The sequence below is a fragment of the Callorhinchus milii genome, unplaced genomic scaffold (assembly GCF_018977255.1).
Source record: "Callorhinchus milii isolate IMCB2004 unplaced genomic scaffold, IMCB_Cmil_1.0 Scaffold20, whole genome shotgun sequence".
NCBI lineage: Eukaryota > Metazoa > Chordata > Chondrichthyes > Chimaeriformes > Callorhinchidae > Callorhinchus > Callorhinchus milii.
Genome location: NW_024704761.1, coordinates 2,724,522 through 2,851,938, shown reverse-complemented (window position 1 = coordinate 2,851,938; position 127,417 = coordinate 2,724,522). Strand labels below are relative to the sequence as shown.

General features: G+C 42.3%; 4 protein-coding genes across 6 annotated transcripts; 2 read left to right on the top strand and 2 right to left on the bottom strand.

Moving 5' to 3' along the window:
• Positions 1-288: 288 nt before the first annotated feature.
• psmd12 (proteasome 26S subunit, non-ATPase 12) lies at positions 289-9,330 on the top strand. 2 transcript variants are annotated; one of them, XM_042342282.1, is made up of 12 exons: positions 289-339; positions 509-621; positions 3,210-3,269; positions 3,460-3,588; positions 4,199-4,306; positions 4,923-5,027; positions 5,978-6,127; positions 6,295-6,429; positions 6,920-7,032; positions 7,499-7,673; positions 8,388-8,465; positions 8,810-9,330. In XM_042342282.1, the coding sequence occupies exons 2-12, from the start codon at positions 517-519 to the stop codon at positions 9,017-9,019; spliced, it is 1,368 nt and encodes a 455-aa protein (XP_042198216.1). In that variant the 5' UTR covers positions 289-339; positions 509-516; the 3' UTR covers positions 9,020-9,330.
• Positions 9,331-16,511: 7,181 nt separating this feature from the next.
• Positions 16,512-102,695, top strand: helz (helicase with zinc finger). Of its 2 annotated transcripts, XM_007888731.2 has the most exons (32): positions 16,512-16,583; positions 27,080-27,304; positions 29,263-29,299; positions 30,720-30,844; positions 31,886-31,942; positions 32,394-32,442; positions 32,570-32,645; positions 33,419-33,617; positions 33,757-33,864; positions 34,319-34,616; positions 35,380-35,647; positions 38,548-38,881; positions 40,378-40,508; positions 40,896-41,012; positions 41,689-41,868; positions 45,096-45,197; positions 45,684-45,862; positions 49,914-50,032; positions 54,193-54,338; positions 55,103-55,250; positions 56,624-56,807; positions 59,078-59,306; positions 70,253-70,487; positions 76,798-76,849; positions 77,003-77,187; positions 83,126-83,321; positions 83,578-83,660; positions 84,332-84,839; positions 85,786-86,017; positions 86,419-86,926; positions 96,418-96,670; positions 99,513-102,695. In XM_007888731.2, exons 2-32 carry the CDS (start codon positions 27,098-27,100, stop codon positions 99,842-99,844), a joined length of 5,877 nt encoding a protein of 1,958 aa, XP_007886922.1. In that variant the 5' UTR covers positions 16,512-16,583; positions 27,080-27,097; the 3' UTR covers positions 99,845-102,695. The 2 variants fall into 2 exon arrangements, with proteins under 2 accessions (XP_007886922.1, XP_007886923.1); XM_007888732.2 differs by lacking the exon at positions 40,896-41,012.
• LOC103175615 (voltage-dependent calcium channel gamma-1 subunit) lies at positions 102,165-112,728 on the bottom strand. Its single transcript, XM_042342333.1, has 4 exons — positions 112,468-112,728; positions 107,093-107,167; positions 105,864-106,001; positions 102,165-104,511 (listed from the first exon to the last, which is right to left on the bottom strand). The coding sequence occupies exons 1-4, from the start codon at positions 112,709-112,711 to the stop codon at positions 104,288-104,290; spliced, it is 681 nt and encodes a 226-aa protein (XP_042198267.1). The 5' UTR covers positions 112,712-112,728; the 3' UTR covers positions 102,165-104,287.
• A 4,072-nt stretch (positions 112,729-116,800) lies between these two features.
• On the bottom strand, positions 116,801-125,247 carry LOC103175616 (voltage-dependent calcium channel gamma-4 subunit). Its single transcript, XM_042342455.1, has 4 exons — positions 124,960-125,247; positions 118,996-119,079; positions 118,592-118,732; positions 116,801-118,007 (listed from the first exon to the last, which is right to left on the bottom strand). The coding sequence occupies exons 1-4, from the start codon at positions 125,174-125,176 to the stop codon at positions 117,469-117,471; spliced, it is 981 nt and encodes a 326-aa protein (XP_042198389.1). The 5' UTR covers positions 125,177-125,247; the 3' UTR covers positions 116,801-117,468.
• Positions 125,248-127,417: the final 2,170 nt, after the last annotated feature.

Sequence of the window (127,417 nt, the reverse complement as noted above, 5' to 3'; positions counted from 1 at the left end):
ACAAAACGTTTCGTAAGGTTTAAATTTAAAATAAAAAAAATATATATCTCTCTCTCTCTATGTATATATATATATGCATATCTATACAAACAGAGAAAAAAAACCGCCCAATTTGGGCTTGAAACCCGCCCCACCCGCCCGCCCGCCCCCATCTGACCACGTTGTCAGGGAGACGACACGCGGTGCGCGACCGTTGGTCTCGCGACCGTCGGTCCCAGTGAGTCTGCGCGCGGGAGCAGCGTCGCGCGCCTGCTGCTGGCGGGGTCCTCGAGGACCGTTGAGAGGCGGCCGGGACAGGCGCCTGTCTTTTCAGTTGGGTTCCGCCGGCCGGAGGGGGAGGTTGGTCGTACGCGCGATCTCTCGGCCTTTCGCTCGCCCGTCCGCCCTCCCTCCCTCCCTCCCTCCCTGCCTTCTTCCTGCTGCTGCCGCCATCCAAGTCCCCCCCCCCAACCCACCCACCCACCCACCGACCCTTCCCTCCCCCCACCATCTTTTTTTTAAAAAAAAGGAGCGAGAATGACGGACGGCACCGAAAGAGCCGATGGCAAGATTGTGAAAATGGAGATGGATTACAGCGCCACCGTCGACCAGCAGCTGCCGGAATGCGAGAAAATCGCCAAAGTGAGTGAGAAACCCCGAGTCACTGAGAGCCGGGCCTCGCTCTCTCGCTCGCTCGCTCGCTGAGCCAGACCGACCGACTTGACCGAACTCGAATGGCTTGGGGTCCGTAGGCCCCTGGCGCGCTAGGCCCCGGAGCCTGGGGCTCGCTTGACAACCTCCCCCCCCCCCCCCCCTCACCACCCACCCACCCCCGATGCCAGGGTCTTTTTTTTGACGATCGGGCTTTTTTTTTAAAAAAATAAAAATCTCCCCCCACCTCGCCCCGGGTTAAAATTCAACCGCACGCACGACGCGCCGTGGTATTTAAATAGAAATAACGAAGGGAATTAAGTGTTTGGAGTGGCTGCGGTGATATTAGACCGAGAGGGGAGGGTTGGGCGGGGAACAGCTTCACGATCGGCGAGTAAATACTTTTCTTTTGATTTGACGGCCGGAACCCGTACCCGCACGAACCCGTTTCGAAACCCGTGTTCTGGGTCGAATTTCGAGAGATGACGAGCGATTTTTTTTTTTTGGGGGGGGGGGCGGTGGGGGGTGAGGGGGGGTCTTGGCAGCTCGTAAGCGAAGCGGACGGTCGAATCGATCGGGGTGGGTTGGGGTGGGGAAAAAGTGCTTTTTGAAAGTTTTTTTTCGTTCAGGCGCCGATGAAGCGGGACACTTGTTTATCGAAGTGGACCGAGAATCGCTGAGTAAGGGTAGCGAGTGTCTAGAGTGGGGGTACTATCGCAAGGCCGCCCCCCCCCCCCACTGCGCCGGTGTGTGACATTTCCTGACCGCAGGGCCCCGGGGATTGAAGCTGCTCGGGGGGGGGGGGGGGGGGGGTTAGACCTCTGACGGAATTAGTGGCAGTTCTGATTTCGAAGGCCTCGGCCCAGGAACAGGATGGAGAATGCCGGTTTTGGGGGAGAAGTGTTGGGCAAAATGGCTTCCCGGTGTGTGTCTGTGTGTGTGTGTGCATTGGATTGGGTTTTGAGCACAGGGGACTGGAACAGGGAGCTGCAATGTCTGCTTTGTCCGTCTACCCGTTCCCGCGGTCCTGTCTCTTCCAGAGTCGTTTATTCAGCTTTGCTTTTGCTGTGCATTTTCATAAAGACTGAGCATCTTATCTCTCCGTCTTGTGCTGCGTTCATGTCATTTAGGTTACAGTATTGGATTTTATCCGTGTAAACCGGGAGAGTTTCCAGAATTATTGGGATGCGCGTATTAGCCTCTAGTCAGTGAAACGACAACTAATCACATTTGAACAGCGCCTTTCACTCCAGGAGGACGTCCCAAGGCGCTGGGGAATGTAGAGGGCAGACAAAAGCAAGCATCCAAATAGGTTCAAGGGTCTCCCTCTGTGCTGTCAATTTTATGATTCAAACTTTTTGTAATAAACTTTGTTCAGTGAATTTGGAAATGTTAATTCTATAATGATCTAACCCTGCAAGCCAAAGCCCTAACAGGCAGGGTAACCAGAGCCGGATGAGCAGGGGCCATCAGCGATATCAATGGCAAGCTTTGTGGTTTTAGCTGGTTAGACTCCAGCAGTTATCCCAACAATACTCTGAGGTCCCCGGGCCTTGGCTCTTGCCAACCTGCACTTAATACTTTCTGGAATTAGGTAAACGGGATGCATCCCTCCAGGGAGAAAGTGCGCATTCCATTCCAACAATCTATCTCTGGGATTTCCATGTGTGGGATGGATAGAAATCTCAGCTTGGTTTTGGATACACTTAAGCATGGTAATGTGCTTCCACATGCGTCAGATACTAAGGAAATCTAGAGCAATTCCTTCTATTCAAGCGTATGGTGCAGCAACATTTAAACTTTAAGCCTAAAGGTTTTAGTAATTACTTTATTGTATCCTTTATTCGTGAGGATTCATAGTGCTATTATGTTTTGGGAATGTAGCAGTACCAAAATCCTAGAGTCCAAATATCTCAGATTGCTGTTGTGGTCAAGGGTAGGTTTGAGGACAGAAACCATTAGCACTAACTACTGTACAAGTGAGAAATATGTGGTTTGTGCAAAATTACTAGAATATTTCTAGTGGTTAGTCCTGTTTATACAAAATTTTTACAGATTTTATTTTCAAGTTTGTTTGGAGTTTGCCATTTTGGGTAGGCTTAACTGTGTCAAATCAGTGAGAAGTTGCACTTACTCTACAGGAAACAGGCTGCAATTGGTGAGGGAAAATATTACAATAATAAATGTAAGGCTTAGTCATCATTTTTCTGTCACATGGGGCGGGGGCATGAGAAATTAGCAAAATTCAAAAGGTATAAAGCATTTAATTTTTTTAATGTTTTTTTTTTGTTTTTGGTGTGTGAGAGGTCAGGTGAAGATGGGGGAGTAACCATTGTAATTTTATTTTGTGGGTAAGTTATTGCACAGCCATCACATTTTAGAACTGTTGAGAAGCCTAGGAGTACAAGACTGAGGTGGAGATCATCTGATGGAAGATGAGTCTAGTTGGATGCGTTTGTATACCAAGGATGGGGATGGATGGGTGCTGTTGGCAAAAGTATGTGAACTTCAGCTAGCGTATGGCTGCTCATTCTGTACTGCAGCTATTCATCTTTAAAAGGCATTTTTCTTGTTGTTAGGATGGAAGACTTCAGGAGGCTATTGATAACCTTTTGTCACTGGAAAAGCAGACAAGAACGGTAAGTCAAAGTTTGGTCCAAGTCGCCTTTATATTCCTTTAAATTTAACTCTGTCATTGGTATCTAATTTGCGGAATTTCATAACTGGAATCTCTGTAAGAAGAAATTCCAGACTAGTGAATGGGGCTTCCTTATGAGATGATAATTGTAGCAATAATATTTTTCACACCAACCTCATTATGAATTTTAGGCCTCTGATATGTCGTCAACATCAAGAATCCTGGTTGCCATAGTGAAAATGTGTTCTGAAGCAAAAGACTGGGACTCTTTGAATGAAAATATTGTACTTCTGTCCAAAAGGAGAAGTCAGCTAAAGCAGGTAAGTCCTCAGCTAGAGACCAGTGCTTTGAAACTCGATTTGAATCAAAGAGATGTCTATTGTCAATTTTTAGAAAATGACAGTATAGAACACGGCTCTTTGGGGTAACCAAATCTATTCCAGTAGTTAAATATACTCAGCAATGTAGGAAGTCAAAGCTCCTGCATTGCAAGTGCACTTTTTGAAATTGAATGGGTGGTCTTCCGGTAGAAATTAAACGTTGCTACTTCTGTTCCAATGAACGTCTCAAAGTTTAGTTTAAATGAGTTGAAAAGAGCAGATTCTATGTGTTTGGTGATAGTTGAATAATCTGTCTCTCTATGGAAGTCTTCAAACTACAGTACAAGTGAGCAGGTGATCAGCTCTTACGTATGTCCATTCCACATTTTGATAAATTTGATTCTTTCTCATTACAGGTTTTCAAACTCAAGTAATGTGCAAAAGGTTTTGTTAGTCACAATGCTTATCCCAGTTAATAGAAATCCAAGTGACGCTTTACTTATAAATATTTTTAAAAACTTTTTGTAAAGTATGTTTGAAGTCTGGACTTAAAAACTAGCATTGGTTGGAATCTGCTTTTGTAAATTTTCCATTTTTCTTCACTTCATAGGCAGTTACGAAGATGGTGCAGGAGTGTTGTACATACATTGAACAGATCACTGACCTACCAATCAAATTAAGATTGATTGACACTTTGCGCACTGTCACAGCTGGGAAGGTCAGTGCATTTTCACCTTTTCTTGAAAGCAGCTTCTTTGATGGCTTGTTTTCTGCTAATTGAATAAATATTTAGGTAACCTGAAACATAATTGAGATTTCCTTTTGCTTTAAGTGCTTGTGTTCTTTTGTGTGTGGGAGCAGGGTGTTTGTGCTATTTCTGAACTTAAGGCACAGATCAGTTTACATTGATCAAACATAAGGGCATGTTGAAACCTTTACTTGTAAATGGATATTTCTAGTACAATTTGATCAGTGCATTTGTGTTTCTGTGGACTTTAGTCAACCTAATCTAATTTTTTTAAAAAACTGCCTTGAGGCTAGCAGGCCTTGCAGAAGGCTAGTTGGCCAATCTGTCATTGTCTTAGCTCATTTGGGTATTACTCCATGCCCTCTATACCCTTATTAGCCAAGTATTTGTCTACCTCCCTCAAGCATATATTCCCACCACGACAACTTTTGAGGAAGTCAATCCCATAGCTCTCTTGAGTAAAGAAGTCTTTTTTCATTACTAACAGATCTTCCTTTAATCTTCAGATTGTCTAATGATAATAAATGTTGTGATAAAACTTGTAAATGGGCTGCCAATCCCAGAATGTGAATATTGTTCTGTATAGATTTATGTGGAAATCGAGCGAGCTCGTCTAACAAGACAGTTAGCAACGATAAAGGAGGAGGCTGGAGAAGTTAAAGAAGCTGCTACAATTTTGCAAGAACTTCAGGTGAGTATCATCAAAATGTAGTCTGATTTCAAACCTTTTCCTTATGATGAACATTGTTCCCTCTTAACACATTGCACTGTGCTATGCAATGTGTTATGAGAGAACCATGTTCATCATAAGGAAAGGTTCTAATAGAACAGAATTGGAATATTAAAGTACATTTTTAGTGGGGACATTTCCATTATAGCAAGATCTCTGGGCCATATTGTATTTACACCACGGATGGAAACTATTGTGTTTGACCCATTAAGCTGCTGCAAAACTTTTGCAACTTTCTAACTAACCAAGCATGAAACGCAAATGTATTTGAGTAATAAATAGCACATATGAATTTGCTTAGCAAAGACATTCAGATGACTCCATCAGCAAGTCCTATCTTGTTTGTGATAACAAGCGGAAGCAGAACCAAATGCAATATAGCACTATAGCATTAATGATGCACTATACACTTGTATGTTTTCATCAGAAAAAAGCTGCTGGTATGCCCCGAATTCTGCACTTAAATTGGATAGCTCGATCGATTATTGATGCAGTTTTTGTGATTTGCTTTTGTAATTTTAGAGCATTCACCTATGAAGCTGCAAAATAAATTGCTTACTGATCTATTACATGAAACTAACTGATGCATTTCAAAACCTGTGTGATGTGACAGTAACCTTGCGAAAAGCACCTTGAATCTTTATGGGACTGTAAACATTTTCAATTGTTCTGCAAATCATTCAACATTTCAATTCCAAAAGCAATTTTCCCATGCCTTTCTAACCCCTTTGACCTTCAAAGTTTAACAAACACTAAAAAGCATTCTTTCAATTTATTAAAATACTTCAACATGCTACATTTTCCCCAGATTTATATTTAGAACATTACTCCTAGCGCTTCAAATTTCATTACAATCGGGACTATTTTAATCAAAAGTTTTTTTTAACAAAACAATTATCTTAAACCAACAGGTTGAAACCTATGGGTCAATGGAGAAGAAAGAGAAAGTTGAGTTCATCTTAGAACAGATGAGGCTTTGTTTAGCTGTTAAAGATTATATTCGAACCCAAATCATCAGCAAAAAAATCAACACGAAATTCTTCCAAGATGAAAACACTGAGGTAAGGATTGTTGTAGATTTGGAGTTGAGCTTGGCATTCAGCCATTTGTCAAATAGGCTCAGTTTCACGGTCTTCACCATTTACTAACTGAGCCATCCAAACATTCTTGAAAAAAACATTTTAAGAGACTAATCTTCATTAATCTGATGTCCTTTTGTGTTTTATAGGAGCTTAAGTTAAAATACTACAATCTAATGATTCAGGTTGATCAGCACGAGGGGTCCTACCTGTCAATTTGCAAACATTATCGCGCCATTTATGATACACCCTGCATCCAGGCTGATAAAACAAAATGGCAACAGGTAAACCATTGGTATTGATTATTGTGAAAGAGCATAGTCACTGAGTTGTTAGGGATGCTTGCTGTTGGGTCTCCTTCTGACTATATGAAATCTGAAATATGAAATTTAAAATACTTGCCCAGGTAATCTTTTGATCTAGTCTATGCAATAATAAATTTTAGTCTTGTGCTGCATTTACATTGAGTCTTGATGTCCTGTAAGTTGTTTATTATGTGCACCGAGACTTGAGTGTTCAGTATTTCACTGTTTGAATAGCTAATATATTTATTATGATAAGAAAAATCCTTGCATTTGATATAGCACCTTATCACATCTTCGAGATAGCTCAAAGCGCTTCACAGAATATACTATAAAGTGAATTGTGGGAGAAATTAATACTATATATTTTGCAGGATTTGTTTCTAATTTACTAGTGTTTGTGATGTGTGTGTGTGTGTATAGGTCTGTTATTTTTTAACTTTTTTTAAAAATCCACTTGTTTAATATGCAGAGTTTGAAGAGTGTAGCTTTGTACGTGATTCTGGCTCCTTACGACAATGAGCAATCTGATCTGGTTCATAGAATCAATGCTGACAAAAAGTTTGAAGAAATTCCTAAGTACAAGTAAGTTTGCTTTAACCTGAATGCTTGATAGAATTTGTTGTTCGTCTACTCATACAAGAAGCTGGTTTTCTAGTTTTCCCAACACCAGTTGTTGTTGTATGAATGCTGTACAATTGAATCCTGTTCCATGCAGCAATTACATATTTACATTTGTTGTATAGCGCCTTTCATGACGGAAGGAAGTCCCAAGGCACTGACAGATTATGCAGTTTTCAACTTTTCAAGAAAAACAAGGCTAACTGGACTAATGGTGGGGAGGGAAGAGAAAAACATTTGAAGAAACAGAATGGATTTTTAGTGTGGGAATCGCGGAATTATTTTCAAACCTGGTTCAGATAATTCCTAATTCTGGATGCATGGCTAGTGGTTTACTGTAACAGATATTTGCAACTGTAAGAATCAGTCAATCATTTGCTCGATGGAATGTGACACTGCTGTAGACTAACCAGATGTTTGCGCTTTACAGAGATCTTTTGAAGCTGTTCACCACCATGGAACTTATGCGTTGGAGCTCGCTGGAAGAGGATTATTGCAAGGAACTGAGGGAAGAGTTGCCTGAAAATGCTTCCACAGATGTGTTTTCAAACACAGAAGAGGGAAACAAGAGATGGAAAGATCTTAAAAATCGAGTTGTGGAGCATGTACGAGCATTCTGTTTAAGTCTATAGCGTGTCCCAATCGTGTTGCATTTCCTATGTAGTTGTGAGATATTATGGAGGAATTGTATTTGTATGACTGCTGCTATTTCATTGAGGGTTTTTTTAATCCCCTGGATTGGAACATGGGTCATTGCCCTGCTTTCACTGTGCACTTTGTCGGTGAAAAGTTAAAATGAGCATTTGTGTTTTTTTTTAAACATGTTTCACACCCAACAGGAGAGATGATTCATACTTGCTTCCAATATGAGTTTAGTAAGGCACTGACTAACAATTCTTGACTATAATCTCAAGGGTTTTGTCAGCCTTCAGGTATTTAGCTTCCTTCATCAATGTCTTGAGTTCAGACCATGAGTCTGATTTAATCTGACATCCACACATGCACACAGAGGTCACTTTTAGGAAATCAATCTGGATTGGGAATTCTTTTTCATGTCTCTTTACAGGAGAATAAACAGCTAATTTTAGCATTGGGACTGCCGACATAGGCATAGATCAGGTAACTCGGGTTGCAAGCCTCTTGCGTAAGAAATGCCAGGCAATAAAAAGACCAAGGTCCATCTAGTTCGTCTTCCAACTTCCTGGCGATTGCATGCACATATGTGCTGAACTACCTATGTACTAGGGACTACGTAGTACAGAGAACTAGGAAGCTCTATATAGTTTTTGTCTAAGCCTTTCATATTATTGATCTTTCAGAATATTCGAATAATGGCAAAATATTACACGCGCATTACGATGAAGAGAATGTCGGAGCTGCTCGATCTTTCCATTGATGTGAGTACCAAACTTTGTCTCGATAAAAAAAATATAACCTGGCAAACTTAATACTCCGAGAACAAACCACAAGAAATGGTCCCCAAAGTAAATGAGTTTGAAAAATGTGCATTTGTGTCATTGTTTGCTTTTTTTCATACAAGTCAGTTTTGATACCACACATTATGTAAGTGCTACTTTAGTGCCTAAGTTCTCCAGCATTTCTAAACCATATTACGTGGCAGCTGTGATCATCAGTAAACATACACATTTTTTCCTTTGTTTAGGAGTGTGACAGTTGAGTAGATTAACCTGTTTTAAATTGAATTTTCTCATTGCCAGTTTTACTCTTGTTCACCTTCTAGGAATCTGAGGAATTCCTTTCCAATTTGGTAGTAAGCAAGACCATCTTTGCCAAAGTGGACAGACTAGCAGGAATAATCAACTTCCAGAGACCAAAGGACCCCAATGATATTCTCAACGACTGGTCGCACAAGCTGAACTCGCTCATGGCACTTGTAAACAAAACCACACACCTCATAGCCAAGGAAGAGATGATCCACAACCTCCAGTGAAGGACGCGATAGGACGCATTCTGTCTTTTGAAAAAGACATCTTAAAATATCAAATTGTCATAATAACCATGCAAAAAAATTTTAAAAAATCTTTGTTTTTGAGCTGAAGAAAGGCAGCTTTGGGTTGTTTGGCGGAAGGTCTGCATGGTTAGATATGGAAGGGAAAACTGGTCGTCTGGTTCATTTCACTGATTTAAAAGGTAACAGACCAGTTTTGAGTGAAGCAGTGTGTGTGATGAATGTACTGTAAATTGGAAAGAACCATACAATTAAAATATGGTTACCCAGCTGGTGACTTTTTTCCTTTGAAACTGTTAACCGTATTTACTATTTGGATTGGTTCATTAAATCGCATATCACAACCTCCATTTCCAATAATTATTCAAAGAGCAGCTAATCTTCATTGTGCTTTCATTCTACCTAGTAAAACATACCATACACTTTGTGTCTTTCACAAATGTGAAGCATTATGATCAGTGTGATGTCTTTAAAATGGTGAAACTTTGATTTGTAAGATTTCTTTATACATGTTGAACAAGTCCCTGTGTTTTTTTTTCCTTTTTGTTCCCTACTCTGCGCACCAATTGTATTTTGGTAAATAAGAGTAAGTGTTCTTCCTTCCATTGCAGGCTGATATCCTGCACTTCTTGTTGATGTGCGTGCCATAGCAACAAACTTTATAAACTTCACCCAGGATTCCTCTTGCAATGTGTTTTAATCTTTTAATGTCTCTGGTGGATTTCTATTAAAGTGTCCATTACACCAAAGATTTTACTCTTACCGACTGCACACTGCTGCCCATACCGATCGCCATTGTGAACTATTTCTGTGCCTTCTGTGGATATAACCAAGCAATCGATGTTTAAACTCCACCAGCTGTTACCTTTCCATCATATTCTAAGCTGTTTCTTAGCAACATCACCAATAAACAGTAACTTTAACCAACTACAGATGGTCCTATGGTTGCAGCTAGAATTATAGAACCATGTACAGGCCACTTCCACTGGATCTCTTAATGCCCATGTAATTTTTCCCTCTCCTGATCTTCCACAACAGTATAGGCTTCACAATGTTGGTGCTGTATTGAGTTCTGAGCTGCACCAATCACTTATTTTTCATAAGAATTATATAATTATTATGTGGAGTCCTGTAGCTCAGTGGTGAGAGCACTCGCTTTGCAAGTGAGAGACCTGAGTTCAATTCCAGTCAGGGCGAAACCTTGGGCAAGTTTCCTTACTCCACACAGTGCCTAATAATAATCCCTCCAAAACCAAAAACAATAATAAATTGGTCATTTTTAATCTACGACCGTTTGTGGGACATTGCTATGCGCAATTGGCTGCCGCGTTCGCCCACAAATATACAGTCAATTCACTTTACAGTTTGTTCTGTGAAGCGCTTTGGGATGTCCTCCCGACGTGAAAAGCACTATATCAAATGCGAGGATTGTTATTATTATAAATCAAAAGCACACTGACCTATGGAATCCAGTATTGTGTGTTTTATCTATATACTGAGGACTGAAATGCCTCATGGTTGTAGCCATCTTGTCTTAACATTAAATACATTGCATTAAATGTAAGATCATGTTGAATTTTGGAACCCCCTCAAATTCTGTCTCAATTTGATAGGTGGGTCTTGCAAGCTAGAGAACACCTATGGTCTTAATTAAACCTGTGAGAATTTGGGCTCTCTTGTTTGTCACCTTACCAGGGAAAGTGCAAAGTAAGCTACTGAATGGTGTCGCCTGTAAATCCAGTAGGGAACACGTTTTCCAACAACTCAAATCATTGGGAGGGTGGTGAAAGATTTTTTCACATAGCAGGAGGTAAACCAGTAAAACAACCAGCGGGTTTTGCTAACGTCCTCTAAAAGAAGCTCAACTCTTGAGAAGGAGCTGGATTTCCACCATAAAGGTGGAGGAGGATCAAGATCTATCCTGTGACGATTGGGATAGTGCCAAGTCAAAATGAAGAGAAAAATAGTGTGAAGAGATCCACCCATCGTGATCTCCATTGATTAAAATCACGTGGATGTGGAAATGGAAGGAAAATGGATCTTCGCGTATCTCGTGCTATCACAGGACACGTCTAAATAAACCATATATATGGAGTTTGATCATTGCCATAAGTTCCAACAACAGCCTGAACCACACTCTCCCCCCACCCGTGTCTTTCTGTTTCTAGATGTCTCGACCTCAATTGCTTTGAGTGAAGTGGGGAAGGACTGCGGTGGAGAATTACGAGGTCAAGTCCGGGTTTGACCTTAAAGACCCCGATGGGCACAAGAGGGAATGAACAATTGGCTCGTAATTATGAAATCGATAACTTACTTCCCAATCGCTCCGCTTGGCGTCGCCGGGCGCACACGGTGAACCGTTGCAAAAGGGGTCAAGTGTTGTAAATTCCAACCCATAAAAGTATTTGCACATCAATGGGAACCTCTGGGGGTGGGGGGGGGGGGGGTCCTGTATTTTAATTACAGTCTGATCCGTGTGTATCTATTGTCAACACACAAACTCTGGGAGAAGTCACGGTGACCTGTTCTGCATGTTCTACCCTACAGTTGAGAAAACTCGCACGACTTGAATGACGAGACGATGCAGCAAACGTGACGAAACCCAACTGTAAATTTCAGAACGTGTTTTATTTGAGAAGTCTCAAACTTCTTCAAGTCTCAGAACTTCTCCCCTGGACGGCCCAGTGGGGAGAGAGAAAGAACCGTTTCTCAACTCGAAGGTCCAAATCATTCTAACTCTAAAAATCACTACACAACCGCTGTAACTGTGGGGCTTTAAATGTCGCTGTTAGAACATCGCAGGGCTCGAAAATGATCGCAAAAAGCTTCTTTAGACGTACACACACATATATATATATATACCCGATCGTAGCATTTCTGATTTTTTTGGTGAGTCCCGGAATAGGTTTTCCTGGATCACTGGAAATGCCTGTGAATATTCCTTCGATTGACATACAGTAGTTTTATGATGAAATTACCTTTCGGGGTAATTAAATTGGAAGCCGTTGCCTCTTCTGCCCATGGGATGCGAATCCAACTCCCTTCCAGGAGGCATTGGCTTCTGCTGTGTGTTCGCACCCACATTGTCACCAAACCATCTTTTCTTGACACTTCAGAAATAAGGATCCAAAATAAATATAACGCGCAGTGGTATCCCTCTGGCGTTCCCAATAACGACCAAGCTTTCTTCCCAAGTGTGACTACCAGCCGGGCCTTTCTGCCACTCTGTCCTCAGCTTCGCTTGGGAGTCCTGTAGCTCAGTGGTTAGAGCACTCGCTTTGCAAACGAGTGACCTGAGTTCAATTCCAGGCAGAGGGCCAAACCTCGGGCAAGTTTCCTTACTCCACACAGAGCCTAATAATAATCCCTCCAAAACCAAAAACAATAATAAATTGGTCATTTTCAATCCACGACTGTTTGTAGGACATTGCTGTGCGCAATTGGCTGCCGCGTTCGCCCACAAATATACAGTCAATTCGCTTTACGGTGTGTTCTGTGAAGCGCTTTGGGACGTCCTCCCGACGTGAAAAGCGCTACATCAAATGCGAGGGTTATCATCATCATTATTATTATTATTATTCGCAGACCCACCCGCCCGCTCTGGCCCGTGATTTTTTTTTGGAGAGTTTCTCGGGTTTCAAACTCCGCGCCCCTCCTTTACGTGGTTCTAATTGGTTGAGACCCCTCCACCCAATCAGGACTAGAAGTGCAAGCGCTCCTGTCTGCGATTGGACCAGAAGCTGCCAATCACCGCGTGTGCGTGGTGGGGAGGGGGTGGGGCGAAGGAGTAACAAAAATAAGTAGCCCTGAGAGTTAACGAAGGGTTAATGGTCAATGTTGGGGAGAGAGGGGGTGGGATACCCACAGAGAGCATCACTGCTCAAAGGCTGCAACCAGATGGATGTTCCTCACACCTCCTGGTCTGGTGCTTGGGGGGGAAAAGGTCTTATCTGCTGAGTGTGCCCCACAGACGAGACCTTCCCCCCAAAACACCAGGACCACAGCATTTTTTTCGATGGAATTTTTTTCTAAAAAAAAAGAAAAAGAGAGTCGGTGTCTGTGTGTGTGTGTGTGTGTGTCGGTGTCTGTGTGTGTGTGTGTGTGTACTGCTGCCGACAGTCAGCCACTCGCTGGTGATGAGATTCAAGTCCAGACTCACCCTTTGAGGCTGAATTCGAAAGAATAGTTCAATCCAATCCCCGCACTCTATTCGCACGAGGTGTCTCATTTCATTTGCTTTTTGGAAACATTTCCAACAAAAAAAAACAGACCCAGGATTTAATATATATATATATATATATTTAATATATATGTGTATATATATATATCTATATGTGTATGAAAACCACAGGGCGCGCAGATAAACGGTCGAAAGTTTTTTTATATAAAAAAGGAAAAAGCATATCTCCATCACTTCGCCCTTTTCTGCATATGATATTAAATCAGATACTTTTATACCCGATAAGTTCCTTATGGCTTTAAATCATCTCAAAACGTTGCACTCCGATGACGTGCGGTGAGTGTTGTTATGTAAGTGGGCAAACACAGCGGCTAATTCCGCACCAGTGGCATCTCAGAAACAGAGACCAAGTGAGTGACTCATTCACCTTATGTTTTGCGGTGAACGTAGGAGGATTGTAGGCTCTTCAGAATTGGAGATTTAATGTCACAAGACAGGACCTCAGCTTCAAGTCTCAACTCTTAGGTCAGCACTTTTTCAACAATGTTGGGGATACTGTCCTGACTTTCAGTCCCAGAGACCACAGTGTTGACACCAGACCCAAATGGATAAAGTGAGCCATCCTTTTGATTCTGTGAGACGACTGGATGAGTTGGAGGGGTGCATTTGTTGGCTTTTTGGTTGAGTTGCTAAAAGGACTGCCCAGCTTGGGGATGGAACCACATATTTGCTGAACGTTTGCCCAACAACAACAACAAGAAGATTCCATTTATTGAGCGCCTTTCACGACGGGAGGACGTCCCAAGGCGCCCAAGGTTTAATTCTCATTCTGTGTTCAGTGGGTTGATCTCAGTCACAGTGGCAGCAAAGAAGATGCCTTGGGCCCTGCTTTAAGAAAGGGGCGGGGTGAGATTCAGTCACTCCTAATTACTGCTGGAAAGTGCAGCACCAAAACTTTGTATTGTTTGTCGGTAAAGAACATAAGTCCCTTCAACCCCAGCAATAAAATGAAAATGTGACTCCTTTCACTGACAAGATCAACGGTGCCAACAGCTTCACCATCTTTATGCCAGCTAACCTTTACAACCTTAAATCCCCAACATAGACCCAATTTGCCAGATGTTCCCGCATTCTTAATATTAAGGCAATTAATTGCACCCGCTTCTCCAGCTTTAGTTCTCACAAGCTGCAGATTTGCCCCCTTATCCCCCTAGTTATTTTTAATATTAATCCTTGCATTTGATATAGCGCCTTATCACGTCATTAAGACGTCATGACCCAACTGTGCAGCGCCTTCGGACGTCCTCCTGACGTGAAAGGCGCTTTATAAATGGAATCTTGTTGTTGTTGTTGTTGTCTCAAAGTGCTTCATAGGTTATACGGCAAAGTGACTTGATTGTGTATTTTGTGGACGAAATGTGGCAGCCAATTGTGCACAGATAGACAGATTGATTTTAAACCATTCAAGGACAAAGCATCACTATTGTAAGCAGGGGGTGGGCAGAGCGGTTATGCAATCAGTTGCAACACATTTGAAACATACTGCAAATTCAGTACAATATATCTGTTCCAACATAAATGGATTTGAAGTTATTGCTCCGGTTGTCACCTAGTCAAAATAAAAGATAAAAATTTGATTATCTGCCGTTCAAAATAGTTCATGATTCAATGTATTTTTGCTGCAAGTTACATTTTGCTTAAGACAAACTTGACACATATATATAGCTGTAATTCAAAATACAATGCAATTTACATTTATATAGTACCTTTCACATCGGGGGGACGTCTCAAAGCAATTAGAAATTTATAATTTTGTAACTGCTTGCTAAAACAAGCTATATATGTATTTTATGTATGCAGATCAGATTTGATTTACATTTTTATTAATGCTCATACATGTGTACACGCTCGGAACTTTTTGTGTGTGTGCTACAACAACTTGCATTTATATAGTGCCCCTCCTGTGGGTAGCGTCACGGAGCGCTTGTAAAAGATTTAAGGTTGGACTGGAATATGTGTTGGGCCAGTTAGTTTGGGGTAGGGCATGGCAGGGCAGTGCTGTGCAGTATTTAGCAGTACTGGACTGGTTGCGGCAGTGCTGGGCAAGGCTGGGTTGGGCAGGGCAGTGATGGGCTGGGTAGGGTAGTGCCAGGCAGGGCAGTGTTAGGCTGGGCAGGGTTAAGCAAGGTAGTGTTAGGCAGGGCTGTGCCAGGCCGGGCAGTGCAGTGCAGGGCTAGTGCTGGGCTGGATGGGGCAAGGTTGAGTTGGTCACCTTCCTCCCCTGGCTCGACTCCGGGATCCGTTACTGTGATGCGCTCTGAGACGCCGTCCGGCGTGGAGGGGGATATATTAATCCAAGCGTTGTTGTTGGGCAAGGTAGGGTAGCGCCAGGCAGGGCAGTGTTAGGCTGGGGCAAGGTTTAAGCAAGCTGGTGTTAGGCAGGGCTGTGCCAGGCTGGGTAGTGCAGTGCTGGGCAAGGCTGGGTTGGGCAGAGCAGTGATGGGCTGGGTAGGGTAGTGCCAGGCAGGGCAGTGTTAGGCTGGGGCAAGGTTTAAGCAAAATAGTGGTAGGCAGGGCGGTGCCGGGCTGGGCAGTGCAGTGCAAGTGCAGTGCCGGGCAAGGCTGGGTTGGGCAGGGACTGGGAAGAGCAGAGCAGTGATGGGCTGGGTGATAGGGTAGTGCCAGGCTGTGCAGGGCAGTGCTGGGCAAGGGCTGAGCAGAGCAGTGATGGGTGATAGGGTAGTGCCAGGCTGGGCAGTGCAGGGCAGTGCTGGGTGATAGGGTAGTGCCAGGCTGGGCAGTGCTGGGTGATAGGGTAGTGCCAGGCTGGGCAGTGCAGGGCAGTGCTGGGTGATAGGGTAGTGCCAGGCTGGGCAGTGCAGGGCAGTGCTGGGCAAGGGCTGAGCAGAGCAGTGCTGGGTGATAGGGTAGTGCCAGGCTGGGCAGTGCAGGGCAGTGCTGGGTGATAGGGTAGTGCCAGGCTGGGCAGTGCAGGGCAAGGGCTGAGCAGAGCAGTGATGGGTGATAGGGTAGTGCCAGGCTGGGCAGTGCAGGGCAGTGCTGGGTGATAGGGTAGTGCCAGGCTGAGCAGAGCAGTGCTGGGTGATAGGGTAGTGCCAGGCTGGGCAGTGCAGGGCAAGGGTTGGGCAGAGCAGAGCGGTGATGGGCCGGGTGATAGGGTAGTGCCAGGCGGTGCCCAGTGCCAGGCAGGGTGGGGGGGTGCGGGCAGTGCGGGCAGTGTGTGTGTGTGTGTGAGAGTGTGTGTGTGTGGAGCAGAGCCTCACGCGCGGCTCGGGGTCACTTTCCCACAATGCCTTTGGGGGACGCTGACAAGTGGATCCAAGATGGCGCAAAAGTAAAGGGAAGGTACGTGCCGAGTTGGGCTGTGGCGGCCGCTGCCTGTGGCCCGGGGTGGGGGGCGGTCTGGTCTGGGCGCTCCTACCCCCCACCCCACCACCCCACCACCCCAGGCGGTGTGAGGGAGAGCGCCCCGGGCGCTCGTGGTGGTGGGGGTGGGGGCGGACCGGGCAGGGCCGGGGCGGCGGCGGCGGGAGTTGTCAGGCCGAGCCGGGCCGGGCCGGGCCGGGGTGGGCCGGGGTGGATTTGTGAGGGAGAGGGAGAGGGAGGGAGGGAGGGAGAGGGAGTTGGCGGCGGCGGCGGCTGTAAATCCGAGGCCTGACCCGTTAGTGCGAGCCAGGCCTCGCTCTCCCTCCACTCCACTCCCTTCCCCCCCGCCCCGTCCACCCCACCGCCACCCATTCCAGTGAGGGTGCGAGTCCCCCCCCCCGCGCCAGGGGGAGGCCCCACGGTGGCGGGTGTGTAACGTGTAAACAAGCGGCCCGGTCAGGCCCGGTCAGGGCCGGGGGGAGGGGAGGGGAAGGGAAGGAGGGAGGGAGGGAGAAAGAGAAGGAGAGAGAGAGAGAGAGGGAGAGGGAGGACTGCACAGTCGGTCACCTCAACGCCGGGGCAAACAGCACACCCCTCCCTGGGTGACCCACACACACACACACACTGGCCGTGGCCTATTAAATATTACTTACACTGTACATTCACCCTCTCCTCTCTCCACCACACCACCAGCTTTCCTGAACAAACATCACTGCTGGAAAAAATTTGGCAGTGATTATTAACCATACTTTATTTTTATATATATATATATAAATTTTTTTTTGTCTTGAGGCAGTGTGAACAGGCACTGACAACTCCAGCTGCTACAGTAGCAAGTTTGTGTCTGAGTACTCCAGGAAATTCCACTTATTAATAATACTGCAGATATACTTTTGATTTACAACAATAACTTTTTGTAGGAGAGCTCGTCTGGACTTTTTATGCAGTATTATATAACTTGTTGGTCATTCCACTGTTTGGTTTTCTTCTGAGTATTAAAGCAATCAAACGTTTCTTTTGATAGCACATTGTTTTATTTTTTTAGATATCCCACACATTCTGCTTCACCTTAAAAACTATCCAAGAGCACTGAAAAATCTTGAACTTTCCACTCCGGTGTCCTAACTCCTGGATGACTCATCCAGTAAGTCTGGACTTGTGAAATTATGCAACTGAAAGTCTGTTTTTTCTTAATGTTAGTGTTAATTTGTGACACTACAGTGCCCAGGTGGTTTTTGCAAAGGGTTCTGTGGATTCTTTTGCCTGGTTCCTCAGCCATTTTAGTGTTGATTAAATGCCACAATGCTTCAATTTACAGCTCCATTTTGAGAAGGGCAGAATCTTCTGAGAGCATCATTTAATTTTTGAAGATATATGTTCTAAGGATTCAAAAACACTTTTGTTTCAAGGATTAGTGGAAAGCATGATTTCAAATGAATTTCCCTATTCCCCTTGTAGAGTTTTATTATGGTATATTAGCAAAGGTGCACTGACACTGGAATAAATTGAACTATTTTGATAACCAATTTTTTAAAGATCCTATAATTTTGAACCATAATAAGCATATTTTAAATAATCTGATTAATATGAGACATTTCTTAATTTTGCTTGTATTCCCCTTTTTATTTTTGGTTTACTTAAATCACCAGAGCCTTATTCTAGGCCCAGGTCCAGCATATTTTGCACACAGGGCTTTGGATATCTTTTAAATGAACTGATGGGAGGAGTCTCTTGATATTTTGAAATTCTTATTAATAAACTTTCCTTTTTCTCACTAGCAAAACTATTTTGAGCACACTTTTTAAACTTTCCATTATCAGCTTAGATTCTTACTTTCGACTCGTTCCGGCCACTACGTGCCCAGGCTTCCTGAACTAGCTGTTGAGAGAGACGTGTCAGAGTGGTTGGGCATAACTTTATTTGTCTCACTCTTCTAATTAATGAAGAATTTGATGAGGCTTTGCTCGTACGTGTTCTCATTGGTTGATTTTTTTTACATTGAGAATCGCAAGTTGAAGGGACAGAATTTCACCAAGGTCGACAAGCGTAGGACAGAAAATTAGAAGTCAAGAATGGTTAGTTGATCCCAAGTCTGGGCTTTAAAAATCTGCATGTTGCACTCTGACATTACATTCCAGTGTGCTATCACCAAACTGCAATATTTTTGCAACTTCTGTGAGTGGAGGTATTACATGTAAATTGTCTATTTTCTGTGTTAGTTTGTCCCACTTTTGAGTTTAATAGATACAGCCAGTGCACAAAAATGTGGATGAAGGGACCATGTCCTTATATTGTTTGTCCTCTGTCCATATTTACATTTCAGACACTTCATTTTTAAAAAATTGCCTATGTCTGAAATATGACCTTAGAGAAGCTCTTGAGATCTTATTCTAGCTGCTGAAGATCAAAAACCAAATTAATTATTTGTGGCCACAGAAGCCTATGGTTGCTGTCGCTGGTGAATTTTGAGGGTTTTGATTTGTTTGTAGTTTATTAGAAATATATGGACTTTGATGTATCTTTTTATAATTTCTAGGTGTCTCAGTGTTGTCTCTAACCGTGCTGCAGATTTACATTTTCTAGAGTTGAGTACTCCAATCCCACTCCTAACATGTTATAGGTATCAACTTGTATGGTTTTAGGGCACACACTCTTGCTGACTTTCAGTGATGGTGCAAAAATATGCATTGTATCCTGGATAGTTTAGGTTATAGTGTGTCCTTAGCAAATTTGTATAATTTAATGTCTATTTATTGTAGAAGTATTGATCATGATTACGCATGCACAATTCCGTTCTTGTATTGAAGGGAATTTCTCCTGCTGTCCTGGCCAACAAACCCTCAGGTAAAATTGGTCCAAGGTTCCTGTTAGAAATTTTGCTGTGTGCAAAATGGCTTCTGCTTTGCCGACAAATACATTATTTCCTGCAAAAGGAAGAGGTACTACAGGTATACCAAATTCAAGCTTGTAGCATGAACCAATTGAAGGAGTTGAAATGTCTTGGTGAGTTCTTTGCTGTATCTCAGCTCTGTGACATGTATGACCTGTTGATGTCAGAAGGGAATAATGATAATGATTCAAATTATTCAGCCTTTGCACTTGTGGTGGCTCGGTAGTTACCATGTTTAGATCAAGTGTTGTATTTATGTGAATTGCTTTGATATTCTGAAATGTTCGGTGTGTATAAGGCCTTCATCATTGGCACGGACTGTTAAAATGTTTTGAGCATGCTTCTAAAGCTGTATTAAAGCTACTGAAGGACTTAATGGAAATGTTATATGCATGGTGGTGCCAAGGCCTGTAACACTGTAGCCTGACCTTGGTGCCAGATGATAATCCTGCATGGTGATTTTGCACCTGAGTAGAAAGCGAAGGTTCTGATATTGGGACAGTTTGGGAAGGGTTTGAGGCCGGTGGTACTGAATTGGTGTAGGAATGGATTATTCTGCGAGGAGCTTTCTTTAGCAACAATTCAATTTAATCGTCAGAAATAAGATCAGTGGGCGAGTGTGAGAGGCATTCTGGTTCCTGCAGATTCTCTGCAAGTTCCACAAATTTAGACCCCAAGTTGTCCAATAATAGCTTTGGTCCAAGTTCTGTACTCAGTTCAGCACAATATAACATTTTTCATAAAAAGTTGGACGTCTGAAATTGTAGAGCCCGAAAGCTGATACTTTCCTTGTAATTTGCATCTGATCTGTATATTTCAAACTTTTCTACTGTTAGAACCTCCTATGGATACCTCCTTTGATATTACCAGCTTTAAAAAGGACTTCTTTAAAATTGGAGATTAAAATAGAGCTAAGACATTGCACTTCCTATTTTAGAAGGTGTATGTGCTCTCCTTTTTTTTTGGAGGTGTCCGCTATCGAAGAGGTCGTGCAGACAACCTTATTCTAGGCTTCTGCCGATGCAGCTGTGAACCTTGTGTTTAGGAGGCACAGAAACGTGGTGTGCTGGTGGCTGTAATGTAGACGAGATCTGGAGCTCTACAGATCAGAGACTTGAATCCAGATCTGACCACTTGATGGCATTGCTACTTGTTGCTCAGTTCCCATTCTTGTGGCACCAATATCTCTTTCAGCTGTTTTATATGAATAGTTAATTTGTATCCATGTTTTTAGTTTTGATAAGAAATGTAAACTTATGGGCAGCATTTATCAAAACATTTTGAGAACTGTTTACAAATTTGTTTTAAAAATAAACATTGTTGAAATGAAAAGTATCATTACTGCAGTAGCACAAAGCAGTGAGATATTGGAACAGATCTGGTGAAGTGACGGGTTGCTATAGACCCCAGCTTCATTAGTATTTATTTTTAAAACTAGTTTCTGACATCTGGATGTGCAATATTATTTTCTAAGATAAGTTTGTGAGATTATAAAATGTTTATATGACTATCCTCTGATCGCTGGACACTAAGTGTAACGACTGCTCCAGTCACATTGCACAATGTTGTTGGTTTTACAGTATTTTTGCCAGTGCTTAGCTTCCAGTTTGGGCTGGTATTGCCATATGTGAGTACATTTCCCAAGCAGTGGTCTGCCTAGATTGCGCTTCGCACCATCTGCATTAGGACTGGAGTCGCTGTGGCTCCTGTTTCTGCAGCTTTTGGAATTGTTCAGCTCTCTGTGCTGCCATTTAGTGTGTATGGATTCTATAGCAATGGTAAAATGACTGGACCCCGGTGCAGGTGTTTAAGTGCCTCCTGTTCCTTCGCCCACTCCTGTTCCTTCGCCCACTCCAGAACAATGATAGTGGGCAGTTTAACCTAGGCTGTCCCTCCCTCAGACTGTTCTTAAAGTTGTACTACATGAATAGCAATACAGTATAACAAGGCTGGACAATTGCTTTTGTATCATAGACCAGTGGTTGCATGCTCTTTTCTTTCCCACTACTCAACGTGTTTGGGTATTGATTCAACATGTCCATGGGGCTCTTGCAGCAGAACTCAGGGTCTGAATGGATTTAGGAGGTCCAGGTTGAAAGACACGTTTTGTGTTTGGAACCAGCTGGTCTGTATCCCATAGTACGGTATCTTGCTGAGCTTCAAATTAAGACAAGGTCAAGACGTGTACATTTCACAACATCAGCGAGTGTGTGGCTGATTCATTGGATCTGTGTATGTATTGGAATATCATGTGCTGCTTTGTACAATACTTAAACACCTGAAACTGCTCGTGGAGGCGGTTCAAAATCAGCCTCCTGATAAACGTCCAAAGTACAGTAACTGCACAGTTACAGTCTTAGGTTAGCAAACGTAAGGATTATTGTAGACAGGCTAATGGTCCTGGTGTTCATTTATGAAGTTATGTTCAAGCTTGGCAGATAGTTTACCCAGAAACTGTTTATGAACATAGCTTTACCAGCAAAGTGTGGTGAAAATAAATTGGACGTGGAAAATCTTTTTGCATCAGTAATTCTCTTGATGGAAAGGAACGATGTTAGCAGTAAATTGCTGGAAGTTTTATTTTGTTCCCTTTCTGTACTTTGAGTAAAATTGGAACTCACTTCTTGTGTGTATTTGTTAAGACTGGATGAGAATGTGCCCTGTCGTGTGGTTGGCAAGGCGATTGTGGATGCGAATCTGTTAGGCATATAGAAATATTTCTCTTTTGTCTTGTTGCAATGCTACTGTATTGTCATCTGGTAAGAGATGTGCCTTCTTTTTTAAATAGCTACCCGTCTGTGCATGTGTACTTGATCCCCATTTGACAACTATCTCCCTGGAATGAAACAGCTGAGTTGGGATATCACCATTTGGCAATTGTAGCCCAATCCACATCATACTTCTCCATGGTGCACAGCCATGAAATCGTCACATTTGATTGGAATTACAATACTCCCATGTATTCTTCTGATCTGCCATCTCTACCTTCTCCCCTTGTGAGTAAATTGTTGAGATTGTATATCAGTATAACTAGCTTTGTGTATGGTAGGTAATTCCCAGTAATGGTTTGAATATTTCATTAAACTGTCAAGTCCCAAATTTGATCCATAAAGTAATGCTATATTATAGCTGGTCTTGTAATGAGATTGTGACTACTTGCTTTATCCAGAATATTTTTAATACACTGAGTTGCTTAGATCTGATAATCCTTTAACATTTATGTTTTTTTAAAAAAGTTGATCATGTGTGAGAATTTGATAGAATCGTATTGCATTTTCAGTTGGAAGCGTGACAGTGAAAGCACTCAGTTTCTATGCATGAAACATTTTGTACTGTCTCAAGATACTGTAATATTCAAGTGCCAAGTTCTATTGATTAAGGATACACTAAGGTTTCATCACTTCAATTTCTTGCTTCCCTTTACAGTACTTGTTTGAAGGAATAATTTAAGGTACCACCTCTTCTTCCGCTAGAACTGTACAATTGCACATTTACATTGCTCAGTGCAATTGCAGTAGGTGTAAATCCTTCCACGGAGCATAATATTGTCAATGTATGGTCAAAGGGATGTATAATATTGAGAACTGATAGCCTTCTTGGATAACAGAGTTAGTATATTGGAGAGGGGAGATTGGGAGAGGAAAGAAGGAAAGGAATTTACAAACTACTTTGTCTTTTGTTGCATGCATTCATTCCTAATTTGACTTGACAAATTATTCCACAGAGTGTCGCACAAGTACAAATCCATACGTAGGGCCCTGTGCAGATAGTATGATGGTGGGAGTTAGAGTTAACCCTAAGTGCTTGTTTTGGTTTACAGTTGATTTCAGATTTAGTGGCTTTGACTCATTTTGTTTGCACCAAAGAGCCAAGACTAAGCTCGTTGACTCATCCCTATTGAACCATAGTTAGAAATATGCAAAATTTTAGTGCAGTTATGCAGTGAGGCTAGCATATTGGTATCACTGGTGAAGTTAGATTGCTCTCCTCATTGCTAAATCTTGTTGTTTTCACATCGAGTCCTTGATTGGCCATTTTCTGATATCTTCCTGGGACCTTGAGACTGATATAGATTGCCCTTTAGGACACCCAGTTCCAGCCTCTATCACATGTCTTTGTGACCCATTGTGCTAATCTGCTATTAAGTCTGCTGAAGACTGCTGTAATTTAAAAAGTGCTGTGTCTAGACAAATGTGGCGGTTGTGCTCTCCACCTACCTCTTTGCTTTTACCACAGGCAACCATTTGGTTATATCAAAGTGGTGACTTTTACACATTTGGGATATGTCATTCTCCATGTTGAAATGAAAATGTTCACTCAGAATTTAGACCAAATTGCTCGTTTTGAATATCTAAATGTTGATTTGTCTCTCTGGTAAGAACCCTCTTGGATCCTCACCTAACTTCTGTAGCTTCTGTTGCTTCATCTGATGGGACAACAGTGGTATGGAATTAAGAGTACAAACCACATCTTTTCCTTTTGGGGACTTTGAGTGGTACGCACCAGTGTGTACTGCACCAATCTTCTCTTACATGCCTTGAGGAAACATGGTAAAATTTGGCCTCCAAATTTCTTTTGCATGTGTTCAATATTTTACGTGCTTTGAATTCAAAATATAATTAGGTGGTAAATTATTAAAATAACAACCCTCTCTGACTGAGTGGTGCAGAGGATTAATGTCATACTTTTACTTCTAGTTTTCCCAGGCTGTGGGATGAATGTCACATAAGCAGGAACCCAAAGTTAGTTTTGCCCATTTCAACCAAAATGCTAGTTAAGTATATAAGTCACTAGCAGCGTAACTCTGGGCACAAGACTGTTGAGTGTAGGAAATGTCGGTGGTCCAGTTGAGGGTACAATTTGGAGTTAACACATTTGGGACAGAGAATAGATAGATGCTTTACAGTGGTTAAGGTATAGCATACCTGATGTAAATATGTTTAATACCAACCCAGAACTTTTAAGATTGGAAAGGTTAAACTATCCCAGAATTGACACCTGTATTTTCCTTTTACCCCTCCATTCTTGAAACTATTGGCATGCTACACTACAGTCCTGTTGGCAGGGGGCAACCTCCTGATACTTGATGCTTTATAGAAATGCCTTGCAGGAATACTTTCCTTCTGTATTTGGTAGTTGTCTGTGGCTTAAACAAGACTGCATTACTTATTCTTTGCGTTCCTAGGGCTTCAGGTGTGTGTGGTAGAATGTAAACAATTGGGCACTTGAAAGGTTAATAACTGTGACTTTTTAAGAAATTTTGTGACCGATGCCTGTGGCTGAATCGTTGAAGTTGCTGTACACGTAATCTGGCAGCAGTAATTGTTGCTGAAACTTCAAAACTTGATTTTGTGTGTTCAAAGCTTTGATCCCAATTCTCACTGCATTTACACACGTTTCATGTGGTGAAGAATTGAGACTGTACGGCTTTCAATAGGAGTCTGATTTTTAAGTTATCTTAAATGTTTTTGATCAATGCTAAGCTTGTATTCGTATAAATCTGCAGTCTGTGCTGAGATACATTACTTCTCTTGTCATGGAGTGAAATGACTTTATGATGTTAACAGTAAATACTGTGGAACTGTTCATCTATGGCACAAATTTCATTGATGTATTACAGAAATGCTCTATAATCAAACTTGTGCAAAATGGGATTTGTGTTGCCAATTTTGAGTAATTAACTGCAGAACCAGTTTTCAGTTATTGCATTTGGCTGGTGAATTGGTGCGGGAATATTAAAGATGTTCTAAAGTTGTTTACATGGAGCGATGTTAATGTTTTACTTTTAGTGTATCTATGTTAAGGCATTTTGATAGATATGAATGTCCTGTATTAAATGTGTAGATCTGACAGAAATATCAGTATCACACCTCATTTTTATTACTTAATAGTTTCTCTTAACTATTTAGTGTGATTCCAGAACTGAAAGATTTGTGTATTTATTGTGGATATTAATCTGTAATTTATTTTGGAAAATCTTACTTTGCATTTAGTCCTGACATAATGTTCAAACAACAATTTGCATTTATATAGCTCCCCTTATGCAGGGTAGCGTCCCGGAGCACTTGACAGTGGTGGAGCACGACACTGGGTCAGGGGGGAGTAAATGATCAGCCATGGAAAATCAATAGCATAGCCAACTACAGATAATTCTGTCTTACAGTCAATTAATTGCAGAGGTGCAGATTCAGATGATCAATGCATAATTCTTTTAAGTATAAATTGAGCCGTATATTTGAAATCGAAACAGAAGTTTGCGGCAAAGATAGAGATCCTTCTGCCCACCGTGTCTGTGCTGGTCTCATATGAAAGAACTAAAATCCCATTCTCCTACCTTTCCTCAGTCCTTTTTATATTTCTGCTTTTCAGATATTTATCTAATTCCTCATTAAAAGATAAAATGGATTGTGCCTCAGCCACTGTTTTAGGTAGGGCATTCCACATTTGTTAACAACCCTCTGTGTAAAACATTTCTCCTAACCTCTCCCTTTCAATTTTGGTAATAGCTTATGGTAATTTGGTAATTGCTTAAATCCATGCCCTCCAGTTACCGACTTACTGACCAGATGCTGGAACAACTGGTTCAACTGGTTGTAAATATGTTTTGCTGTGTATTAACCAATGTTAATTTACTGAAAATAGACAGCAGAAAATGATGTGAGACAACAGTAAATAGTTCCCACTATTTTAATTCTATCATGTCCTGAAATTTCTTTGGAAGTGACATGTCCTGTGGTAGACGTCTTATTAAAATCATTCTGCAGATATTTAAATGTTTCTGCCCAGACATGCTCCAAGTGTAGAAACTCATATTTGGTTATTCTATAGGAAGTGCATTTTGTTTTACATTGCCCTGCTTTTAATAGCATTAACAAAGAGACCTTTTTATTTCACTCTCCTTCGCCCATGAAGTTGCACTTCATTTGCTTATTGTGTATGCATTAAATCTTGAGCTTGTTTGATATCTTCCTAGCTGCAGGGTTATGTTGGATTAAATGTTGAGATTTACCAGAAACATTTGCCATTGAGTAGCTGGTGGGACAGCAAATTGGTGTGTAAGATTAATGCTAATTTTCCTCTTGATTTTTTTGAAAAAGAAATACTTGTATTAACTCTTCAAGAATTCAATTGACTTCACAGTCCACAAAATAAGTGAATAATCCCTTGTAGGTTTTGTGGCTGTTTATTCCCTTATGGGTAGAAGGCACAGTCATCATTTGGCTGTGACCCTATGTATCTATATCGAGGAGGTGTTGGTTGAGGTTGGGAAATTGCTTTATGTGTTTGATATCAGGAGGTCGTTTTGCATATGAACAAACCTGGGAAACGTCCCAGGCATATTTGTTCATTTAGCAACTTGCATTTTTAAAGCTGTGGTGACGTTGAAACGTTTCAAAAGCGCTTTATAGTCATTACCGTCAAGTACAATTACTGTTTACTGTAGGTATTTTATTGCATGGTCTCAGTGCAGTGTGTAAGCAATGTGGCCAGGTAGTAAGTCTCAGCAAAATGCTCATTTAATGCTAATTTCCTTCTTCTAGCAAACTGTGCATTATTTTAATTGAAGTCTTTCTTTTTGTTGTAGGATTTGTGTTGCTGAGTCATGGCAGACAGGAGACCAGAAAAGTCATGTGAACAAGCATGTGAATACCTGAGAGTGCAGGAGTACGAGTTGGCAGCAAAACACTGCACAGAAGCGCTAGTTACCCTTAGCCAGTTTTCTTCCATTTCAACGACGTTATGCCAGCCAGAGATAGATCGAATTCGCATTGAAAGTCTTCTCTACAGGATAGCCTGCCTTTTGCAACTTGTAAGTAATGTGCACTTCTCCAGAAATACACACTGCAGTTGATTGAACTTGACCCATTCAGCCAGGAGTGGGAGGAATGTTTCTCTACACTTGATTGTGGGGATTTCAATGACATACTTTTCAGTTAAAGTCTTCAATGGGACTGGATTATAAATTAGCACAGGACCAGAAGTGATATTCTGATATTTACTTTGAGGAATGCTCCACTCAGGGCTTTTACAAATGACCAAAGATGTGTACGATGGTCAGAAAGAGAAGAGATTTCCTTGCTGCAAGTCACTGTTGTAACCTGACATTGAAGATTGGAAAGGGAAATGTTTACTTTTAGTCTGAAAACTATCTTTTTGTACCCTTGGATGGGCTTCAAACTTTTAATTTGTACCTTTCTTGTAAAGGTACAGAGCTATAATTATACTACTATTGCTGCTTTGCATTAGTCAATTGTGGGAATAGAAATACCACTTGGAATGCTGTTTTGTGTGAGTGTGTGTTTGTGTGTACCTCAAAGAATAGATTGGGTTAAGCCATATGCTGGTGCTTGCAACATTTATAACAAAATCATGACGTGGAATATTTTAACAAGGTCACTGGTAGGTTATTAAAATACATATGTTTTGGGGTTTAGAGTTACCTGTACCCGCTAACTGGATTTTCAGATGATAACGAATTTCAATGTACACAGCAAGTGAGCATATCATAAAATAAGTACTTGTTAGCTTTCCGAGGATAGAATTTATCTGGCTTTGTGCCTGTGGGTGCTGTGTTTTTGTTGTCCGTCGTGGGATATGTTACCCGTCCAAACGGCTTGTCATTGAACAAGTCTATAGATGGATTTGGAATGTCCTATTAAAGAAAATATGACTCACCTTAAGGCTCAACCAGTGAAAATGGTTTAAAATACCTCAGTGTCCTTTTCTAAGGCTTTATAGGAAACCTGTGTGTTCAACAAGAATTCCAGCAGCTGTATTGTATATACGGTTTGGAGTTCATAATAATTAAACAATGCCTTTAAACTGATGAATAAACATCTTCCCGGCACCTTTATTACTAAAAAGCTATCCTGACACAAATAGTATGTATCAATTGGAGGGATGTGGATTTCCAGAAAATACGGTATTTTTATTCTTTTTAAAAAAAATCTCTACTGAGACTTGAAATAGAGCTGCAAACAGTACAGCAAATTTGATTTCTGTATTATGATTGTTCACAGTTTAATTTTTCCCTCCTCAAATCTTAGACTGAGAATTTTTTCACCCCTCTGGTGCTTCATTTACACTTGTCGAGGCGCGGCAAATTCTGTTGAGTGAGGTAGTGTGTGAATGCCGTGAATTAGTTTACAGTTTCAACCATTGGGAAAAAAAACTCCATCTCCAGTTTCTTGTTTCAAAAGAGCTGGAATTGAAAACTATTTGAACATCGTTGAAAAGTGACACCTCTTTAACATAAAATGCCTAGACTAGACTGCAATTCTGAATCACTTGATTCAGGTGCTTCAAAAGATTTTTGTTCTAATATTATTCCATTTAACTCGGCTGATCAAATTGATTTTTCAATGAGTGTTCAAGAAAATAGCCGGGCTGCACCTGCAGCGGCCACTTATCAGTGTGGAACATCTTCACTTGAGCCCAACCTGCTAGTTGCAGGAGTTTTGGAATGTATACAGTACTGGAGTCTTAATTCCAGAGCTGCTGTGTCAGAGCTATGTCACCGGTTGAGCTAATTTCACCACATAGATATTTTGTTTTAATTTGTCATGCTCATATTTCTCCCCACTCTTCGTCTGAAGAGCAGGATGTCACAGGTGAGTTGAAATCTGGTATGGCTCACGTCACACAATTTTTGGATGGGGCGATACTGGAAATTAACTTGACTTTGAATTGACTTGTGCACGGTACTGGAAAGATCAATATAAATGTAATTGCTGCTCCAAAAATAATCCTCCCTTTTCTCTGTTTCAGAAAAACTATGACCATGCGGATGAAGACTGTAAAAATGGTATGTTCTGCAATCTTTCCTTTCACCTGCTAGTCGTGCAATGACTTGGTTAATTTGTGAATCTTTTTAAAAAAAATCTTTTAATTTTCCAAATACAATGTTAGAGCATCAGAAACAACACCCAAAGTTGGGGAGAGAGGCTCAATTCTAGAATCCTAGTCAGTCAGGAGCTAAAAATCACTAATTCAATACAAAATTGAGTCTTATGATATGAATGAGAGAGGCCAGGAGCTGCTGGAGCTGACACGGTTCTGGGATGAGGCAAAAGACAGTTGGATTTTCCGATATACTCAGAGGGGGAATGTGAAATTGATTTTGAGGAGGTATGAGGAGGAAGAGCGATTTTTAAAAAATTAACTTTTTTGAGGGGTGGAGGTAGGCGGTATGTTTACATTTCCCATGCATTCGTGTTTCAGGCAACTGTCTTGACTGTTAGTTGCTATTAGCTCAGGTCCATTGGCTTTACACCCAATGTTCGCTTGTGCTTTAACTTTTTTGATGTCTTTACCCTTGTAAACAAGGGCAGAGTTAATTAACCAGAACTCAATTACAAATGATCCAAACTGTGGAACAGTGGAATCTGAATGTAGAAAAATCTCTGCCACTGCAAAGCACCCTCGCGATTTGTTATCAGGGCCAAACTATAAGCCTCCTTCATAGAGCGAGAGATGTTTCTTAAGTTCGCTGGTGGGGGAATTACTGTGGTGCCAAAAATAAACTGTGCTTCTCCATTAAGATGGAGTCCTGTAGCTCAGTGGTTAGAGCACTCGCTTTGCAAGTGAGAGACCTGAGTTCAATTCCCGGCAGGGCGAAATCTTGGGCAAGTTTCCTTACTCCACACAGAGCCTAATAATAATCCCTCCAAAACCCAAAACAATAATAAATTGGTCATTTTCAATCTACGACTGTTTGTGGGACATTGCTGTGCGCAATTGGCTGCCGCGTTCGCCCACAAATATACAGTCAATTCACTTCACAGTGTGTCCTGTGAAGCGCTTTGGGACGTCCTCCCGACGTGAAAAGCGCTATATCAAATGCAAGGATTATTATTATTATTATTAAGATGTGCTAGCACCAGCTTAGGATGGATGGGGCAAATGGCTGCCTCCTGTGCTGTAATTCTTTAATGTTGCAATCAAAGGAAAAATTTGATGACGCACCAAGCACCCTCGCTATCTTGCATGTAATTCTGATCCTGAAGTTTTCCCTCAGCAAGCCAGACAACGCGATTTGTCACAATAAAAATCGCTGTCTGATTGCCATGCATTGTCCCAGGATAACACTCTGATGTCAGGGAGATATTTGAAAGAGTCATTAAAAGTAACTGATCCGGGAGGGTTTTTAAAATATTTTCTGCTGGCAGACTTTGGGGAGTAAAGTCTTATGAAGTATAGTAAGATTTATATTTCTATGCCTGCAGTGTTGGCAGAGGGACTGGCCAAGGGAGACGGGACACTACAAGCAGTGTTTCGCTGCATGTACATGGAAGGGAAGTTACAAGCGGTGTCCAGCATTTTATCAAAATCCTTGATGGGGGAATCGTTGGTAGGTTATGTGTTATCATTCTTGTTTCCCCCATATTCCCTGGGTAGTGAAGTGGGCGGCAGACTGCTCTTTGTGTGGGAGTGTGAGGCCTTGTCATCAAACCCGGTGTGAAGGGGGAGCCCCAGAGCAGAGCAGCTCTACCCCTGGGAGAAGTTGTGAATACAGGGTGACCAGAAAGTCGTGATAACTACCCTATTATCTAAATATATATATAGAAAATCATAATTTCTTTTTAGACATTGTAATGGTATCACGACTTTTTGGTCGCCCTGTATAACATTTCATAATTTGGTCACTTCAATCCACGACTGTTTGTTTGTGGGACTCTATACAGTCAATCCACTTTACATTATATTCTGTGAAGTACTTTGAGATGCCTCTGAGACGTGATAAGGCGCTGTATCAAATGCAAGGATTACTATTATTATTTTAGGAAAGGTTTGAACTCCTTGCACAATCTAATGTTGCTTGGAAACCACATTACCCTCTGTGTAACATTTTAAGGAAGATTTTTTGTTCTTCCCCTTTCCATCTCTTTCCACCACACCACACAACCCCCCCCCGCCCCCTCAATATACGATACACGTTGTTCCCTGCAGTGTGCTGGCTTGTGCTGCTCTTGAGCCAGTTGTGACGAGGTCTGCAAGAGTGGTTTGGGGTGGTTACTTTTTTACTTTTTATTCGCTCATAAGTAAGCCCGAAAGGAGGTCGGGCAATGTAGGGAATTGTGGAAGAGAAGCTTTGCTCTATCATTAGGTATCCAGGTATGGGAACTTCATATTGGCTGATGATGAAAGCCTACCTTTTAACTTTGGGAGTTTAATGGTATCGCGTTCTGCCTTTTCCACTTCTAACGAATGTGCTGGGGGGGTGGGGGGGAATTGTCATAGAGTAGACTCTGATTGTTGAAAATAGTTCAGATAGAAAGGATTTTTACATTATTCCTGAGAATGCACCCATTTTATAAGCGGTTTGCACTGCTTTTGATAGCTCAGTTTTGTTTTTAACACTCATTAAGTGTCCATTCATTATTTCTTCTAGAATGGGATGGTAACAAAGGATGTAACCAGATTGAAAATGCTTCTCGCAGAAATGGAGGTGAGTAATCTGTTAGGTGAGCACTGAATTTGGGAAGTTCTAGGAACATAGGAATTGCTGGACGAAACAAGGTCCATCTAGTTTGCCTTCTACCATCCTGGTAGTCTTCTGGAAGTGTTCTACTATGTTCTGGTATTTTACCCCTGAATTATCGAAGGGACCATATTGGCTTCAGCAGTTTGAGCACTGTATTATTCCTGCCCCAGTTATTGGCCAAGGGAGCAAGCAGCTTCAGCTCACACCTTGAGTTGTAATTCATTCAGCAATATCCAAGCATGCATCAATGTTGTTTGTGAATACAAGCTAGACTTGCCGGCCTCTCATGACAATAGCTTCTAAGACTGGAAACCCAAGAAGTGAGCACACTGCTCTTCGCTCTTTGATCCTGCAAGAGAACAAAGTTAGCATCGGAAATGTCAAATCTCATCCGCTTTCTTTCTTTACTTCGCAGGCATCTAGCAATAAATTAATATCTGCATATTTAGAAGACACCGAAGAAGGTAAATCCTTTTAAGTTCATTCAACCGGACAGCTGGTCTTTGAATGATGAGAACATTTTATAACAAAAAATGAATGCAGGATAAATTTCTGGTTGCTTTGAAACGTATACCACCTTTTAAATTGTAGATTCACAAGATGGATGGCAGTTCCGCCCTCCTCCCCGAGGGGTCACATGTAGTGAAGAGTATACTCTGTGTAAAAGGTAAGCTGGATTAGCTCGATTCTTACCCACAAAAAAAAATTGCTTTTCCATAACATTTGCTCCTGAGATGTGTTTTTTTTTATATTCTAATGCCAATTATTGATTTTCTTGTGCAATTTTAAACGTTTGGGCTGCAGTACAAGTATTGACTCCCTCTCAGAGAATGTTTGAAAGGATTTTATTTCAAAACTGTTTGGAGCTAAATGTTTCAGAAGTCTTATTGTCGCGTGATATTCATTTTCTAATTATTTGCACGGGTGAGTTTTGGCTCAGTCGACGATCTACGTTTTTTCATGGGGCAATAGTGAGGCTTATACTTTAAAAAATATTTTACAAACATCTGTCTGAGAGTTTGGTTTAGCTGATGATACTCAACTGGGTCAGGAGGTTTTTGGTTCAATTTTCATGTTGGGATTCGAGTTCTTAGCTTAGGCTGACATTCCCTTTAAAGGTGCATGTTTTTATTATATTAATGTAAAACAATGCTCCATTGTACATTGGCCTGAGAGCCTTTGAACTACTCTTACCCACCGGATTATTAGTTATTAGTTTTTCAAAGAATCTGCAGAGAATTTTGTAGCGAATAACACAATTACAATTTGAAACTTGCTGGAAGTTGGAATTAGCACAGTGGCGTCTGAATGCTGTAATTTCAGCCCAATCAATTAACTTCAAGCAGGTTTATTGCAACTACCAACAACTTTTTTTCCAGGTTATGAGGGGCATCAGTTTGTCGATGTAGCTGATGTATCCATTGTATTTCCTCATTCCAGGTTTGTAGAGCAGAAGATCTGTAGATATGGAGCTCAATGCACATCTGCACACTCGCAGGAAGAGCTGGCCGAATGGCAGAAACGCTACTCATCTCGGCTGCTGCGTTTGAAACAGCAAAAAGAAAATAAACAGTCGGTTGGGAATTATATGGAAACTTTAATTGAAAAATGGATGAACTCATTATCTCCGGAAAAAGTGGTATGCAGATCGCTTTAATTGCACCTAGTTGGTACATTTCAACTGACAATTGTCTGCGGTCCTTGATTCCCATAAACAAGAGATAAAAAGCTTTCCTTCTAAATCAACATTTAATGGTAAATTCTATCTTTTTTTAAAGCTCAGCGAATCTGTGGATGGAATATCTGTGGAACACAACCCCCAGCTATCAGTGACTGTGACAACCAAGAAATCTAGTCAGGCATGGACTTTTATCCTCCACTGTAAAGTAAGTGCCGTGGTCTGACTTTCTAAGGTTCTTCTATAATACTCTTAAGGTTTTTGTACTGATGTATCACCAGCAAAGAGCACGTTGATTTATAAAAGGTAAATGGAAGTTTTGTACACAAGTCAAGTCCATTTTTATGTCTGAGGCAAGATTGATTCTGTCTATTTTCTGCCCCATTTCCTCTTTCCCGGCCCATGTGACACCTGTGACTAACAATCTCCCAAGCTGATCATGGCCAAAGCTGTTTTGCCCAGAGGCTTTGTTCAAGTTCAGTGGAAATCGAAAGGATTGCGCAAAGTATGTGGGTCAGAAGCGAAGCTGAAATGGGCTGTTCAAAGGGATGAAGGAGATGAGATATCAAATACTGTTGAAGTAAATACTATTTGTAGGGACTCTTGACAACAAGCCTGAACACTTGCTAATTAATGTGTCTGTTATTTCACTTTCTCTCCAGCCTGCACGCTTGCTGTATCGAATAGCCTTGCTCTATGATGCTCATCGTCCTCATTTTTCCATTATGACTGTATCTGCTGGTGACCTGAACACCCAGGTGCTACAAGAGGTACCTGAAGAATGCCAGGAGTGGCTAGGAGGCAAGATCCCTCAGAATGGAATGGACCATTGTGTATATAAAATCAACATACAATTCAGCACAGAAATCTTTGGAACTTTTCGCCAAACTGTAGTTTTTGACTTTGGAACTGAACCGGTCCTGATGCAAAGGATTATGGTGGACGCTGCATCGATAGAAGGTACAACAGCAGCAACTTATATTTAGATAGGTTCAGATAACAACAACATCAACTTGCATTTATATAGCGTCCCTCACCCAGGGTAGTGTCCCGGAGCGCTTGGTAGGTTACTCAAAACAAGCCTTGTTAACAGCGCATAAGACCTGTTGCAGTGGGGTTTGCTAGAATTTTGGCTCGTCAATCCGTCAGACTTGTTGCTCCTGCAACTGTGACCCAGTGAGCAGTTTGTCTTTTTCCATCTCTCTCTCTCTCTACAGTGAGTGTTGTTTTGGGGGACAGGTGATTTGCCTCCGCCACACCTCAGTTCTCCCAACACAATGGGGGACAGAATGCAAATTGCACGGGGCACTTCAGTCTGCTGTTTCAGACTGAGATTGATGCAGTTGAGTGGGAGGATTGGCATGGAGAGGAAGAGGAAAGACAAACCCTTGGAACAAGACGGGGTACATTGCTGCGCCACAGGAGATTAACATTTTGCTTCTGCAAATGAGCTACTCTAAATATTCTGTCATTTGCTTTAAGTTCATTTATTGAGCAAGAGCAAAATGAGTGCAACCGCTGCAGAAGTAAAGTTTGATCTGAATCTGATATATAATGTAAATTACTGGTGACAGTGATTTCACTTTTCTTTCTACGTTTGGCAGAAGAATTCAAGGTGTTTTTTAATCTGCCTTCCTAAGTAACATCAAAGAGAGTCCGAAGTGTGGGAAAAATAACTTCTGATAAAAGTAACTTCTCTTTTAATTGTAATTTTTGCCCTCAGATTTGGAACACTTGATGCAGGCGAGGCAGCAACTGCTTACCACAGCTAAACGATGGGATTCCACGTGTAAGACGATTGTCGAGTTTGAGCCAAATGAAACTACTGATTTAGAGAGAAGTCTCCTCACCCGCTATCAGATCCCTTTGTCTGCAGACCAGCTCTTCACGCAATCTGTACTCGACAAATCATTGACCAAATCTAACTATCAGTCCCGGTTACATGACTTACTTTACATTGAGGAAATAGCACAATATAAGGAAGTCAGCAAGTAAGTCAAATGCTGCTAACAACAATGCATCTATTCATCATTACCAATGCGTTTCAAATAATTGTGGTAATTTGTCCAATAGAATAATTGTCAATGGAATAATTGTGGCCATTGAGTTTCATTATGAGAATCGGATGTGCAGTGTAGATGAAGAAGCTTTTTAATACCTGCTATGCTGTAGCTTTTTTTCCTATTGATGGATATCCAAAATTTAAAAATCGCTCCTCCCTCATTAGGACTTCCTTTAGGATGCACAGTCTACAAGTTGCTCAATTTATTTCTTCCCAAGAAAGGGACACAGAAGGCATTTACAAAATTTCCTCTTACCCCCACACACACGCAACACTATGACCTCAGACCGGGTATTTCCCAGGTTTAATCCGTGTCTGAAATCTGATCACTGTAATATGGCTCACGTGGGACTCTCCAAGCTTGTATTTACATGGCTCATTTATCGGGGACTTCTACAGCTGCTTTTTNAAGCTGTTTTAAGTCTATGTAAAACTCTGGTATCAACTGAATAATATTGAACTTGCTGGTACATGAAAACCCAAACATTTCAGATCTAGGATTATTTTGACCAGCCTGTTGGTTTGCAATCAGCACACTTAGTTTGAGGTTCATACACTCCCAAGACAAGTATGGTGTAATAAGCTTGTGAGTTGAGTCAGTTAATCCATAAATCATTAATGGTAGTGAATTGGTGACCCAGTATTGCAGCTGAAATGATGTACAGATGACCAGTGGTAAATTGAGCAGAGAATATGCTCTGCATCGGTAGAATGCAAAATAATGCAGTTGAATAATGTAGTGAGTAGACTTGCTAGAGCTGAGAAAGGAGGATGTAAAGGAGATCGAGGTGTAAGGTTCACAATGGATCTAGCAACAGTTGCTATAAATTGTTGTGTTTACGGTTACCATATTCATCATCCACCAGCTAACATGCGTTTTATTTTTCATTGGCAATACAATGCTCTATTTTAGAAAAAAAATTTTCACATCAGTTCTTGGATCCACGCCTAAGCCGTTCAATGATCTAAAACATTCTTAGTGCAGCAGAGAGAGAGAGTATTTGAAAGTTGGTTGAGTGATTATGGTCAGAGTGTGCCTGAGGTCAAATTTGCCACTTAAGTGGTTGCAAGATCAACAACAACAACTTGCACGTACAGTGTGCCCTCCATACAGGGTAGTACCTCAGAGCGCTTAACAGTGGCAAAGCCTGACTTCAAGCCGATGGGGGGAAACTAGCTGTAAGCACAGTTGAAGAGGAAGGTACTATTCAACCATGTGACTGTAAATCACCTGCCAATTTTCACACATGGTTTTCAATAATCATTTGTGTTGTACAGTTGAGTAACTCTTCCTTTAGAGGCTCTATCTAGCTCACCATTGTGTGTGCAGATATCTAAAGTCGGCAAGTGATAGTAAAGTTTAGCACAGAAAAAACTGAAGTCAGTTTAAATGAGTGGTTCTGTAAAACTAGTCCTTAATGTACAAATCTAACACGAACTGTAGCATAAACCGTATAATTTCATTTACTTTTGCTGATTCTGCCAGCATTTAGCGTGGGATTAATGGGAGGCTACAGAGAGAGGGTTGTAGTGATCTAATCGAGTGACCCGAAACCAAAAAATAAACGGTGGAATAAAGTGTGTGTTTAAGTAACATTAAAAAGAGTGCAAACTAAGTTTTCGATACCATACAATTGACATTTAAATAGCACCTTTCATGTTGGGAGGACGTCCCAAAGTTTGAGGTTAGGAGTGAGCAGTTTACAGGTCCAGCCAAGGTGTATGCCCCACACAAGGTATAAACCAGTACAGTCAGGTTCTGCTTGGGCCTTTTATTGTAGCGATGAAAATTAAGACATTAAAATATTGAGTCAATTCATGTTGGGATGTGTCCTCTACTAAGTCGTTTCGTTTAGACAGTATAATGCCAGTAGGTGGCGTAATAACACCTTGAATCACCACCAACTGGTGAAATCTAATGCAAAATATTTGTGATCATATACAATTCTGTTCATTTAGTTGTAGGAAAACACAATTGACATCGAGGTTTATTACATGCTGTGTGTGGCAGGGAATTACAGGTGCTCTTTAATTATTTAACGAACAGCCAATTCGTTGTTGATTGGGAGTGCTTCACATCTGAGTTTTGGCCGTGAGTGGATTGTTGGGGAGGATGTATCACAGATGAGCCCAAAGCTGACGGCCATCAATGTACCCTTTCTGATGCCTCTCTGCAACACTTTCTGGGAGTCCGGGACGACTGCTCCCACCCTAACCTGCGAATGCAGTGACTAATCACGATCCAAGATGAGATCAGGGAGGAACCTTCCTGCTTCATGTGACTCACCAGTTAGTCTATCATTGGACAGTTGTTATTTGGTTCATAATAAATAAAATTCCACAAAGCATATTTCATTATAATTTCAGGCCATGGTAATTCCCTGTTTTCTGTCACTGTTGATAATGGTTGCAGTGTTGAGTGAAGCCTTTTCCTTCATAGCTTTAAGAGGCTCTTCAGTAACTGCACTCAGTACTTTACTGTCCAGTGTGTGCAAAGTCACTTCTCGACTCTTGTAGTAGGAAATCAATATTGGATGAACTGTCTTTTAAACGAATACTTGTTTTTAACCATGGATGTGTCTTTAAAATCTAACTGTCCCAGAGAATTATCGTTCGGCTCAGTATCCTGCTGGGTATTTTTAAATCTTTGTAATAATTGCCACTAACGTGGATGTAAAGCTTGTACAGAATGTCTTATACCACCCTGCATTCCCTTATGAGTACATTATGGGGTAGTGTATGGGTGTTTGATCTGATTTAGTTGTTGAACATTTATAGAAATTGAACATTATTGACTTTTTATTATTGACTTTCTTTTTAAATTTGCAGGTTCAACATAAAAGTAAATTTATATCTGGTAGCAAACTTCATGCTAACTGGTGTTGCAGGCGGTGCTAAATATGCTCAGAGTGGACAGCTTTTTGCTCGCTTCAAGCTAACGGAGACTCTTTCGGAAGAGACTTTGGCTGGACGATTGGTAATGACCAAAGTTAATTCTGTTCTGCTGTTGCCAATAACTAAAGAGAAGTCCGCGCAGGTCCAAGGAACCAAAGAGAAGGTCTATGAAGCCATGATTGAGGAGAAAACAAAGGAATGTATCTATTTGAGGTTGACGAAGGAATGCTGTGAGGAGCTGAAACTACGAGCTGATCGAGAAATGCAGGTAATGTTCAGACTCCCCGCCATCTCTATTTGCTTTCCACTTCCACTTGGTGTGCATACGCATCAAATAGATATGTGCATTGTTGTTTGATTGTACAAGGTGTGGCTGCTGTCTGGAATAATAGCAGATTCAAGTTTGCAATAGGTGTCTATAAGGTGGAGAATGTCTTCCAATTTTTCATCCTAGAGTCTGCACTTTCAGTGAGTAACACTACTGGCCCAGTTAGTGTAAAGCATACAGACCAGCCTGAGCTGAGTATGTTGATTTCAGCTGGGGCAGCAGTTGAGGTGTTATAATTATCTATAACTCCCCTAGAGCGGGGACAAAACCTAGGAGTATTGGTTCACCTGGGCTGTCAGAAAGCTGCAGATTGTGATGTACTGTAGGATTCTGTACTGAGTAAATGATGCAGTAGATGACTTGTTTGTGATGAGGTACCTTAAGAGGTGTAACTCGTGCAGGATTTGCAAACCCCATTCCTCTTTCAATTAACGACGAATACTTTGTGTCCTGAAGGAAATTGGTTTTGGGAGGATGGAAATGACCGCAATCTGTAAAAATGACACTTTCTTGTGCTTTGCAACCCGGTGGAAGCCCTCAAACAATTGAAGGCTGTAAATCTTCAGTCCAGAGACCTTACAAACAGCTTGGTCTCCCCTGTGTGTGATTACCGACCCAGTTCCGTGTTGTTGATCTCCCTTTGATGAAGTCTGACAACAATTTGCGATTCACATTTGCTGCAAAATGCCTGGATTGATTTTGCACGTTAATCATCTGGATGGAGCTACTGAGTAGTGCACATACTTTGTGTACAACCTCTTCCTCAGCTTTATTAGCTTATCAGATTTTTTTTCACAACTTTTGCACCTTATGAATTTATTTTCAGACCAATTGGATAAGTTACAAATCATTCCATAAAACAGACACAAGGTCATTAAACATTGTAAAACATGACGTCAGTGTTCTACTAAGTTTAAGCCTGTCCTACTTCTACCTCGGTCGCCTTTCTCTCATTCTCCCTCCATCCTTTCACTAAATGGTCCCTAGAAAAAGAATTATAAACTGACTTATGAACAAACAAAAGTGCTCAGTTTTGACTCAACACCTTAGGACATCCCCCCCATTATGAAAGACACTGTACAACTGTAACTTATTGTTGAAGAAGGCCCTTTGCCCCATTTGATCTTATCCTAGAATTTATCGAGCACTTCACCTATGATGACTATCTTACTCTGTAAATGGGGCAGTCGGTCTCAAGAATGAGAAGGTGGAAACCCAGCTTGCCGAGCCAATGCTTGAAGCAGTGCTGTGACGCAGAAGTTTCTCTGAAATACTGTGTTGTGTGGGTAAACAGATAATATCTGTCAGGAATGAAGTGCATCAGTTCATCCCAGTAAAGAAACTGTTTATGTACTGAAAACGACAAGAGGCATCTTTTCACTGAGCTTGATTTTAAGAGGATGTTTAATTAACCAATAAAACTTGTTCATTTATAGGTTGAACTTCAGTTTCAACTCAATCGCTTACCGCTATGTGAAATGCATTATGCCCTGGACAGAATCAAGGACAACAGCATTCTCTTCCCAGATGTCTGCATGTTCCCCACCATCCCCTGGAGCCCCATCAGGTACAGTGTGCCAATGCCATGGCACTTGTGAATGTGGCATTAATATTGCATCAGATTTGCAGCTCACACCACAGATGGCTTTGTTTAAAGCTGGTGTATAAAATTGGGTACGTTTTCTACCCCTCCTTCAGCAGTCGTTTCAGAATGTTGAAGTTGAATTGGCTGTTCCACCAGAGAGAAAAGTAGGTTGAAATCATTTGCGTTCATGCATATTCATTAAGCTGCAGCAAATGTCAAGTGAAGACACTGTTGATTTGCGATTAATGGTTCAAGTGAAATTAGTAGCATGCGACTAATTGACTTATATATTTTTGAACTGTTTAAACTGTTTTTCTCAAAAAATCTATATTTTATATGCGACTAATTGCCTTCACGAAAATATTTTAGAACAATGCACTCATCAAGCATGTCTGGAGCCTGGTTTGATTCTTTGATACATTCAAGAATGCAATTAAACGCAGCAGATTTTTTTGATGGAAAACCCGCCTTTTCCCCACATATCACGTATGTATATTTCAAGAGGAGTTATTAAAAGTTTTAACCAGAATCTTGCATATCGTTTCTCTCAGTCCACTTGAAGGAACCTCCCCAGTATTAGTTTAGACTCAGTTGAATTATTATGATAAACATGGAGTGATCAACACCCCATTCCTTGCAGTGTAAAGGAGTTGACCCCATTTAATTATACAACGATACCTTGTGATTTACGTGCTGGGTTACACTGAATTCGGTAGTGTAATAACAAATGACCCCTTTTTAATTAAAAAGGTTTGAAATATAATTTTAAAATGGAGTCCTTGCCAGGAACTCATTTTGTTGTCATTTGTCTCCCAATCACAGTGAAACATGAAACCTTTACCACCTTTGAATCCAGCTTGTGGGCTTCCTGAGGTTGAGGAGATTTCTAGGCTGATGTGGTTAATGTCGCCCTGTACTTTTCGGGAAAAATATACAAAATCAGTGCTCATAAAATAGGAGGACAGACTAATCTGGGTTTCTCGTGCTCCATTTTCTTACTTTGAAACATTTTTTTGGGTGGAGGGACCACTTCTGCACAATTTCCTGTAATTTGAGTCATTTTGTAAACCTGTTTGTTGGGGGACGATTGTGTTTGTTTGCTTGTTGTTGAGGGTCTTCATTCATTGCAAATGGCTGTTTATTCTTTTCTGTGTTGGAGCAGACAGTGGGATGAGCAGTTGGACCCCCGGCTAAATGCTAAACAGAAGGAGGCCATTCTGGCCATCACAACCCCACTTTCCATCCCGCTCCCCCCTGTCCTCATCATCGGGCCCTATGGAACAGGCAAAACGTTCACACTGGCTCAAGCAGTCAAGCACATCCTCAAACAGCAGGAAATGAGGTGAGCTTGCGGCAGCTTTTGGTTCAGCAAGAATGGCGTGCTGTTGTATTTTTGCTGTATCAGTGTGCTGATGTGTTGTGCACAATTCGTTTTGAAAATAAACAATTTCTTGGTATTAATTATACTGGTTTAGATAGGAATAATCAGATTTTTGGATTAGTTCCGTTGAAGTTTTGCTTTCGCTTTCTTTTTGCTTGATTAACTGACAGTTGCTCTCACCCCCTTCCATTCCCCCACCTTTATTGCTCTAAACCCTGTATCTCAACTGTAACCTCTTTCGGTGCTCTTGTTTCACAAAATAAGCTGTCAATTCACTTTGCCATATATTCTGTGAAGGGCTTTGAGACATCTTGACAACGTGAAAGGCATGTCAAATGCAAGGATTATTATTATTATTCTGTGAATGGATGGATGGCTTCAAATCCTCTGCCTGTACTCTGCGTTTCTTCATGTGTAAAATGTTCGATGCCAGTTGTTCTAGCTGACATTTATTTAAAGGCGACTTTTTAAATTCTGGGTTTACCTTTAACATTCGGAAAATGTTTTTTCACTGTGCACTGAGATTTTATTTCCCCACAGAATTCTAATTGTTTCCAATTGAACTGAAAACATTTCCGGTAATTTAAAAAAAANTTACTCCAGCAGATTAATATATTCCCGAACAGCCCAGCACCCTGCCAGGGCTGCTGTTTAAAATATGGGTGGGTGGAGAAAACTGCAGTTGTGCATTTCTGCCATCTGTAGCCTGACCCAGTTTCTCAGTTATTGTGCAAGAGTCAAGTCATCACAGGGTCACTAACCAGTCTGTCACTCCGCCAAATTTAGATGGAATCCAACCTGGGCAGTTTACAGGTTCATTTGGCTGTTAATTTCTCTCCTCCCATCCCCTCCCCGTTTCTTTAATGGAGGATGAAGAGTATATATTCAAAAAAAGAAGCACTCTGTTCGTTCACAGTTTAGCTGAGTGCATCATTAGTGTTTGACTACGGGAGCTTCGCTTTGACAGAGGTGGTGTTCACTGGGATGAGACTGAGATTCTGACAGGTTATTCCCGGCCCATATTTCAAAGGGCAGGGAATTGTCTTGAGGCCGCCTCTCAATTCAACCCCCAGAAAAGATTACATTTGATCATTCGTCTCATTGCTGCTGGAGCAGATTAGCTGCTGCAGTTTCCACACCTCAAAGCAATTCAGTGTGTGAAGTGCTTTGAGACTTTATGATGTGATCAGTTGTTATAGCAGATGCAAGTGCTGTGTATTGTTTCATTATCAGATCACATCCTGTTCATCTAAAAATATAAATTTGTTAAAAATTGCAAGCTGTCGGCAACCATAATCTCCTCCATAGTTTTGCTTTTAACTTAGTGCTGGTGAATAAAGGGATTGGGTCACCAATAAGAATTAGCACATCCTGCTGCTCCGAAATGCATCTCCAGTATTTGGCCCTAAGTGTAAATGTAAAGCAAACTACTTTCCAACTTCACTAAAATAGCCCTCGAAGGACTACTACACAGTGACCACTTGTATGGTTTCAAAGATATTTACGTCTGTTCAGGTTGTTTTGGATCTTTAGACACATCACAGAGAGGTACATTGATAATGCTCTGTACTATATTTAACACTATTCATGTGGTTCAGCCTTGCTTCTTGTCTCTACCACCAACGATTCCTAACAAAAGCCATAGCAACCAGTAACAGCTTGAGCACAAATGTGCATCAGTGTAATTTACTGACTGATATTGAACCTCTTCCTCCTCCAAATTTTGTAGTGAATCTTCCCATCTCGATCTGGCACTCTGATTTGAGTTTATCCATAATTTCTATTGCCACATTGGGAGTATAATTTAGGAGAGAAGACTGAATCCCAGTTGGTTTAGGATGTTTTGATTGTATTTGTTGCTCTTTAATAATTGGCAGTAAAATCAAAGTATTAATGTTTCCATTACAAAGTCAGAGAGAACCGAGCCTTAGTCTTGTGACTGTTTATGTTGGTGGGTTTGGCTGATGTGGAGTTTTTGATTCACCATCAATATTTATGATGAAACTATTTCTATGCAGAATCTGTCTTTTCTCCAGTCTGTGGTGATTATATCTGTGCTGTTGCTGCCCAATTGCTGGTTTTGTTGGTCTTGTGCTGATTGAGGATTTTACAGTACATTTTTCTACCAGATGCTTTTCTAATGTTACGCTTAAGTTATTAAGAAAGGTTCCTTTTAGCTGCAGTTAATACTGTTGCTATCGCATAGATTTGCAGTATACGCAGTTTCTGTTGTGGGTCCATAATCTCCTGACAATGACTAGACTTTACACTAGGTTTCAGTGATTTACAGGAAATTCAGTGACCTGGGACAGTGAAATGAGAGGTTTATATGCTATGGTGTGCTGCATCTTAATGTGTACACAGTATAAAACCAAGCACGGGTGTTTTATAGACGGAAAAGATAACTTCTTTCTCACAGTTCAGTTTATGCCAGGAATTGGGGTGGCTCACAACACAATAGGGGTGTTGTGGTTCAGTCAGACCTTGAGCCTAGGCTTTGTTTTGGAGCCCCATATGGGAGAAATGAAAGGATGGAATGAAGAATGGGAATAATTCTGAGCTCAAGGGGATGGCGGAAGTAATATGAAAACCCAGGATGAGGAAACAGCCAGGAGATAGTGAATGGAAGATTGGAAATTGGGGGAGAGATGATCATTCTTTTACAGTATTCGCATCATCACCTAGGATTAGGGCCAGCCAGATCTGATTGGGAAAGGGGGGAGAATTGTAATTGGGAGAAAGATGGCCATTAACAAGGAACCAGACAAGGACACCAACACAGAGGAGAGAGAGAATGGGTAGAATCAAATACAACAGACAAACAAAGATATTGAAGATTGTTGGTGCAGTGAAAGACAAGAGATGTGTGGCAGTCTTGTTGCACATTTCAATATCTTTCACTGTACTACAGTCCTGCTGTGCTACACTGAGCCACTGCTGGAAATGTCACAGCTCCATCAAACCTTTGGCACTTTATTCTCAAGAAAACCATTGAATGAATAGAAGCATAAAATACCTTTTTTTAAATCTGCACTGACTAAGGGAAGTAACAATCGATTTAGCTAAGTCCATACACTGAACGCGCCCATTTATTCAGACACTTTGAGTTATTACTGCTGTTCTTTCACTTTACCTTGTCGGATATGTTTTATTTTTAAGTTTGTCCTTGAACATTGTTTTTATTGCAGGATTCTCATCTGCACCCATTCCAACAGTGCTGCTGATTTATATATAAAAGATTATCTCCATCCTTATGTAGAAGCAGGAAATCCACAGGCCAGGCCTCTCAGGTAGGAATTTTGTCCATTGTGATGAATAGTGATTATAATCTGTGTCCCAGGGAATATCTGTGCATTTAATTGGTTTCACCCTTATATGTTTGTGCTCAATAAGCATCAGCATTGGGCTCAACTCCTTTCGCTTAACTTCGCTTTGGAGAGAGAATGTTGAATGTTTTCTTTGGGGCAGATCTACCATTCCCAAGTCCTGCTGACAAGCCAACCTAGCTAGTTCTCTCCAATAATCTGTGGATTTAGGTGCATCCTTCCAGGGAGAGAGTTTACATTCCGTCTAGACACAGGGAATGTGGAGCTCTGTCTGATTTTTTTGTGTGTTGGTCTGTGTAACACCTGGCTGATCAAAGCCAATTATGGTCTGTCAGTGATAACTAGAAAATAAAGCCAGCTCCTATGAAACAGGTACAACTGTAAAGGTGTTAGATAAGTGTTATGCATGGCACTGACCATCTTCTGAAGTAGTTTCTTTGTCAATTGCAGGGTGTATTTCAGAAATCGGTGGGTGAAGACTGTACATCCGGTCGTGCAGCAGTACTGTTTGATATCAAACACACATTCCACCTTCCAGATGCCACAGAAAGAGGATATTTTGAAACATCGAGTGGTGGTTGTAACTCTTAGTACATCGCAATATCTTTGCCAGTTAGACCTTGAAGTAGGTGAGTGTATCATTGGAATTTCAGCAGTAAAAAAAGAAAGAGCCATCCAGAGGAATTGATATCAATGTATTGCTGAGCACAACAGATTCTCTTGTATGTATTGATGATATCCCGTTGCTCCAGTGTTGCCTAAGTGTTAGAGAAACGAGAACTTGAGACAGTGATGATTTTTTGCATTCTCGGTATACGTTAAACAATTTTTTTTTGCTTCTGCTATTGGTTCCTTCCATCGAGAGAAGTGCAAATTTGAGTTGTTGCTCTGCAGCTCTTGTTAAAAGCTTCATCCAACATTGCATGTTCTCTTGCTTTATTGGTACAACTCATATATTACCTAATGGCCCGAATCGCGTCTGCAAATGAAACCTCAGGAGGAGAATCCTGACTGGATTGCAGATGATAACCTGTCTACAACGGAGTCATTTGTCACGAGCTGTTCTTTTTGACAGGATTCCAAATCACACTGATCGTAATGTTCTCCAGCAATGCCAAAATGCAGGGCAGTGTCAGGAGGGCATCTTTTATCTGTCTGCGATTGCTCGGTAAGAGCAGATGGGTTCAATTAACCAACCCTTCGCTTCAATCAAAGGAATTTTCCTGCTCTTTATTAAGAATGCCAATGTTACATCTCTGGAAGCAGAAAGGCTGCTGTATGCCTCCTGATCCTCATCACATTGTGATCGGGGAGGGGGGTTATTTCAAAAGCACCTGAACAGAGCATGTGCGGAGCCGTGACTCTTGTGCTTCTATAATTCGTAAAGCATTATTAAGGGGCTCAGTTAATGTATTTGGATTACAGTTTAAATTACAAGAATGCACGTGTGGCATAGACCTTGTTCAGTTATTACTTACTAATGCCTGTACTGAAAAGTGCACATTAGTTTCTCACTTTACTTAGATTGTGGCTGTTTCCATCTACACGTTGCAAGTCGAAGTAGCTGCACCATTGGTGTTGGGCTGGGAATCGCCAAATTTGACTATTGCTACTACTGTACTGACCTCCACAGAGCTGCTGCTTTGATGTCACAGCTGTGCTATCAGCCACAAACTCCAAATACATATTAATTATTAGGTGGGATCTCCGTTTTGAGAATTGATCAGTTGACAAGTTAACATAATGCTAACTTACCCACTAGCAATTAATTTCCAATATTGGAAATTTATATACTGACATCAAGAGGATTTTAGGATGCTCGTTAGCGAGCACTACCTACTGTAGATTAATGTCTGCACCACTGAGTTTAATGTGATTGATCTTCATTACTACATGTAGGAAAAAACAAAGGAAAAGCCTGAATTTCATCATTTTGCATAACAAAGGAAGTTGGTGGAGTTTTCTTTGTTGTTTTCCTCCCAAGTTCTTACTGTAACCCACTTTGCATGTTTCTGAAAAGGCCAAAAAATGTGGCTGTCACAGTGGTCTTTCCAAATGAGGTTGGTCTCCTGTGCACTCTAACAACAGTGTTCCCCTGTAAACAGACTGGTATTTGCCTTTGTAATGAGTGTGCAGTTTCAATTCAGTGGGAATCAAACCTATTATTCAGACTTTAATTGCTGTGATAGAACAAATTTCATTATGGCAGTGTTAGGCTTATTAAACCAAGCAGTGTTAACGGTATACTTTGGTCTCTAGTGGATGCTGTCTTGTTTAACAGAAAAGTAATTCTTCCTTGTTCAGCTACCTCTACAGGATTAAACCTAAATTGCCAATGTGTGAATCAACCAAGGGAACAACCTGTTTAACAGATGTTGATAACCTAGCTTTTGGGAAGAATTGTGAGTCCATGGCACTTTACTTGCGTCTAGTCTGAAAAGTCATCTAACCTGGGCTGGCTCAGCGATTCTTTTCCTCCTGACAGTAATGCACACACTCTTCACTGTTTCAATTCTTCACCTTGTAGGAATTGCTTACAACCCATATTTTGTTTTTTCCACAACAAAGTTCGGTGAAGTGTAGAGTGCAAAGGGGAAGAAACTGGTTGTTCATTGTCAGACAAATCCTGTAACTAGCTAAAAGGGTTGGTAGTTTGGCTATTTGGTGGTGGTTCACTGGGGTCTTCTTGTATCCTTCTCATGAAAGGTGTGTAGAAATGAATCCAATTTGATGGGCTTCTGTGGGATTTGAACCTGTGCTCAGTTAACCTACACATTCCCATTTCATATTCTAAATTAAATTTCTTATATTGCATTCAGCTCAGCTGTCTGTGAGCTGCGAGATGTGCTTTATTCAGCAGGAGGGCACTTGTTAAATGGGTTTTGAATTCCATCTGTTTGTCTGCTTCCTCGTGAGCTGGAAGTGGAGTACAGATTCCAATATACAGATGATAAAAGTGCCTTGCTCTATTTTATTGGCGAAACTGGGTCATCGTGAAAGCTTTGGCAGGTGTTTGCCTCTCAAAGGATGTGTACCCGAAGTGCGCTATCGCTAAACAAGCTGGCTAAATAATGAGAATATATTTTGCATTGCTTTCAAGCAGGTACAAAACCATTGGATAAAGCTAAGGGTCACTTCACAGTGCCTATCACAGGGCAGCCACATTAAATTGCTCCATTATTAACTAGGAGAAAGCAGTGAGTTTTACAGCTGAGCTAGAGTCGATCAAAATATTTACTTTAATTTCACATTGATCTAATAAGAGTTTAATACCATTGAAGGGTAATTTTCTTACACTTAAGCAGGTTTGAGCCAAAGAAGATTATAAAACCCAAAGTGTATGGAAGCAGCTTTATGTAGTTACAAAGCTTAATGCTGCAATACAAAGACAGCATAGGTAAATTCACCATCTTGGACTAATCGTACAAAAAAAAAGCACATTCATCAGAATGCTTGTCAGTGATCAACACTAACTGTCTTCCTCAACCAATTAGATATGCTAATATAAGAAAAATGGACAGCACATAATGATGAACACAGCAGGCTGAATGATGAAGTTTGAGATTGAAAAGCCCCATTAATTTAGCTCTTTTTTGCTAATTTGTTATCTTTTGAGGTCCTTCCAGTTTTGTGCACTGATTCTCATATTTTACCAAGGTCTCACCAAGGTCAAGACGTAGTAAATAATGATAATAATCCTTGCATTTGATATAGTGCCTTATATAGCATCGTTGAGATGTGATGAGGAGCAATATCAAATGCAAGGATTATTATTGATTGTATTCAACTCTGAAACGAGGGTCTAGTGCGGTTTACATGTGGAATTACTGGGACGTGTAAAGGGGGCCAGTGCACCCTTGTATCCCCTTTATTCTGTTAAATAACTATAAATATCAGGGGTTTCAAATCTCCTGAAGGATCAACTTATTTTAACACACGTTGTTAGAACCTTTTAAAATGTGTGAGCATTGTCAGGGGCTTCTCAGTTTTCAAGCATTTATGCTAGGGGGCAGCATTGATGCATTTTATTCCTGATACATCGTGGTCATATTGACTTTAACCTTTTCAAATGCAACATGATGAATGGTATTTCTAGCATATTGGCACTGTTGATACTTTTATTTGAAACAAAAGTTTAAAAAGTCTTGAATTGTTGGCCAGACCTCAAAAGAAACAGGCTTTTACATCCCCGAGACGTATTATTGCTGAGCATGTGGTTTCATGGGCAGCAGTTCTGGATCTCATACATGCCGAAACGAAGCCAGGCATTTTCCTAATGAACGAATCCTCTCCCCGGACTCTTGCACACCTTTCCATCAGTTATAGCAGGATAGCATTAGAGCAGCCAGCATATCACCTGTGAGAGAATGAACTGTAACGTGCGGAGGACTTCTGTGGTAGAAGATAGTTTTGTAGGATTAAAACCTAAATCAAAACATGAGCCTATTAATATTCTTTATAACTGGAATTCGAGTTAGAGGTTTGAGCCACTTCAACATGATATGACATTTTACAAAATGCAAGGATTTATATTGTATCTGAACAAAAATCTCATGCCCTCCAAAAGCGTTTGTACATTTCCAGAATTAATTTAGTAAACAGTGGAAATTTTAAAGTACAGCAAAAAATGGATTTAATACTTCAATAACCTTTCTTGTTTTGCATATTCTTTGTTCCCAGGTTTATTCACTCATATACTTTTGGATGAAGCCGCTCAAGCAATGGAATGTGAGACCATTATGCCTTTGGCTCTTGCCAGTAAGAACACAAGAATTGTTTTAGCTGGGGATCATATGCAGGTGAGTGCTTCTAAATCCTGTTTTGTATTACAGCCAGAAGCCATTTCTTTGCCTCCACGCTTTGGAACTACATCCCGCATTCCTTTCGTCTCGCTCACTCCCGTGCCTCCTTCAAGGCACGTCCCAAGACCCTCCTCTTCGACCATGCCTTTGGCCACCCTCCGACCTCTACCCTCCCTGATCCCCCCACCTGCTCGGGTCCGAAACCCTGACTGTCCAGCGCCTTGGGACGTCCTCCGGATGTGAAAGATGCTATATAAATGTAATTTTGTATTGTATTGTACTATATGTTGGGGTGCATTGCGGTGTTTGTTTACTGCAGCAATTTGTTTTACATGCGATGGTAGTGAGTCACACCCTTTGGAACACACAACTTGCATCTTGCATTTACGCAGGGTAGCGTCCCCACACAACAAAATATTTGCTACGAATAGCAGACACCATATATTAGACACTATTATGAACTGGTTGTGATATCCCACAAGGCTTTTGATTTTGTATTTTTAGCTCAGTGGAATCCACTATTGGCTGCAATGGAAGGTCACAATGATGCATTATTTTGCGATCTGGGCAACCACAACATTTTGGCAGATGTTCCATCTTGATTTGACTGCCCTTTTTAAATGGAGATAACAAATACACAGCATATCCGCTGAACGGGCCACTGTTTTACTTGTAGCAAGTGGCCTTAAAAGCCAGAAAATCTTGATATTTATCCAGCTTTGATGTGCTTTGAATGGGTTGTTTTGATGTCATTTCTATGCTCATAGCTGAACTCTTCCTAACCCCTTCTACCTCCTCCGTCAATAAGTACCTTACATAGAAGAGCTTGTGTGCAATAATTAAAATCATTAACTAGTTATTTGACGCACAACGCTCGCGAGAACAACAATCTGATTTTATTCCATTGGCCTTCTCTAACATTGCCGGAACTGCAATTTTGGAACAGTCTCCAGAAACAGCTGGACTGTAACTTCAACTAAAGAGATTATTGTTCCCTAAAATTAACCTGCACTATGTAAACTAAAGCTGAAATCTAGAAAGTTTTTTTGCATTAAAACCTACTGGTGGCTGCAGGTTTTTGACAGACAGGGCTGAATCCTTATGTCAGTGGCAGTGTTATGTCTGGTCCTGGCAATCTTCTGGTGTCCCAGACAACAATTTTCCACTTAAATTTGTCATTCACCTCTCGATTGTTTCTGCGACATTGTTGTGCGCAAATTGGCTAGCACATTCGCCTCCAAACACAGTTATTACAGATTACAGCAATTACCTGTGAAGCAATTTGAGACAATTCAATGATATAGACGCTTTATCAAATGTAAGGATTCTTATTTATTCATTGGATTTGGTGTTAGAGCTGTGAGTCTGCCAGGAGTCTCTCAATCAAGTTTTTTTGGGGCATGTTCAGAAATGTGGTGGGGATGTGCCAGTGTTTGTGTGGACAGTACACGTCTGAGAATGTCTTCTTTGTGAAATATGCCAACTCCCATTTCTGCCAACATTACTTTTCAACCTCCTGCTGGCTTTGCAGCTGGGAATTTCTGGCTTGCAAGCCTGAAATGTGCATCACAGTGCTTCATAAGACTTTTTTTAGGAGAGGAAGGGGAAGAAATGGGTTATCTACTTTTTTTCTTTCTCCCAATTCTGTAAAGTATTCCCAGTAGGAAGCAATCCATTGTACTGCTGTGCAGCTGGTAATAAAATACCATGCTGAAAAGTTCTCAGCCTGCAATATTTCATACTTATTCCATTTGGCGCTTTTCTTGTCCTCTTTGTTGTTCCCTTTCTTGTCCTTCTCTCCCTTCTTCCCCCCAAAGGCCAGACAGAACTTTAGAGATGTCTGTCTTGAATCAACACAAAAATTTTGATAAATAATAATCCTTGCATTTGGTATTATGTCATCGAAACATCTCAGAGTATTTTGCAGCCTGTGAAGAGAGTTGGGACTGTGAATTTATTGGTGAATGCCACAGCTAATTTGCCCACAGCAAAGAATTTTATCTCGAAGATTATAGACCAGGGCACTTTATCTTTTTGAATTGTAGCAGGAGTTCTTTTAACGTCCACCTGAAGAGGAAGACTAGATCTCAGTTTAAAGCTTCATCCGAAGGGTGGCATCTCTCACATTGCAGCACTCTCCCTAGACCTACATTTGAAGTGAGCTCAAGTCCCAACATCAGATGTGGAACAGAAAACGTTATACAGAACCATGCCATCTTTCAAATGCACCATTGTCAATGTGTACAACAGTGACAGTGTACAAACTGTTGCGGAATGCAAGTCTTGAATGGATTCTGTGGTAGATTGCCAATTGTAGCCAAGGTTTGTTGGGGAGCGTCGCTGGCGACCATAAGCATTGCTGAATCAACAAGGCTTGCGTTTTGCACTCTTGTCTGACCAGCTCTCGTCGAAATAGGAAATTGGGATTTTAAGTTGAGCTTTTAATGGAACTTAACTCTTGAAAAATTTATTTCTGGTACATGCTTGCAGTTGATGTGTCATAAAAGATATTTCTAATAGGTAGAGCAGAAACGTTTTAAACCGCATAAAACATTTATCGTGAATTTTTGAATTTTTTTCCAAGCAGCATTTGAAAGATGCTTGAGACTTTCATTTGCAGTTTTGTGAAATTTCACAGCAAAGCTCTCTGAACTTGAGAAACTTAAGTTTTGAAAAGCTGGCAGTGCGAATTCTCATCCTCCAACTTGAACCAAGCGCGGGCATTCAGGCTGCAGCTTTTTGTGGATATAGAATTGTTGTTTGCCGGGCTGGTGAGCACGGCACAGAGCAGAAAGGGAACACCGTACTTGAGAGAAAGAGACTCAGTTGGTAGCATCTTTGACCTGTGCTTCTGCTTCCATGGGCTGGGCTTCCGAGTTACATTGGCTTTGGAGAAAAGAAGCCTATGGTCGATCTACATTCTTGTATAGAGCGCAAAATGCGTGTCTCGAATGGCAAAGGAAAGAAAGTTGGGTTTGGACAGGGCATGGTTGCTACTTTTTGGCAACCTCTTTTTGACGTCTTGGGGATTTGCCATTAAATACGTTTTTTTTTGGTTTTCTCGTCGAAGGTGGTTGTCTTTTTGGTGGCCGCCCCTTCCGGATTCCAACATTTGAATGCCCGTGTTTTATTATTTTGTGGAATCTTTGCACAGTCACTTGCTCCTGCTAATCCAAAATGACAGCTCGTGTTCACCATATATTGGTTTTTAATGTCACCTTCGCTGTCACTGATTCTCGATGCTAATGCAACTGGGAAAATGAGCTTTTGCAGTATTAATGTCGTCTCCTTTTGATCAAGTGCCTTTTTTAAACAAGTGCAGACTGAACCGTGCAAGATCCTCTCATTGAAGATTATTTTTTGATCTATGCAAGCTACAAAAGGAATGCCACTACCTCAGTACTTCTCAAAGTAGCCATTTTCTGGGCTGGTAGAAAGTCATTCAGTTTACTGAGGCAAGTCAGCAGATGGTACTTTGTTATAAGGCACCTGACTTAAACAAACGTTTCTGTAATTTTATTACCAGAATAAAATTTTATTGATTGTACTTAATGGAAACACTTTTTAAAAAGGACTTGTATTTTGGCTTTTTCTTTAATTAAATGCACCTGTCAGATTTTTATTTCTTTGATGGAAATGCCCCCAAAATAAACCTGCCCATTGAATCTGTCATCACACCCACTATGAATATGCTAGAAATGTACTAAATTTATGGCAGTCACACTAGTCCAATCAAATCGAATGACTTTCTTTAAAAACCTTCAACTGTTCTCCATTACTCGGCCAAGTAACAAGCCGTCAAGGTTTGATTATACTCCAGGACGCTACCGTGCGTGAAGGGCGCTATATAAATGCAAGTTGTTAATGTTATTCCCACTACTTCCTGGGCGCATTGATGGTTCCATCAGCTCCTTTTCGCAGCAGGTTGGTGATGGGTGTGCTTCTGTGGGCAAACCCAGATGTAAAATTGTCATGAGATGGGTCTCTCTGCCTTCACTGCTTTTCATCATCATTGCTGCCAAAGCTATAGTAGTCTCTGTCAGTGGCAAAGCTGTGAAATGACATTAAAGGGGAGAAAATGGAATTTAATATTTCAGTCACAACTTTTGTTTAAGTACCAGATACACGGAACTAATGCTGTGCTTTCCCACTTTCAGCTTAGTCCCTTTGTGTACAGTGAATTTGCCAGGGAGAGAAACCTTCATGTCTCGTTGCTGGATCGTCTGTATGAACACTACCCCTCAGAGTTTCCTTGCAGAATACTACTGTGCGAGAACTACCGCTCCCATGAAGCTATTATCAGGTAGGTGTGAGGTTCATCGGGTACTTTTGATGCTGGTTAACTTGCCTACAGGGGTGGAAGACTGGAAAATTGGGAGAGGGACAACATGTTAGAGTTCTGGTTGCAAAGGAATAGCAGCAATGGAAAGTGTTTGACTGTCAGTCAGAAATCAAACCACCTCAAAGAAATTCAGTTGACATCCTTTCAAATGACATTGGGATGCTGCTGCAGTAGTTGAGCTAGACTCTTGTTGAGGGAGCTGAATTAACTTGCACTCAAAGCACTGTGGATGGCTGCACCTTTACTGTACTGAAGCTAACTTGCCTTGGAGTTTTTCGTAACTGTTGAATTTTTACAAAGCTCTCTCTTTAAACTGTCCACACCCGCTCATTTCAATTGGGGTGGGGGTGGGGGTTTACAAATCACTACTGATTAGTGAATGAAAGAATTCAGTAAATTGTGGCGTACAAATGAAAGCATTGGACCTGTATAGCAGTCCACTAGTTAGAGCCCGATATCAGTCCAGCTCGAGAGAAATGTCCAATAATAAAAGTTTCCTAGTCACTTTATTTAAAAAAAAAGTGAGCATTGAAGATTATCCTGTGATAATCTGACTTGATATGCATCAATCTGGACTGCAGAAATACCATTACTTCAGTGCTAATATTGTGGGTTAATTGGCTCTTTGTGAAAAATTATAATTTCCTGTGAGAATCTTGTTCAGACCACTTTTTCAGAAAGGCCACAGTATTGTGACGTTCATTTCCATTTTAATTCTGTTTTAGTTACACTTCTGAACTGTTCTATGAGGGTAAATTGATGGCCAGTGGAAAGCAACCAGCACACAAAGATTTCTATCCACTGACTTTCTTCACGGCCCGAGGTGAAGATGTTCAAGAAAAGAACAGCACTGCTTTCTACAACAATTCAGAGGTGAGAGAAAAAATACTCCACTGGTTTCTGGATTTGTATTAGTTTCTGTTGAATTCCTTATTTGTATTGCTTCCATCCATAGGCCCAATCTCCTTTCAGGTTTCCTTGCTGAGTTCTGATTGTCAAAGGGGATTCATTTCCATTGGGTGTGTATTTGCCTGTAAAAGGCAGTCTCTGGATTTATGAAATCAATCTTTTAGGAAACCTCCAACGTAAATTACTGTAAACCTAATTCTTTCAAGCAATGTGCTCCTTGTTAAAGTGAGATTCAATTGCCTCTGTGTTGGCTCTTGCTCATGTGTGCACATTTGCAATTGATACATTCTAAATTACTTTCTTGAAATCAGTTTAGACACGACTATCTGCAGCGTTGTTCCTGTCACATCTGAATTCCTTTAGAAGTAAAAGGGAATGCAATAAATAAAATGTCAAAAATTGACTAAAGCGAAAGGAAAGTTGTCTGTAACTAATGAGAATGGCTTGTGTCAGTTCGCACCCCTCACCTCAGTGTATTGCCCGAGGGAGCCAGGCTGTTGCTTGAAGCTTTTACGCTTCTCAAATAAACCTGCGATGGGGAATCACAATTTGCATCGCATGGACAATTCTCCATTCGGTACTCAGGTTTGAAGCTACAACATTCTGATTGACAGGACAGGCGAGGAGAGCTTTTCCAGGCGTCGCTTCTAATATTAAAAACAAACTGCTTGCTCCTGATTTTCTCCTCTACGCATAGGACTGTTTGTGGGACACTGCTGTCCGCAATTGGCTGCCGCGTTTCACGACACAAAATATACAGTCAATTCACTTTACAGTGTGAAGTGCATTGAGACGTCTCAAAGATGTGATAAGGCGCTATATCAAATGCAAAGATTATTATTATTATATAATGACATGGCTGAGGTGGTTGGGGGAAACTAGAAAAGATATTCAAGTTCAATTTGCATTTGTTTCCGTATTTTAAATAAAGTAGATTAAACTTGTGACTTTGCTGGAATTTTGCAGCTGTGTATGATTTAACCATCAGGGAAGCTTTTATAGCAAACTTCAGGGCTGTCTCATGTACACACATTTCATACCTGGCTTGTTAGATAAGGCTATACGTCAGGGAAGCTCTATTTATTGGAGGCTATCTTGTTATTTTTTATACCACGTTACCTTTAAATATTCAGATGCATTTAATAAACGCGAGTAATTAGCAGCCCAAATATCTGGGTTAACTAAACAAGTAAGCGTCACTGGACACTTTGAATTTTTTTCATAGTTCCTAAAAAGAGGCAATCAAAATAAGCTCTCAATGTCTTTGAATTGAGATTTTTGTCGCACTGGAAGGCATTGAATACTTTTAACGATTGCAAAAATCTCTCTTTGTGAAGGTGTTTGAAATCGTGGAACGCGTTGAGGAAATCAGGAAGAAATGGCCTGTTGCGTGGGGAAAATTGGACGAGGGCAGCATTGGAGTGGTGACGCCATACGCTGACCAGGTGTTTCGGATTCGATCAGAACTTCGCAAGAAAAGACTGTCAGAAGTCAGCGTGGAGCGAGTGTTGAATGTTCAAGGTGGGTTCCCAACTCATTCCAACTCCAGGGTCTTCTTTTTGTTCTGTCTCTTCTGTTCCGTTACTGTGGATCCGTTACTGTGAAGCACTCTGAGACGCCGTCCAGTGTGGAGGGCGCTATATAAATCCAAGTTGTTCCGCCCAGGATATTAGGACAGTTTGAGAAAGTGGATTTCTTTGTGTGGGTTTCTGAGACAATCAAGCTTGCAGAGATGGGAAACTAATTTTACAGCCTTTATATAGCAGTGTACATGATATAGAAAGGTGTAGTTACTAATCCGGAGAGCAGAATTAATAGTTATGGGAGTTCCTTCTACTTTATCTTTTTTTTTTGTCCTTGCTTCTTTTGTAATCTTTATTTGCTAGCTGCTGCTGCTTCTTTCCCTGGCCCTCTATATATACCCATGAATAAACAAGTTTTGTGACCTTTCCTTGTTCTGATCAACATCACAAAGACAACTGTGCATTGTTCTGACCATGACTATAAGTCCACCTAGTTATCGCACGCATACATACTGTTTCCTTATCTTACTTCTACATACAAAGACCCTTTGTTTGCCCATCTTATTTTCACCAGGCCATCTGCTATACTTCCTCTTTTCCCACAATTGGAAAGGGCATGGTTGAGAATGTCAAAGAATTTTACAGAACACATTCACGCACAGTTCATTAACAATGCTGACACCTAGGCTCACGACAGCAAAGGTGACAGAGGTGAAAGTGGTCAGCAGTTTTTCATTGTACTGCTTAGCAAACTGTACATTCCCATGATACATTATTAGGTCAAGAACAACTTACATGTGATGCTTCATTGCTAAGGCATTGGAAGAACAATTCATATACAATTTCAAGACAGTGCAGGCATACAGAAAATCTTTAAAACTCAATTGCACCGTCTTGATTTTAGTTGAAAAAAATTCACTGGAGTTAACTCGAGTCACTTGATACACATTATAAATAGAATCATCATACCCCCTATAGAAGAACAAAGCTACTTCTGACCTGAACATTTATAACACTCCAGTGAATTTTCTTCTGTCTACTGAATAATCCATACTTTGCATTGCTGGTAATACAGGTTCTCTGGGGGTCAGATCAGAAGCATCTGCTTTTCAAGAGAGTTTCATGTCGCTCACATTGCCCCTGTTTTCCAGAATGAACATGCCAACTTAGAACATTGGAGATACTGGCACATTTCATCACTGCTGTGGTGTAGCCAGAATAAGATAATATGAAGAAAAGTACTGTAAAATGTGTGTACCTGTACACTGCACATTTCAGCATCTGTCTCCCTGATCTCCTTGGGTCTCTTATTGTTTACAGTCCTGTCAACTTAGATGCCAAAGTTGAGCGTTTTTCTGTTACAATTATTATTAATTAGCTTTGGTTTGAGACTGTCCTACAAAGCATCTCTGCGGTTGTATTCTATTTCCTTGACATGTTGTTACAGTGCTTTGTGAAGGTTGTATAAAATGTGTCTGTGACTGACAGGTTAATACACTTGTCTTTCACCTCTGAAACCTTCGTTTCAAACCAACCCAGACTCAAGGGATGGTAACCTCATATGGTCACTGTAAGTATCCTGTGTGAAACAGGCTGAGGAAGTCTGCACTAACCCATCTTCAGGTGCAAGTCTCCAGCACAATTGTACTGTACTGAGCACCTGTGGTATTTGATGGAATCTGGAGTTAGCATCAGGGAGATGACCGAAATGGTTCAGGGTTGTTTGTCGTCTAGGATGTTGTGAAAGCTCTTGTTCTATACAGTAAGTTTACTGTAAGACATTTTAAATATTTTGTTAATAATATGCTTCAAAAAGTGTCTGAAAAACTTGATGAGCTGCTGCCAGCAGAAGAACCCAAACAAAACTCACGTGAGGTTTTATATTTGCAAGTGACAGTTCTGTCTTCCTTCAGACCTCTTTCTTCAGAATACTTCCATCAGCATTTCCCCCCTTGTGTGTGTGTATATGGTGGGGGGGGGATGCAAAACCTTTGTAGTTTTGCCAATTGAATGATTTGCTTTCCTTGATGTAATGGCTGGTACTGTTTGAATGCAGCAGTGACTCTGTGACACTCCCATGTCTGGGCACAGCTCTGAAGATTTTCAAAATCGCCTCATTCCAGCTCGACTCCAGCGTAAAGGACCCAGTGTCCAGAGTAGCTTTCCTCAGTCGTACACATGCTCTACAATGCTAATGCAGGGTAAGGTTATTCCACTGTTGTAACCCGACGTGAAAGAATTGACAAGAAATTTTCTGTTTGTTTTCAGGCAAACAGTTCAGAGTTTTGTTTCTCAGCACAGTGAGGACAAGACACACGTGTAAACATAAGCAGACGCCAATTAAGAGGAAAGAACAATTAGTGGAGGATTCCACCGAGGACTTGGACTATGGCTTTCTGTCCAACTACAAACTGCTTAACACTGCCATCACCAGAGCGCAATCCCTGGTGGCCGTGGTTGGAGACCCAATAGCTTTATGTTCGGTTGGGAGATGCAGGTGAAGTAAAATTAATTCTCTTGCAAACGATCTAGAAACCGTGGCGATTACACACAGTTCTGATTCAATTCTGAGATCAGAATAAGCACAGCATTTTTTCCCCCCCAAACACAATAAACAAAACAAAGTCTGACCCGCCCCCCCAGTGCATCTTTCTTCCTCTCCCAGTCCCAGCCCTTGCCCTCAGTTTTAATAGAAAAACTTTTACACATATATTATATAAGACTCACAAACTAAACGGGACGATACTCCAGTGCAGGATAAGGCAGCACTGCACTGTCAAAGGTGCTATCCATCAGATCAGTCGACCAAGTGTCTGTCTTCCTGTTCAGATCAATTTTAAAAAATCTTAAGTCCCTGTACAGTGTTCTGACTAACAATCTTTCAGATAAATTGATCATTCACTTAATGTCGATTTGTGGAACTTTACTATGTGCAAAATGACTACAAAAACACTGCACTTGACAGATGGTCCCCTTGATGCACTTTTAGATATAGGTGCTATATCAAATATAAAGATTATTATTATTGAGTTGTTTACCTTCTGCTTCAGATGTTTTTATCCTCCCAGCTGTACAGAGCCATTCTAGCTCGTGGAATATTTGATCATCTTGTCCTTATCTTAGAGAACCTAAAGTCACCCAGTCAGTCTCTTCAAAGCATTTCTTTTCATATTTAAAAAGCCTTTGCTGTTGCAGCTGTCAGCGATGTCAGAAGCTTCTTTTGTAGAAAGCCCAATGGGCCAGTCAGAGTTTAATGAACAATGCCATTATCGTACTCGCTGCTTATCTACATCAAGCTGCTTGTTCAGCCAGGGTTAGACATACCAAACCATCATCTGAGGCCTTTGCACAGTTAGAAAGACAGTCCAACCGTATCGCTCTCATATCACTCACCCAAGTAACTGGCAGAATCTGCTCCTCTGCCTCAGAACAATGTCACAGTGCGCTTGAACCCTGCACTTCAGTCCTCAGCTCTGGCACATTCAGCCCCAGCAGGCAGTTGTCTATTGGGTAACATGAGATCTTAGCAGACTGGCTTTTGTGTAGGTTTTCTTGGTAGATTATTAGGAGATGTAATCCTATCGAAAGAGCCAGTATAACCCTGATAAGTTGTCTTTCGATCTCATTATTTGAGAGATGATTTCGCAGAGCATTGTTTCCCTGAGTTTTGCTCCAAGAAATGGTGAGGCACTGCCTGTAGTAAAGCGATGTGAGTGCACGGATTGCACCGTCCCCCTCGCACCAATTATTGCGGAAAGTCTCATGCGCGTACAGAACTGCTTTGCACACACGCCAAGCTATGTTGTATAAAATCTCTTTTGCTATTGACACGAATGGTGGTAGATGGGAAGAGTGAGAAGCTGACATTGATATCCCACTGGTTGCAATTATACCACAGTGGGAGTGCATGGCTTGCAAACCGAAACCACTTACATGTGGTTTTGCAGACAATCCTAAAAATCGAATCACCGTCACTTCAGCAGTGTTTGACTGCACTTCTAGCCTCTATTCAGTGGCAAAATCCAATCAGGTTGATGCTAGATAGATAATGTAACAGCAGCACCACAATAAGATCGAGCTTGTCACTGTGCATAAATTGATTAGTGTTTCATTGGTGAGAGATTTTGAATGCATCCCCGATGAAGATCACCAGCATATGATTACCTTAATTGGCCCTCTGTGGTTGCTGTCCTACTGGGATGCACAGAAGGCACAACTGAAAGGAACTGTTATCCATTCATGAAGCAAAAGAAATTTTGTTTTTCTTTTGGCTCCGCTCCCCAGAGAAAGTAAAAGCTGTTGTGAAAAAAGGAACCTGCACATCCTGGAGTATAAATGATTTATCTAATGTGTGAGAGGATTAATTATGTTGTTTGTGACTTGTTACATAACCCCATTACATAGTATATTGTCCTCAGGAGCTGTAATGTCAGATCTGTTTATTTTAATGCTTAATTGCTTCCCTATGTTGTATTTCATTCTTCTGGAGAAGGTTGAGAATTCTGGTTTGCTTTTTTTTAAAAAGAGAGCTAGTTTTTCGCATTCGATAATTCTGCCTGAGTCAATGACACAGATACTATTGGGTAAAGAGATGGTTTGGGTGTGTGTGGATTGTAATGCTCTTTGACAGAGCAGGCATGCATTTTGAGTGTACAGAAGCCCTCGAATAAATGCTGTCACTTAAGACAATTCCTAGATGTTCTTTTCCCTTTACCAGCTTATTGGCCTTCAGGTTTTCTGAAGTCCAAGATAGCCAAGAAAAAACTGGCGTATCTATAGCGCCTTATCATATTGAAATATCTCAAGGTGCTTCACGGATCAAGGTTTCTTTTGAGTATGAAAGCAGCTCTTTAGATGTCCAGTGTAGTGACTTTTTTTGTAGGCAAATACGACAATCATTTTGTGCCAGCAAGGTCCCATAAGAAACCAATTTATCTGTTGGATTATTGCCCAGGACAGACAACTTACCTCTTTTTGAACAATCGAATAACTTGCACCGTAAAAAGGTGTAACATTAATCAGCACAGCTGCCGCTAGTCTCTTCAAGGGTGGAAGCGTTAGCGTTGTGCACCCGCGTTGATTTGAAAACGCATGCCTTCCTCTTCCTTCCTCTTCAACTGTCCTTACGGTCACCCCACAACCCCCCACCCACCCCCCGCAGATCGGAGTTAGGCTCTGCCACTGTTAAGCGCTCTGAGACACTACCCTGCGTGGGGAGTTAAAAGATTTGATCCAAATTGAAGAAATACTCTGCTGCAGATTAAGCCTTCATACATATGACGCTGCAACTAATCTCCTGGTCTGGCTCTGCCAATTCACTGTTCACGCAACAGGTAACCATGGGCTTCTAGCCTTCTGGGTTGGAATCCAGGCATTTCCTTTCAATTCCGTGCTGTTTGTTTCATTAGCTGGGTTTTAAAATTCAGCAGCCAGCTTATTAAATATTAAAACAATGGGTTACAATAACCCATGGTAATTCGTGTTGGGCTGGAATGATTTATTTGGTCAGAAAGCTCAACCACTTTGTCTTCCGGGTAGCCTTATATTTAATTGTAATGCTCTGTTTCTAGATATTCAAACCGAATTGAATAAATGTGCAAAGTCTTGGAAACTATATACATTTTACTCCGAACAATAATTGATCAGCGGTTGTGTTTGCTTTCACCCTCTTGATTTGGCCATGTTTTTAAAAGCGTACACGTGGCAGATTTGAAAAAAAACATATTGGAGACTGTGTTTGGTGTTACTGCCGTTCACATGGAAACCATTTTGATTGTGTGCCTTTTTTCAGTATAACAATTGAGGAAGGTTATTTTAAATTATGGAACCCAACTCAAAAACCATATTACAGGTTTAAAAGAGGAGAGAAGATGAAATTCAACTGGAATTTGATTTTGGTTTTGAAAGCGAGTAGGTGGAGGGATGGGGAAGCCTGGGATGTGAGGAGATCTGCAGGTCTTAGAAATCCTGGCAGAGAATGAATTTGAGTAGAAGATGGGCTGTTCACCATACACTGACCAGATTGTGCCTTTTATACATTTACTGTGGTTAAGGTGCTGGTTTGAATCTATGGGATGTGAAGTAGTATTTTGGTCATTATCCATCCTCCTCAAAATTTGCAAATGACAGCCTTTGTTAGCGCCTCATGGTCTCTATTCCACTGTTACAGTTGTCTAGGTACATTATTTTCTTGTCAATAAGAGGACAGCCTGGTAACTCAAGCAGCTGGACACATGATCATGCTTCTCAATCACTTAGGTGTCTCTAAACATGCTGTAGAAGCGAAAAAATGTTAAGGTGGTTTGACATTGAGATCTTCTCAGCTGAGAAATACGTACACATTACATATTCAACAGTGAAAGCAATCGTTGTAGCCTTCCACACATTTTAGGATCTAAGTGTAGCTTGTAGCAACACGGTACTCTCTGGGGAGGGTGATACGTGGAGGACAAAGCGTGTGATGTTTTTTTGAATTCCTCAAATTCAAATTGGGCGAGAGATTGACAGGGTAAGGTGCAAAACTGGTTTTCAGAGGAATTATTGCAAACCCAGAACTTAGACCTTATGCTTTCCCTCAACCCCACCTAGTCCTGGATGTGAGGCTGCTATTGCAGGTAGAACACATTGTCAGCCTCTCCATATTTCCAGACCAATTGGTCAGTCAACCCGCACTGCTTGTGGGACCTAGCTTGTACAACTACCACACTTGCTTACTGATAGCCAATACACTTAATTGCCCGTGAAGTGTTCTTCAGACACTTCAATGTGATGGGTGCTATAAAACTGCAAGTTATTTCTTTAGTAGGCTTGAGCATTTCACTCTCCAGTGGGCATGAGCTGCAGGTTATGTAAGTTCTACAATGGTGTTGTTAATTTGTATGTTATGCGTTATGCATTAATGCCTTCCAGATGTGTCCCAATATGAGGCATCTATTGCTGTGCCGTGTCCATTACCCAGGTGGCTGAAGTTGCTCTGGAGACGTTTTGTTGGCCTGATGTTGATTAAAGCAGCAGCATTCGCACCTGGAGTCGGTTTTTAGCCGACGAAGTGTTCAGGATGTTTTCGCGCACATTTCTGCAGAGGAAATGCAGATTTTTCCTTCTAAGGTGGAAGTGGCCAAATGTGCTCACTGAAAGAAATCGAATTGTCACAGAGGCCAGTCAGCCCAGTGGTCGGTTGGTCGGTCTGTCTGTCTATGTTTTCTGCTGTTGTTTATTGAACCAGTGCCGAGCGGAAGGCGAGCTGGCTCTGGGCTGCTGATCGAGGTAACTATGCAAAAACAATCCCTAGAAGTACAAGTTCTGTATTTGAAAGACTAAGGAAGTTGAGATTACAGGATGCATGATGCATTATTTATTTATAAATTGCTCTATCCTATCAACTAAAGTAAAGAAGATAGAAATAGCACTGTAGCGAACACTAAGAAAGCTGCCTTGGGTGAACGATTAATTCTTAAGATGATGCAATCAAATTAGAACAAGGCAAGCAGATTGACAAAATTCCCTCCGCGCTCTACAGTTTGCGGTAGCCCGAGATCCCCTGTATTTTAGCTGCAATCATTCACACTTCACTGGAAGTGCTTTGTGAAGCGCTGAGGGCACCCGATAAATGTGCACTATTCCCTCGACACCGATAATAAGGTGACTCACCGCAAACCTCACTACCACATTGGTCAATCATGAATCTTAATACACGCATACACACACTGCGGAGAAATTTCCGTGCTTGCCCAACTCGTGGGGTAAGATCAGTTGCAACCAGAATCTTAATGGTGATGCTTGTGGCAATCGAAGATGGAAGGGGGGTTAAATTCAGAACAAATCTGCGGAGGCACTGCTTCGGTGAGCGAGTAGTAAACTTATGGAACAGGCTCTCTAGGGAGACAGACGGTGGAAGCAAAAAGTTGTTTCAAGAACAAATTAGATAGATTTCTGCTAGAAAATAATATTGCGGGATACAGTGTATAGTTTGGGACACGACTTGTCAAGCGACTGCCAGGCTGGTGGAAGACAAAGTAGATGGACCTTGTTTCGCCCGCAAATCTTATGAAGATGATGACTGTCTCGTGATTATCCCTCTTACCTACATGTTTTGGGGTCACGCTTTCATAAGTGAGTGGTCGGCAGCCTGCTGCCTTCTATCCTGTCTCTGGCAGGCCTGTGCTATGTAATTAGAGAGAGTTACCAGCACATCATGAGGCCCAGGGCGTTCTTCAGTATTATTTGCCCGTACCTAGCTGCTAGGAGGTAGCATTACAATCTAAGTATTGTCGGAGTTCACTTGTTCTTTTTGTTGATTTGTTGCTTACGCACATCGGTTTCGCCTCTACGATTTGCTGCCTCTTGTGACACGTTCAAACTGAAGGACATCTTTGCACCATTTTATGGTATTGGGCAGTACTGAAATTTTTTGCCTTGAAGTTTGATTTATTTACTTCTGTCTTTTGCTTAAATTATTATTGTTTTACTTGCCCTGGGGTGTGTGATGTCACACAGACAGCAAAGTACACCAGAGCCCTTTGAACCAGTAAGAAACAGTTTACACAGTTTTGGATAAACTTTTTGTTTGAACCGCAAAATCCTTGAGGATGAAATGGTTGATTCAAAATGTTGACAATAATGTTAATGTATTCAGGACAAACTGCCAGCTCTGTTGTCATAGGATTTAAAAATGAGCTCCGAGATTATTAATCTCTCACTAAATTGCCTGCATGGTTCAGTGAGTTTTTGATGTGTATTAACTTGTTCTGGAATCTGCTATGTGTCTGCAGGATTGCTAGTGGTCCTTGAGTTGTGTTTTAAGACTTTATACCTTGACCAAATTATTGACAGTGATTAAGAGTGTAACAAATGCTTAGTTACATGCTGTCATACCATATTGACGCAGCTTCTAAACGACATTCAGCGTGACAGCCAGTGTTAAAACCTCTGAGTTATCCGTGCAGTCCATTTTAATTGATCTTAATGTTAAATAATTTCACAGTAAATTTGAGTGACCAACAAAATGAAATTTACTGGAACCCAATATCAAAATGTGTCTCAGTTCATTTATGTTTCTGTCCTTTCATTTCCTTTTGAATGAAGAGCGAAGCTACAATTTCGTGTGAAGTAAACCCCAGGAGTTAGAAAGAAAAATTGCTGGGTCTAAATAAATTTGGTGGGTCAATAGACATTTGAACGAGAAAGATGAGATCATATTTCTAGTCATTCGCAAGATAAGCAAGTCTGATCCTGTTGATATCAGGCTGTGCCATCTTCTCTGCACCCCTGGTCTGCTTCCTGCCTAAGGCTGCACTGCATCTCCTTGTTGGTTAGCTCAGATGTATTATGATGTGTATCCTCATCATAATAATAATAATTTGGTCACTCAATTCACGACTGTTTGTGGGACACTGTGCATTTGGCTGCCGCGTTTTGCCCACAAAATGTACAGTCGATTCACTTTACAGTATATCCTGTGAAGGGCTTTGAAACGTCTCAATGACGTGATAAGGCTCTATATCAAATGCAAGTATGGTTATAACTATTATTTATTGTCCCAAACCACACTTGGGGGAATGAATAGCTGCTTGAGTGAGGAGCCGACGAGGCTGGGGTGGGTATTGTGGCCACTTTGAGCCACTGCCACCTATTCCATGGGTATGTGGAATAAAAGGGAAGAAAGCTGAAAAAGTATTCTGTTTTAGTTTCGCCAAAATTATCGTTTTGCATCAAGTTTGATTTAGCCCTGATGGAAAAATGACAAAAATAAGCAAGTCACTTGAAATTTATATTGAGGGGGAGAAAGAAAGAAAAACCTTCCTTTCCCTCCATACGGATTGCATAAGATGGAGGTAAAAGGAAAGGGAAGAGGGGCCTGTAGTCATCTCTGGGATAGGCAACAGTCTTTTGGGACTTGGCAGAGCCTGTGAGAGGTGACAGTGAGGCTCCCCCAGGCAGAGGAGAGTTTCACTCCCTTTTGCTGCCTGCATGGGGGCACAGTTGTGGCTATTGGAATGACACCACACTCTGACCCAACTAAAATCAGTTACAGTCGGCAGAACTGTCCCTCTAGGGGATGTTCAACCAAAGAGATAATATTCATGTCAGAAACAAGTATCCTTCACTCCCAAAGGTCTAGATATTTTGACGTAATGCTTCTCTTTATGGTTTATAAATGGTTGGGTACTCCTGGTTTCCCTGACCTCCAGACACAATGAAACAGATAGGTGACTGTGCTGTCATGGGCTTGTTTGTATAGCACCTCTCTATAAGTTGAATCCAAAACCTTTTGATGGCACTTGGAGGCATTTCATCGGTGTTTGACACAGCCTTCCTTTGACTCAGGTTCAGCACATCCACTCAATGATGCCTCGCAGTTCTGTAACCCAGGAGAGTATTGAAGATACTCTCAATGGACAGCTAAGCGCCTTCAAAAATTGCCATCATGAAAGCATTGCTTCCATAGATTAATGGCATTTTTAAATCTTAGTGTTGCAAAAATACCACAGTAAAAAGTACACAATTAATGCCAAGCGAGAGGTTGTCATGATCTTTTTTCTTGTGCCCACTCTTAATTAGTGTGCAAAGTCAGCTTGCTTTAACTGTGTCTGGTATAGACCGGATGGGAAACTTGCAGATTACAATTTAAATGGGGACGCTCATTACTTGATAATGCCATTTGAAATGCTGGTACTCTGTGTCTGCATCCTTTATTACCCCACTGCGAGTCTGCTGAAGACCTTAGATCAGCAAGGTTGTTGTTCAGGGAATGAAGCAAATCATTCATGCATGCAGCGAAGCTTGGTTGACTGAGTTAACTTTGCCAAATGTTTCTCCTGAGTTGGAAAGAAAGGAAAGTACCGCTGAATGTTTGGGATGTTCTGAATTTACTTGTTCCCATCTGCCAGTTCATCTTTTCTCTCTAAATAAAGGGTGGTTTATAAGGCAAGTGGGGGCGGGTGTTATAAGGCAGGGGTGGATAGGGTACGTAGGAGCCTCAGTATTTGCAGTGCATTAAAAACATGACTTTTTCAGCATATGATTGATGTCAAAGAGCAGGCTTTGTAATGTCTCTCAATAGAAGTGAGAAACATTAATTTTCAATGAGAGGGGAGTATCTGCTAAGTGGCATTACTTTTGCTTAAATAGCAATATTCTGAGAGAGATTTTTCAATAAAGCCAGTACAATGTGAAGAATTAGGAAGGAGAAAAGGCGACTTAACTTCAGCCTGTCCTATTCAGTTTTCCCTCCTGGGTTAACATTTGAATATGAACATACCCACCATATGCTTCACTTTTAATGCACGAATTGAGTGTAATTAATCAGCCATCAGATATTTGAAGAGGTTTGGTTACTTATCTGATCTGTTTTAAAAAAAACGCTCTCCTGATTCAGTGACAAATAACTTGATGTAACCCCCTCAATGAGCATAGCAACTGACTATTATTACAAAGTCTTATTAAACCTGATAAGTGATTTCTTTGATATTCAAATGTGTTCACATTTATAGATAATCTTGAGAAAGACCTTTTCAGACTTCCTTTGAAAGGCTGTCAATAAGCAGTTCCATGTGGCCACAGTAGTTATCACCAACTGACAGACTCGACAGTGAAGCTCATTATGTTACCTTATACCTTATCATACAATCTTATCACAAGAAAAAGAAAGGGACTTTCTATAGTTTTGTATCCTAATAGACTTTAATGTCTTTGTTTTCTGCCCCACAAAACCTCTTCAGACCCAACCTTCATGTTGATATTTATATGAATAGATATGAATTATAATTCCTACTTTTTTTCCGGTTTCTTAAATTTCTCTATTTTCTTTCACGTTACGTCTTTACCCCTTTATTTCTTTTGATTGATTTTTTGAATATATATATATATATTATCATCTTCTTAATCTTCATTTCTGTGTCTGTAAAGCCATTAACGTGGCAAATTGAATGCAAATCTGCAAGCGCTATTTTGCATTTGCAATCCCAATGCCTTGTGTCAGCAACCTTCTATTGAATTAGGGAAATGTGCAAGTGATTTTAATATAGCTTGGAGCTCAGCTGTTTAAAAATGTGCGTGACTAATATCTTGTATTTCTGTGTGAATTAAAGACAGGATTAGTAAACAAAATAATCAGCATTGGTACAGTAACGTGGAACCTGTTTAAAAAAAAACATGATAGAAAATGAAGAGGGCAGTTGCTTTAGGAGATGGAGTTTAGTAAGGTAATAGCAGTGTGTTTAAGTAGGTTTTTAAGCGATGATTCTAGAGCTAGAGCTGTTTTGCAGTAATGCAGACCAACCTGTCTAACACATCAGTGAGACTTGGAGTTATAGACCTGTCTTTAACTCCACGATTTGCGTTGAGGTTTTTGCAGAGCAAGTTAGCATTATTATATAAACTGGCTCCTGTACATCATCAGATTCGAGTGTAATACCAATTGATTCTGATGCGACAGTCTTCACACTGATTGATGGCTTTTGACTCGTCTTGTCTCTCCATCATCTGGTAACACACCTGAATATCACTTACCCTACATCCAAACTCCCATTCATGAAAGAGCTTAAATTCCATCTGGTTTAATAAATTGTCACATATCTTTCTCAACCCTGATAAACCGCAAGCTACCAAAGCCAATTTATTCTTTGCCAAGATGCTCAATAAAGAACTTAGCATCTATAATGCAGAGAAGTTTTGAAATGGTTCTCAGTAATTACTATTGCTTGTCGCACCTTTTTTGATGGGTAACGCATTAGCCATTTTACATAAAATTATGTAGACCGTACAGCATGGAAATAGGCCATTTGGTCAGCTAGCCTGTGCCATTGTTTTGTCCACAGGAACCTCCATCCCTTCTAATGCCCTCTCCCATACCCCTCTATTCCCTTTTACACACAGCAAAGGCCCTTAGACAGCCATGAGGTGAAAGGATTGTTAGCCAGAGAAACTCCCTTCTCTTTGGAATTGTGTCATGAGATCTTTAACACCCACTTAAGAACAAGCAGACGAGAGCTTGGTTACATTTGTCAGCTGAAGGACAGCATTACTGCTGAGTGCTCAGTATTATTATCTTGTATTTCCATTATTAAAACATCATATACATACCGATATTTTCTTGCCATGTCAATAATTAACAACCCTCATCTATATCCTTTATTTACAATTCACAGTGCAATCATGATGGTTTCATTTAAAAATAGATTTCTCTGAAATTACTTCCACCTCCTAATTTGCCAAATGTCACTCTATATATTTTTGGCATTTCTTAAATAATCTGTGAATTCGAATAACACCGTATTTCTCGGGTAGCGATCTCTGATCTGTGTAATATGCAATAACATTGTGTATTATTTCTATGCTTTCTTATCAAATGCATCCCTTCCTCATCTCTCTGTGTGGGGAGTTATTGCAATGGTACTTGAACCCCCTTTTAAATCTCTTGTTCCGCCTTGCTTTCTCTTGAAGGAAATTCTGGGAAAGCTTCATCACTATCTGTCATGAGAACAGCAGTCTCCATGGCATCACATTTGAACAGATCAAGGCTCAGCTGGAAGCACTGGAGTTGAAGAAGACCTATGTCCTTAATCCTCTGGCTCCAGAATTCATCCCTCGAGCTCTCCGAATCCAGCAGCCAGCAAGCGCTAGCAAACAACAACAACAGCAGCAGCAGCAGCAGCAGCAGCAGCCATCTCCTCCCAAGGTACATTGGTCTCATAGAGTTGGGTTGAAACCAGAAAAGTTCTCTGTTTCATTTATTAACCTGAAGTACAACGGTGCTTATAAAATGTGACCTTTTGTAGTTATAGATTTCCGGTGATGCATAAATGTTTGGTGCACGCTTACACTGTATAATAGAGTGATGGAACACGTCCTCATTCTTTTTGAGAGAAGACATAAGGCCGTATCAAATGCGAAGCTTATTATTAGTTATCCTCCTTTCTCTCTCTTTCCACCCTGCCCCATCTGCCCACCTCCTCCTCCAACTCTTCAGGTTGTTTCCGAAGGAGAGTTGAATCAAAAACAATCCATTTCTCAATAGCTGTTTCAAGGGACAGCAGGACAAATAATTGAGCATGGTTTGATTTTTACAACTCTCTTCATCGAATGTTAAAGAACAGAAACAGGCTACTTCACCCATCAAATTCTCTGCTGGTGTTTTCCTCCACTTGAGATACCTAATCCCACTCTCCTGCTCACCCTTGTGCCCTTTAGTATTCTTCCTTTTCAAGCATCTGTCTAATCCCCATGTAAAAGAATTTATGGATTCTGGTTCAACACTGGTTTATGGCAGAGAACCTGTGCTCAACTAACCTCTCTTCAAACAATTTTTGTTAATTCCCTTTAATTCTTTTTGTAATTACATCAAATTTGTGCCCACTTGTTACTGACTCACCAACCAGTGCATATAATCTCAATAAAGAATTGTTGGCTTTAATATGGGGAAGAATTCACCTAACTGAAAAAATAGAACTGTGTCTTTGTTGAAGCACTCCAGGACGTTACCTCATGTGAATAATAATAATAATAATAATCCTTGTATTTGATATAGCGCTTTTCACGTCGGGAGGACGTCCCAAAGCGCTTCACAGAACACACTGTGAAGGGCGCTATATACATGTTATTGTCCCAGTTGTTCCAATTTTGTGCTTGTGGTAAATGTCTGGAACTTTATCCAGGCACATTTCAACTATTATTTTTTCCCCCCCACTTTTTGGCGGGGGTTTTGCCCATCATGGCAGCAATTGTTAATCTTTGATTGTAAGATAATGGACATACTCAATCCAGTGACAATCTTTAAGCTCTTTGACGAAAGGCTCCTATGAAGGCTGGAGTGGAGGACATTTTTTGCCACAATCAGATTTCTCAGGCTTCTTATCAATTACCTGAGAGCTGTTCATGAACTGATTATTGGCTTCAAGTTGAACGGCCTGTTATTGTGAAGGTTTGAGACCGAGCTGAGCTCTTTTCCGTGGTGTAATGAATATTCAGTCAAACTCCTCTTGAGCAGCTTGTAAAGTAAAATTTAAAAAAAGTCTTGCCTTAATATTCAGACAGTTGGCATCAATTATTATTGCCTTCTAGCATGCGATGCCATCTGGTTCATATGATGTTTGGAGGTTTACGCAGAGGAGAGTGGATTCAGAGATTTCTTCTCCTCCCTTCTTTTGTTTTTTCCATCCGTCTCCTGAAAGTGGCTTTGGCCACAGGCACAAGCAGCCAGGACTGGAGGAGCTTGCCCAAGCAGACATGCTTCACGTGCGAACCTCGATAGTCAGTGTTGACCTGATGTTCAACCCTATGGGCTTCCTGACCCAGCCTCAGTCTGTTCTTGCCAGATGTCCATGCAACCACTTGCCAGAAAAGAAGAGGCACTGACCAGGGAGAGATCAGGGGTAGGATCCCTGCTTGATTATCTCTGCTCCCAGGCCAGGCAGGGAACCCTAAGGATCAAAGCTGGCACGTTCTAGTCAATATGCATTCAGTGTATTCAGAGTTGTAAATCAATCAATATATTTGAGTAGCAACACAGCAATGTTATACCTTATGGACGTCGCTTGTTTCGCTGTTAAAAAAGGTCAGTAATTCATTCAGTGTCTAATGTCCCACTTCTTTCAAAGGAAGCTTTAGGGTTTGATGGGTGCTGTGTGGAAGAAAGCTTAGTACGCCTTGGGACGTCCTCCCGACGTGAAAGGCGCTCTATAAATGGAATCTTGTTGTTGTTGTTGTTGGTATTGTAAAACCATTGTGAAAAGTGGTTCAATTGGCACTAATATCCTAAAGTACAATGACCAGATTAATAATTTGGTATCGAGCTGGGTTAAATTTATTTTGTGTCAAATTGATTGTCTGTAAACATTTACTAGACATGATTCTTATTGCATTGTTTTGTGGCTGAGCTGATGGTCTGCCATCAAGTCAATATGGTCTAAACTGCTCAACAGAAGAGTAGTATTCCCAGATTTTCTTTTTATTTGGATGGCCAATGTCTTGTAATTAAAAAAAATGGGGAATTGTTTCCATGATCTTCACAAGACTGTGGGTTGGAGACTTGATGATGGAATAATTTCTCCAATGATATGTATGCAGTATTAATCAAACTTTAAAAAAAAGAAGCGAACAAATGGAAGAAATGAGCCTCACATGAAGGGAACAGATGGATCACTTAGGCTATTTAGAAATCCCGATGGAGGAATTTTACCCTTGTCCTAGCTTCAGAAATTGCCTTTCAAGCTGCTTTATTTGAGTTGTATCTTAGTTACATGACCTAGTTTGTGTGTGTGTGTGTGTGTGTCTATGATTGGCCTGGAGGTGTTCATGTTCCTTGGCACATGGGTTTTCAATTCGCTGGAATGCAGCAGTTTGTTTCAGGCATGGATGCTTTCTTCTGCTTCTTGTAAAAGGGACGACTAATGTAGAACAATGGATGCAGAACAAAGTAGTAAATAATTGAAGCAGTAGCACTTAAGGACATTTTAGACTCTTTGGGTATATAACCTTGCAGAACACAGCAAAGAATGTTTTTATTTCCGTTTTATATTGTGATTTCCGACATCGTTTTTACCCCGCGACCAGTGTTTCAGATTGCAGGAGGAGAAGTTGTTACTCAGCACCTCAATAGATAAACAATTCTTCCCTCAAGAGTGGTTGAAGGCAGCGCTCAGCTTGGCTATGCGAAGGCAAAGCAGTGTGAATGAATCGCTCTGCACACTGCTCACTGCTCAGCCCCACTCTTGTTCCTGGCACTCTTCAGGGCGATCTTTGCCACCACTGCCTCCTTTGGTTATACCCAGTGCAACAATGGCAGCCAACAGCTAAACCCCATCTGGCAGTTGGAGCAAATTGGTAAAGAAATCCCCACCTAAACATGGTTTTAATGGGGAAAAAATCGTTTACTCTTGTCAACTTTTTTGCCTCCATATTCTCTCTTTCCTTGGCCACAAAATATACAGTCAATTCACTTTATAATATATTCTGTGAAGCTCTTTGAGACATCTCAAAACGTTATAATGCGCTATATCAAATGTGAGGATTATTATTCATTGTATTTAGTACAAGTGTTTTAACTGTATTTAGACGTCCAGAGGATCGATGTATGTGAGATAATGATCGTCGCCATGTTCAGTGTGACATCTTACGTAACATGGATGGATGTGACGAGGAAGTTACTGGGATCAGGCGTTGTTACCAATATAATATCTGTAACCTTTAAGGAAAGCGGATTTTGCGAAGTACATGAGCTATCTTTTGGGCAGATTCTGAGCAAAAAGGGAGTTATTGCTACCAGCTCCGGCAGACCTTGAGGTCCCTGACCCCTGGATTCCTTAACTACGTTTGTGTTTTGCAAGTGCATCCATCCACTTGATCTTGTCTGCCAGCTTGTGTGTGTTTTGATCCGCATTGCATCCTCTGAAGACAACCCTGTGCGCAAGATGTGCTTTTGAAATGGTTTAAAATTGTTATTCTCAATGCAGTATTTAAAAGCAGTAAAGATGTATACAGTTTGCTGGTTGACTTGCATATTCTGAATGATTTAGCAGTGAATATTTACTTAGACTTATTAATAACTCAAATTAAACGTTTGTAGTTGTTATTCAAGGCTTTGATAGAGACTGTAGCACCTCTACATAAATTAACGTGTATAATTTATTGCATGTTCCAAATATTCATAATTTCTTTACAATAATTAAGTTTTTTTNGGCACCTTAAGATTCATGTTTGTGCTTGGATGTTCCTTAGCAGTGCATCCAATCCTTAACATTTGAATTCGGTCTCCAATTCCGTTCATGTGAATTTTAATTGCAAATATAATTATGATCCAAAGCATTTGTGTTCGATATTTAAAACTGCCAGAATTATTCTGGAATTCTCAAGCCAGTCATGTAGAAAATAAATAATACATTTTATTTTTTTGACATGACGACAGGTTTGTCCGGCTTTCCATCCTTTCCAGTAAATGTGGCATTTGCGTTCTGATTTTAATTTTTTTTTAAAAAAACTGGCTTGAGGTGGGTGTAGTGTGTGACGGGGCTGAAACTGAATGATTGGTTGTGCATAGGGACGGATTACAGTAAGAGAAGGTTCACCAGTTTCCTGGTCAATAATCCTTCAAATAAAATCACTCACTTCATGGCTGTTGTGGGACATTGCTGTGTGCCAAATGGCTATTGTGTTTGTTTACAAAAATACACTGTCACGACACTTAAAATCCTGTGAAGTGCTTTGAGACGTCTCAATAATGTGATAATGACGTGATAAAATGCAATATCAAATGCAAGGATTATTAATATTTGTACATGTGGATTGATTGGATCTGCTGCTTTGGAAAATATGGTCCCAGCCTGTTCATCGGACTCATAAAAGCCACAAAGCGGTGCTAGCGAGTGTATAAATGGGGGCTGGATGAAGATGTTTATCTATACAAAGGGTTATACAGTACATTGTAGCGGCACAGAGCACTGCGCAGGTTGTTTGATGTCAGCAAAGAGTCAAAGACTCGATAACATGATGCTGTGGGGTGCACCTTTATGTGATATAAAACCCTTGGGGTCAGCAGATTGTCAGGAATGCCTGCTGGTTTACACAGATATTTATTTGTGTAGAATAGAAATTAATTGTGATTTTGCGAAGCTTATGTGAACCTATATATATAAAAAACAAATTTGTTCTAAAATGGAAGCTGTGTTGTCAGATCCTAGATACATTACCGACTGCTAATTCCAGAAATTGCAACTTCAAATCACTACTGCTTCCTGGTTTGCTGGCTTTCTTTTGCTTCCTATCCTGCTAATACAGCGAGTTATTTTTAAACGCCACTCTTAATTTATTTTTCCACGGATGAAAATAGTGTTCCCTCTTCGCTTGACCCTCCTTTGATAATCGATGATGTGATGAATGGTTGAGGCAGATTTAAATGATGCTGCTTAAATTTTGGCCTTCGAAGAAATCAGCGGGTGAAAAGGTTTCGTCAATTTCTGGTCTGTATTTATCTCTCCTTGTCTGACCTGTTTGGTGTGGAAGCTTCAAGAAAAAAGGCTTCACTGAAAATCATACAAGACTTGTTGATTGCTTAATGAGCTAAAGACTAACAGGTTTACAATGACACTGGAAAAATAAGTCATTAACGATTGCATTTAATAGCAATCTGTCAAAAACCTAGCAACAGCAGCTTCAAAAGCTCCTGAAATAATTTTTTTTCACTACTCATGAGATGTGTCTTGCACATCAAATACTGTTTAAAACACTTTGCTGTAATCGTATGAAAAATCAGGTTTAAATGTAAGCTTTCCTGCAGAAATATCTGGACCAAACATGATCCATTCCACTCTACAAATAAATGCCCAACTTAACACAAATTATTTGTACTGGGAAATTATCTTGGTGGTGGAGGCACTATTTTACAGAGCTGATTGGGATGGTTAACAGGGTCATAGGTACTTGAAGGTTATTGAGGGATTGGAGAAAGGCTGGGGAATTGGGATTAAAAGATGATCTAATGAATTGTTAGACCAAGCTTGATTGGCTGAATGATTTCCTCCTGTTCCTATATTACTGGTGTTATTACTATGAAGTACTGTTGTGTTACTGTTAGCTTGTTCAGATGGTTTGAATTGCAAACCAAGACTTGTTATTTTTTTTTAAAAAGTGCCCAGCAGTATAGGGGTTGGGTTGTGCTGTTTGCCTTTGGAAGTGGATTTGAGATATCCATATATTATATGGATATTATATTATATATATTATATTATATTATATATTATATATTATATATTATCGATATTATAAAGAAAGTGAGTATTGAAGGTGTGAGTGAACCAACTATGATTGAGGTTACGCCTGTTGGTGGGGGTCTATGGAGAAAGCTTCTCTTTCACCTCTTGGTAGAGCAAATTGTGCCATCCATGTATATCTGGGTGCTGATTCACAGCTGGCGTTTGATCTTCAGGGCGCTTTTGGGTTTTGCTGCTTCCCTCAGTTGACCATATGACCTCAACGCCTTTTCTTTTTGTTCGTAGAATAAAGCCCACCACCATAACCAGAGCGAACATTTTCCAACCGATGGATTTGGTAAGTTGGCTGCTCACAGGGTGTTTCTCTAATCCGCGGCAGCCTTGCTGTCCATGTCGTATGTTTCTGTGCAAGCGTCTAGTTCTACTTTATGAAAAATGGCTTTTGAAATTTGTAGGAACTCACTTTCCTTTCACATTTAATATTTTTCAGTTCAACCCAATCCCACAGTATTGATCGGAAATCCCATCAGAGCCTACACCCCACCTCTTGGGGCTCACCCACCCCTCGGTAAATCACCCAGCCCTGTGCAGCGGATAGATCCTCACACAGGGACTAGCATCTTGTATGTGCCTGCTGTCTATGGAGGAAATATGGTGATGTCTGTGCCTTTGTCGGTTAGTATTTCACTGTATTTTATCCGTTCATCTGAACTGATTGACAATTTTATAATCAAATGATTTTCTTCTCTCTTCCTCCTTGTCCTCCTCCCCCAAGTTTCAGGTGATTGCGTGCTGTGTGTGTAGTTCTACATTTTTAGATTAGCTTTTACACAACGTTTCTCATTAAAACCGAGTCGAAACTCGATTGTTTTTCTTGTTTTATTTGATTCATTTAGACGTGCCCTCAGGAAAGGCAGTGACTGTCAATTTCCTTGAGTTGGTTTCAGGTGCCCTCCACTGAGACAGTAAACGATACTCTAGTGTGCGGGAATGCAAGTGGTATTATCAGTAGCAAACCAAGCAGACATTAGACTCGGACAGAAATTGCACTCAGGACTCATATAAAATCATGCCTTATAGCTAATAGAAATTGTGAGGTTTGACAATGTTATTATCCCAAGCTCAAGCAATTGCTGGGAGGACACTGATGTTAAAGCATAGAGTGCATGTACTGACAATGCTGCTCCACAGTTACCCATTGACTGAGTCTATTCTACAGTGAGGTTTCTTAAATGCCTGTTCAGTTTTAGTGTGTCCTTTATAAGTGGGTAGGGTAGAGCAGCACTTACAGAGTCATCACCAAAATGAACGCTTTCAGACATTTTTAGCCACCAGATTGCGAATTCCCCAAAGGGAGGTCAGGATGAGTGACTTGTGCTGGTATAATCCTAAATATAACTTTGTTTTGTTACTTTTTATATAGCTGGTGAAATTGCTTGATATAATTAAAGTACCATTCTTGCTTGGGACATGGGTGTTGTTCATGCATTGGGTATGAATTGTAGGCACCCAAAATACTCCCAGTCGCCCACCACGTACAGCAGCTGAAATGTGCAGTCAAATGCAGGGCTCCTGTTGAATTGACATTTGTGCTTTTGTGAAGTCTAGACTCGATTTGTTCTGAGACAATTTATTCATGGGCGCTGGTACGTCTGTCCTCTGATTGCTCCCAATTAATGGATTTTTATTTGGTTGTCATCATTAAAGAGGTGCACTTAAGCATAAGAATAATTGTGCTTCCACGCCACCATTTCAGACTTTTAGATTTTCCTTCTAGATTTTCTTTCATTCTGTAAGGTTAAAGCCTGCGTATTATAGTGCTATTAAACATTCGAGTGTAAGATAAATTGTTCTTCTCAAACCACCTTTTCAGATTCAACTGATATCTTTATAACCAATATTAATTTGAGCTCTCCCAGTTTTTAATTGCCGGCTACTGAGGCCATATCATTTAATGAGTATTGGCAGGATCAGGATAACAAAGGAATCTTGGTCGTGTAATCTACATAGAAATGAGCCGCCTGAATCTCCCCCTGTTTCAGCACTGCTTCCCTTTCAATGTGTTTACATTGTGTGCAAGCTTCTACAGGCTGAAGATGATATTATGTGACCTTCAAAAACCCCCCATTTTTGCTATAAACCTACAGCTGATGAGTAGGACAAAGTCTGGCATTACTGAGAGCCTGTTGCTTTTTGGCTGCTTGCTGTGTTCACTGACAATTTGATGTGTCCAGCATTACTCAAGATAAGGGCAACTGTCCTGCAGAATGAAAAGTTCTGCTTCGTACCTGGTGATAGCATGTTACACACCCCAGCAGGAAAGACAAATGTCAGGAGGGGCGGGTGAGCACGTCAGGTGATTTGGATGCAGACAGCTTAACTTAACATCCAGAACCATCACAGAGAAGAAACTAAATGTTCTTCATCGGGTCTAATTGTGATTTGGATTATACAACAACAACAACAAAATTACATTTGTATAGCGCCTTTCACGTCAGGAGGACGTCCCAAGGCGCTGAAGATCTCAGGGGTGAAGGTCTGTGTTCTTCTGTCCCATTTCAGTTCACATTTTTGTGATTGCCACAAAGAAATCTAAAACTGGCATCAAATTGCATTATAAATTGTGAAGTGAGTGTCGCAAGCTCAAGGTGTGTAACTCAGCTCCTCCTGACCATGATCCATAAAAATAATCCTTGCATTTGATACAGCGCCTTGTCACGTCTTTGAGACGTCTCAAAGCGCATCACAGAATATACTGTAAAGTGAATTGATTATATTTTGTGGGCAAAACGTGGCAGCCAATTGCGCACAGCAGTGTCCCGCACACAGTCGTGGATTGAAGTGATCAATTTTATCCTTATCTCCCAACTACGGCAACATCGAGTTTGGTCTGCGGTATTTGCATAAAATTGATAAAAAAAAATGTATTTTTGTACACAAACCACTCGATTAGAAGTTGAGTGGGAATATTTTATTCAAATTGAGGAACAGAATTTGGTTCCTGCAGAGCCATGTTTGGAGCAGAAGGGCTGCCTCTTCATTGATGCAATGTGGCAGGCCTCAGCTCCCAAACTGAAAAATGAAGTGACATATTGTTGTGTTGGAATATTCATGCTGGAATGCTTTATTAAAGTAGCTTTTCAGATGCTGTCTTAGAGGGATTACTGCTGAAAATGTCAGTAGTGAATGCATTTGGCTTCATGGAGAAAATGGGTTTAACCATTTCACTGCCTTTGAAATTGGCGGTTGAAGGGAGTAACATTTAATTTTACTTCCCAGCCTACTGACTAGCTGGCCTCTCCCACTGCTCCCACACCACCTGAAGACAAACATGGAGTTTGCTAATAATCTTATTTATAAAATGGGAAGAATTTGTTGTTCCAAAGTTCAAAGGGAATCTAAAAATGTCTGCATCAAGTCGAATATTCCCTGTGCTTCAAAGTTGAAAGGAAAGGCTCAGTGGCCACGATTTGTAAATTGATTTGATGCTGTTGCAAACTCTCAGCTGGACAGGAGTAAGTGAAATGTGAAGAAGAAAATCTGTTGTTGTGAATTGCACACCTCTTTGTTTCCTCTTTAACAAGCGAAGATAAAATGTAGATAAACTGTAGCTTGGTAAATGCGATCTGAAAATGAATAATTCAGTAAAGGAGGTTTATATCCATTTGAAAAGTCTGACTGATTTGTAAATATTTAAACACCATTTGGATACCCATTTCCTCATTCCCTGCCCCCAACCCCTGGATAGAATAACTGCTTTCAGTTCATTTTTCGGAATTATCTGTGTACAGAGGTTGACCGGTACCAGGTGTAGGTGGTGCTATCTGTCTGTATTAGAGATCAGTGTGACAGTTATTCTATGGCGAGAGGCTTAGAAACAAATTGCGTTTGACACAAGCAATTTATTGGATCGATTTTCGTGAATAATTACGTTATTGCTGTTTTCTGCATTTCTAATGATTTCATTTTTGTTTTGTACTTATTGCTCTGATGTGGAGATGTTGCTTGCAATGTTGTGGAGGTCAGTGTGGTGGGCACTTTGAGTCCTCTCATATAGTTGGAGGGTTTCCAGCTAATTGATGTTTGACCTGAAGAGTGAGTGAGCTGCATCACGTGCTATGCACTTGTGTGTAATTGGCGCTTTTCATGAGATTACAGTGAAATAACTTTGCCTCTGAGGAAAGGGGTCAATTACTCAGGCGTGTATATTCCCATGAGTTGAAGAACAATGTATTACCTCAAAGGTATGAAAGCATAATTGAAAATGAATTGTTAATGACTATTCTTTCCTTTTAAATATAACATCTCTTCTTGCATAAGAGGTGTGAAATAGAGGATTGTTTGAGAATGGAAGTGAATTGGGGTGATTGCCGCTTATAATGATACTGGTTAATTCACTGGGTAGGATGAAAACAATTTTCACAAAGTGTTCTAGCAGAAAGATGAAGACACTTAATGGATTTCTGTTCAACCACAACACTCCCTTGATTTACCAGTAAGCTCCCACCCCATAAATGCAAATTGAAAACAAAAAGATTCACCGAAAGAGAAGCCTGGAAACAATTCCAGACTTTTTTTTGCTATTAATATGTTGGATTTCACAAGCCTGTGAACGATCAAGTTTATTGAAGGGGGATATTTGCCAGCGAAGGTGCTGAACTCTTTTGGAACACATTTTGTACAGCAGGACTGGTGGAAGTTGTGCATGTTTCTCAGGACACGGTGTGTGGTGAAGGAGGGAAGGTATGGCTGGTGCGGATGCAATTGGCTTGTTAAATAGATTATGCAGATTCCAGTCACTGCCTCTGGGAGTGTTGGCTAATCTGTCATTGAGTGCAATTTTTAAGTGGAGCATTAATCGACTGCTTACCACCACACCCCGCAGTCGGAAGTCCTCTATGAGTGAGAATGGCAATATCTGCTGCCTGGCTGGATTGGGCTGAGTTGGTAGATCTCAGAAAATTGTTTAATGAAGTTCATAGGATCTTACAACAAAGAAGGAGGTCATTCAGCCCACTGTGCCTATACCAGCCCTTTGAAAGAGCTAGTCCCACTCCCCGCTCTATAGTCCTGCAAAATTTTACTCTTTAATGGAAACCTATCCAATTCTCTTTTGAAAGCTACTATTGAATCCGCATCCACCACCGTTTCAGACAATGCATTCCAGAGTTGATTTGTGCCAGAGAATCACCATTATACTAGGTGCACAATCTGTTGGGATATAAAATGGGACTTTAAATGTGTTCAATACAAATGCAAAGAGAAGCTCCAAAAAGGTGAAATATGGAAATATGCTACACTAATTATGTGGTTGACAACTCCATCTCCCTGTGTAGACAAGGTTAATATGATGCCATTTTGCAGGTTATTCAGCCTATTTGTTTTAGTATTGCTGTGAAGTTGTTAAACAAAGCTGTGCAGTTTATTACTTCACTGTTAATCTGGATCACACTATCTGGTCTGAAGTAGGAGTGGAGCTCCATTTAAAATATCTCGAGGTGGGAGAGAAACTTAACAAATAATAAAATAATCCTTGCATTTGATTCACCGTTTAATGATGAAACTTTCTGGAAAGCAGGTTTTTTTCTGTGGGTACCACTAGCATTTCCAATTGTTGCATCCCTCAGACAAAATGGCATCAGGTCACACCAGATTTTCATGGGTTACAAAGAGACTCAATAAAATTATTTTTCCCGGTTGAGGAGGTTCTGCGATTTATAAATAGAATGTCATGCTCAGCCGTGCACTCACTGACTCCGCTGATGAGCTTGACTCTAACCAGCTTGCCAGTTTGCCATCTTCCCTTGAAGAGAGAATCTGCTACAACACTGAACAGCACATGTTCTACATGCAGAAACTCCTGTAAGATCTGAGCTGTGGATTGCACTATTATATCAGCCGTACCCTGAATTTGATTGAATTCTATTTAGACCAAACACTGTGTGAAGTTTAGATGTGATGCAGTTGTCAGGTGATGTGGGTGAGCACAGTTAGTAGAGTGAAAATATTTCAATTTAATTTTTTTCTGTGGATTGAAATATTTCCCTGTCAGTGTTCAAGGTTGTAATTTGGGCAGAATTGATGGGCTATAAAGGTTCTTCTCTTGCGTTCCTGCCAGGATGTGGTTTCAGAAGGAACGTAGTTCTCACAAACTGCAGTATAAACATGATTCCATTGCACTCTAATCTGCTCGGCGCCTTTGTGTGCTGGTCACTCATTCACGGGCACATTTAAGCTTAAAAAAAAATTAAGTATTTTAAGGGATGTGACTCTTAAGTGAAACCACAACTGCAGTGAGTCAGAGTTGAGCAAAAGGCAGAGGAACACAAATACTGACATTAGAATTGTTCAAAAATGTATTGTGCAGAGGAGCATTTACTGTATAAAATATCGCTGTGACTCCTGAACGTTTAATATCTGAATACTTTTTAATATGTTCAACCCTCTGAATTTTACTATATTATCCACAATTCCAAATAGTTTTGCCCCTGACTTTTACAGTGGTTTAGGAATTGATGCGAGAGATAGCATTGGATTGTAGAGGGGCTAGATTGATGTTTTCACTGTTGCTGTGGTCTGATCAGGATTCCCTCTCCCTCCACCCAATCCACAGGTTCCCTGGCCGGGTTATCAAGGCCGTTTTGCAGTTGATCCGCGTATTATGACTCACCAAGCAGCCATGGCGTACAACATGAACCTGCTCCAGGCTCACGGGCGCGGATCTCCCATCCCATACGGTCTCGGTCATCACTCTCCACTTGGGCTCGGGCAGCAACATTCAGACAAGGAGCTTGAACAAAGCAGAGCTGGTGAGTCAATTCAACTCTGCACCTGAGCAATACAGGAGCTAGCTATCAAGTGCAGTAGACTTGTAATCTCTCCCAATGATAATAGTAATAATATTTGCATTTGATATAGCTCTTCTAACACAGAAGCTTTCCAAATTGCTTCAAAGGTAGTTGCTGTCGGTGTAGTGACGGTGCCTTCGTAGGTAAATGCAACAGCCTATTTACATGTGGTGAATGTTTACATAAACGTAACCTTTTTGTTTTGCAAAAATTGCAGCAAAAAGTGAAGGAAACGTAAGACCTGAACAAAATAGACTTCAAACACCTGAGAAGAAGCCGCCCGATTCGAAAGAGAAGCAGGTATGTGTTCAGTATTCTGTTTCCATTTAATTTAAAGGATGAGAACACACTTGTACATTGGTGATATTTCCCTTATCTGAGAGCTTGTGTCCTCTCCCGCACTCAGCTCTGTGAGCCGATCACCCCTACCCTCGTCCTGCTCACTGGGTCCCCATCCCCCAGAGGATCGAGTTCAAGATCCTCGTCCTAATTCTTAAAGCCCCCCACTCTCTGGAGCCCCTCTGCCTCGCCCCCTTGCCTCCTTCAAGCCCTTCTCAAGACCTTCCTCTGTGACCGTACCTTCCTGGTCGTCCTCCCAACCCGATTTCCCTAATCTCCACCCCTCTTAGCTCCAACCCCCAGCTCTAGTGCAAACCCTTCACTGTCCAGCGCCTTGGGACGTCTTCCTGACGTGAAAGGCGCTATATAAATGCAACTAGCAGCAGAGTGAAGGGACTTGATTTACTAGCTCAAATTTTACATCTCGGATATTTAACATTTTTAAATATGTTTTGGATTTTAGAAGTGGTTGAGAGCTTGTCAGTTTGACTGACAACTTGGATAATAAACATGAACCACACTAAGATGTTGCTTATCATAGCGTTTTAAGAACCTTGTACGGTTCAAACCAGTCGGTGTGTTTTTTTTGGATCCGCCAGGTGTTGTGACTGCTCTTGTTTGTTTCCCATTAGACAGATCCTGAGTTGCTGGTTCAGAACAGAAGCCCGGAATTGCACTCCAATCTAGGCTATCCCATCCCTCGATTTCACCGAAAGGACAATCTCCCTCAAAGACAGCTCAATTACCACCTGGCTCCTTCCCACCCGCCACCATACCATCACCCTTCCAATCGCCAGTACCCTCACCAGCCAGCCGTACCCAGACAGACATACCCCATGCAGCCCCATCAGCTGCCACAGCAACACGGTCAGATACAGCAACAGCCTCCCCCATCGCAGCTCTCCCCCGCTTACCCGCAAGTCCCCAACCACAGTTTTTTCCCGAGTGCTCATTCTCACCAGTCCCAGCATTCCCCGAACGCTGACAGCATGTGTCCAGATCAGCCCCTCCCAGGGCTGCTGCAGGAGGAGCTGAACCCTCTGAGATCAGTGCCACACTTCGCTAACCCCCAGGCTCGTCCCTTCAACTTCATTGAAGACAGTACCTCAACACCAGGACCAGGCATGGGAGATATCTTAGGTGAGGCACTTTATTTTGCCCTATATAATAATCCTTAGAAATGATCCTTACATTTGAAGTGGTACGATCATCTGAAAATGTTTTCACAGGTAATCACTGTGAAGTGTAGTAACTGTACACTTGTGGATAAATACCTGTCTGACGGCCAATTTGCACATAGCAATGTCCTCCAAACAACCGTATTGAGTGTGGTCACTGGGGGGATTGTTGACCAGGAGACTGAGAGAAATTGCTTTCTATTTTCGAATAGTGTAATGGGATTATTAACATCCACCTGAATTGTTCTTTGGAACAAAGGCCTAACATTTTTCACGGTTTTAACCTTGAGAGCATTGTTTTAAAATGTAAGTTATTCCTAAAGAGGGCTGCATAAAACTGGCTTCTAAACTTATGACTGAATCAAAGAGATCTTCCTAGTTCTATATTGGATAACAATTGTCTTGCGACTGAGACCAGAGTAATTTAAAGCTCCGATCATGACGTTTGATCATAACACATTGGTAAAACATTATCCATTTCTCAAACCTAACCTTCCTCAAATATCAGAAACACTGTGAAGTTTAATCTGGACTCCTATAGAGCAGTTTGTAATCGGCCCTAAATAAAGTTGGCATCTGAGTCCTGTGACAGAAGGTGTCATAATATTTGTCAGACATCAACTGACAAGTATCAAATCATTTCACTAACTTCGGCTCTCCCGGGGTGTTAACTATTACCAAACTATTCCATTTGTTTCAAATCTCAGTACTTCCGGGGTGATAAGCCTTCAAAAAGCAAACAAAACAAAATTGGTCGCTCAATCCACGACTGCCGTGTGCAATTGGCTGCCGCGATTTGCCCACAAAATACAGTCAATTTAATTTACAATATATTCTGTGAAGCTCTTTCAGGCAACATAAGACGCTATATCAAATGCAAGGATTATTATTATTATTATTGCTTGCAGAACCTCTGCACACCAACCCTGCCGAGGATCTGATGAGACAACACTCGAGGATGCACCAGTGGAACGAGCACTCAGACTATCTGAACGCAGGCAATGCCCCACCGTATCCTCCCCCACAGCAGCAGCTCCCCCACCCACCCCAGCAACACGTCAGGTATCCACAGCAGCCGCTCAAAGGGCAGTGGAAGTACAGCAACAGTTCCGAGGAGGAGAATGGTCCGACATATCAGAGGTAATGTCCTTGTCCTCCCTCGCTCTGCGTATCTTTAAATATTTTGAGCTGGTCATTAAAGCTTGGGTTCTTCATGTAAGATTTTCTGCAAGTGACATAGTTCCCACGCATCACATTCTTGTCCTGTGTTTTATTGGGGAGGGGACAGTGTGTGGGGGGTGGTGGGAATTGACTCCAATGCTAACTGGACAAAGGCCTCCGAGCGAGCATTTGTCTTGAGAGAATCCTAGGCTGAGGCAAATAAACACCTTTTTACTTTGTGTGGATGGGGAGGGTTAGGAACGGCTCAAAGTAAAATCCATTTCCCAGATCTTTGTTGTTATTAACAGAAACTTAGACACAAATATTAAAGCTTATAAACTCGAAACGTATAAACCCTCTCTTGTGTGTTTTGGCTTCAGATTCCCAGGTCTGCTCCGAGAGATGCCAACGTCAGATCAGACCGAGAACAAAGAGCTCACAGAGATGCCCCTGCAGTCCCGATTATTGCAATACAGACAGATCCAGACCCGAAACCCGCCCGCACACCTTGCCTCTGCTAACTCTAATCACAACAGTCAGTTTCCCAACCTGAACGACAACGGCCCTGCTCTCGAATCCGTCGGAAACCCGGCGTTCCAGCACCTCCCGCAGCAGCAACTATACAATCCCGCATACCCCATCCCATCAGGACACACTCCGCCTCCTTCTGCCAAGTACCTGCAGCCAGAAGGCTCCTGGACGCTTCCCAGTATGCAACAGAATCACCTTCTGGGGCAAAGTATGCAGTATAATGTTTCACAACTGCCTCATCGAGCAGAGCCACCTCCCATAATGTCTCTACAGCACCAACAAAATAGTAGAGAGGACTCGTTTCACCCCGTCTCTTCTCGGCCAGTGTCTGTCTCCTCTCTCCACAGTGTAGAAAAGGTAAGGAGCCTTTTACTCGCTGTTAGTGGGACAGAGTCGGTAGATCAGCGGTAGAGTTGGAAGTATGGAGGAAATTGCGGTGATAGGGAGGGGCAACATTGTGGTGGGATTTGAAGGGCAGGATGAGGATCTTGAAGTCGATCTGTTAAACTGAAATGCTCACACAAGGCTACAGTGTAACGGGGAACAGATGTTCTTAACACAAGTCTAGCTGAAGGGAAGAATAAAGCTTCACTTGACTGCAAAACATCACATCAGCATTGTGCATTTTGGTTCCTTCATTTGTAATATTGTAGTGTGAGCTCCAAACGTCTATCTGTTTCCTTGCCTCCACATTAGTTTCAAATATCACCTGTTTTCCGTACAACTATTTGCTCAGGAATTAATGTCCCGTAGGTGGTGTTAAATAGGGCGTCTGGTAGTTTGACTTCACATTTGCACAGCAATGTACAGAAAGAGGGGAAAAGCATTGCAGTCCATCTGGCCAACCCTAAAAAAAAATTATACTCTCCTACATCTCTCGTACCTCTCCATCATTTCTCTGCCAAATAGTTGTCTGATTCCCGCTTGAATTTGCTGACACATTAAAGTTCAATTAAAGAAATCTCCCTGTCGACCCAGTGGGATTGACAGCTGTTGAGATGTCGCAGTGGAACCTGTGTTGAGCAGATGGAAGGGCTGCAGATTGCCTGGGACGTGGAGAGCAGCTTGTGAGGGGAAATGAGGTCCACAGAGAAAATCCGCACGTGGTGTACTGCTGATTGAACAGTTTTTCTTTTTCACTTCGATATGCACACTCGCGCACACATGCACAACAGCTGCTTGGTGATGCACGTTCTACTTGTACTTGTCCTACAGTGGTGAAAGTACAGTGCCCTCTAATAGTTTTCAGTACAGTACCCCTTGATAGTTCCAGCTCAGGTTTGGAGTGCTTAAGGGAGAGGGGAAGGTGCCATGGGGATAGCCTTGCTGGAGTGGTTTTGTCCATTTCATTTGCCAAAGCACAGTCTCAGGAGATGGCAATAAAGAGACGTCTCTCCAAACAGGACTTCACTTTCATTTAACTGTGACTTGTCAATCACAGGTTATCAAGTCCCTTCCTTTATTGAACTAAATCCTTGAAATTTCCTGATGAGATATCTGAATTGGTACTCATCTCTGTACTGATGTCGCTGCCAAAAAAAAACACAATGTGCAAGATTTTATACAGAAGGATGTTTCTTTGGCAGAAATCCAGTTGGCAGGTGACTGCTGGCAAGATCTTGGATGCAGAGAGAGCTGCAAAACAGCCTTCCTCTTTCACCTTAATCATTGATCGGTTTGTGGCAGTCACTGATAGCAGGTTGTGGAGCTCAGTCACTTGCACAGAAGTGGGTTCATTATTGCAACAAACAGAGCACTGATTAGGTTTGGATTAAGAGGACTTTCTTGTGGGCTTGGTGGAAATATGTGTATTGAATGGAGTTGAGCACTGCTCTTTTGACAGAGCTGCCTATTTTTAACAAATACTTTTCCAATTTTTCGTCTCAGATGCTAGCAATCAAAAAGCATCTAATTCACACTCTTTAGTGTGGATTTATAAATTACTCCTGTATACAATCATACGATTTTCCAGGATAAAAGGTGGTTAATTCAGTCTGTTATACATATGCCAGCTCTCTGAAAGAGCTATGCTATCCATTCAGCCTTAGGTCCCATCTACCTGTTACCTTGCTGACAATCCTCCAGATAAAATGGCTGCAAATTGGCTGTCGTGTTCATCTACAAATAATTACTACGCTTGACGGCAATTACCTGTGAAGCACTTTGAAACGTTGCGGTGTTCTAGACATGAGATCAAATGCAAGGATTATATAATAAAGTAATAGCGTGCTAGGATGGTGTGCATCAAAGCCAAGTGACTTCTCTCACCTTCCTCCTGGATTCCAGAAACGTTGAGTTATGTGTTCTCCTTTCTGGAGCAGGGTAAGCGGGCAACTCTCAATGTTGAAAGTTTCAAGTACGTCGATGTTACATTGGTTCTGTTATCCCATTTCGGAAGAGCTAATAGGAACTGATTGGGCTGCCTGGGATTTGCCTGGAGAAACGGCAAATTTACATAAAAATACATTGAACAAAGAGAACTGTTGATCAAGGAAATAGTAAAGGGTTCTTTGGGTTTAGCTGTCTGATGTGTATGTCAAGGCTTTTCATTTGTAAATTATCCTCACAAGCTTTGAAAGTCCCCAAACAACTTTAGTGTTATCCCTGAGCAGTAACCAGAATTACTTGTTTGGAAATGGAAGAGATTCCCCCGGCTAATCTGCCAGTTTGTACTCTGAACTGAAAGTGACGTAAGAAATTTACAAAGAGGCCCATTAATATTTATGTATGAAAGTGGCAACAGGTGGGAATTGTCCGGAGTGCTTAGGTCACATCAAATCCAAATCAATAGGAACTTAGTCCAAAAGCGAAGTGCGGAAAGTTATAAAAGGGAGGAAGTGAATAAATGATATAAATGAGATCAGAAACAAAAGCAAAATTCTGCAGATGCTGGAAATCTGAAATAAAAACAGAAATCGCTGGGAACATTCAGCAGGTCAGGCACCATCTATGGAGAGAGGAAAGTAAGTTAAAGTTTCAGGTCAATGACCTTTCGTCAGAACGGAGTGTGAGACCAGTACTGAATTTGTGAATTCAGTATAGTTTCTCCTGGACGTTGCTGATTGACAAACCAGCCTGGCTCACCATTAGGACTGGGAGGGGTAGACATGTCATGGGGGGGAAGAAATGGAGAGATTCTTCCCGCTCCACTCATGGCAGACAGGTAGTGGGTAACGCACCAGTGACTTGTACTGGTAAGGTGTGAGGTTTCAGTCAGTTCAAGTACAGCACCTCAACCCCCACCCCCAACCCTTGCGTGCAATTTAGAGTCTCTAACTCCATGGCACTTGCAACTTGTGCCTGTGATCTCTGGAGCTGGGCCAGGATTGACAGACATTCCTCTGTGAGGCGTCAGCAGCTGGAGCAGGAGGGGAGGTGGTGCATGTGTCAGGCTAACCCAGGAGAATAAAATGTTGGTTCATAAATCACAACATTGCAAATTCCTATGGAGCCTCTTTTCCCAGTCCAAGGCATACGGTTGACAGACCTGGCATGTAGAAAATATTTTTGGGAGCTTCTTCCTTACTTGGTGAATATTGGATAAGTTGTGCTCCCAGCTGGCTTTGGCGGAGCACAGAACTCTCAGCCTGAGCACAGACAGAGTAATAATTAGGATGTGACTAACCTAGTACGAAATGTGCAGCTCATCGTTCTATCATTTTATTTCAGTGCAATATCAGTGGAGATGAAATGAAAACATCTTATATATTTCTTCCATCGCTGCCTGTGGTGCATTTCATCTTGTTCTCTGTGTTAACCCGCTAAACACAAGACTTACATGATTGTTTCTTATTACTGAGCGCCTCTGGATTAAGGTCATTTAAACAAAAGGCCCCTTGAGATTTATGATTAAAATGAATACTTGAAGGATTATTTTTTTCTTTAAAAAAAAGAGATTATTTCACAATGTCCTTGTTGCTCCTGGCCTCAGGGTTAGTCTGGGATAGCCAGTGCTCATTTGCTCCCATTTTCTCAGGCTTTGATCTGCAAGCTGTTGAGGGTTTCACATGGAATCTGTTCAGGTTCCTCCAGGTCAAGGTTCCAGTATGAAAGTTACCTTAAATTCTGTGCTCACCATGAGTACACTGGTCAGTGCAGCCCTTTTGCAGACTGAGGAGAGAGTATATGGAAGGTGGAAACCCCACACTGGGGCTCGGGTCTAGTACTGTTAAGGTTTACGATGTATAGGAATTCTTGCCATGGGCTACTGTTCAGCGGAGAGGGTTGGAGAGGGTCCCTGAGTGCATCATGCAAAATGAATCTCGATGGAGCTCACAGTGGATCTGGGTTGAGGGAGTGTTGGAGTGAGGGTGTGCGTGTCTTGGGGAGTGTTGGAGTGAGGGTGTGTGTATTGTGGAGTGAGAGTGTGTGTGTGTGTGTTGGGGAGTGTTGGAGTGAGGGTGTGTGTGTTGGGAAGTGTTGGAGCGAGGGTGTGTGTGTGTTGGGGAGTGTTGGAGTGAGGGTGTGTGTGTATTGGGGAGTGTTGGAGTGAGGGTGTGTGTGTATTGGGGAGTGTTGGAGTGAGGGTGTGTGTGTTGGGGAGTGCTGGAGTGAGGGTGTGTGTGTGTGTTGGAGAGTGTTGGAGTGAGGGTGTGTGTGTTGGGGAGTGCTGGAGTGAGGGTGTGTGTGTTGGGGAGTGCTGGAGTGAGGGTGTGTGTGTGTGGGGGAGTGTTGGAGTGAGGGTGGGTCAGTGTCCCACAGCCGTTGCTGTCGGCACCTGTTGTCATGTTTATTGTGTAGATATTGAGTCTGTCACTTGAGAGGAGGTTGGCTTCTTCCAAATCGGAGTTTCACTTGCTCAGCACTTGCGTAAATTTACAGCCCAGCTAAATCCATCTCGCACGCTATGTAGTTAATAATGTAACTGGCACATGGCTTGGCTAATTCAAATGCCGTAAATCTCAGAAGTTAATTCAGATCCTCTCAGTGGTGTATACACGAGCCCTGTTCACTCAGAACTCTGCTACATTCTCAGTAAATTGAGCTTCTGCTCTTGAAAAAAGTATTTGTGTAAATGCAGTGGCGTTGGCTGCACAATCCTGCGAGGTAAAGGGCAGCTGCATCTCCCGACACACAGCTCCGCCCCAGCCTGAGCACGCTCACTCTTGTAAACTGAGCCTTTACGTGAGAATATTGACAGTAAAGCTTGATCTGACCAGACCATGTGTGCCTTGTGGGGAACATGTTGGTATATACTGCCAGTTTGTTGTCTGTGAACCTAAGTGGGTTAAACTCTTTACACGTGTAAACTGAGCTGCAGTTTGAACAGATGGAGTGTTAAATTCTGACTTAATTCAAGCTACTGATGTGATTCTTGCGAGCGAGCGAAACCACAGACACTACTGACTATCAGCGCTCGGGAACGTAGATGGTATGAAATCACGTTTCCCCCGAAGCCTTGTAGTCCCGTTCCTCACTCCTAATATGTTCCAGCAGCACTGCTTTAACAGCTGAGAAACATCTCGGGAATGTGGCCCACCCACCTGCTGCCGCCTGAGATCAGGAATCTGTTTGTAATGAAAATATCCATTCCAGTTTAGTGCTCGCAATTCAGTAAAGCTGTACTTATTCTGTATCAGGATCCTGCCATCATATCTTCTTTTGGTCCATGTTTTCAATTAAATTTTTTCTTTTCTCTTAAAATAGGGAAAATGTTTTCCCTTCTGTTGTTAATTGTCGAAATAATCTAACATAATCTAACGTCTTTTATCTACTCAAATTGAGAAATGACATTTAAATGCACAATATAAGCAAAGAATTTAAGGGAAGTAGGGATGAAATGTATTCACCGGGAATGTAATACAATGGAGGTAGTTAGAATAAGATTTGGATTTTCAGTTCACTGAACAGGAACATTTACTTAAGGGGGAAACTGACTGTCAGTTTACAAATGTTTCTCCAGAAAATAATTGTGTGAATCGTGCAGTTTGTTTCAGTGTACAATATTAACTGTCTCTGTGTTAGCCGTCTGTGGCAGTTTCAAGATGCTGAGAGACGAGGATATTCCCTAGTGTGTCAGAGTCCAGAGTCCCCTCCCTATCCTTCTAGGTTTCAGGACGAGGGGCTTTTTGGGCAGACCTTCTGGGAGTTTGGGAGATGTTTTATGAAAGCTGCTCGGATGCTGATATGAAGTGAAACTGCGCTGTGTGTCAAACCTAGAGCATCTCGATTCACAATATAAACCGATTACTCCTCAGTTAGTCCAAAATCCAAACTGGTTACTCTTCGTGATGCGACCAGAGGTACTAACAGTGGGTCCTTGTAATTGCGTGTTAAGTATCTCTTTGTGTGGGGAAAAAAAACTTTTTACAACTTGAAGTGGAGTTGGGTATGAATTTTTCAATTGCTATTTGCTCAGGAGAGATCAGTCCTGCTGACTGACATGTATCAAGGTTTGCATCCTCAATGAGATTACTGATGTGTAATTCACAAGCACAGTTACCAGTCATCCTCCATGTAAGGGACACAGTAGTCGTAACACCCTCTTTGGTAAAAGATCTGCAAACACCTAATAAACCGGAGGAGCGGCTGGCGGGCTGAAAGTCCTATTCCTGTGTTACCTGTTCCAGCTGATGATTCCTCTCTGTGTGAAGAAATATTTTATGGTCTCTGTGCTAAAATTGCCCTTCACACTGCCCGAACCTACGAGCTCCTGTCTTTCTGCCTTGGAGTTGGGAATGTTACATTAACCTTGGCTGAGGAGGCTGTGTGGGTCACCTTTCTGCCTGTTGAGGTGTGAATCCAGCAGGCACTGTGTGAAAGCACTCAGCCATGGCTGTATAGTTTGGTAACGTATTCAGTTCTTAAGACATAAAGCTAGTTAATTGGTCCATTCCATCTGCAAAATGGCAGAAGTCCTGGGGTTGTTCCCCATTAAGGATCCGAGGCGGTGGTGTTCCTGTGGTAATGAGCACTTTCACTAATAAGCAAAAGACATTTCAAATACAAGTTAGCATCAAACGGCAGGGTTTGGCAGAGCCAACTGTGCTGTCAAATGCACAAGAGAACTATGCATCTCTACAAAACATCCAAAATGAGACATTTGCAGTGTTTTTGCTTTGAGCACTGCATGTTTACCATCGCCCCTCTCTGTGGCTGCATGTCCAAATGTAAAATAATTGCCTACCATGTGTTGACTGATTTGAAGAGTTTTCAGATGTCGAATACGAGTGGCTAAATTTGAGTTTACTTTTTCTTGTTGCCCGTTGCTCTTCCACTGCCCCCCTATAGCATTGTGCACTGATGTAGAGTGTGACATTGCGTGAAACTTTGCACTGGGCGCTTTTGCTCTTTTTTTCCCCTTCTCTTGCCCATGCACAGATGAAGTGTTGTGCTACCACCATAAATTAGTCCTGTCGAGAATTCATCAATGCACAGCGCATGATTAGAGACTCCAATGGGGAAGCAGTTGGGAAGCCCAGAGCAGTTGCGCTTCAAGGCTGATCTTTCCCTCTTGTTTGGTTCTTTTTGTATTTGCTTGAAACTCTTCTGACTTTGATTGCTCTCCCACTAAACGTCAGCCTGTAAAAGTCGTGGAGGGTGCTGTAAATGAGAGATTCATTTAAATAGCACTGAGTTTGGTTAACATTCAGAAAGTAAACCCAGAGTGATACTTTCAGATACCGTAAAGGCAGCAGGACATAAGGGCACAGGTTCAGGGCTGTGAAAGGCAATTTGTGAACGAACACCAGAAAATATCAGAGGCAGTCCATGACTGGTTAACAGGACAAGTGATTGAGGCCAGGATACTGGGCTTCTTAAGGAAACAGACTCCACACATCAAGTTTTGCCAATGAGAGCTTCTACAGGGAGATGCATTGGAATGCGAGAGCCATGCTTTAAGATCGAGTAACTTGTTGGGGCCTAGTTTTATTTCAAATTAAAGAGTTTGCAAATATCCGCGAAGCTTCCAATGTACAGCTGGAGTACGAGAGAAGAAAGCCCCAATTCCCTGTGGGGAATACATACACATGGCTGCATGACATATACCATACAGTGGCTGCAAATCTTTTTAAGGGTAAATCATACAACACTTTGGAAATGCAATCAGCCCCAAATGTTTTGCAGCAGACTAGAGACTGTTCATTAAAATAATGATGTGGAAAGCCTGAGTTCTCCCGTGCGACAGAAACCTTGTGTCATTTCCTGTGGACCAGAAGTTTTATTTTTAAAATTTGAAACGAAACAGTCTAAGAAGGCGAGGATATCAATCAGCCATTCTGGTGAGAAATGAAATCAGGGAACGTTTCTGCTCTCATGAAAATCTGGAATGGACTGCCCCAGAAGGCTGTAAAGGATGAATCAATTGGCATTGATTCATCCTTTACAGGGTTTGGAGAGATACTTGGGAAGTACGGTCATTGTGGGATATGGGCAGAAAGGTGAGAAATTAGATTAAACATCTGATAAACTGGTAAAGCAGATTTGATGGGCAGAATGGTTTCTCCTCGTGCCCAGTGTTACCTGTAGAAAGGTGTGAAATGGAGAATGTGGTGGTGAGGTGCAATCTTATGGAGTGGCACCACATCTTGTTAATATCGTACAGCAAGGTTGCAACCTTCAACCTGGTTTGCTTAACGACTTTTTTTAAAACAGAGAATTTTAAAATTACAGCTTTTGTTTCTTACCATTGTCTGCGCTGTCCTGCTGTGATACTCTCAAAGATTTGTCTCCCATTTGTTAAGTTGCTATGGTATTAATGGTGAAAACAGTAGGTTACAAGGAGATTCTACAGACAACGATAGATAATGTGCTATGAGACTAAGTCACTCCTGCAGTTTCAGTAACATTCTGGAGCACACAGCGAAGTGTTGAGTGGTTTATAAATGGCAGCAGAACTCTTGAGATTGAATTACAGCCTTGAACTGCCTGTCAGCTCTTTGCTGTTCGCTATAATACAGTGAATATATTGGGTTATTTGAAATTTTTAACCATTCTGTGGCATCATGGTATGTCATAAAGATGGTGTTCACATAACGAGGAGATGGACTATCATGCAGCAAGTGCTGTATTATCACCTGAGCAGGATGAAGGTGACAGCACATTGTGAGTGAAGAGCTGAATGTGATGTACAAATGTAATAAGAACAGCATTTACATGGAAGGCATCCAGCTTACCGATTATTGCTGCCGACAGTCCTACACTGGAAATAAAGAACCTGAATTTGTACAGCTCCTTAGCTCAATGAAATGTCTTGAATCGTTTCCCAGTAATTATTACCGAATTGCAGTGACGTTTGGAGGCAAAAACAGCAGCCATTTTGCACATAGCAAGGTCCACATGCACAGCAATGAGATGAGCGACTGACTGAGTTATCACGAGGATTGTTGAGTATGACACCGAGAAGCCTCCCTTTCAAATATCCCATAATGACTTTACTTCCCAAGTATCTCTCTGAACCCTTTTTAAAACAACCCAATTGATTCAGCCTCTCTAGCCTTCTCTAATGTCCACCTGAGCAGGCAGCCTCACTCGAGCAGAACAGGAAAATGTAGGTTGACTGAATCAGAGGATCTGGTCACCAGAAGCAGTTACTGTGTGTGACTCGGTTCTTAACTCCCTTTAGGAATCACTGTATTAAACCCCATAAAAAGGAAAGAATTGGAAGTTTGGGTCATCTCCATTTTTAAACATTTGCCTTTCCAAATGATAGCCATTCAGGTCTGCCTCAAACACACGGTCACTACACTATACTAGCAGCAGTTCCCCGTGAACCACTTTGGGATAGTTTTGACCTTACAGGTTCTGTATTAAATGCAATTCTTATTATGATCCTGAATATTTATTAGCGCTTGATGGCGACTTACTGCTGACCACTAAGATCTGCTTCTCTTTTTTTTCACAAACAGTTTGAAGCCAGAGGACCTGGAAGGCCTTTGTACCAAAGAAGAATTTCAGCCAGTTCTGTTCAAGTGTTTCCAGAAGATTCTAGTAATCCTCAAGGCAGCCTCGGTCAGTGTAAGGAACTGCAAGACCACAACATCCATTCTTCATACAGTTACTCGTCTCCAGAGATGTGGGCGAACGCCAACTCCTCAGCTGCCCTCCAGAACATACTGTGCAACGGATCAAACAGAACAGTGGCCCCGAGAGACATGTTAGGTATGTGTGCGGAGGTCCCAGGCTTCAGTAAGCCATTTCCACCTCTACGAGAGGTGTTGGGTTCTTTCTCTCTCCCCACCACCTCCCAGGCATTGGGTGAGACAGTGGCAATGACTGGGCCTTACCCACGATTAGATATTGTCTACAGATGGTGGGACAGAACAGCAGTGGTAGATATAAGGTGCTGTGGATTCTTTCCATACTGAGGAAGTGGTGGGAGTGGGAGCAATGCCTGGGGGAGGAGGGGAGAAATAACTTTAGATAATGAGAGATGAATTAAAAAAATATAAATATATAAGAAGGTGGATGACTATTGGAAAAGTGAAAGGTGGAGTTTCTGGCCAACAATCATTCCGATAAAATTGGTTGTGCATTTCAGGGATGTTTGTGTGAATCGGTTGCTGTGTTTTCCTACAAATATACCTTGAGTACAGTTGAATGCTAGCACTTGTGAAGTGATCTTAAATGTTTTAGTGATATATATATATAAATATATATATAAATGCTGGATCAGTCACAAGGATTTATTTTTATTCGGCTGAACTTTACTGTCTGATATTTTGGTTGGTTCACAACACGTTATCACGCTTCCTGTAGATTACCTTGTGGTCAGTAAAGGTGATTTCACTGGTGCCCAGGAATAGGTTGGTGAAATCAAATTAACTACACATTAATTTCAAAGGTTATGGTGCCAGTCTTGCAATTAAGTCTCGCCCTGCTTTCTTATTAACATTTTTTATAGGTCAGCGCGTAAACAAAAAGTTTTCGTAAAATTTGAAATGAGCTTTTGTGGAAATATCAGGATATGTTAATTCCTACGATAGGTGAAATGGCAATTTGTGGTTTAATTGAGGCCACTATTTTCTGTCAGGGAATTGAAGAGGTTTCTTGGATGAAGTTCAGATCATGGAATTCTGCCCTCAAATACAGTCACTCCACTTTTACATTAACATGAGATTGCTATATCAAATCCAAGGATATTAAAGGCTGCTTTCTTCACAAAAGTGTAATGGGCCAATACTGCAGGTGCTGTGGTGCCCAACGATTTACCCACTTTACAACTGAAGGAGCTTAAATTAAAATGTTATAGATGATGTCTCCAAATCAGCAGGTGGTTAGATATATGCATATTAAGGAAAGGTAATTTTGACAAGAGTGACTGAGACTTCAATATGAGAGCGATACTTTATCCATCTGAAAGTGATCTGCCCGATGTAATCACGTGCTCTTAATATTCATCTCAAATCATTTCAAGCAAATGTGTCCATACGGTTAAGTAACAACGTGGTTTATTTAGAATGTCAATTAACTTGGGGAATACTTCCAGTTTTTCTGACAAATTTGGGGGTCAAAGTTGAACGGATGCCAGATAATAATAATAATAATCCTTGCATTTGATATTGCGCTTTTCACATCGGGAGGACTTCCCAAAGCGCTTCACAGAACACACTGTAAAGTGAATTGACTGTATATTTGTGGGCGAACGCAGCAGCCAATTGCGCACAGCAATGTCCCATAAACAGTCGTAGATTGAAAATGACCAATTTATTATTGTTTTTGGTTTTGGAGGGATTATTATTAGGCTCTGTGTGGAGTAAGGAAACTTGCCCAAGGTTTTGCCCTCTGCCTGGAATTGAACTCAGGTCTCTCGCTGTGTTGTGTACTCTTGTCTAACAATGTGTCCTAACCCCATTTGCTATTGCGGTCATTCTGCAAGCTGAGCGAGAGACAGGTTCGTGTTGTATCACTCTCCGTTTATCCTGCCTGAATCCTGGCAGGTTTCACATTTAGACTTTGTTTAGTTGCAGATTATTTTATTTGGGTCATGGTCGATGAATCTTTCCTGATAAAGTTAATTTTACTCCATAATTGAGAGCTTGATATAGATTTTCCTAAGTTGCTTTACTTTGATTGGGGCCCTTTCTTTCCCTCCTCTGCTGAGGCACTGAGTTGTGCTGGATAGACAGTTCCAGAACTGCACTCAAATGGCTTTCGTTTTGTATTGTATCACTCACTGAAGCAAGCAACCACACACACCAGACTGCACTCACTCAGAGCTCTCCGTACACGTACACTCAACCTTTTTCATATGAAAAATTGATGTGTAACATCTTCGTTGCCATGAACGCTGTCAGGTTTGTAAATTTACTCCCATCCAGCCAAGAGAAAAATCTCATATTAACCTGTCACATCCATTTTACCAGCAGAAAGCTACAGGATGGAAAGGGGGAGAGAGATGCAGACTGCAAAACGTGCTGCTGAGATGTAACAGAGATGCCTCACTTTTTGCTGTCAGGGAGAATCCTGCTCCTCAAGGTTGAGATGTTTTGGCAATTTTGTAGGAATGATTCTCAACCCTTGGGGGTGACAGGCAGTCTACTCAATCAGTAGCTCTTCAGCCACTGGGTCAGAAGGTTCTGGGTTCAAGACCCAAGCCATGGTTGAAGTTGTGTTTCGCTCACAAATTACACAGTTAATCTGCTTTACGATATATTCCGTGAAGCACTTTGAGATGTCTCAGTGACGTGATTAGACACTATATCAAATTCAAAGATTATTATTAAGGCTCCTCGTCTAATCAACACTCAGTAAAGTACAGCTGCATCGTCAGAGGTGCTGCACTGTTTCTGGCCAACTATCCTCCAGATAGAAAAATTGGTCATTGACCTCAAGGGACTTAAGTGTACACAATAATAATCCTTGCATTTGATATAGCGCCTTATCACGTCTTCGAGGTATCTCAGAGCAATATGGCTGCCCCACGTTTCCCTATGAGACTATGTCCCTTTGAGACTCTTCAACGTGATGAGATAGTGACACTCGTTTTTTCTCCCTCCTGCAGCTCAATCCAAGAATCTCAGACCCTCAGAGGAACACCTGAAGCCCGACCACCTCCCACAGCACCCCTCCAACTCCTTCAACTACAACATGCTGCAGCACCTCGGCCAGTTCCCCCCGCTCCTGTCCAACAACCAGATAGCAGAGTCCAACAGCCAGCAGAAAGCCAGCGGAAACAAACCCATCATGTCGTACGCCAATGCGTTACGGGCACCGCCAAAGCCAAAACCTCCCCCCGAGCCAGCTAAGAGAAACGGCGACCCTCTGTCTTTATTTCAGGAACTCAGCATAGGCAGTTCGTCAGGTAGCAATGGGTATTATTCTTATTTCAAATAAAATATGGTTGCTTTTTAGATTTTAAAATGAGAGTCAGAAACAGTCAGAAATATAGTTTGTTAAAGATATTTAGCAACTCTGTGATGACTTCCTGGAATATTTTTTTTTGGCAGATGGGTCTCATCCTGTGTATATTTTACATTAATTTACCGTACTTTGTAGTTGATCATAGAGATTACTAAATTCAATCTGATTTCTTTCACAAAAAAAAACCAAAAAAATCTTTGATATGCATAAGTAATTCTTGTATCAGCTCGGAAAAAGAAAAAAAAAGTTTTTTAAGCAGAGCATTAATTTTACAGTCACTTTTTAAAAAGACTTCGCTAGCATACAGTGCTGGGTTTCTGTAACAGAAATTGCCAGTTTATGTGGGGTGGGGGTGGGCTGAGGGGGGAGAAAAATTGTGTTCATTTCAAGCAAAAGTGTCTTCAAAATGTGAATTACATTCTGAAACATTTTGATCAACTGAAAGATTTTACTCTGTGTAAAGTGTTATTGTAAACAAACAGCTTTTAACTTAAAAAAATAGGATATATATTTGCTTAAACATACACACATGTATATTAAGATTCAGTGTAGACACAAGCCATTACTTTTTTAAAAAAAAAGCAGAAATCATTGCAGTAGACGTAAGCACACCTTGATTACAAACTGCTCTGCCTTTTTTGTTTTTTTTGGAACAAGCTAATGACATACCTTTGCTCATTGTTTTACTGTTAATTTGATAGATTTTTAAAAAATAAAAAAAGAATCATGAAGATGAAATCAATCTAGGGTAATGCTGGTGCTTCGTAGAATATTAACTTTAAGAAAAAACTGTGTGAATTTAGTTTTAAAAAAAAAGAAAAAAATATTTGTTTTCACTATGCATGTGTAAATGTTTTTAAATCTGGCTTTTTTTTTCCTTTGAAGGGTATACAGATGTGTGTAGCATTTCACAACTTTTTAATGTAGTTTTAATTTTGGTACATTATTTGATTGTTTACATTAAAATGTGACAACGTACAAGAAATTCTAATATTCTGCTAACTCTTTGTTTTGGGGATATGATTATAGAGTGACATCACTTTTTCGTGTGTTTAATCTTTGAGGCGTTTACTCTTTTTTTCTCCCCCCAGCCCCCCACCCCCCTCCACACACACACACACACACACACACACACCTGGAAATTATTAACCTTTGCTATCAACATTTTAGCTGCTATGACAGATTGTGCTACGTACGTAATGTTCATCCACACTTTTACCTTTATAAAATGCCTTTGTGGATTTCAGTTCCTTTAGTATTTGATTTCACTGATTCCCTTTAGTATCGTATGAGTTCTAATGTTGGCTGGGTGGCATTTTTATCAGGCATTTCTTCCCCCTTCTCCGCCATTTCCCCCTCCCCCTACACCATACCCAATCTTCTTTCCTCTTATCAATTTCTGTTTCATTCATCTGGGCATTGCAATAGCTGCTGCAGTCAGGAAATGTATAACGGTTTCCATCTGCTTTTATTTTTCTTTTGTTCAGTATTAAAGTATTTAAATTGGATTTTTGTTGCCTGCCTTTTTCTATAAATTTCAGGAAACGGTGATGCGTAACTTTTTTTGTGTTGAGGGGGGGGCCGGTATGTCTTGTTCTGGTGTTGTTTTCCTCACCTCACGAACGTTCCTGAAAGTTGGAATGATGACGTTATTCCCCCCCCAGATGTAAAGGAAATCGGGCAAGTCACAGGTGAGTAGGTTACTCGCACAGCACCTGAGAACTGGGAAGGTCTCCGGTAATCCAGGCCATTATTTCTGTGTAAGTAACCTGTCAGGCTCCTCGGCCAGACCTGGAGATGTGGACATGCCCTCAACGTTGTGAGCCAGAGTCTTACCAAATGGGAACAAGGGAGTGTGGAGGCTGCCATTGCTTTTTACAGATAGACTGCTATCATTACCTGTTTCATGTGCACCATAAAAGCTACATTTGCTGCCCTATTGCAAAGCTAATGATCTGTCGCACGTAACTACATCTCGTGCTTATTTATTTTAAGGGCTGTTTCCGGGGAATAAAATCCTAAATTAATTCTGCTGTGCTCAGTTCAGCAGTTTCTATATTTGTCTCTCCCTATACCAGTATAATTGCTTTGACAACGGGCTCCTGCACTTTTCTTTCATTAAATTCCTTTTTAAAACGCTCGATTTCCATTTCAAACTGGAGAAAATGTTCCCGAGGAAAAATATTGAAAATAAACGAAATTCTGCCCGAGTTAAACTCTACACTGCACCTTGTGAAACAATTTCTCCTGTTAGTCACTCCTCACTCACCCCTCACAATGAAGCAGACACTTATTTTTGAAAATCCATTTATTTGTTCTTTTATCAGGTCAAAGAGTAAATCGAGCACCATCACGTTCAGTAAAGAAAGGCCACACGGTTTCAGGGGTTTAAAATAAGTTTGCGAAGTAGGCAAGGCCAAGGGAAGTCGAACAAAATGTAGGTTTATTTCTTATAAGAGCAGTCGGGGTGTAGTAAGCATGCTATACAATCACTCAAATTGTATCTGACAATACACAGCAGCTCCATGCACTATTGCGTCTGCACTGGGACTTCATTAGCATCAAGCATACAAAGAGCTGAATACATCTAACCATGTACATTATCCTTTTTAAAAAAAAAACTTTTTTTGGATGCATTATCAAATTGCAGTGAAAATGCTTGTCTCACCTTGCATCACAGAGCGTTAAAGAAACAGTCACTACACTACATCGTAATTACGTGTGAAGGGCTCCGACTCACCGAGACACAACGAGGTGCTGCCAAATGCAAATTCTTCTTCAAAAAAGGCTGAACAGCTTATTCATTTCAGTACTTATTGTGCCCTTCTGCTGTCAACCACATTTAAACCACACTGTTATGTTTCAGCATAGGTACGCTATACCTGTTACTGCTGTAAAGGGAGTGTTTCGTCAGCATGCAAATAAACCCTGGTAAATGAGATTAATTTGAATAAAATGTTCCACTTTGTTATGACTTTATTTAAACCCTACTGATTTTGTCTGATCCTGAAGTCTCTGCACAATCCATCTGATATCAATTTATAATAATAATAAAAAATACCAATTTAGCAGTGTACAGTCTAGTAGTGAATGCTTTGCAATATTTTAGCTGTTATTGCTTTGTTCATGATTATGTGCCCAAATACATATGAACGCCAAAGACTTGGGACACATTTCAAACCACACAATGTTCAAGACGAATTCGGAACAAATACAATAAGCGCTCGCCAAGCTTGTTTTCCAGAAGTGATGTCTATAATACTGTGTTATCCAAAATTTTGTTATTTCTTTCATTGTGAGATGTGTAAACGGGGTCAATTTTATGGGATTTTTTAATTAAGAAATCTGAGCGGAGACTCCCTTCTGGCCATTGCTTTGTGCAGCTCTCTGCGACTGAATAAAGATTGTTAGAACAGAAATCCCACCCATCAGCATCAGACCTCCCGCATTTCTTAATTAAGGAATATTACAAGTGAGTAGTTGGTCTTCAAAATCACCTTTCAAACACTGCATGATAATATTAACAATAATATTCCTTGCATTTGATATAGCGCCTTATGTCTCAAAGCTCTTTACAGACTCTGTACGTATATTATATATATATATATCTCCCTGAAACTGTTGATTTAAAACCAGCATCTGAACGCTGATCACAGAACAGTCAGGCAATGGGAAAGCACGCAAATTCCAACTTCTAACAATTCCATCGTCGTGTTTCAGCACTTTTTTTTTAAGGTCAAAATGTTGCAATAGAGCGAGCTGGAGCAACCCGCTGAAGAAACTGTCTCCTGGGAAGTACAAAGTTAATGGACTAAACTGTGGTAAAGTTGGATGGATGACGTGCAGATTGAGTTAATCAGAAGCATCAGTGTTGAACTTGTGGTTGAGATGATCAGTAATTTCCCACGTTCATCATCCGCACTTATTGGCTGAAAACTGTCTGTTTTGTTCATGTGGCCCCATCCGCTCTGATGCACCAAACAAACAACATTCAAAGAGGGGATCTCGCCAGTCCTCCTCCGCCTCAAAATCCGTAACAAGGAATTCAAAGCCTTTGTGTTCCATCTCTGTGAAAACAGCAGACGACTCTTGGAAGTCGTGATGTGAAGTTAAGAGTTTGAGGGTGAGGGAGTAGAGTTAACATTAGTAGGGCTACTCACTCCCCAAGTACCCCTCACTCTTAGCCATAATAGATGCGCTCGCTGTGGTTCTGAAGATGAGACACAAATATCACGCTGTGTCGATGGTCAACTCAATTCCTTGTAATGTCTTTATTATTAAAGAGCAGCCGGAGACCAGAGGCGAGGCTCCCTCTGAACACTGGCCTGTGGTTTCACAAAATAAAAGCACTTTTTCCTGCACAAGCGCTGTTTCCCCAGCGAGCGCTCAGCAGTGCCTGGTTCCTCCTCAGTCTCGCTATTCCGGCGGAGCGTCCATGCACGATTCCCAGGGGTTTTGGGGCATGCTAGGCAGGGAGATCAGGAGAAGCGTGATCCCACCAATGACGAGGATGACAAAGGCAGCACAGGCGCAGGCAAAGGACCAGGCGTAATAGTACTGGATCCAGATGGTTTCTTCACTGTCGATCATTCGCTTCACTGACTGCCGTGTGACCTCCACCGATATGGCGATACACAAGCCTAAATAGTAATGATTCATCATTACAATCCTTGCATATTTTATAGCACCTTATCAGGCCATTGAGGCATCTCAAAAGCGCTTCACAGAATATCTTGTAAACTCGCTGTAATTTATGGGTGAAACGCAGCAGCCAATCCACAGCAGTGGATTGAGTGACCCCAATTTTTAAAAAATGTTTTACTTGAGCGATCATTACCCCCAGGAAAACAATCCGCCATTCGACTAATAATCGGGTTGCTGCTTATTGCTAGGTAAACAACAACTTACATTTACATTTATACAGCACTAAACAGAGGCGTGTGAAGTAAGGAAACCTGCCTAAGTTTTCACCCCGCCCGGGAATCGAACCCGAATCCTCTTGCTTGCGAGGCGAGCTCGCCGGGAACAACATTGGGGTTCATTTGGCAGCTGCACAACATATTGGAAGCCTCACGGGCAGGACCCAATTGTTCAACTATTGTTGCTTTGCTGTCATCATAAACATTGGTATGAAATGAAGGACTACTCTTCCCGCAGTGTTTTTCTGCACCAGCATCTGTTCCCTTTTCTGTGTGTATTTTGTAGAAATGACGACCGCTCAGTCTGTTGTGAAATATCCTGATGCCGCATTTCAACACACAAATGTTTCATTATGGAAGAGATTCTTTGGCTGCACACCAGCACAGCTGGCTATCCCTTTCTGATGCAGTACACTGACAACAACTTGCATTTCTATAGCGTCCCTCACGCAGGGCAGGGTCCCAGAGCACACTGGACATGTTCTCGACTGCAAAAGACCACTGTGGTCCATCTCGCTGGTCCCATAGGAAGAAATCATTATTCTTGATTGATATCTTTGACAAATAGCTATTTAATTCTAGGAAGAAGAGGCCATTCAGCCCCTCAAGCCTGTTCTACTATATTACGCTACGGCAGATCTTTTATTCCTTTTCCCAGGTATTTAGCCATCTTTCTTTTAAGCATTTTAAAAATTGTCTCTGCCTCTTGAGTTTACTGACCATCTATCTATATGGAGGGGCTGAAAGGACCTTGAGTGAAAGGCTGGAATTGTATAAAAGTGCAACAAAACAAGTATTTTGTGTTAAAAATTAATGAGCAACCTCCTACTGGTCAATAAAAGCCAAACCCAGTGATTATAAATAAAAACAGAAGTTGCTGGGAGCACTCACCAAGTTGTCGACCTGAAACCTTAACTGACTTTCCTCTCTCCATAGATGCTGCCTGACCTGCTGAGTGTTCCCGGCAACTTCTGTTTTTATTTCAGACTTCCAACATGTGCAGTATTTTGCCTTTTGCCCAGTGATCATAATGTGGAAACCTCCTTGTGACAGGAAAGCCTGACCTGACTTACCTGAGAAGGTCAGGAACATGGCCGCTGGCTTCAGGAGGTAGTCCAGCCTCTTGTTGAAGGACAGCAGGACGCAGACTGTGCCCAGGAGCACGAAGGCGATGCTGATTATGGCGATCGCTGCCGCTGATATGCTGAATTCTACACAGAGAGCGAGAGAGAGAGAGCAACAGACATGGGGGGGGGAAATGCACATTGTTTAATAGAAATTCGTGTCTTGAAACATTTGGACACGATTAAAGGTCTCTGATGTCTCGCATCACCCCTGAGTCGGATGCTCAGCTCAGCTATAATCAACCAGAGCGTGGCTTCGCTGGAGAATGATCAGCAATGAGGGTTCTGGAGTCCTGATATAAACTATAATATCCATCTGACTAACAGCAGCAAACTCAGCCCAAACAGGGCTGTACAACAACAAATTACACTTGTATAGTGACTTCCACATCAGGAGAATGTCCCAGGGATGTAATGTGGTATCCCCAAAGGATAGAGTTCAAAATCCTCGTCCTCGCTTTCAAAGTCCTCCACAGCCTTACTCCTCTTTACCTCTGTGACCTGCTAATTCCTTACCAACCTCTTCGCTCAGCAGGCTCTGGTCTGCTCCATGTCCCCCGTCCTGCCCTACCATCAGCAGTCGAGCCTTTGGTCTTTCTGCCCCAACCCTCTGGAACTCCATCCCACAGTCCCTTCGCCTCGCCCCCTCGCTTGCCTCCTTTAAGTCCTGTCTCAAGACCTTCCTCCTCAACCTTGCCTTCGGTCACCCTCCTACTCTCCCTATCCTCCATCCCACTCCCAGGTCAGGTGCAAATCCTTGACTGTCCGGAGCCTAGGGACATCCTTCCAATGTAAATGGCTCTGTACAAATGTCATTTGTTCTTCTTGTTTTGTGGCTCAGAACCCCCACTGTGTGGCGTGTTTACTCAATGAGCCACCAGAGGAGTAATTAAACAGCCAGAGTATTGGAAGTAGAGCACTGAATGCCTCCCGCTGTAACTTTCTATCTCATTCACAAGTGTGGCCGATATCTGTGTCGGCACTTCACCTCTCATGAATTGCAAAATCAATCTTAGCTTGTACAAATAAAAGATGTTAAGAATGTATCATAGAAGGAGACATTCCATCCAATCAGGAACAATACCCAGTAATAAGCCGTGAAGCAGAGTTTGTCCTAAGGATGAGAGAGAAATCTCAAAGCTCCTGAGTGATCAGGTTAAATAATCCATCAGACTTACCCTTTTGTGTGGTGACTTGGAATATCTCTGCATTCTCCCCAGAGGTAAAGTGTTTGAAGTAGGTGCAGTTATGCTCTGAATCAAAGTATGAAAGTCACAATTAGCTCTAGGAAAGAAACCTTGTACGTGTCTTTAAGGATGTATTTAATTTAATCCAAGAACCAAGCGATCTGCTCTGAAGTCCGTAACTATCTGTGCTGCAAGTGATCAAACTGCTCGCTCTGAATTCATGTACAGTTATATTTTTAAGAGTAATAATCCCTTCAAAATAAATTGGCCACTCAACTGTTTGTGGGACACTACTGTGCGCAACTGGCTGCCACATTTCGCCCACAAAATACAGTCACTCCACTTTACAATTTATTCTGTGAAGCCCTTCAAAGACTTCTCAACAATGTGATAAGATGCTATATTAAATGCAAGAATTATTATTATTACAGTTCAGATGCTGAGGTGATGAAGTCCTTTGCTAACAGCTGCTAAAGGTGTCTTCAGTAACCATAAATTCAAGTGACAAACATTCCCTCCAACGCAGACTGAATCGCCTCCCTATTTGCACAGATGCAATAGCACAAATGGCTCCCTTCCAAGTGCAGAAACTTTCTGTTTCCTGAATCCCACAAAAAAATAAACTCAACAAACCAAACTTTCCTTTCACAACAACTTTCAAAGAATCCTATTGCTGTCCCATTTTGTCACAGGTTGTTTGTAACTTAATACAGTGCACAGTGTATTTTTAACCATAGCGCCATGTGGAATGCCTAGTTGTAAATAGCTGCTCTGTATTTTGATGATGTTGGGGCTGTGTATCCATCCATTAATCAAGTGAGCTTTGGTGCAAAGTTTTGTCAAAAAATATTCCTTGCATTTGATATAGCGGCTGTATTTGTCAGCAAACCAATTTGCTTTGACCCAGGTCCCACAAATGGCCCTGAAGAGAATGTCCCATTCTAAAGGGTGTAAAAGGATTGAGTGGTCGAGTTACTCATTAAGTGGAGTCCTGTAGTAGAGTGGTTAGCACACTTGCCTCTCAAGCGAGAGGACCCTGACACCAGGTTGGACTGCTTGCTGCATAAGAGTTTGGTTGCTGTGCAGACAGCAGCTTCTACAATATAATAATAATATTAGCCTCAGAAAAGCGATCCGCCAATCGACTAACAACCGGGTTCCTACTTACTGTTGGGTAAACAGAGGCACGTGTGTGGAGTAAGGAAACTTGCCTAAGATTTCGCCCTGTCCGGGAATCGAATCCAGGTCCTCTCGCTTGCGAGGCGAGTGCTCTAACCACTGAGCTACAGGACTCTCAGTGGCTGAAGGCTCTCCCGCCAATGGTGGGGTGGGTGGGTCGGGGGACGTGGAGCAGCCAGAGCGGGCTGAACGGAGGGAACGGGCGGGTTGGTAGGGGTGGGGGGGGGTTCCACTAGAAAAAAATTCACGCACCCAGGTGTTTACACTGTTAACAACCATGTTGGGATATGAAGGGCAAGTGTTATTTTCATTGCTCATTAAATATTTATGGTATTTGTTGCAATGTTCACCAGCCTTGGGACCTCCCCACCACCAAGTGAGAGGTTCACAGCTCTTAGGCTGCCTTCTCGCTCTCGCTTTTTACACTTCCTCTACTTTATTGCCAGTTCTATGGTCATTTGCTGCCCAGGACATTCCTCCTTTCCTGGAGAGCCAATACATTAATTAAAAAGGACATTTGATAGGTAGAAAGATGTCTGAAGGAACCGATTATCAAATGGTTGAAGGGAGAGTGTGGGATTAGCCAAGGTGGCTCTGGATTCCAATTGCTTGATCAATTACCACTTTGGGGAGGCAATTAAATAAACACTTGAAGAATAAAGATACCATTGGCTATTGGGGAAAAGCCTGAAAATGCGGTCAGAGTGGAAGAAATTAACACCAGCGCTGAGGTGGTAGCTGCTGATTTTGGAGTTAAGATGAACAAGTAAGAGAAGCCACCAGCTAATGCACAGTTTGAGGCCAAATGTCAAAAGACCCTGTTTTAAAGGTACGTTTAACTGTTGCAGTTTTTAAACCATGTTGGGAGGGGGGGAGAGTTTGGTGAATTTATTGGCCACTGATATCATCCTTCTAGTCTGAGTTTTACAATTCAGAGCAAGAGGGATTCAGGGCGACTTCATTGCAAAACTTCAATCTTCCGAGTACTAATTATGTTAATATTATTATTATTATTATTACTAATTATGTTCAGAGTGAAACAAGTTGCTTCAGTAAATCAGTCTCCTGCTAGACCAACCCCAGAGCCATGTGTGCATATAAAGCGATGCCGTGGGAGCTGCCTTATAACCGATGTCACGATACCAGTCATACAGAGGCTGCACAGACACCGTGCGAAAGTGACTGGGGAAGAGATACCTTTGTCCATACGGCTGATTATGTATTTTCTGAATTGCAAATCTAACTTCTAACTAGCAATCGGATGTATCTAACTGACTAGCCCCACATAGAAGGAGCAGCGCCTTTCATCTGTTGATACGCAGCTAAACCCAAGGGCATTTTAACCCACCCCATTTAATAGACGGATAAATGAATGGTAGAATAACCCAGGCTGGGTGTTTCATGCCGAGGATGTTTGGTAACTTTCTCAATTAATGAAAGACAAGATTCTGAGCAGCTGTGAGTAGAAAGTGACTCATCTGCTTCTCTTTCCTCCCCCACCACCACACACTTCCCTGGGGTAATGAAGGGTGGGTAGAGAGCTATCAATGCAAAATATCTCAGTTATAAAGTCATTTCTGGGTAAATAAATGATATTAAAAATCTAGTGCTTGCCATTCTATAAATGACTGAGGGTGTGGCAATGGATTAGCAGCAGGTGGTGGTGTGTTGAGCTGTTATTTATAACTCTGATCCTTAAATCATCTTTTGGACTCCGGCTGTGAAGTTTCAGAAATGCGTCCAATGTTATTCTAAAAGACGCGAATCTATTCTGTGGGTTTCCGGGTTAGAGCAATCAGCGACATTTGAGTGGAGAGAGGAACAATGAGAACCAGACCCCAGTGGAACATTCTTGTCTTTAACAACAACAACAACTACTTGCATTTATATAGCGCCCTTCACGATGGGCGGTGTCTTGTGGAGCTTATTTAACAACACTAACTTTATGAACTTGATTTTATTTCTGGGAAGTCGAAGTTTTTTTNATATATATCTATATATTGCCCTGAGAGGCTGGACTCGTTTCTAGTTTTGAGAATCTCCGCTCGCAGAGGGCTTCGATGATAATAATAATTTGATCACTCGACTCACGACTATTTACAGGACACTGCCGTGCGGAATCGGCTGCTGTGTTTCGCCCACAAAATATACAGTCAATTCGCTTTACAGTGCATTCTGTGAAGCATTTTGAGACGTCTCAATGACATAAGGCACCAATTGAAATACAAGTATTATGATTATTCCCTTGGCTCCCGAAGAAAACCCCGTTTGACGATGAGTCATTAGAAATGTTACTTTGTCTTTTAAAAATAAAACTCCGACCCAGTGACTGGGGAAGGACAGTAATTAATTAGAGAATAATGAAGGGAAAATTTTTTCTGTTTGGACTCTGTGGATATGAGTGTACAGATGTATTGGAATAATATAGGAAATAACCAGCTTTGTTATAATAAGAGAAAAATATATATATGGCAGGAGATACACTTGCAGGACAGACCTCTTGGCATTTTTAAGGAAAATAAATGAGTTATGATGTACACTACTCTTGAATTTTCTGAATAATTAGGCAAGTGATGATATTTTCACACCAATGACTCCCAATTGGAAGTAAAAGCCACGAGTAAACATTGGAATGCGGGCAAGAAACTGGTTTAAATGCTGGTGAGACGTGGAATGTCAGCCTGGAAGGAAACCAGCGGAGCCCAAATCCATTGGTGGAATATTTGGACCCTACAGCTGAGATTTGGCAACATGTTCAACGTTTGCCTCTGTGTACGTCGATCTAATTGACTCCTAATCTCGTTGGTTGCTAATTTTAGGTGCTCCTTGCCCTCCTCTGTTTTATAAAGAGGTTTCCCGGACTCACCTCTCCCCCCCCAGTCCAGTCGTGGATTGAGTGACCAAATTATTGTGGTTTTTTTGTATTAAAGCAATGAAGGGTTTGTTAATCCTGATAGAATCAAGAGACAGATGGATGAATCAGACACCTGTGTATTTTTGCCTTGTCTTAGCTGGGGAGACCCTTTTTAAAACCAATTTATTTCACTCTGTCCTGTAAAACCTCATGTAACTGAACACCATCAGCTGTTGTGCACAAGTATCTGGAACGCCATTGCTGCCCAACAGTAATTTTGTCATTAAACACAACATGCATAGTTTTTTTTAAAATAGCAGAGATAATCACTCTTGCATTTTATACTGCGCCCCATCACGTCTTCGGGACGTCTCAAAGCGCTTCACAGCATATACTGCAAAGTAAACTGACAGTATGTTTTGTGAGCGAAACCGGGCGGCCGATTGTGCACAGCGGTGCCCCACAGACAGTCGGGGATCGAAGTGACCAAATTATTATTAATTAATTTATTTATTTATAAAAAAAAGATTATCCCATGAAAGCGATTTGCCAACGGACTAACAACCGGGTTCCTATTGACCGCTATTTAAACAGAGGCGCGAGGAGTAAGGAAACCTGTACTTGTATTATATATATATATATACATATACACACATACACACAAAACTTTATACAACAACAACAACTTGCACTTATACAGCGGCTCTATGGAGGAGCAGTGTCTGGGAACACTAAACAACATATACAGTGTATATATATGTAGATATATATAGTAAAGTGAATTGACTGTATTTGAACAGTTGTCCAATTGCCTTTGGGATGCAGTCGGTGGTTGAAAAGGCGCAAATAAATCTTTTATTCCCCCCACCACACCCCCTGTCCCCCCAACCCCACCACTGTACCCCCACTTCCCCCCCAACCCCCTGTCCCCCCCAACACCCACCACTGTACCCCCACTTCCCCCCCCACCCCTGTCCCCCCCACCCCCACCACTGTACCCCCACTTCCCCCCCACCACCTGTCCCCCCCCACCACCCCTGTCCCCCCCACCCCTGTACCCCCACTCCCCCCTGTCCCCCCCACCCCTGTACCCCCACTCCCCCCACCCCCCACCCCGTCCCCCCACCCCTGTACCCCCACCCCCTGTCCCCCCACCTCCCACCCCCACCCCGTCCCCCCACCCCTGTACCCCCACCCCTGTACCCCCACTCCCCCCCCTGTACCCCCACCCCCTGTCCCCCACGCTCCCACCCCCACCCGTCCCCCACCCTGTCCCCCCACTCCCCCCTGCCCCCCCCCCGTCCCCCCCCGTCCCCCCCCCCCAACTCTTTACCTCTGGTTAGACCGTCCGCCCCGCAGCCTCCGCTGTCCGGACCGGACGCTCGGACGAGCGCCGTCTCTGTGCAGAGTCTCCACAGCCCGAAGTGCGCCCGTTCGCATGTGCCGTTGTGTTGGGCGACGCTCGGGCTGAGCACTGCCCAGTGATCGGTGCTCACGGCCACCAACAGCAGCACAACCCCCACCGCCACCACCGAGAAGGTCGCCCTCACCTTCCCCGCTTTGCCGTCTCCGCTCATCGTTACCGGCGCCGACAGTCCGGGGCTGCGGCTGTGATTTTGTTGGGGGAGGGGGTGGGGGGGGGGGGGGGGGGGGGGGGGGGGGGGGAGGGGGGGGGTGGGGGCTGCTCCTTCCTTGTGCTCACACCCCCCCACACACACCCCACACCCCACCCACCGCCCACCGCCTCCTCCTCCCGATCCGATCCGATCCGCGTCAGGAACGGGATCAGGTTTGACTGTCGTTGTGACAGAGCGGTGAAGTTCACATCTGTTTCACTCACTCACTCCCCCACTCACTCACTCACTCACCCACTCACTCACTCACTTACCACTCACTCACTCACCCACTCACTCACTCACTCCCCACTCACTCGCCCACTCACTTACCCACTCACTCCCCCACTCACTCACTCCCCCACTCACTCACTCCCCCACTCACTCACCCACTCACCCACTCACTTACCCACTCACTCATTCACTCACCAACTCACTCAATCCCACTCACCCACTCACTCACCCACTCACTCACTCACTCACCCACCCACCCACTCACTCACTCCCTCACTCCCCCACTCACTCCCCCACTCACTCACCCACTCACCCACTCACTTACCCACGCACTCACTCACTCACCAACTCACTCAATCCCACTCACCCACTCACTCACTCACTCACTCACTCACTCACTCACTCCCCCACCCACCCACCCACCCACCCACTCACTCACCCACTCACTCACTCACCCACCCACCCACCCACCACTCACTCACTCACTCACTCCCCCACCACTCACCCCACTCACTCACTCCCACCCACCCACCCACTCACTCACTCACTCCACCCACTCACCCACTCACTCACCCACTCACTCACCCACTCCCCCACCCACTCACTCCCCACCCACCCACTCCCTCACCCACTCACCCACTCACTCACTCCCCCCCCCACCCACTCCCCACCCACTCAATCCCACCCACTCACTCACTCACTCAATCCCACCCACTCACTCACCAACTCATTCATTCACTCACTGCCACAGACAAAGACAATCCAATCTGATTGATTGATGTCCCCTCTATTTTGAGTTTTATTTTTACACTTTTTTTTAAGGGGGGAGGGGGAGGGGGGGAGATTAACAAGAAAACCTGTGTGTGTGTGTGTGAGTGTGTGTGGGGGGGGGGGACAGTGTGGAGATTTTAGCTAAAATAGGCTTGAGTGGTGGGACCCACACATTGACCTTCACATCACTTTCAGACCAAAAGAATCTGTGCTCACAGCGAATTCCATTCTGTTAACATGGGGTCGGTTTGGTTTCCCCTGAACGAAGGAAACGCTTCAGAAGCCAAGTCTTTATGTCGAAAATGTGACTTTTTTTTTAAAGAAAAAAGTTATTAATTTCACACCGACAGCTTGCTCTCGACTCGGACCCAAACGGGGATACAGTTTATAAGTTTTTCTTAAACTGTCTTGAATTTTACAGGTACTTTTTGAGCTCCAGAATCCTTACTGTGTGCGTTTGTGTTTTGCAAATTCCTCCTTTTTTTGTGGACTGTAAAATGTCAGGATTTTATGATCTTAATTGCCCAAGTTCAACTGAATGTGGGATTGGAGTTGAGCTGTACAGTTGAGGCGCAATCAACAGCGGCAACAAATTATGTTTACACAGCGCCTTTCATGTCCGGAGTGTGTCCCAAGGCTCTGGACAGTCAAGGGTTTGCACCTGAGCTGCGGGTTGGAGTCGAGAGGGGTGGAGGTTCAGGGAGGGTGGGGTGGGAGGGAGGATCAGCGAGAGTGCGGTCGAGAAGACGGGCCTTGAAGGGGCTAAGAGAGGGGGTGAGGAGGAGGGACCCCAGGATGGAGTTTCGGAGGGTGGGGTCAGGAAGGCTGATGGCAGGCAGGGAATCAATGGCTGTGGAGCCTAAACTTCACTACGCTGAGAAAAGGCTTTAAATTGGTAGGTTGCAGGCATTCTGTTACGTGATTATCCAACTTCGGGCCAACGCAGTTTGACATCATTTGTTAGTGGGATACGGTAAACGTGTGGTCATACTAAGCCCCTCGGTGGGAGCTTTACTAGTTTGTCATTGTCCAATTATGAAGACTTTCCAGTCTGTGGATTAGGCTACAGAGCAGAAGGGAGAGAGGAAAACCTCTCCTCTGAGCCTGAAGACAAAGTTGAAAACTATGAGTTTTTTTTAAGAAATGTGAATATAGAGGCGTCATGTTGTGCACATCTCTGTATCGGTGCTCGCATGAATGAGCAGACTGGACCCTAGGCATATATTGTCTGTTGCCATCTCTCATCTAGCCCCATGAGTAAAGACCACTCTGCCCTCTTTCCCCCCCACCCCTTCCCCAGTCACGACTCTTCTCACTGCTGGGGGGGAGGGGGGGAGGCAGAGTGTGCTCTGTGACTCATTAGTGATGGTTAACATCCTACATATTAATCTGTCAAGATCCTGGTTCTGTTAAGGGAAGCTTTCAGCTGGGATACTTTTAATAAAAATTGGTCACACACTCCATGTCTGCTTTTGTAGGACGCTGCTGTGCGCAATTCGCTGCCGTGTTTCGCCCACAAAATACACAGTCACTACGTTTTACAGTATATCCTGTGAAGCGCATTGAGACATTTTGACGACGTGATAAGGCGCTATATCAAATGCCAGGATTATTATTATTACTTAATAGCGTCTTTTCATGTCAATGACTGAGTGTTTCACAGGTAAATTTTGGGTGGGTTTAGTGACCTTTTTTCTTAAAAAAAAAGACCAGCAAACGATAGCAGCGGAGACCACCCCACACTGCAGAGCATTGCAGGAATTCATGGTAACAAGAAATGAATAGCAAACGCATCAAGCTTGCCTATACTTCACTTCACATAGGGGGGGGGGAAGGGGGAGATAAACAGTCAGTGAAGGAACTACAGTAAACTCCTGATAGCTCATCACTCCGAGGGAAAAGGGCTCAGTGACTAGTTATCCAGAGTGGCAAATTAGCCATACGTAAATAAATATTCTGCGAAGCGCTTTGAGATGTCTCAACGACATAAGGCGCTGTATCAAATGCAAGGATTATTACTATGATTAAATGCAGCCAGGATATTGACAGCATGATGACTTAAGTGGTAGTGACAAGTTAAGCTGGGGTCGAGTTATCAAGAGTTTACTACTGAATACAGTACAGCCAATGCATCCCCTCCTTTCATTCCACCTTCACACAACAGTAGATGCTCACTGCTATACATGTATTACTTTATTGCCACAAATACTTTACAGTAATCCAGCGATACCCATGTACAGACAATGCCATAATCTCAGAGTGAAAGATCCTCTATCTTTCTCTCGCTCTCTCGCGCTCTCTAATCTCAGTTGTTAAAAAAAAATACTTACACAATATCAGGGGATTTTTTTTTTGAAATATTGTTGCCACACGATATGTACAGCTCTAAACTCTTTAAACATCATCTTTACAGTGAAACACGCTTCTGCCTAACTCGGTGAAAAAAATACAATAGAGACGGGAGAAATCTGCATTCATTTAAACAAACACGTTCACAGCAAGATAGCAAAGCACCGCGTAACCATTCACAAGGAGGTGAAAGGAGCCTGCCCTGTAAATATCATTTGACACCTAGAACATTTCCTTAAAATAATCTTTTTCTTCCAAGGTTCAAATAAAAAATAAAATTAAACTAAATCGACTACTTTTTTTTTATAAACGTGTGATTGCAAACGGTTTTTCTTTGTTTTAAACGCTCAAAAGTTGGTTGGGAAAGTTCTTCCAAAAAAAAAAAAACACAACGCAGAGACTTTATAGGAACATCTGGGGGCATTGAGTGAGAGATTCTGTGCCTGACAACCTGATAGGAGTCAGACTTAAACAGCCCAGCAATCTTGCCCATGTAGCCTCCATGACACTGACCATCACCTAAAAGTGGAGAAGGAACTACAACAATAACTTGCGCTTATATAGCGCCCTTCATGCAGGGCAGCATCTCGGAGCGCTTAACGGTGGCGGAGACTAACGCCGAGCTGAGGGAGGAGGTGACCGTAAGCACGAACGAAGAGAAAGGTCTTCAGTTGTGATCTAAAAGAGGGGAAGGAGGAAGCAAGGTGGAGGGGTTGGGGGAGAGAGTTCCAGAACTTCGGGGTGTAGTGGCGGTAAGCGAAAGTGGCTGGAACCACCAGGGTAGTGGATGAATCTGCACTTCACTGAGAGTTTAAACGTGTTTTGAAAAGTATCAAAGGAAAGAAAAATAAACAGACTATTTAGACTAAAATTTGTATCTAGGTAACTTTAGTATCTATGTTAAATGCGACATAAGACAACGTTTATTGAATGTTACAAAACTGTTCTCAATATTAAACTTGTTTTATGACTATCTGAACACAATTGGACCCATTAGACTTCCAACAGAAGATTGGAGTTTCTTTTCCTTCCCCTCCTCCCTCGGACTTATTTATTTGGTTGAAACTTTTTGGGACTGTGAGCTGTTCTCTATCCATCCCGATCCCATCTCCTCTTTGACTTCATTATGGAACTCGCCAATGTTCATTACCTGGTGGTTTCCAGGGATCCACAAGGAAAGAGGAACAATGTGGTGTGTGTGTATGTGTGTGGGGGTGTATGTGTGGGGTGGGGGTGGGGGTAAGAGAGGAGAAACTGGCCCTTTTATTGGTGGACTAGTGACTTGTCAAACCTCTTGTCTCTCCATCACCAAAGTAGAAGGGAGTTAAGTTGGTCCTTGAGGGTTTTTTCCCCCCACTCAAGCAGCGTCAGACTGGGGTTGTCCGTCGGTTGACTATGTTCATATTGAGCCCTTCTTTGAGTTCCTTCTGGAAGCAGTTATGGACTTGCAGGAAGCTCTCCTCTGGATCCAGATGGTAGCTGGCAGCAATGGGTGGCTTGGAGGTGTCTCTGGTCAAGGTGTACATGGAGATTTCGGTGATAGGCACCGTGCTGCTCACCACCTTCATGTTGGGAGTGGAGATATCCCGAGCCGGGGATGGCTCCTCAGATCTCGAGCTGGAGCGAGACCGTCTCCGCTGCCTGTATCTGTAGGTGGACATCCTGGCGTAGGGCGAGGAGGAGGTCTTTAAATACTCCCTGTGCGTTTTGGTTCTCACCTCCTTGTTTTTGTCGATATAAATGCTCACAGCGAGCACGCCGGTCATTTCGGCCACGATAAAGGACAACGCCCCAAAGTAAAAAGACCATCCGTAAGAATACATGCTCTTCTTGTCGTCGTCCTTATCCCAGGGATTGCCCATGTTGCTCGATATATACACGATTATTCCAATGATGTTGCTCAGTCCTGGGAGCAAAAGAAATTCAGAAACCAGGTCAAATCAGAGCTGTCCCAAAACCTGTTCCCAAAGTGAGATATTGAGACCGTTATTTGATCTGGAATTCCCAGCCTCGTATTGACGTACACGGAAATGGTCTGAACATTTACTGCCAGCTAAGGCTCCTCGTGAGCCTCTCACCCAATGAATGATAAAATGGGAACTAGGAGTGCTGCAATGTAGTGGTTAACGCGTTTGCCTCGACAACGAGAGGACCCGGGTTCGATTCCCAGCCGGGGCAAAACCTTAGACAAGTTTCCTTACTCCACACACGCGCTTCTGTTTACCCAGCAGTAAGTAGGAACCCGGTTGTCTGTGTTGAGTAATAATAATAATAGTTTCATTTGATATGGTGCTTTTCGTATCTCGCAGGATTTGCCATCAAGTGTAGTAAGTGTATTATTATAGGCGAAGGTAAAAGTTCTTTTTGCGTTGAGTGCCAGGTGTGTGCGGTCTGCATGTTGTTGGTGTGTTCTTTGCGTGTTGACTTTTTCTGGGGTGTCGGGGGTGGGGTGGGGGGAGGACGAGGAGAGGGGAGGGGGCTAGTGCTTACCTGCCGCTACAAAGAGAATGCCAGCGCTCAGCATGATGTTGGTTTTGCTGCTGTACAATCTGCCTGCTCCAACACACAGGGCTGCCAACAGCAGCAGGATGGCACTCAGGATAGGGAATAAGCTGGACGCACGAACTATACCTAAACACGGAGAGGATCTGTGACACTTTACCACCACATCCCGTCTTTGCCACAGTGAAAGCTTCATGATAAACATTGTAACCGTCGAATGGCTATCATTAGATGGCACTGATCTAGATTCGTAGGAACAGGAGGAGGCCATTCAGCCCCTCGAGCCTTTGCCAGCTCTCTGAAACAGCTGTCCAACTAGTCCCACTCCCCAGCACTTTTCCCCGTAAAATGACATTTCTAACAGTGTAACATTACATCACTGAAATACTCACGTAAAAGGTACTCAGATCCTTCCTGGTCGTAATCGTCATCATCAGGAAAATAATTAATTCGGAAACAGTTTCCTTTCTGAAGGCCTGAAACGATGGAAATTAGCAGGTGACGGCCCCATAAAAAGGAATAATAATAATAATAATCCTTGCATTTGATACAGCACCTTTCACGTCCTCTAGACGTTTCAAAGCGCTTCACAGAATTCACTGTAAAGTGAATTCACTGTATACTTTGTGGGTGGAATGCGGGATTAACACTATCATTTTAGAGGATAAAATGTGAAATATCCTTATACTTTACTGCCTCCTCAGTTCTTAACACTGTCCCATTTGTGAGATGAATGAATCGCAACCTTGACCTATCTTTTGGTTGCGCTATCAGCTTTTTACTTGAAAACTTCCGAAAGTAAGTGGTTATAATCCTCCCAAGTCTTTCTCTCTCTGCTCCTCCCCCCACTTCCCCCCCCGGCCCCCAATCGGTTTCTAACTAGCATTTATTTAACTTACTGGTTTTACAGAGTAGAACAAATAGCTTGTTGTAAATTGGGTGCAATTCTCTTGTGTCCCATAGTGGGATATGACATAAATAACTAGTGTTACATGTACTTTCTTGTTAAAAAAAATACTTTTATTCCTGCCCTCCGCCCCACACCAACATCAGGTATAAATGAGTATAGTAATTGGGCGATTAAGGTTTGAGAATAGACAATGGATTGAATTCCAGGTTCTTTACCTTTGATAGAGGGAGAGCTTCTTAACAGCTGTGGGCTTCAGTATTTATCAACAATAGTCCTCGCAACTGATCCTGCACCAAGAATTTCTAAACATCTCCAATCGCTTCACACAGAATAGCCGTCATGTCTAGCGACTGTGTTTCTAACCTAATGTGCACTGTTAAGGTTCCACAAAACAGCCGTGATGTGAATGACCAATTTACAACAACAATAAAATTACATTTACACAGCGCCTTTCACGTCGGGAAGGAAATCTCAAGAATCTGGACAGTTAAGGGTTTGCACCGAACTGGGGGTTGGAACCAAAAAGGTTGGGTTGGAGGGGGTAGAAAGAGAGAGTGGGGGTGAGAATAGGGCTGAAAGCACAGCCAAAGAGGAGGAATGCGAGCTAGAATTATTCTCTTTTTTTAAAATACTATCGTATGGATCTTTAACAACCACCTGAACAAGGCCCTTGTTCCAATGTGTAATACCTCACATTTGGCTCCAGTAATAAGATCCATGCCCCTCCAATAGCTACTTAATTGGCCCCAATCTTCACTGCTATCGTTCTCTCATTCACTTGTCTCGCTTATTATGAACAAATTGCACAGTATTATACAAAACAAAAATCTGGTGTTCAGAGAGTCCTCTTGTACTTTTTGACCCTTAAATTGTTTAATTTCGGTTTGGTTTGTAAAGAGGGTGGACACTAAATTAATCTGAAAAAAAAATCACTGGTCTGTAAACTAACACACTCGCAAATCATTGCGCCAGACCCACTTGTGCTCTCGGCTTTAGCTGCAAGTCAGTGCCAAATCTGTAGGAAGAAACTCGCATAAGGAGTTGATGCCCAAATCCCCAAGTGGGAGTCTGGAAAATCAATTGGCCAGCGTTTACCTCTGACTGCTTCCTCTGCCCTCCTGTGGCAGCCTGGCTGCTCAGCAGGTTTCCCTACCTCCTCTGCCACCGCACAGCGGAATAAATCGCAAGCAAACATTTTCTTTTTAAACATACAGAGACAAGGCGGTGCTTTGGTTAACCTTGAATCTTGATCCGATCGCTTTTAAAAGGGAATACTGTATTGTTGAATAATAACCCTTGCATTTGATGTAGCGCCTTATCAAGTCGTTGAGACGCCTCAAAGAGCTTCACGGGATTACACCATGAAGTGAATTGACTGTATTTTGTGGGCGAAACGCGGCAGCCAATTGCGTACAGCAGGAATTAGACAAACGTTTTGGGAAAATAACCGATGCATTAAATAAAAGGGAAGAAGGGACAGAATGAGATCAGGGTGTCAGAAAACCAGCACAGACCCTATTAAACCTGATGGCCTCCCATACCGTGGATGCAAATGATTTATTCTATGTTATTAAAACGGGGATGTTTTTGAGGAAGGAATTTGTTCATCCCTGGCATTCGTGTTGCAAAACAGTCAGCGCACACACCACCTGCTGTGCTTCTGTCAACACTGAACTCCACTAATACTGGGTTGTCATCCCAACGCCATTCAGAATTCACACAGATTGACGGCTCAGATCTGTTGCTTGTTAAAAAAAATATATATTTTTTAGCAGAGGCCCTGATTCCGAGCAAGTGCCTGTTGCTTGATCTGTTTTCAGGCATATTCTAATCTCAGCACAGATTGAGGGGACTGGCAACCTATTCCTACAGCAAGTTCCTGTGCACCATTCCTGCTTGGGTACCCAGCAAATGTCAGCCAATGCCTATAAGAGGAAGCCCTTTATAAAAAATGAACTGTCACCTCGCTTTTGCTCATGATTCCGCTTGGATAAAGGCACCACCACCTGGTTTGCGTATTAGGACTGTGTATTAGGACTATATTCGCCTAATACACAGTCACTACATCCTACAGACAACCTGAATCTCTGAGATTTTTTTTGACCTGATGAGGTGCTGCTATTACAGTATTAAATGGAAAGGTTATCATCATGTGAGCAAATGTGAACCATAAGGTTACAGGTTGGCATCTTGTTGAGGTAACCAGGGAAGTGCTAAGAGGGGGATTGAACCGGCTCCTGGGTTGAGTCTGTGAAGTTTCTCAGCTTCTGATTGACACCCAGAGACCATTGCTGGGAGGTGCCCATTGAGCGAGGCTAGAATCGGGCTCGGCTGTTGTGGACCCTAGAGTTGACCCTGAAGCCCGACACTCACACATGGACCATCGCCACTTGGGCCAGTCACTGAAGGGCGATCAACACACAAAGAACTAATAATAATAATCCTTGCATTTGATACAACGCCTTATGTGTTTGAGACGTCTCAAAGCACATCACAGAATGTACTGTAAAGCGAATTGACTGCATATTGTGTGGGCAAAACGCGGCAGCCAATTGGGCACAGCAGCGTCCCACAAACAGTCGGGGATTGAGTACCCTGGAGAATCCAAAAAGGAAAGGCCTTGTGGAAGGGAGGGGAGAAATTTGGAAGAGAAACTAATGGGACCAGTCAGATTAATAGAGCCCTTTCATTCCCTCTGGATGCTTCCCAGTGTCTAATTGCGCTCCCTCGCTGGACCCCGAGAGAGGAGAGAGAGACAGCACTCAATGCTATCGTTGGCATGGTGCCATCATGGCTGGGGAAGGCTGAATAAAGCTGAGAGACACCTGGTGCACGAGGTCTGCCAGGCCCACTTTAGAGGCGCTCGGCTTCAGTAGGAACGCAGTGGAGTGAGAAAAGCATGAATGAAAACTCTGCATTGTCTATTCCTGCCGTACGGTGGATAATGTACTTCACAATTGTTCATTGGTTCCATTCACCAACTCTTCTGTGCCAGCACATAACTGGCACCTGCAAGAAGTGCAACACACTAGTCAGTGCCCATCTCAGCTGCCCAATTGGGTCGATACTGAGATGCCTCTCTTTTGGGGTGGAGGGGGCAAGCCAGGGGTTAAGGTCACCCTCACTAAAAATTGCTAGTGGCTAACTTATTTACCCACCCGCCTGTGAAACTGTAGGGTGACTTTATCTCATTAAAACCTCTTTGTAACTGAGAAGGGTGCATTCTCTGCGCATTTATCATTCTGTGATATTTCATTTCTAATTGCCCAGTGGCTTAGATTCTGGCAATTAAAACCAGCCAGTGAGGCACAGGAGGGCTCATTCTGTATGTGTGTGTGTGTGTCTCACCAGTGATTGCATTAAGAATGGACACACTCCTCACTCACATCACCTGCCCCCAGCCCAGCTCAGCCTCGATCACTTGTGTGCATGCAGTGGTGGGTGGGTGGTTGGGGGCAAGAAAATCAGGATGAAACTTCTCATCCCTGTAAACGGAAATCACCTTCACCATTCGTGGCAAGTGCTTGGATTAAAAATCCCATCTTCTCTTCGCAAAGGCAAACTTGGTCTTACATAAAGGCATTGGAGCCATCTCCAGTGCGGGGAGAGGCGAGGTCTGACCTGTCCTATTGTATTCAGCAGCAGTGATGTGCCTTTCAGCCCAGACACACGAGCTGTCGTCAAGAATAAGACAGGAATGTGCTCACCGAGTCTATGTGCTAAGATTAGCTGATTGAATTAGACGGCAGAAGATGTGCAGCGAAGCGGAGACTGTGCGTGCGTGTGTGTCTGTGTGTGCGCGTGCCTCTCCTCAAAGCCACGGTCTCCACTTAAGGGGCTCGAGTCGAGCAAGTAAATGAGATTAACGACGGAGAAGAAAGCCAATATTTCATTGCCAGACTGTCTCTTCTCATCTCCTCTCCACCCCCACCTGCCTTGAATGTCAACCACTTCCCACTGACTCACGACCCAGCAGTTAGCCACTGCCGTTCAACAATAACAAGCCTCGCATTTGATATATAGCACCTTATCATGTTGACAAGACGTCTCGAAGGGCTTCACAGGTTATACTGTGAAGTGTAGTGACTGCATTTTGTCAAAAAAAAACCCTTGCTGTGTTTTTTTTTGAATGAAAGGCAACTTTCACTCCCTGGAAAGCCAGTGATGGGGCTGAGATGAATTTATTAACAGGATGGATGGATAGCTTTGCTGTATCGATGTTAAGTTTGGACCAGGGGCAGAGGAGGGGGAGGAAGAGGTGGGGGAGAGGAATAGTGGGGGAAATCCAGCTTTGGCACCTTTTGTGCCTTTTTCTTCCTCGAAGAAAAAAAAGATAGTGTGTCTGTGTTGCATTAAATGGGTCCAATTCCTTTGAAAGCCAAACGTTAAACCAAACCCATCCGCGATCTCTCCATCCCAAAGCCAGTCACGAACTGCTCAAGTTAACGTGTGGCTATTTTTATTGATTTAGGGTTTTTTTTTTGTGGAGGGGGGGGAAGGGGGTGAAGAGGATAAATACCCTTCTCCCTCCCATCTCCCTATCCCACATTCCCAGCATGGCGTGCTTTTCCCAAACACCTGGAAACGCAAAAAACACGCAAAAATCCTACATTTTTTGCCCCCCATCCACTCCTGCATTTTTGCAAACGCTCGATTTCCGCTCCAAAAAAAAAAAAAGGGGGGAAATGAAAGAATCTATTGCTTCGGCAGCAAAAAAAATATATTATAATAATAATAATGTTCCTTTATATAGAGAGAGAGGGAGAGAGAGAGAGAGAGAGACGCCACTTGCACTCAATTAGGGAGGGAGTGAATCAATTTCTGGGGCAGAATAAATTAATATAATAGTAATATTTCTTTTGAGAGAGAGAGAAAACGCCAGTTGCACTCAAATGGGGGGAGGGGGGGGGGGATAAGAGGGGGTGAGGGGAGGAATGAGAGGGGGAGTGGGGGGGGGGAAGAGAATCAATCAATTTCAAGGGCAGCAAAAAAAAATCATAGCCCTAATAATATTTCTTTTGAGAAAGACAAAAAAAAAGAAAGAAAGAGGGAGAGACAGAGAAAGAAAGAAAGAAAGAAAGAAAGGAAGGAAGGAAGAAAGAACGAAAGAAAGAAAGAAAGAAAGAAAGAAACGCCAGTTGCACTCAAAAGGGGATGAGTGAGTGTGGAGTGAGTGAGTGAGTGAGTGTCTGTCTGTGTGTTGTGCGTTCGTGTGGAAATGAATCCGTTTCTGGGGGCAGAGGGAGAGAAAAAAATAATAGGGGATAATAATAATAATAATAATAAAGATTTTTGGGGATGGGGATGGGGATGGGGTGGAGGGGAGGGGGGAATGAGTGAGGGAGAGAGGGAGGGAGGGAGGGGAGGGGAGGGAGGGAGAGAGGGAGGGGAGTGAGGGAGAGCCCAACCCCAACCCCACCAGCCCAGGCACCAGAGCCCACCTCACCTTCCACACAGCAGATCCTCCAAAGCCCCGAGTGGATCAGGGCGGCTCTCTCCTTCTTCACTTGACTGTCGTCTGCGGTGGCGTTGGTGCCGTTGCAGATGTGAGCCCGGGAGTACAGCCAGTAATCGGTGCCGATGGCCACGGTCATCAGACTGAAGGCTGCGAACGAGCCCATCATCGTGAAGAGCATCTGGACGCCGGGGTCGCACCAGACCATGTTGTCTCATAGTCCTGCCCCAGCACCGCGCGGGTTCAGCGGCGACCACCACCACCACCGCCACCACCGCCACCGCCGCCCGCACAACCGCAGCCCCGCACAACCGCAACCGCAGCCGCCAGCGGCGGGGCGAGGGCTCCTGGGCTGGTGCTAGCGGGCCGGCAACCTCCGCCACCGCACATCCCCGCTCCCCATCGGCGATGCTCTGTCGTTCCTTCTTCCTCTCGCTCTGTTGCTCGTTTATCCGCTCTGTTGCCCTCTCCTCTCCTCTCCCCCTCCCCTCTCCTTTTCTTTTCCCCACTTGCACCCCACCTCCTCCCCCCTTCTCTCTCTCTCTCTCTCTCTTCCCCCTCCAAAAAAAACACTGGGAAGGGGTTGAGGGGGTTTGGTTGTTGTTGTGGTTGGTGGTGGTGGTTGTTGGGTTAAACAGTCGATCCAATTCCTGGTCTGTTTTCCATTCCAAACACTCACTCCCTCTCTATTTTCCTCCCTTCGTTCTTTCTCTCTCTCTCTCTTTCTCTCTCTCTCTCTCTCTCTCTCCCCCCCACCCCCCCCAAAAAAAAAAAGACACGACTTTTTTTGTAAAAGAATGAAACGAAAATAATTCACCCCCCAAAATAAAAGCTGTGGCTTAGGAAACTTTTTAATCAATCCAATCAATCAATCAATCAATCAATCAATGGATGGATGGATCAATCAATAATCTCCAGCCCAGCAGTAGTTTGATCTATTTTTTTTTCATTTGAGTTGTGTTTCCTTCCCCCTCTCCCCCTCTCCAGCCTCTGTCCCTGGTGCTGCAAACATACACAACCTCCCGCCGATAAATGGGGGAATAAACAAGAAAAGCTTTTAATGAGAATTCAGGAGCCGCGTCAATGCTACTCCCTCCTCCCCCTCCTTTACTCGCTTGTCACTGGCTCTGTGTTACGTGACCTGGTTCCTCCAATCTCCCTCCCTCCCTCCCTCCCTCCCTCCTTTTCCCTCCCTCCCTCCCTCCTTCCCTTCCTTCCCTGGGCTAAGACCTCATTGAGATGCTCTCCGCCAGCTCCACAACCCGACAGAGACCGAGAGAGCAGACAGACAGCTCGATCCGGATCAACAGGCGAGGAAAGGGGGACTTAACGCCTGTCCTGGTTTGTGAGTAGGAACCCGGTTGGGTTGTTGGTCCATTGGCAGGACGGCTTTCCCCGGGGAAGGGGTTGGGGGGGGGGAATAATCCCTCTCGGCGCAAGAGAAATGCGGTCCCTCTGTCTGCGGGATGCTGCCGTCCGCAATTGGCTGCCGGGTTTCGCCCGCAAAATACGCAGTCAATCCGCTTTTGCAACCACGGTATATTCTGCGAAGGGCTGTGAGACGTCTCAACGACGGGATAAGGCGCTGCGTCAAAGACGGGGATTATTGTTATTGTTATCGGGGACGTTGCTCGGTGACCTCCGTCTGTCTATTAGAATAATAATAATAATAATTAATAATAATGCATCCATTTGACATCGGGCCCTTATCACATGGTTGAGACGTCTCAAAGCGCTTCACGGAATATACTGTAAAGTGGAGGGACTGTGCGTTTTTGGGGGTGAAACATGGTGTCCAGTTGTGCACAGCAGTGTCCCACAAGCAGTCGTGGATTGAGTGACCACATCTTTTTTTGAGGGATTATTACCCCCGCAAAGCGATCTGCCAATCGATTTAGCAACTGGGTTCCTACTTACTACTCGGTAAACAGAGGCGTGTGATGAAAGGAAATTGCTGAAGGTTCTGCCTCGCCCTGGAATCAACCTGATACAGACTGTTCCCCCACCCCCACCCCAGCTCAGCCTCAAACCCACTATAAGGTGTTTAAGCAGAATTAAGATTGACTTTCATTGCCTCCCAACTAATAGCTACACCCCACCAGCAATGCAAAAGAAGTTGAAGTTATTCCCTGTTCAGTTGTTGACCCCCTTCCCTCTCTCCCTCCCTCTCAGACGGATGCGACAATGAGTTTTGGGTGAGACACTTGTGGACGTGGGTGTATATATGGGTGAGATGCATACAGTATATGGTGTATGTTTGTAAACAAGTACAAAGAGGTTTGTTCAAACACTCTCCTCCTTGGAGAACTTCACGCGGAGACTGTCGGTATGACACAAATGGAACCAATTAGTCACACACTTATATGTGTTTGAGAGAAAGAAGAGTTCCTTTTCTGGCCTGTACTCTATTGGGGGAGATGGTTTGGCAGCTCAAAGCGTGAAACGAAAC

Bases quoted from the DNA above. Each gene is read 5' to 3' on its own strand.
- psmd12 (XM_042342282.1), top strand. From the start codon at position 517: ATGACGGACGGCACCGAAAGAGCCGATGGCAAGATTGTGAAAATGGAG. The intron at 6,430-6,919 runs GTAAACCATTGG...TTTAATATGCAG, and splicing joins ATAAAACAAAATGGCAACAG to AGTTTGAAGAGTGTAGCTTT. The intron at 7,674-8,387 runs GTACGAGCATTC...TTGATCTTTCAG, and splicing joins AAAATCGAGTTGTGGAGCAT to AATATTCGAATAATGGCAAA.
- helz (XM_007888731.2), top strand. From the start codon at position 27,098: ATGGCAGACAGGAGACCAGAAAAGTCATGTGAACAAGCATGTGAATAC. The intron at 45,198-45,683 runs GTAGGAATTTTG...TGTCAATTGCAG, and splicing joins CCACAGGCCAGGCCTCTCAG to GGTGTATTTCAGAAATCGGT. The intron at 70,488-76,797 runs GTACATTGGTCT...TTTTGTTCGTAG, and splicing joins AGCAGCCATCTCCTCCCAAG to AATAAAGCCCACCACCATAA.
- LOC103175615 (XM_042342333.1), bottom strand. From the start codon at position 112,711: ATGAGCGGAGACGGCAAAGCGGGGAAGGTGAGGGCGACCTTCTCGGTG. The intron at 107,168-112,467 runs GTAAAGAGTTGG...ACTTTGATTCAG, and splicing joins GGCGGACGGTCTAACCAGAG to AGCATAACTGCACCTACTTC. The intron at 104,512-105,863 runs GTAAGTCAGGTC...ATTACTATTTAG, and splicing joins CATGTTCCTGACCTTCTCAG to GCTTGTGTATCGCCATATCG.
- LOC103175616 (XM_042342455.1), bottom strand. From the start codon at position 125,176: ATGGTCTGGTGCGACCCCGGCGTCCAGATGCTCTTCACGATGATGGGC. The intron at 118,733-118,995 runs GTGAGTATTTCA...CTCCGTGTTTAG, and splicing joins AGGATCTGAGTACCTTTTAC to GTATAGTTCGTGCGTCCAGC. The intron at 118,008-118,591 runs GTAAGCACTAGC...TTTTGCTCCCAG, and splicing joins CATTCTCTTTGTAGCGGCAG to GACTGAGCAACATCATTGGA.